The 144,179-nt window shown below is 39.8% G+C and overlaps 1 protein-coding gene across 18 annotated transcripts; it reads left to right on the top strand.

Annotated features, from left to right (window-relative positions):
- The first annotated feature begins 45,181 nt into the window (after positions 1–45,181).
- Positions 45,182–137,328, top strand: adgrl2a (adhesion G protein-coupled receptor L2a). Of its 18 annotated transcripts, none has more exons than XR_005894174.1 (24): positions 45,182–45,799; positions 66,896–67,081; positions 84,023–84,236; positions 95,359–95,468; positions 100,981–100,995; positions 102,093–102,893; positions 113,665–113,961; positions 114,706–114,809; positions 115,594–115,779; positions 116,325–116,363; positions 118,286–118,469; positions 119,215–119,337; positions 119,756–119,961; positions 120,614–120,787; positions 121,233–121,442; positions 122,181–122,401; positions 123,059–123,125; positions 127,713–127,804; positions 130,174–130,342; positions 130,566–130,694; positions 131,475–131,571; positions 134,019–134,060; positions 135,276–135,328; positions 135,965–135,974. XR_005894174.1 is itself a non-coding variant. In XM_041039585.1 (24 exons), the coding sequence occupies exons 2-24, from the start codon at positions 67,006–67,008 to the stop codon at positions 136,810–136,812; spliced, it is 4,509 nt and encodes a 1,502-aa protein (XP_040895519.1). In that variant the 5' UTR covers positions 45,182–45,799; positions 66,896–67,005; the 3' UTR covers positions 136,813–137,328. The 18 variants fall into 18 exon arrangements, 16 of the variants coding, with proteins under 16 accessions (XP_040895519.1, XP_040895512.1, XP_040895513.1 ...); XM_041039585.1 differs by lacking the exon at positions 135,276–135,328 and adding an exon at positions 133,201–133,329 and having other exon boundaries at positions 134,009–134,026; positions 135,965–137,328; XM_041039578.1 differs by having other exon boundaries at positions 134,009–134,026; positions 135,965–136,094.
- The last annotated feature ends 6,851 nt before the right edge of the window (positions 137,329–144,179 follow it).

Here is a 144,179-nt window from a genome sequence, read left to right as displayed (position 1 = left end):
ATTTCATTTGCAGCTGCTTCAGGCCGAGGCTCATGCACAAGTGAGTGGAATGTTAGCAGTGTGCATCATAACACAGTCATGATGCAGTCGTCCACATTTATCAGATAAATAACTGAACTCTGCTTTTACTGTAAGAGATGCGGGTCAAAATTTAATTGAAAATTTCCACTCACCACAGTAAAAAAATGTGCTGCTCATTGTTCATCAAAATTGTGAAAGCTAGGAGCTTCTTTAAACGTGAGTGTGATTAATATATTTCAGGATTTTCAGATTATACGAAATGTGTATTAGGATTGTTTTAACAGCAAAGAACAAATGCACTCGTTTTTTGTCTTATGAAGTAAATAATTAAAACAGGGATCAATACATAAATTAATAAATAAGCAGATAAACATAAATGCATTAAGGCATAGAGGCTTTAATTTTAAGACATATATTATATAATTATATAATTTAAAATGTATAATACAATGAAATTTGGACAATGCCACCACAGGCTTTTAACACAGAGTGTTGGTAGCATTACAGTGGATAGTGTGCTGAAAAAGTGAGGAAAGCCCCCTTTGACCATGTGGCTCAGAGTCTTCAGCTGTGGTCTCTTTAATTACACCAGGGACAATGGGTCAGTTGTCTCAATACAGTTGTGAGAGTAACATCTTTACAACACCGAGAAGCATGGAGAAAGCAACTGTCAGCAAGGATATCTCTCTGCCTCGCTTTTTTCTCTCTCTTTCCTTTTTGATCTGCTCAGCTTCGATGTTGCTAAGCACCAGAGCAAGCAACCATGTTTCAGAATACTATATTTGAGTGAGGAAAGCCATCTGGATATTTATTCCATTCCTCACCGCTGGATGAAACCACTTAGCATTTAGAATATAGGATGAGTATCATCTGTGCAGGTATGCCACGGCAGGCAATCACCAAACCCCATGATGTTTCTGTGGAAAGGTAGACATGTCCGACCAAATTGTTGTCATAGGATTGTATTTACCAGAGATATTAATATTCATAATAAACAAAGGCAGACCTCTTGCATAAAGTCTCATCTGGTATTCAACATAAGCATGAGAGGATAAAAGAAAGCTGAAAAAAAAAGGATGTTTCTTTCTGTTTGCTGTGCTGATGGTGACCTTGATGAAGTTGTGTTTTAATTGAGATTTGGTGGATTAAAGTGTGGCGTGGCATTAGACAGTGAGGCACTGCTCATATACTTGGGTTATATAAAATATTTTTTTGGAAAATTAAATACTATTTGGTTTTATATTTTCTATTTGTATTTTTAGTTGTTTTTTTTTCCTTTTCAAATTATGCATTCACTCCATGTAATTGTCATTACAAAAGATTTGTTAGGAAATATAAAAATTCATGATAAATTCAGCTAAATCCAAATGAAGAAATACTCTATTTATAGAAAGAGACATAACACAGATTAAACAAAGAGTTATTTCTAAGTTTGTAATGTGCAAGATGGTGTTATGGTTGGTGTGAAAAGCATTTTTTTCATGAATGTTGGCCACTGTGACTGATAACAGTAGTGGGATTTCCATAGAATACCAAGCTGTGCAGCGAATACACAGCTCCATGGGTAGTCAAACAGTTGTACTTATGAGATGCATAAAATTGCTTGAAATAAGGTATAAGCTGGTGTAAGCTGGTTTACACCCATATGGCTGCATGTTATGTTGCACAGAGTCAAATTGAACAGAACAAAGTAGTGTTTAACTGTCTCCCCTGCAGCGCTAAAATAATGACCCGTCTTTGTGTGCGTTGTGATCTCTCCTTCTCATTTTTTTCTGTATTTCTTCCCCTCTTTTTCTCCCTTTCTACCATGTTTTTTTTCTTTTTTCTTTGTCCTTTTATTATTTTTTATTTTTTTTTACTTTTTCAGCCAATTGAGATATGTAGCTCAGCAGGAGGAAAAATGCTGTATCTAGTGAAACAAGACCATAAATAATTAAAAACAGCTTTATTAATGAACTTCCAGACATTATGTTAATGAATGATTTCAAGTGTAATTTGTCAGCTCAACTTCTGTTGTCTGTTCCATCACTCTTTTATGCACATTAAGGGCCGATCATTATAACCTCAGCAATGACAGGGTGACTTGTTGTGAGAAAGGTGGGATTTAATGATTCCAAAGAACCTTTTGACTGGTAGGAAAATACGGGTGTATAAAAAAATATTAATGATATCACTCTGTAATGCAGAAGTAGTCCAGATTTTTTTCCGTGTGTGGATTTTAATGTTGGGCATTTGTCGTTCAGACAGAGGTGGTCTTAACTCCAGCTTTATTCACATCACTTTTTTGTTGATTGATAGGGATTTAATCTTCCCTCGGTTAAACCCTCCTACAACACATACATCGTCATCCACTTCCTCCGTCTCCCATGAATATCATTTTCTGCTCATGAGCGGTGCTGCCAGCAACATGCAGCTGGTCTGTTGGAAACGGAGACAGTAGCAGCACTTTCTTGCATGGCCTTGCTCATGAATGACTATGTACTACACTATGTTACAGTATGTGGGAAAAAAAAACTAATGAAATATCAAAGAATGTACAGAATTAAAGAAAAGTAAAACATTTTAAAAAAAGAACTTTTCTCAGGGTGGATAAACGTTTTATCATTATTCACCACATAGAAGCAACATGGCACGATCCATTCACAGTGACTTTGTGACTACCACTTGTGTCTTATCAGCGTGACAACTTGGTGCGACTGAGACTGAAGATCCCAAAGAGCCATTAGTGTCCTCTTTTTCATTTTGACACTGACTTCTGGATATCTGCCATCACTTAATATTATATTACAGCATCAACAACCCCCCGTTTATCTTTATTACTGGCCCTTAATCTCTTGTGACAGTTAATCATGTTACAAGTTCTTTGGGTCGCTTCAGTTCTTTATGGCTTTCAGCATTGTCTTTGTTTGTGTTAAGCCATAATATGTATAACTTCTGATCACTGAACGGTCCATTATACAGTGTATCCGCCATCACAACTTGTGTCTTAATAAGAGAAGTCACCCGTTCTCCCTCAGTGCTGGTTAGCCGTGCTGTGATTAATGTCTTCATGGTCTGGTCAAAGTGTCGATATCTTCAACAGCTGGGCCCATCTGTCATCTTTTTCCTGTGACACCCCTGAACGTAACTCAGGTCCTATCAGGGAGGCCATCCATCAAAGTGGTAAACAGAGACGTCTCACATTAGCAGCCCTGAACACTTCTCATCATATACCATAACAGACAAGCAATCATCTGGTATTATGTAGCGCCACAGGCTAATGTGAAATATTAACGGAAATATACAGCACACCAGCTGCCGATTGGATGGGGCATCTGTGCATAGTGTAATGGGTGGGTAACAATTTAATACTGTGGAGACAAGAGATTGTAGATTTGCTTCCAAAGCTGTATGACTGGATCAGGGACAACATCAATACAGAACAAATGATTTTTGAGGAATCTCTTTCTCTTTACACTTTTTCTTTCGTAACCATGCTTTGTGTGTGTAAATCAAAGGTACGGAGTCCATTTACTCTCAATAGCCTGCGCCTGCATATTGATTTGTGTTGGATATTCAGTGTTGTAAAGTCTGAGAAGCAAAGTAGAGAAGAGCATTTCACTTTTACTTAAACTAGATCTGCTTTATAAGAGACTCATAAAAGTGAGCGATATCTACAACCACCTTGGAACGCAGATTCAGATGATGCATTCGGATGCATTTATTGCCTGCCATGTTGTTTCCTCAAGGGGGCAGAAGAATTTGGGACAGCTGGGGTGTCCCTTTATGTGAGTTTTTCGGCGACGGATTCACCACCATTGCTGCTCAGATAAATGCTAGAGGGTTGAGGCCATGGGCCAGCTTACTAGGGGATCAACCTCATCATTGTCTTCAGCACCCCCCCCCCCCCAGACACACACACACACACCTCCCCTACACTCTTGCCTTTCTTGCAGTCCTATGCAGCACTCACTCCTGGCAGGGATTATGCTGACACTGTAGTAGGAGGAATATATGCATGTTGGAAATCAAGATATGGAGCTTTTGTCAGTGCTGTTGTCAAGTGATGGAGATAAATGTGGGCAAAATCTGTGTTTTCAGTGTTCGTTTTGGAAGCTCCGCCTAACACTCAGCTGTTTTTGAAACCAAGGGCCACATTTCTATTTTTGTATTTTTCTCTCTGCCTCCAGCACAGATACTTTTTTCTTTTTGCATTCACAACTGAAACACAGATAATAGTCTTAGCAGCGCTGGGGATTCTTAAGGATAAACTTGTTAAAGTTAGAGATAAAAATGTGGCGATATCACAGATAAAACATCAGTCTCTTGGCTCTTGTGGCTGACCATTGTGGTCCGTTATTTGGATTCAGCCAACAGAAAACCACATGGCGTTAGAAAAAGAAAAACTCTATTAGATAAAGGAGGCCAAATTAAGCACAGGTCCCCTGAAATTGAAGCAAGATAGTGTTTCTTTGACTCTTTGAAACCCAAGCATGATCTGGCACACATTTAGGAGGAGGATGGCTAATTGCATCAGCACCTCTGCATAAAAACTCAGTCGGTTATGAAGACATAATGGGAAACAGGATTTCTTCTCAATGCTTCATGTAATGCACAACTTTTTTATTTCCTCACTCAGAGGATTTTTTTTTTTTTTCATCTCCTGTGGTCAAAGCAGAGATACCCACGGTAACAGTAGGAAACATATCACATGTATTGAGGAATGAAGCAAAGGAGACCAATAATCAGGGCAGTTAAATGGAAATAGTTTCATTTCCTTTGGTGTAAACAAATACCCCATGTAGTCCCCGGACCAGAGCTGTGGGTAATCGGCTGCTATAACTCAACAGAACACTTTGCCCTGAGCTAAACATAATACTTCCTGCACTTAACTAAATCCATTTTTCAACCCTCTGAAGAGTTATGACACACCAGTATGTTATTGCACATATGTCTGACAACATTAAACCTGTGCAAAACATGTAGCACAGCGATTTATTTATTTAAAGGCCTGCAAAAATTTGAAAGTGGTTTCAGATGATCTTTTCAAGGGGTTTTGTACTGAATAGGAGTTACCCCTTGAATGTGTTTTTCTTCATTTATTCTTCAGAGGACTGAAAATAATTATATCAAATTTTGAAAATGACCATCCTGAGCTCCTCTTCATTTCCACAGAGTGCAATGTGATTCTCCTCATTTTCAATTATCCCTTTGTCTTGTACAAATCAGGAGGTTAGTCAATAGGCCACTGGTCTGTCATTTCCCATCAGTATGGATTCTTTTCTCAGTGCTTTGCTTTTCATACACTGTGTAGCCTGGATGCTGGCTGTGGCAAACTCAGATAATTAATCACGGCTTGCAGCTACACGCCCGCACGGAATTGTATAGATTTACAGGAACAAAATCTGCAGTTATGAGGAAAGCGGTATGGATTGAGCTCAAAGTCAAAAAAAATCGTCTGAAGGACAAAAATATCCAAAATGAGACTTGAGACCTTGGGCTCGCATGCCATTGTTTTCTCTTTGTGTGTGTGTGTGTGTGTCCAAGTTAAAGTTCGTTCTTTTGTAATTAGCACCTCTAAGACAGGTTGTAGTTGACTGCTAAGGTGAGGATGAAGACTGCACCACTGTAATAACATGAATCCTTCTTTTCACCCCATCACAGGAAGACGCGGGAGGTCTATTTCACTTTCATTCACATGGTGTGAATGCTATTGCCACACCTCCTGGAGCAGCATGCATGTATCCAAAGCCAGGGTACGGCTATGATACCTCATACCGGTGATGCTGTTCGTACAACCTGGCAGAAACACTTTTTTTCATTTGTTTCACTCAAGTTGTAATGGTGCTTGACTAGCTCCCAGTGCCTGCATGTTTCAGTCCATATCTCAGCAGTAAAGCAGTAGACAGGTCGGTCTAAGGTCCTGCTGCGAGGCATTGCTAGATAAAGCACACTCCAGGTAAAAACATGCATGGCCACTCACCATTAGATCACTCCCCATGCTGTCCCTGAGATGGCGCTCTTAATTAGAAGGTCCTTGGATCTTGCTGTCTAAACTCCGGTTTTACTGCCCACATTACCCCTTTTATATAATACAGTTCCTCACAAGCTACGGTAAAACATTGCAGGGGCCAACAGTATATTATGAGTATATGCTGTAATTGACACTATTTTGCAGTTGCTTTATGGCCTCATGTTGAACTTCTGCTTTCTCTGTCTGCGTTGTCTTTGGCGATTAGCCTGTTACTCACCTGCACTTCCTCCCTAGACAATGGCCTATTCTGCTCATGCAGATGATGGTGTGCAGTATCAAAGCCAAACGAGATGGCTGCCAATTAGGGAGGAGTTCCAGGTGCATTTCAATGCAAAGTCGCTCCAGTAACTGCACCCTGTAGTGTCTCCACTAAAAAGACTTCAAAAGAAACTTATGAAAGTATTTCAGTTACCAGTTAAATGACAGACTTCTTTGTAAAGATGTAGTAAATGTTCTAAGCTGGAAGTTAAATTGACTTGCTGCCTGTACAGTTTGTGTAACCTTTTTTTTCCCCCTTTAATGCTTAAAGTTAACTGGAAAAAATCAAATAATCCATTTGCCTGTGTTCTGGATGGACTCCAGTTCAAATGCTTGGAAACAGTGTGAGACCACACAGTTATTTGGACAGCCCCCACACCCCCTGGGGGATACAATAGACTTTTATATAATCTCTACAAGTGCTGTAGCACAAAAGCCTCAGACAAATTCAATCACCTTTCATCAAATGTTGTACAGGTTATTTCTGACGATGGTTTCATTAACTACAGGCCTGAAATGAGAGAGAGTTTTTAAAGGTTGACAAGTGTAAGCTTCCTGTTCAGTGTCAGATGTGAAATTAGTTGGAGTTAATATTGTGTTAGAATAAAGAAAAAAAAAAACATAAATGCTGCCCAGAAGAAAAAAAAACAAAATAAAACTTGCCACATTCAGATGCATCACCATTCTAAGCATTTGTGATGAACCAGGAACTTCCTCCTTTGAACACCTTTTACCCAAAACAGGTTAGGTCATGACAGAAAAAAAGGCTTTCCTACGTTCTTGTGAGTGTGTTTCCTGAATCTACAAATGCACAGTAGCACACCAAAGTGGCCTTTGAATCCAAATTTTTAGTTATTATTCAAATTAAATCAAGTCAGGGCAGACGGGAAGAGCAGTCAGAAGAAGCTCGCTGCTGTAAATCTTGAAGCTCTACCTCTGTGATTGCTCAGGCCACCGTGGAATAAAGATTAGAAGAAAATCACTAATCACGGCGGATGTCATTAGCATATTACCAATAACGGGATGCAAAAGGGAAAAGAGGAATTGCCTTATAATGCTGGTTAAAGTACGAATCAATGCCATGTATGGATGCACACAGCTGCTTGACAAACAGATATATTCACTTCTAAACATGGGTAAAGGAAGTGTCTAATAATGATGTTTTTTTTCAATGTTTTTGTCTGAGTCACTCGCTGAAGCACTTGATGCTAATATCACATTCCCCCTCTCTCTTTTGATCAGCTTTTGCAGCTGGGCTGCCCTGCCTCACTTGGATGCATCAACAAAGCTTGAAGTGGCCACTCTAATCTGGTTAAGTATTGCCTGGTTGGGGAGAAATTAGCCGAATTCTTTTAACTTTTCAAACAAACATAATACAGTCAAACTTGCTGGATGAGAATCAATTACATGAACTGAAAATAGGTTCAGGGGGGGATATCATTTCATTTCTGGAAATCATCTAATACATCTATTCAACGGCATATGCCTGTAGTGTCACATCGAAGCCATATTTCAGTCCAGTGAAATGAATGAAGCAGAGGAGTATCTCTTGAAACACTGCCGGAATACGTTTCATAAATCTTTTTCACCCAGCGGTGATATTGCCATTATCAGCATTACTTCAAAAATGGTTATTCCCTGCCCAAATCCATAAGATATTGTAAGGCATAATAGGATAACTTCATAGTAATCTCATAGTTTCTCAGTATGATTGGTTGGATTGGTGACCGCAAACTCTTGTCCTTGCCATTTTTGTTTATTTTAATAAAATAACCTCCAAATAACCAAAAAAAAAACACCTTGTTCAAAATATTTAGTTCTTTGGAGGCTGAGAAATGTTTTTTCCTAAAATACAAATTGTTTTGAGTAGTATAAACAATATAACCAATATAAACCAGAATAAACCGTAAAGCAGATGTCTGTCTATCGGTTTAGTAATCCAAGGTGATGTATATTTTATTGTATACTCCACCATCCTAAGCCTTTAATATAGGCGTGCCATCCACGAAGCAATTCTCGTTAGAATTCTAATGAAATAAATCACCTTGCCACTGAAAAGTCATGTATGTTTGTTTATCTAAAGCTAAGAATATCCATCTATGTACCTGTCAAACAATAGTGTGTGTAGATTAATCACCACAGCGATAAAAGAAATCTCTATCTTGATACTATTTCGCTATCTTCTCATTTCAAGAGATAAGATTCTGAAAAAAAAACAAAAAAACACTGACTTCTTTTATTATCAACTTGCCTAACAGATGGTTTCGAGGGGAAAAAAAGAATATGATCACAATACTAGCATTTTTGTTGTATTGAAGATTTTCTCCCATTGGATCTTTAGGGCAGATTGTCTCCATTTTTCAATGTGTCTAAACCCTTTGTTTGAGAGAGATCTGTTAAATCTGTCTTGCTGCTAATAAACTGCCATTATTCCCTCCAACAAGGCTGCGCTCATTAATAATGCTTCTGTCAGATGCTCATTCTCTTCTGTGAAAATAGAAAATATCATTAATTACAGTTTCTGTCACCCTCTGACAGCTCAAGCAATTGTTCCAGTGCCTGAGTTCTGTTTCATTGTGTCCATACCTAGTGACCACCTATTCTTTACTGTCTCAATGGGGATGTCCAGCATGTGAGAGCCACAAAGGCCCTGGGAGATCTCACCACACATTGCAAAGCTTCTGTCCCAGCAACACATTAGTCATCCAGGGAGCGATTGAGTTTGGTGGCAAACTCAAAATGTAGATCTATCTCACTCTCTCAAGCAGAGATTAGGGAGAGTATCAGTCAAGACTGAGGCGGTTTACTTTTTCATTGTGGATTTGTTGCATTTTTGCTACTCGGAGAAATATCCTCCTCGGAGAAACACAGAGGGATTTTCTTATTCAATTCATCAACATGGGGAAAAGAAAGAAAAAAGAGACTAGACTTATGATTGCAGCTGCTGAATGTAGAGAAGTGCATTCTTGAATGAATACACAAGGATCTTATTGCATGTGGAATGCTTACAGATGAAAAATAGCTGATATGAATAAAAGGAAACAGTTGCAAGACAAGAGCCTAACTCTCCCAACATATTCAAGCAGTGTGTTAACTGAAGGAGTTGGATTGTTTAGTTTTACATTATGTTAACTACAAAGAAACTCACAGTCACCAACTTTTCCCCAGAGTGTTGCCATGTCACGCAAATATGTGGCCTACTTTGGTGAGTTCCTTTTATTGTTGCTAGCGAACGTGGTACCGTATGTACCATACATTAGTCACAAACCGCGACCAGAAATGTATGAGTCTGTTAAGTGCCATTACATTTATAAAGCAAGATATATCGGCCCTCATAAAGAGCTCATTTTACTTTGATCATGTATGTGCTTTGATTGGCTACAGGGGGTAAAATAAGCACAAACGTACCTCCACAAATATATGGTATGTTTTGCAAAGTGAGTTTGGAAATACATTCATTTGTGTCAGTGAATTTGTGTACAATTTTAATAGATTTGAGCTTTGAGCTTGTGTTACAGCCACAGTTAAAATTGCCCCTATGCAATTTTTACAGCCTAGTGCTGATTTTAATTAAATTTTGGACATTTTATTATATGCATTAGAACCCTAAACATTTTTACCCAGACATCCTGATTTTATCATCCTTTTTTGCTTAGATTAATGTTAGGCACTGCACAGGTCACATTGATGACCAAACTATCAATGGATGACTCAGTACTAGATAAATTACATCGTTAATGATGATAATTAATATAATATTAAAGATAGTTAAAACTTTCTATAGTCCATATGCGGCCATAAAGTAATATTAAAATAAACCAAACTCAGCAGGGGAAAGAGGTAATGCTTAAATGGAAGTGAAACAGAAATTAGATAGACAGTCCTCCACAGTCAACATTGTTTGGGGGGTTCGATGGCAGTTTTTCTGCTTCTGTCACAAGGTTTGCATTGGTGTCTACACAAATAATGCTAGTCCTGCTAGTCTTGTTCGTGCGTGCGTGCGTGCGTGTGTGTGTGTGTGTGTGTGTGTGTGTGTATATAATCCAAATAAAAATATTCAGATACACATATCACGTACAACGGTGATGCAAAAATAATGGTGTGATACATTTGATTTATTTAAGTTAATATTCTGTTTTTAGATATATGGCCCATGGAAGATTTGTTTAAAAAAAAAACACTTTGGCTTCCATTCCACAAGCAGTACATTCATTTATGTACAACATATGTTCTGCAGAGGTGAAACTTGACTGGATGTGATTCAAAAATAGAGGAACGGCAGTGTGAATAAATTAAATGATGTGATAAATAAACAACAGGGCTTAACTCAAAATCAGTCACTCAAAGAAAAAAAAAAGCTGCTCTTCAAAGGCTTTTCAGGGAAAGATCTAAATGTGGTCTTCATTATTCATTTGCAGTCCAGGAAAAGGCCAAAGAATTCATTTCATATTCTGCGGCTGTGATAAACCGTATTAATGGATAAGCTGTCGAGATACCATACTGTTTCTTAAGTTATTACTGAAATATTCTTTCACATATTCTGTCAAACACAGGATTATATGACACTAAAACACAGACTTTGGTTAAAGTTTCCCATGATGGGTAAGCTTTGAAGGATATGATACCAGACCCCATACATGGATGTAATTAAACAAGGGCAAGTGATAGCAATAATGTATCATCCACTATAGCCGAGGTCCTGGCTTCCTACGAACCAGTGTTACCGGAGACAAATGACTTGCAGCAGTCGCCAGCGTCGCTTTTAACTTTGCATGGTGCAGACATAGAGAGGGAGTATCTCCCTAACAGTGGTGGCCCAGCCAAGACAAATGGACAGTCATAATCCCCCCACTGGTGGAGAATGTGGTTTATTAGAATACGATACAGTGGATGTGAAATATTTTTCTTGCAGTGCGATTCAGTTTCCAGCTCGTTCCTCACCACACACAAGTCATACTTGACAGTTTTCACTTTTTTGGAGCAGCTTAGCCATCTAGGAGCTACTGCCTTCAAAGTTAGATAAGTTGTCTGTCAAGGAGGAGAGCCGGAAATTTATTATTACTGCCTGTTCAGTCCCATACTAGAGAAACTCAAGTGTGCCGATATAAGTAGGGCACAACATTCTGTGAAATTAAGTTGGACAAAATGCACGGTGTGTTTAACTAAAGAGAAAAATGCATTTCTAAGTGTCCTAAATGTAGAGACGCACTCTGGTATCTATTGGCAAACACTGTTTATCTATTCAGTTACAGGATGCTGTGTTTGGGCCACGCATACAGAAACTGCTGACACGGAAGGATTTAGCTATTATTGCATATCATTACATGAATAAAATATGTGTATGATTACAAGCAAAAGTTTGTTCAACGTTTCTCCAATTTAGGTTTGTTGGGTTAGAGAGGGGGTAACAGAGAGGGGCAGGTTTTGTCAATACCTTGAGAAGTAATAGGTCTATGACCTGTGTTAATAATGAATAGAGAAATTACAAAAAGTAGTTTTGTAATTTTTCAATAGAGGCAGGTATTGCAGATCATAAGTTTTCTTCCGAGTAGTCTTTTAATCTAGCCTTGCATACATTTTCTTTACGCTTACAGTCTAAGAAATATCAAAGAAAAAATAATACTTCATATACCTACACTGTCTGCTCCTTCAGCCCACCACCTCTACATTGTCATTCATGGTATCCCGACTCTTGGGGCTCTAAAACACGTTTGCTTTTATCTCAGACACTCTGGTCATTTCCGTGAACACAGTAAAGACCTGCGGTGCTAAGAAAATCATTTATGACTTCTTATGTCCTATCCAGTCCTCCAGGGGTCCTGCACAGTGTCGGGGGAATGTAGATGAGCCCACCTCAGCGGACCCCTTTTTGCCATTTTTTGATAGACCTGCAGATGGTTTCTTGCACAGAGTGACCCCTTCAGGGACCTTTTATCCTTGTTCTAAAAACGACCATCTGAGCACCTGATCATAGTTCAGGAAGAGGGTGAGCTCTCATTTCAACCCATCATTTTTCAGTAACTCCTGTTGCACCTGACCAATATTTCACATTAAAATATATCTGCTTAAATGGAAACACATTATTCATTTGGTTTTTAATGTGTCATCTTTGTCACTGAATCTGTATTCAAATAAAGGTAGTTTTTTTTTGCCAGGAATTTACACACAAAAGATTTATGTTGTAATTACTTGAGCATAATTACTGGGGAAACAGTTAATCAGCATAAATTAACAAAGCAAATAGTTTGAAATATGTACTTGAGGAATAAACATACTATCAATTATAATGAAAAACAAGGATTCTGGGCGCTCAAAAATTCCTTTAAAAGCCTTTATTCCACATTATTCTGGAGAGTGGAAAGTTGAAAACTTATCAGCAAACTATTTGGTTTTAACTTTTTCTGATAAGTCAATCCAATAGCAAAGATACTTTTCTTTCTTGTGTTGCTTGCCTCTTGTGGATTGCTGCCACTAAGCCCCTGTGTCCTGCAACATTCACCCATCTGCTACTCATTATTAATAAATACCATGTTGTAAAGCCTCTACATTGTAAAGCCTCTACAATAATGCCGTGGAAAGCTGACTGACACCTTGCAGTACACAAAATAGTTTAGTTTTTTTTTTTCTTTTTTTTTTTAAGCTACTAACTGTGTAATGAATAACATCCCATAAATGTTTATTTTCAGTGAAGGGAGGAAAGACTCAAATGTGATATGAAGGATTGCTAACAATAATTTTGAGAAGTTTTCATGTGTAATATTTAACTCACTGGTATTTTGGTACCAATTTCTTTCAAACTTTGTGCTCAAAACCTTTCATTTCATGACTTGCATTCTTGTCAGGTTTGACAGCCTATAAAACATGAGTTACACCATCATGGGGCATTAAAACTCTCTATTGAAGCTCATCCAGCCGTTTCCTATACCCACTTATTCCTATTTTAGGGTCATGCGAGTCTGCAGCCTTTCCCAGCACGCAAAGGCAGGGAAACACCTGCCAGTCTATCACAGGACCAACATGCATACAGACAGACAGATTCACATTCACGCCTACAGGCAATTTAGAGTCTCCAGTCAACCTGAGCTGCATGTCTTTGGACTGTGGGAGGAAAGTGGAGCACCCAGAGGAAGTACACAAAAACACATGGACAAACACATGAACCTTCTTCCTGTAAAGTGTCACTGTGGCACCGTGTCTCTCCCACTGAGATCCAGACTAATGCAGTTCTTTTACAATATCAGCTCCATAAGGCACTTCACACTTGTTCTTTGGAAACGCAAATTATGGGATGCATTAATATCCTTCCAAGAAAAAGAGAGCCCTTACTCAACCATTACTGCTAAATCAGTCATTTGAAGAAACAGTTGAGTTGAATGGTTGAGACGAACCATTAAACATCTTATGTGGTGAAATAATCTTATGGTCCCTTAACAAGATTATTTTTGAAACTTTCAATTGCATCTCGGTCTTAAGCAGCAAATGGCTTAGGTGTCAATTATTAGCATTGTAAAAATTCTCTGCGGTAAGCTTAAAGGTGCTTTTTGTAAGGTTTTACTATCCCTACATAGCCATTGTTGGCATTAACTGCTGAATTTTGCATGCTAACCAGCTAGCCCCATCTTCTACTACCATTTTGCAATAGTAAGTCATTGTAGTCTCCTGTCTGCCCTCAGTTCAGCATGAGAGGACGAAGAAGTAGAGCTGCCCAGAGGGTGTATTATAACCCCTTGTCCTGTGAATACAGCAATGGCTGAAAGCTCTTGTTAAGTAAAGAACTGTTAATGCTAACGTTGGCTATGCAGCAACAGAAAATGAAAAAAATAATCTTTGTTTTACCTTTTATTTATTTATTTATTTATTTTAGTATTTTCCAACATTCATACCCAATTCCTATTCATACTCAGTAGTATTATTTTTGACTTACTGCAATCAATTATACATTGCTTTACTTCTAATGCATTTCTTTTTCACTGACTTCAAGTTATGTTTACCTTAAATTAACTAATTATGCTGATGCTAATTTCATAAGGCGTATTGTAGACTTGGGTTTATGTATTCTTCAGCTACAAGAAATATTTCAAATAAATTCTCCTTTTTGCCGAACGCCTGATGCTATAATCCAATACCTCACAATATGGTAGGATTACCACTGAATTTATTTTAAAGCAGGTCTTTTCATCTTTCTTTTGCAGATTGCCGAATGATCTTGTGAAAGGGATTTAGGATAATATTTGTAGCTTATGATTAAATCCTGAACTGTAGATACACAGGCTGAGGCCGGGCAGAAAGACACTGGTGTTTGGAGTCAGTAGCAACTCCAGTATTTTTGAATAAAGAACTTAAGTGGCAACTTATTGTAAATACAACCATTTAAAGACCACCAACCTTTTTTCTCTTCTAAAAAGTGAGAACTGAGTCCTGGAAATAGTATAAGCATGTTACGACTTTCCCAAAATATGCTATCAAATATTTGTTGATTGAAGGTTTTTTTCAGTTTTCATAGTGGATTTTACTCCTCCTTTCTTGAGGTAAAATGGTTTAAAGATTCTAAATGTGGATCAATCATGACAACTAAGTACAGAATTTCAATTTTAATCCCTGTATCTACTCGATAATTCACAATTTTAGAGTGTTAAAGGTGTAAAAATGTTTACTCTTGCAGTAAAGCATGAAATTGTGGCTGAGCATGAGATTAGATTTCATTGAGCATAGATTTCCTCTCTGCATCAGATACTGTAGAATCAATCAGCTGTCCTTAAGAGTACAGTTAACAAGCTTCGTGTGTGGCTGGGGTTAGTGCTCGTGTGCTCAGACAAGGTACTGTTTGTAGCCTCCCGAAGGAGGCTGAGCACTGTGGATTACAAGAAAGGCTAAAGTTTAGCTGCCACCCCAGACAACATGACTCATAAGCTCTAAAGAGCTGCCACATGTGTCTGCATCATAAGTCCATTTGTGATATGACAACATGACCTTTGGATTCAGACCCATCTGTTCTGCTTCAAATGTTTACATAAGAGCAAGGAAGTGCTTTGTGTTTGCACTGACTGGAGTTATAAGACATGCTCCACAAACAGACCATTTTTTAGAAATCTCAGAAAGCTTGGAAGGCTGCACTGTACATTTGCCCTACATGTTCATTTCTCTGACATTTTTACAAAATAACATTTCACAATGTGATGCCTTCTTGGCATCAAAATACAGGGTCCCCCTCAGGGTAGCTGTGTCGAAGAATATTGCTGAATTTGAAAGTGTGGCCATTTCTCCAGTGTGGAGAAAATTGGTATGATCCAAATTACTGTTTATTTGTTCATTTCAAACTAATTTCATTTCAAACTATAAGCAATTTTGTAATATTATTACCTTATGAAGCTGGTATGGTGAACGTATTTCAAGTGTTTCTGGCCACCTGGTGAATCTTGAGTCCAATATCCACTCTTTCTTAGTTTTGTTTTAGTCTCGACTAACTCCTGAGGGAAATCTCTGACTCTTTAGCCTGCTGTATAATGTGTATTAGCAAATCGCCAATGTTGTTAATATAGTGTTTGGTGTAGGCAGCATACAGTGGATTTGTGAAAGCATTTTTGCCCTAAATAGCTGTTTACTGTGATGGGAAATGGGGTTGATGAAAATGCTGGGAGTGAACAAAAAACATTAAAGTTGCAAGCTGCAAAACATGAAGTGAAAGCACTGAATTGCTTCATATAGAGCTGAGAAGAACAGCAGAATTGTCTGACATTTGTCTGTGGGTTTGTTACAAGCAACACATTTCACATAGAAATCTCATCCATTTTTTATATGAAAATATGGTGCGGCTTTAACCGGAGACAAAACATAGTAAACATCAAATGTTACAAATTGATGGCATTTGTCAGGGTTTTGAAAGTTGTTTTGTATAAAATTGCTACAAGTTTGGTGTAATAAAAACATGTAAATGTAAAACCAACATTCTGCGTCTTATAGATGCTTAAATAAATGGCAATCTGCAAAAACAAATGTGTATTTTAGATATTGCTTTAAAGACAGTGAAATTAAAAAGACATTTTCCAAGTTCTGTATCCTTGTGTTAGTTGTTCACTTCACTTCTGTATTCTATTCCTACTAAACAATAAAATATTTTTTGTGACTCACCTTGAAATCAGGGGTGTTTAAATTAATTTATCCGATCAGATATGATTTGGAGCGACCAGCTAACCCCACCCATATCATAAAACCATTCTTGACTGCTGGCTGGTGGGTTGCAGTAGCTAGCAATATCATTGGTCAGAAGTGTGAGTTCAGTCTCAGTTGGAAAACAGTCTCAAAAAAAGGGGTGGTTGTTTTCATCTTCTTCATTCTTTTCCTTCTGGTTTAACAGTGTAGCTGAGGGAGATGTGGGTGGAGGCCTATAAGTCCTGTGCAGCTCCTTAGCAACTCTGCACTTGCCAAGACACGCCCTCTTTTGAGCCCTCCAATCAAATCTGAATGATTTGATTTAAATCTGTCTTGTAGTTTTACCTCTCCCACATATTCCGTTTTACTTAGAAATCTGTCACCTCGCTGAACTTAAAGACACTCTCTCTGATGTTTCACTGTGACTTTAAAAAGTACCTGTCACATTAGGGTTGCAGTTATGCAGGCCTGCCTGTGAATGATTTAGAAATACTTCAGATGTTTTTAACATTCATCCGAAAATTCTGAATAATCTTCAAATAATCTCCATTCATTATTCCTTTCTTCACCACTCTTATTTTACAAACAATTATAATTATTTAATTAATTATACTACAATAAATTAATAAGATGAGCACTAGTCATGATTTTCTCTTCAGTCTGCTCAGACGTCCACCAAGTCCCCATGTGCTTTTTGAAATAAATGGCCCAAACAATAAAAACAAAAGACACAGGACTATTCAAATTAGAATCACGGTCTCTGTGGGCCAAGTGTAAAATTGCTTTCACCTCCTCTGTGTTGACCAGCAGGCCGGGTCATTACTATAATTCCACTGTGAAAGTATTTTGCTGCAAATCAATTCATAAACTGTGGAAATTAACAAATGAGTGTAGGATGGTTGAAATTGTATGAAGAGAACAAAGACTGTATAAAATGAATTACAGTTAAGGTAAAGCGAACCCCTAAGACTGAAAAGTTTTATTGTAATACTTCACTCTTACTGCTTGTTACTGCAGTCAATCTGTACTGTTGTTTACCTGCCATCTGAGTATTAAATAACACAAAGAACAGCACATTACATTATTTAACTGTCTGTCAAATCTTCCACATGTGCAATGGTCTGCGTATCTTCATTGTTTTGACATTTGGAATAAAGACTACACAAATTAAAGCCTAGTATATCATTCATTGGCAACATCAATCAAAAGTGTAAAAAGGTTTAAATACACAGCACTGCTGACATGTGAAACTAGCTGTTGACATATCTCAGATACATTAGGCCCCTAAACAAATCATTCCTTGGGAAATCATCTGTTAACGTCATGCTTTTGGCAAAAATGTGTTTGCATTTTTAGTGTCAGCCAGTGCTCTGCTGTTAAATCAATTGGTAACCATCATTATTCTTAACTGTGCTATGAGGGAAAGCTATTTGTTCTTGCCAGATACCATTGCACATTTTTTAAATCTAATTTTTCATAGTGAGTAGAGTTTTGTAGTAAATTGTCTCACAGTTACCTTCTCATTTTCTGATTTGTTAGGATCCATTTGAGCTTGATATTGCCATAAAACGGTAGTTACCCTTCTCATTCGCTTTTTTTTTCTGTGTGTTTTCAGTTTATGCTCTGAAATACACATGAAACTGAGACAATAACAGCTAATCAGCCAGGAGTGACTGACTTCCTATGAAAAACATCTCAGCAGCAGGTAGCTAAGCAAACAAACCTGCAAGTAGCCCATCCTCCTACACCACTAGTTTGTCAGTTGGAGCCATCACAGTTTATGTGTAACACTTATCTTATTGAGGAAGCTGATAAGCAAATAAGTCTCAGGGGAACTAGTCCTGAGTCCTGGTAATGTAAAGGAGTTGTAATGGTTTTCATTCCTCATTGACTAGTTTGTTTTTGGTCAGGAAGTGGCCCCCGTCCAGCCGAAATTTGACCTGGGCAAGGGGGGTCAGCAGCTTGTCACAGTTATCCTCGAGGTCCTTCTACTTCCACATTAGGGGAAAAGAAAACGATGGTGTCTCCCAGAGTTCTGACTTTGCTTTTGGTCAGTCAGGGAAGGGAACAATCCAGTTGGCAAAACCTTTATCAGCTTATCAGCACCACTGCATGACATGGGAAGACAGCCAGACATTCCTCTCACAGGAGATCAGTTTCTTGGCTCAGCCTGTATTTAAGTGGGTCCTGCCACTTCGCAGTTGCTGATAGTAACCCATTTGGCAGCCAGACATGGCTGGGCTGCCTGTAGGTGGAGGGAATACGCAAATCCAGTCACTGTAAGCTTCTTTACAGTCATTCTAGGAATGTGTCAAGAGCACTTCGTTCACCATATTGTTTCTCTCTTTGTGTCTCTGACCTAGAGCTATGAGTTTCAACAGGGCTCTCAGAAGTTATGGTTGTATGGATACCTCCACACCTGTAGTGCGAAATGCTTCGGTATATTACCTGAAGGACACTGAGAGAAGGAGCTTTTTCGCTGTTGCGAGGAGCTGTCATTTCCAGGCTAGAGAGGAGTGTTTCAAAGCACAGTCAATAAAACCCCAGGTTTTCCCTCCTGTATTTTCAGTATTTGCACTACATTATAGGACCTCCATTAAAAAAAAAAAAATAAAAATAAAATCAATAAAAAAATCAATAAGCCAAGCTACTACTTGGCTACACTATTATACAACTAAAGTATAGGAAATGCATGGTGAATTTAAATCTTAAAACGTAACTTTTTTTGAGTATCTTAAGGAAAAGGAAAGAGGTTAGCTTCTCTTGCACAAGTTGTGCCTGTTTTCAGTTTTTATTTTAAATACCTATCGTTCCAATGCTTCTTAGAACATGCTTTTAGCATAGCCAGTGGGTCATATAAATTGTTTTTTGCTTAAATCTTTTTCACCTATTGGAGTATAGATATTTCAAAGACATCTATTCACATACAGTATACAGTAGTGTGCTTAAAAATTATTGTAATTGATATATTTCATATATTGATTGTTATGAATCTATCTAGTTATTTAATCTTTTATCTATATTAAGCACATATTTGTATGGTCTATAAAATATAAAAAAAGGAAAATGCCTGTCAGAGTTTCCTAAACCCCAAAGTAATGTGTTGAAATTGCTTGTTTTGTCCAACCAATATTCCAAAACCAAAAGATGTACAATTTTCTATCATGTAAGACAAAGAAAACCATCAACTCCTCGCAATTAAAAATCTGGAATCGGGCAATGTTTGGCATTCGTGCCTAAAAAATGATTTAAACAATTAATCAGTTTTCATAATAATATATTTATCAAAATTTCTGCTGATTAATCAACTAATCAGTTTCTGGAAATGGTGAGCAGGATCACCTCTGCCAGCATACTGACATTTTCTTACTGAGATATTTGCCAGTTCATAGCTAATATGCCCGCAAGAGATCAATAGTCATTCACTAAAAGTTAAAGTATTTCTGAAAGCTTGCTGTCAGATGAAGTGGGTCACACATAAAGCCTATCATTCACTCTCTGACAAGGCCATGAGTATGCATGGCACAGCACTCAGTCATTATTAATCAATTTAAATTTCTCAACTACCCACATCACAGAAGTGAAATAAACGATAATGGTTTCATCAGGGATTAAACATATGATGTCATATCTATTTATCTAATGTGATATTTGTGATTGTCTGAAATTTCTGTGTACCCAGGTCATGCCAGTTTACATTATGCATGGTCTGCTCAGTGCATGCTGGGAAAAGCTTATCCACCTATCACTGTGGAAATGATTCAGACAGCGACCCTCCTTTTTTTTTTTTTTTTTTTTTAAACATTCTTTTGATTTAGCATGTGAGTGAGTGGGAGAGTCAGTTTATATACTCTACATTAGGATGGGGCCTGGTGTCACATACTAAGAGTTTTTAGTAGTTTACACACTAAGAGCTAAGACTTTGTGCTGTGTTTGTAATTTTTTCCACAATGGATTAAAGCAGAATGTGTCATGGAGGCAGTTTAAAAGCAATAATGTACAGAACCCATTTGCTAGTTCAGAGCCTCGATCCAGCAAAGTACATTTCATTGCAATTTCTACTTAAAATCCACCATTGACCACCAATCAATAGAGTTTGCCATTTTTCATGGGAGTGGCAGCAGTTTCCTTTGAGGATGCAGTTAAAGCATTCAGAAAATCAGCACTCTGTTTGTTTAACAATTTGCGGGCAGCCTCTGTTTATATGCACTTGTGTGAGTAAGGCAGCTGTTTGCTACTGTGATTGGTCTGGATCAGTTTAGGCTGAGGTTTGGAGTATTACTGGTCCAGGCAACAATGAAGTTTAGAAAGCTGTCTCAAAGACAAATGTAGCAGTCCAATGAATTACAGCATGTAAAAGCTGTATGGCAAATGAGTGAATAACAGTTACTAAAGAGGAAAAATAAAAAAATAGTGGATTCATGGATCCATGGACCTGGATTCAGGCTACTTCTTCCACCCTGCTTTCTCCTCAGCTTCTCTCTCTGGTTCCATTTAGCCACCATCCTGTTGTTCCTCTGCCGCTCTGCTGCAGCTCCAGTGCATCCTGCCTCTTTTCACGTCTCTGTCAATGAGGTAATTATAACCAGAGCAGTGGGAGAGAGTCAGTGCTGGAGGGTTGGCCTTGAACCTGCCCTGTGAATTGAATCTTCTCCATGTCCATCTTCTGGGTCGGCTCCCAGAGTTTTATAAAGGGCCATCCTTGCCATCCCTCTAGTCATTCAGAAACAACAGAGCTAAGCAAAAGTGAGCCACTTTACAAGTTCGCTTTTGTCACGGCACAAAAATGAACATGAGCACTAAGTCTAAATGTTGTAATTGGCTCAAGAAGAAAGTAATCTCTGAGATATAAGCAGTCATTGCTGAGCTGCTTTTTGTACTATTATTTAACCAGATATTTTCCCTTAGATAATCAGTTGATGATTATTATAAACAAGAGACTGTTACTGCTGTGGTAAACTAAAATGAATTATTGTGCAGTTTTCCCATGAAAGGCCAACCTGAGTGTGTTTATAACGTCAAATGTTAAAGCAATTATTAACTGAAAATATGTAGGTAGAATTGCTAATATGTGTTATGTCATTTCATTTTAATAGACCATTGCTAAATTCAATATCAAAATGTCACAAATTATGACTTCTGTGTTTGCCTAGCCACTCAGGTGGTTGTAGGTGTTAGTAATTTGCCATAATTATTGTAGTGTTAAGATTAATGATACCTTTTTTTTTTTCAAAACATCATGTTTATTTGCAAATATTGTTTTTAGCAAATACTAAAACAAAACCAGCACAAACTAGACAACCTACATAGTGTACTACCAGTACAAGAAATCTTTTGTCTCATTCAAAATTAACTTTTATATAAAATGGTTTAGTATGAACATAAACATTGAAGTAATGTGAATTCAGGTGAATTTATGACTAGTATCAAGCAAACTGTTGCTGCAACAAGCTGTTCAGTCGCATGTCTTTTCAATATTGTGAGACAATTATTAGGGGGGATGGTGAGCAGAAATCATAGTCTGCTTACAGCTGTATTTTTGCTCAGTATTCTACCATAGTTTTGTTGTTTTGGTTGTTTTTTTTTTTCGAAAAACCTGCTCATTCTAGATTTTTAAAATTCATTCTTGGGTAAAAGAGTGAATTTTTCCCCGTTCATTGATAAGATTGAAAAATATATAAATAACATAATAAAATTTTGCCTCCATTCACCATGCTGGTAATGTTCTGACAATCCCTTATAAGGCAGTCACAGGATTTAGTTACATAGGCTGCCAGACAAAACCAAGATATTCATTTTAACGGTAAAATAGTATTAGAGAAATAATTTTGCCATAATTAAAATATGTTTGAGTAGCGAAATGAAAGAGTAAGGAGGGGAGTGTTTACCAAGTTTCAACTTTACTTGAGGACAATACCCATTAATTTTTGTCCCCACAGAACCAAGGTGCTATAATGTTCTACTTTCATGACAAGTTTAGATCCAGTGCCTCTAGATCTTAAACCAATATATGGCTTATTAATAGAATTTATGTGCCATATACCTCCTTCTCAAGGATGGGCTGCCTAATTATACCACGAGCTGAATGATATTGGTGTGCTTTATTAATGTTCCACGGTATTGCCAGGGACAACCAATAAATATGGCACTGGGGATTCTACCAAATGAAATGGGAATCTTTTAATGAAGCACTGTCAATGCGCACCACATATACCCTTATGTAAATATGCACATGATCCTTCAAAGGCATATTATACAAAGGATGGATAAGTGATGGTAGCTAACTTGCCTTTTACAACCAAAGAGCTGCTCTGAGCCACTTTGGGTCCCTCCTCATAAGAAAAACAACAGTGTTGCACACAGATAAGATGCACAGCGTCATTTCTAACATGATGTTATTGTTTGTTTGGTGGATTTAATGATCACCTCGAGGCCCTGGCATGACTTAACTATCTTTTTCAGGGTGTAAAATCCCATTGGAATTAATGGGAGAAGTTTACGTTACGGACGTGGGCATTTACAGCAATGGGTCATGACATCAAAGTAACTGCCTTGGTTTTTTCTCACCTTTCATTGGAACATAATGGAAAATCAAACATCATTATCAGTACATCGAGCCATAAAAGACAAATGTATGTGTTACTGCTCACACTCTGTTTTCCTCAGTGTTTTATGTGCTCCCTTAGGAGATGTTCAGGCCTGTTGCAGATTGGCCATAAATCCCAAACTTAGTCTTTTTTTTTTTTTTTTATAACGAAGGGAAGTTGCTGTCTGGCTGAAGATTGACCATGGCTCAGGGCTGGATAGAGACCTATATGACAGGCCCCACTGAGGATTGAATGGACAGCAGTGTCTGATGAATGGCCTGCTGCCTTCTTAATCACAAAGAACTCACACCAAGTGAGACACTAACAAAGGCGGGTGAAGCAGAGCTAGGCAAATCCAAGGTTCTCAATATACCTTTGGTGACTTACTCTGACTTTTTGTGGTATATCACTGTAGTGCCTGTTTCACAAATTGTCCTGTTTAATCACTTCAACAACTGGCAAAGTTGCTCTTTGCGTATGTTTATTTGTGTACCGACAGTGACCAGAAAAAGTATGTAAACCCTTTGGAATGACCTGGTTTTCTACAATAATTAGTCATAAAATGTGATCTGATCTTCATCTAAGACCCTGTTCAGACCTAGGATTAACATGCACCTCAGGGGATCTGAATACAAGTGGACAGCTCTAAGTACACCAGTTCACACCTGGCATTCATTTTCCTTTTGCAGAGACCAAATGCTTTGTTGTTAACCCTCAGGAGGCAGCAGTGGACTTCCCATGCCATAGTCTGTCGGAAATTAAAAGAAGAAGAAATCAAATCAGTAGAGACTGGGTATACTTGTTGGTGTGTTCAGGGCAAACCAAACCTCTCAAGATGTTTGATGCACTCGTAAAATATCTTTATGAGCTTTTTTACATTTTCAGATAACGTGCATAAAGCCAGCTTGTGCTATTTGAAAACGCAAACGAGTACATACTTAGACATACACAGTTGAGTAGGCAGTCCTTTAGTGTGGCCCAGGACACATTTGTGTTTGCACCCCCTTAGAGAATGTAGCCATGTGCACCCCGGACCTTCTTTGAATCTGGTCTGAGTGATCAAATCTCAAATGCGTCCTCAGTGGGTCATGAGTGCATTCACATCTGTTCTTAAAGCTGTCCACTTGTGATTGGATCACCCGAGATGCAGGTTAATGCCAGGTCTGAATAAGGCCCGAGTCACAAGTATAAACAAACACAATGCACTTAAGCTAATAATGCACAAACAATTCTAGTTTTTCATGTCTTTAGTGAACACACTCATTAAATATTCACAGTGCTGATACAAAAAATGTAGTGTGTACTCTGCTCAAACCTCCTTTGGCAGCAGTAACCTTAAACAAGTGCTTTATGTAGCTGCAGTTTCTGAACTGCACAATGTTCAAGAGGAATTTTGAGTCATTCTATAGTAGATTTACTTTGCTGTTTGGGGTTATTGTGCTGCTGCATCACCCAACTTCAACTGAGCATCAGTTGGCAGACAGCCACGCTGAGATTTTCCTATAAGATGCCTTGGTAAATGTGGGAATCCATTTTCCTTTAAAGCTGGCCAGGCCCAGAAGCAGCAAAGTACCCCCACCCCCACCCCCCAAATCATGATGCTTTCTCCACCATACCAGGCCGTTTTGTTGACGTTTTCATACCATTTGTAGTGCTGCATGTTCTTCCCAAACACTTCAACCTTTCATCAGTCCATAAAACATTTCCCAGTAGCACTGTGGAGTGTCAAGATGCTCTTTGGCAAACTTCAGGTGCACAGTGATGGGGGGGGTTTTTCTTTGTTTTCTTTTTGTTGTTGTGTCCTGCTGTGGAGACCACGCTCCATGCAACCATGCACCAGGATTTGTGTATGGTACACTTATGAACAGAGATGTTAACCAGTTCCAATGATTCTTTTAGGCCTTTAGTTGTTGCTTTCTTTTTATTATTATTATTTATTTTATTTTTTTTAACTTAATTGAGCATTCTGCTTTGTGCCTTTTGAGTCATTATGGCTGGGTGCCCACTTCTATGGAGAGCAGCCACAGTACTAAATCGTTTCCATATATAGACAATTTGTCTAACTGAAGACTGATGAATATCTAAACTCTTTAAGATTACTTTGTAACCCCTTCCAGCTTGATGCAAATCAACAACTCTTGATTGTAAGTCTTCTGAGATGTCTTTTTCGTGAGGCATGCTTAAAAAACAGTTACTTAAAATAGATTGTATTTGTTCATAATCCTAGCTTAGATGAAGATCTGGCCATATTTTGAAACAAATTTTGTAAACCCTTGAAACAGAAATGCAGGTTGTAAACACTGTAAATAGCAACCAAATTTACAAATCAAGCCTGTCAATAAAAACCATGAAAAGACAAAAGCCAGCAATGAATTGATCCTCCTATTGTTGCTATTGTATTTGTAGCAAAAACGTGACATAGCTTATTCCCCTGTGCAACAGACTTCTGCTAATCAAAAAAAAAAAAAAATGCTTCACTCCTGTTTGGTTGACGCTTGCTAAAAGAGACTGTCTGTTTAAGTAAATTACTTTGTTTTTTTTTTTTAGATGAAACTATATTTGTTTACATCCTCTGTAGTAAGGAATGGTCTCGCATATGAGTATTGAAAGACATTGTTCGTTTCGGTCATGCATGGGATTTGTTGAAATTAAGAAAATATAGAATATCAGCAGTGTTACCCTCTAAAAAAAATTTTTGCATCTACTGTTACCTACCTGAAGTTGCAATTTGTTTCCTTGTGTTTTTATTATTATTATTTATTTATTTTGATATTTGATGAAAATCTTAGTCCCATCTAGTACTCAATTCCAAAAGATAAATCCTAAAAGTTAAACAAAAGGCTTGTGTCAGTGAAAAAAGGTGACCCTAAATACATCCTTCAGTGGCTGCACATTGATGAGTAGAAGGAAGCAAAATTGTCCTTCAAAAGCCGTTATTATTTGAGTAAGCTATTGCAATGCACGGTGCACAGTGAGTCTGGAGCATGGGTTGCATTTGCTGCACACTCCACTGCAAAATGAGACTAGTAAAGCCCTAATGTAACCAGCAAAAGCTGGATAAAAATCTATACAAACTCAATTATGAATCAATTTGAGTTTGTGTCAGACAGTCTGGTGCCAACAGAGTGGATTTTTTATTAACTTATGGTCTGGGAAGAATGAAACACTTTTCATTTGTGTACTTCAGTATGTTGCTTCATGATTCAGGAAGGGTGTTCACACTTTGTCTTGGAGGGACTTATCTGTCTTATGGTGGATGGGTTGAGAGGCACAGCATTTTGTGTCCTGATTCTGAAATCAAAATGCTTTGTTTTCAGTTGTTTTTTTTATCTTCAGTTACTTCACATCATTGAGATGGGAGAAGATAGAGAGCCACTTTTGCAAAGCAGAAGGCAGCTCAACAGTTGATTGAGTAATTAAAATTAAATCCCTCCCATATTGATTCATATTATCACGTTGCTGTAGTACATTTGAGTTTAGGTGGATTTTTACCCTGCACCCCACTGTCCTGCTCTTGCGTATCAAACTAGGTCAGGGGCTTGAATATTCATGATCCTCTATGACAACTCCCCGCTATTTCATGTCAAGACCTATGTTAATTCTGAGATTTGCACATTTGAGCGTACTTGAAACTCTTTAACTTCACTACCTCAAATATTGAGCACTCTGAGAGCCAGTTTGACGACTGTAGCTCAGCTGAAAAGAAAACATTGTGCTGCGGAAGACTAATTTGATTCACCTAACATCCGGTGTTTGGTGTAGGTTTAGCAACTTATTTCTTTGCTTTACTGGGCATATGGCTGCCATTTTGGAGGGTCACTCAGGCTACAGCTGTGATAGCTTGAGATGTTATTGATTTGAACAAGATAGCCAGGTGGCCAATGGGGTTTCCAGGAGGATGCTGTTGTTTTGCACATAGATAGATTGTGCTCCAATTCTCATGTGTCACTGCAGAAATGACAGTTGAGACCTGAATATTCTGAAATGTAATGACCCACAGCTCATCAACATTACAATCCGTCTGTCAGTCATTGTCCATCACACCGTTATCATCGGCCAGTTGCCGTCTCTATTGTGTTGTAGTGTGTGTGTGTGCACGCGCTGGGACAACGCAGTCACTCATGCACACAAACACACACAGGTCCCATTGGTTCCATTAAAAGTTGCCCTACAGTAGTTTGTCCTTTTTTGTCCCTAACTCATACACCTGCCACTTGCCAGGAATACCTGCTCTGTCCCTTAAGGTCAATAAAGCACTAAAGAATTGCCCAGCAGAAATGACAGCATTTTCCCCTGACATTTATACCCGGTGTGTGATGACCTCTCATTAGTAAGAAAGTGGGTCATATAGGATCTTGTAGTTATCAATTCTTGAGTGAGAAACGGAAGCTGTGTATACTTCATCTTGGGAAATAAAACAACCCTCTTGGTAGTCATTTACTTCTTTGCTGCCAAGAGCAGCATCATTAATTGGAAATGGTGTGGAATGCTTGGCATGGTCCTTTTCTAACAAGTTGACTGAGAACTGAAGCTTTCACAGCCAAACTGTGGGTGCGTTCAGCACAAAAACAGCGGGGAGGAAAGCAAATGTGATGGGAACGTGCCATGGTAGATGAAAAAAGGAAACGTTTTTATAGGGGGGGTAGTTAAGAGAACCACAATCTTACTTACAGTATAGCTAGCTGTCTTGAAATATACTGTCCTGTTGTTTTCTCTGCATCTCTCCTTTGCCCTTTTCTCTACCTTTGCTGTATTTGTGCTCCTATCTTTTCTTTTTCTCCAGTCATTCAGAATTACCACCGCCCTGTTGATGTATCTTGAAGATGATTATCCACTGAGATTGGGCTTCTGTAGCTGAACACGCCCAGGGGAGCCTCATCACCCCCGCTGTAATAGACAAGAACAAAAGGAGTGGAGAGGGAAGGAGAGGAGAGAGGCAAGAATTCCACTGAGCTACAACAAAGAACACAGTCAAATCTTCACAACCCCCCCCCACCAACCCCATCACACCGTCTACGGCAGCCGTTCAACCTGCTTTTCATGAAGATAGCTCGATCCTCATCTCACCCTGGGAGAGAGATATACCAAGGCATATTGATCATAGTCTGCTTACAGCTGTCATTAATTCAGACAACTCTGAGCTTAATGAGAAGTTTTATTTCTGCTCTCAGTTCCTTTGTTACAGAGTTGCATTAGAAGTGCCCCCCCCCCCCCCCCCCTCCACTCCTACTTAGTGTGACATAGATGCTGCCCTTCCCCACCTCCCCTTTGCCAAATCCAACATTTAAAGATTTATCTCTTAAATGAGAACCTGTGGTAAACAGGCTAATCTGTTTGGCAGCACTCACGGTCATGGCTGAATAAAACATTTGACAACGCTAAGCTCCTGAATCTTCCTATCTCTCTCTGGCAAAAGGCCTCTCTCTGCCTCCCTTCAGGGCTCCTTCATTGTTAATCCTACCGATCGCATTCTTCTAGCTTTTTGCCATGCTGCAGGGGTGTGGCCGGACTTTTGTCTCGTCTGACAGAGAGTTCATTATGTGATTGGCGAGGAGCTAATGCAATAACGCTCATCATGTGCCGCTACCGGGGCCAAGTCCAGCCATTCATGCAGCACTCTTCTTCCTCTCCTCTCTCCCTCTGTCTTGCGGAGGCAGCCTGCCACCTCTCCTGTGGTGACAGGTTCCCTCTGAGGTATTTAACCACTTGTCTTGCAAAACCTCTTTTAATTGAAATTACCCATTGGCTGATAAGCTTCTGGAGCCTTATCAGGGAGGAGATATATGTAGTGGTTAGGGTCTTTCATGCTGGAAGGTTTTGCTGTAGCTTGCTCTTCTTACTCAATTTCTAATTGTCTTTCTCTGTGTTCAGTTCTCGTCTCAGGTCCGTTTTTTTTTTTTCCCAAACGGATGATCTTTTATTCCTGTTTATTTCCATCTCTTTCTCACATTGTTCCCTTGTTTTTGCTCCCTGTCCACTTTTTCCAGGTTTGAAAGTTGCCCAGTCAAGCATCGCGTCCTGTCTCTTTGGTGATACAGGTAGCTGTTGTTGTGGCCCCATAGCGTGCAATATACTACATGATCCAGTAAGCACTTTCGTTTTTATCTGACATACGCAGACCTGTGAACCGCTGTGACACGCATCCCCTGTTGTGAGTCACCTAATGCTGCTCCAGCCAGCGTCACTAGTCTTGTGTGTTTTCAGATCAAATAGTTTTGCAACAGTCTCATCAGTCAGTGCACAAACTTCTAATTTGGCTTTCAGCTGGTTCAGGCACATTACGTACTAATGAAGAAGTACCATAATTAGGTCAGTAACAATCTGTCATTTAAATTCTGTCACAGTCAAAACTTGACAACCTCACTCCCACACACACACACACACACACACACACATACATGTTGTTTGACAGCCGAATCAGCAACAGCAGCGGTAAAATTAGTCTTTTTTTTTTAAAGTGACAGGGGCAATTTAGTGATGACATCATTTTGTATTAAACAATTCATCCTGTTTTTCTCAGTCAGCTTCTGCCTGGCTGAAACCATCTCTATAAAATCATCTTTCTGGATTGGGTACCCTGGAGCATGCAGACTTCTTTTGTGTAACACTGAAAGAAGAATGATGTTATCAAGTCAAATACTTCTACAGTGCATTGGTTTGCCAATAGAAATGCACATTAGCGTGGTTCAATATCCCCTTTTTTCCAGTTGCAGCACAGCACACTGCACTTTTGAATGGGATCCAACTCAGTAGGCTAAATTCAATATGGAAATGCAATCAGCATAAAGCAAGGTAAACAGCCTCAAAACGTATCCTTACTTTTCCAAAGATGACGTGAATACATGCACAGTAGGACGTGCTTATGAGTACACACAGCTCAAAAGATTGCTTGTATGTTTAACAGAACACACCACACACCTGGAAAGATAAAGTCAGGGATTTTTTTTTGTTGTTTGATATTCAAATACTTACCTGTGAGTCAGTAAATAAACTTCAGCCTCTGCCCTGTTGAATATAATTTGAAGGCTATGCCCTGCCGAATATAATTTGATGAGCGCTTACTATGCCGAAACCCACATCCCTCTTCAGGCCATGGCACAAATGAGTAATTCAGTGGTCATTTATAATGAAGAGGCTGTTTTTATCACAACTCTTGGTATGAACAAATCAATGTGACACGATGTGTTATATCTGAATTATTCATCAGTGGTTATTAGGCTCTTTCATTTACATGTACTAATTGGAACGACTGCTGCACACGCGCCTTTTATGATAATAGTTATGCTTAAGCTGTCAAGTGCATATAATGGACAATAGATCTCCCATACTTTGTGTTTTATATGTATGTGCTTGACTATTTGATTGCTGAAATTATGTGTCAAAGTGGGGGATGTTTGATTAGCAAGCAGCACATGACTAATATGGTCCACAAATGAGGAATTTTTTTTCTTTCATTTTTTTTTCCCAAATTGGTCCAATGTTAAATATAGATTTAATTCAGCTTGTGGTCAGTCAGCCTCATGTTAATGTTTTGATGATGTTTGTAATGAATCATTTTACATTCCAATTATAAGTATTGTAAATTGTGTTGAACCCATCAAAACCAATATGAGGTATGAACTGCACAATGGACATGCAGAGAAACAACCCCCAGTTTTTCACACAACATAACACAACCATGTCTGCTAGAAATTATTTTTGAAAGACATGTATCGCATCCAGGATTACATTTCGTATCAACATCATGAGAAAATGTTTTTTGTTTGTTTTTTTTGCAACATTTGCAACCTTAATCAAAGTTTTTTTTGACACCTAAACCTAACCACGCACAAGACTCAGGAAGTGAATCATGATCTACGATGTCAAGTTGCTGTACTTTGTTCCCACTATTCACTCCCATCTGTGCTTGTCACATATTCAGCACAGTACATAAACGTAGTTTCCTTGTCTAACTTTTTCAGAGAATAAATCCAAACATTGATTACATTTCTTCTCAAAATATAATTGGCAAAACAAATTAGTAGTATGTAATGTAAATTAGTATATAAATGGGTGATAGAGTTGCACAGTGATGCGCAACAGGGCCTCCATTATGTGGAAACCAATATAGCACTGAAAAGATACAGTGGTGGAAAGTTCTTGACTTGAGTATTTAAATTTTAGTACTTTTTTTTTTTTTTTTTTTTTTTTAATTTTCGGTTTTAGTCCTCTACATTATTTGATAGCTACCACTACTACTTACTTCACAGTTTAAGATTTCACATTTTTAAAAAATTGATTAGGTAATAAAATATAAGCTTTGGTAAGCCCATATTGTTTGAGATGAAACCAGTGGTTCCCAGCCCTTTGGACATATGAAGCTGACCCCTTTGTCACATTTCAGACTTCCAAGACAAAATTATCCAAAAAATTAGAGAAAGATCCAAAAAATGTGGACGTTTCCACATTTGTGTAGCAGAAGTTTTTTTTCTTTCTTTCCTACCATGTTAATGATCTGACACTACTTACTTTTAGTACGTTTCAGTACATTTTGCAGATTACATTAGTAAGAGTTTGAGTGCAGGACTTTTACTTGTGCTGGAGTATTTTTAAGGATCAAATACTTTATCCACCAATGAACATATCACACCAGATTTATATAGTATCTTGGACATTCGTATTAGAAATTTATTCAAGCATGTTCAAGGAAACTAACTCAAGAGTTCAGGCATTAAAAAGGAGCAGATTAAAAAGGCTTCTAAAGAAAGAGGAAAGGGAGGGAAGACTGGGCTGCAGATGGAGGAGAGTGTGGAAAAGTGTCAGTGCTCCGGACGGGCGTGACCTGAGAAACACCATGTGGAGGCAGAAGGGCCTGTCGGAGCCACCTGAGCCTTGACTCTGTCTGAAACAGGAGTGCTTTGTTGACAAGCCGTCACTCTGAGACTCCAACAGGGCTTTCAGCAGACCGCCGTCCTCCCCGGCCCTTCTCCACACACCAGCCCCCTGACGCACACGCTCGAACCCTACACCACAGCGTATGTCAGCACTGTCATTAGGGTAATTGCTGATTACATACACAATTGTCTCGCCCAACTCTGTCATACGTTCATCAATCCGCATCTAGGTTTTCTTACATTTGCAATGATTGGTCTGAATGAAGATTGTTCAGGATGTTGACTTCTTATTTTTCTAACAACCTGTGTCCCCTGGTGAAACTGGAGGAATTTTTCTTTTTTATGGTCAGAATGTTTTACTTTGAGCAGTTTCAGTGTAATATTTATACCCTTCCCTCTCTTACAGACTGAAGGCTTGTGTGAGATATGACTGGCCAGACGTCACAGGCACAAGATGAAAACTCATGGCAAATGCTTTCATTTTGAGGCCTGCTGATGGATAAGTGGACAATGTGTCACAGACAGGTAGCTGTGAAAAATTGCCCTTGTTATGCCTGTAGACAGTCAAGGTATCTGTTCAAAGAACAAAAAGTCCCTGCAGTCTTTTTTGACAGTTTGTCCTCTTTAGTGGAAGTCACAATAGTATATATTAAGTTTGTTGTTTGTTTTTTGAAATGTGGTCTATCACAGTCTACAGTCTCTGCAGTACTGTTCAATCATAAATCACTGTGGTTTTTACATCCCTAATATCTTATAACCAAATCACAATTTGAATAAAATCTTATATCTAAGTTTTTGAAATAAATCCTGTTTTTGAGACTGCACATGTGACCATTCTGTTCCAGGGGCGTCTCTTTCACCACTTGGCCAACAGGTTCGCCTGCGGAATTAAAGCAGCAGCTGTTTACACTTTTTGTCCAAAACATCGGTTTGATCAGCTAATTTTAAGCCTGGCGCAGTCACGCTGATGAATATTTCAATTTGTATTTGGGGACTAAAATCAGCTCTCCTTGTTAAAAATGCATGATTTCATAACAGCTCCACGATAACAATATTAACCCATTCAAACAAAGGCTCATCTTTGCAATTACACCAATCAGGAGCGATATCAAAGGGAGGGCATGCTGATCTGGCCTTCTCTATTCATTTCTTATAATGCTGATTTCAGGTGATCACACTGAGTTGCCTTCAAATGTGTTATTTAGGGCTGTTTGTGAACATCACTTGAGTAGAAAATTGCTCCTGCCTCATACCTTTGTGCTTGCCTTTGTGTTGAGGGCACAATCTGTTGGAGGTGGTAAGGGTAGAGGGATAGAGATGGCGCTTGAGGTGAGCAGTCCCCCATCAGTACCAGGTGATGAGTTTATTCGTCCTCACTCCCCAGAGGCCCCGAGGCCATGACCTCCCATCCATCCCCTTACGCTCTCATTCATTTCACTTTCATAAGCACAAGTAATGACTTTGCTCCAATGAAAGGCAGAGACAGGAGACTGAAACACTTGTTGGGGAGAAGTGGAATCTTCTTCCTGCGGTGGCAATCTGTTGTGCTCTTAGAAAATGCTGCAAGGGGATATATGGCTATTACTGAGGTCACGTCATACAGGAACAACAATCATTTTCACCTTCTCATGTATGCACACCGCTTTATGCAGCTGGCACTCAAGCAGATTGACACATGCCTAAACCTTCACATGCATGCATATAGACTGGTAGCACACACACACACACGCTCATACACTCACACAGTGGCTGATGGACCGATGGCTCTGTGCATTGTAATATGCTTGGGAGCCTGTACAGGGATTAGCAGCTCATTTCAGTGGCTGCACAGTTGGCCTTCACAGTCTCCCAGAGGAGGGAGACAGCTGTGCGGGGGTGCTGTTTAGACAGTGGGTTGCAGTGTGTGTGTGTGTGTGTGTGTTTGAATGTGGAGGAGGAGGGGAGGCACAGCGTATGCTTATCTGACACCAAGGGGCAAATTTGAGATGGTCCAATACCAGCTTAACCAATACACACCATTGCACTTAACTGAAACGGGACCAAGCAGCTGACTCCCACCTCTCAGGAGATGTCTTATCATATTGCTCCTCACTTTAAACAAACTACAAGTTTGTGAGGATTTAGAAAGGCTTCAGCACAGGCATGTGACGAAGCATGAACGCATGTGTTAGAGAGGATTTGTGATGATTAAAAAAAAGACCCTCAGAGATCCAACTTAATTTTAAAGTAGGTTCCAGCTAATTTGAAAAGATAAACACAAACATTGGTTTCTTTTTTCAACAAAGTACTCAAGGCGCACCAGGCCCAGACTTTGTTGTGATAATTACATGTGAAACCACTAACTTTAATTACATTTTGCCCAGAACAAACTGCTCTGGTGACTTCTGCTCTGGTGATAGGATCCAGGTGGACCTTATTATGAAAATGCGAGAAAGGTCTTGAGTGACGAGAGGTCATGTGAAGATGTGCAGTAGTGATCTCACACAGACCTCATCTGGAAAGAAACAGGAGGTATCTGCAGCAGACACCTAAACGCAAATAAATATTTAAGTGGAAGGTAGCTCCTTTGTCATCTGGAGACTAGGGTTCTTGACTCATGGCTTCTGAAGTGACAGGGTGTGAATTCTTAGATTTGATGACCTGCACTTGAGCCCCTTTGACTCTTCCTACGCTCATTCTCTCTGTTTATGTAACCTTTTTTTTGTAATATTTGCATTCCAGGTCTTTTTTTTTTTTAAGCCGTGCACTGGAGAAATACTGCTGCAAAACATTTTACTGATGAGGATTAAAGACAGGTTTACACTGTAACATGCCAACATGTTTTTAGCATTTACGGGTGAGGTTGTCATTGTTGCCAGCCGCATAAACGCTGGATCGGAGCAACTTTGTTGTTACAGGTTAAAATTTCATGCCTGCTGGTGGGCCGGCTTCCGGAATTCTAAAACGTCAACTGTCAGTTCCAAAGCAAACACCGCTGGCTCCAGGACGGAAAGCGAAAAGGAAACAGAGCACAAATCCAGAATTCAGCGCTCCAAGAAAGCAACCTCTTGCAGAATAATACACTATGACATGAGTCAGGGACTCACTCCTCTGGCTATTTCCCAGGCGCTCTGAGAGTTTTACAAAAGTGAACAAAAAAGAGAAAAAGATCCTCACCAACTGATGCCACCGTTTGTAATTTTGCAGACAAAGGAACCTTTTATTGTGTTGTGTCCACTCTATTATGTCGGGCACCATGAACTGTTGTGGCATTTACATGAGAAATGGGACTGGTGGCGAGCCCGGGCTCCATCTCACAGTTAGCTGTCTCTCTAATCCAATCTAGTGCAATGGTGCTGGCATTGCAGTACCAAGGCTGCAGCAGCAGGGGACTGCTTTGTGAGGAGAGGAAGGGTGTTATAATTTTGAGACCCCCGATCCATGGAGAGGTCACTGGCTTTGCTTTTCTGGCTTCCTCTTACTGTGTCGACATGAGGTGTGGGGATTGAGTGGGATTGTGAATTCAAAAGCGAGGTTAGCTTTGAATCACTAGAGATCTCCAGATGGGAAATAGAGACTAATAGATAAAAATACGGTGCAATAAATGTTTTCTCCATTGTTAGTCATGATAAGATCTTCTACTTTGTGCCACAAAAAAGAAATTGTCATCGAATGTACAATACTGAGTTCATTTAATGGACAAGTGGATGCCTATTCAAATAAGGCCTTCCTATCCTCAAACTTGTTTCTAGACACAGAATGGACACAAAAACCCATAAATATTTACAAAGTCCTCACAGACAAAGTTAAGATACAATTGCTTTCCGTCAGACTTCCACCCATTGTAGTCCTCCTCCTGCTCTACAGCACATCTTCCCCTGAGGTTTTAATGTTTGGGTGCTGGAGAGGTATGAGAAGAGTCCTAGCCTCATTGTTCTGAGCACAACAGCTGTGACTTAATGAGTCCATTCCAAAGTGCTCACCCTTTGCCCGTGTCTGAGCTGCTTCCACTGCTGGCTCCTCATTGACCACATGACCATTGTCGCCAAGGTATTCACTGGGTCTTAATGGTAAGACACACAAGAATGCAGCGGTGGCTGAGCCTTTGCCACCTCGGAGCGATGGTGGGAAAGCTCCTGAACTCAATTCCAACGGCTTATGTTTACCATGACAAACCAGTGACCTATGGGTTCACTCTAGCAATTTGGGGAGAACCTCCCACACACACGCACACATTTTCTCCCATTTCTCTCTCTCTGCAGATCCATTTAATCTGCCGCAAAGTGTTTCTGTCTCTGGATCCTAACAAGGATAATTACCAAAAACAAACAAAAATTAAATAAAAATTCTAACACAAACTCTGGTTTTGAAGCTATTTTTCCTTACCTTCATTTTGAGAACTAATAGCGTCAGAGATGGAAGATTCGACATCCTCCTTCAGCATGGACAAAATAACAAGGATGAAATTCTTGGATGTCTTTCTTTCAACAACGTGATATTGTTACGCTCGAAATGCACTAGTTTTCAAAGTGAAACTGGGTGCTGTGTGATCTTCGTGGCTGCAGTTTGTGTAAAGCCGAAAAGGAGCGAGAAGTGTGATGTAGTACAAACCTGCAGACTGGCAGAGGAAGTTAGGATGTTGCCATAGCAATTGAGATGAAATGCACAAGTAGTTGTTTAATTAAATCCAGCCTCTTTTGTTGACTTGACAGTGAGTAGGGTGATGACAATAGGCTGCCATAATATTAGAAGTCCATCATTTGACAGTTCTTGTGGAATCATGTGAGTAAATTCATGTTGCTTCCATACTGAGGCGATTTGACTGAAACACGCTTTTTTTTTTTTTTGTTACAAATGAATTATTCATACATATGTGCTGATCTCGGCTCGTAACAGAGTTCCAAAACAGAGCCTCATATGACCATAAACCCATCTTACTACATTTATTCTACATTCTCTTCAGCTGAGTTATACTTATGTTACGAGGCTAACTGTTGAGTGTTTGATAACCGTTTATCCTTGAGGAGGGAAAGAGCGCCTGTCAGCCCACAGCATATGCATACAAAGTGGTGTGCTTCTTTATTAAAGACTATACAAACAAGACTGTATTAAGAATAGGGAGCAAAGAGGATGCTGAAGAGCCTGGAGTTACACACCCTTAACCCCAGGAATAACACAGCATGGAGCTGTCATACGAGTCAGGTATCATTATCGCGGCAGGTCTGAGTTCTTAGTGAAGGCTGACAGCTTTATGATTTGATTCACTTGTGCTGTGAAGCAATTAAAAAGGAGGGTAGCATTGGAAACTCTCGAATATGAAAAAAAAAAGATACCTGAAATGACTTTATTCATAAATTCTGTACAAGGTATTACTGCAGTGCCACATGGAATTGAAATGATCTCTGGTTTCATATACGTACATGAAAACTGTTTACCGTAAATCCACATGGTGTAGTACAGTTTCTAATCGTACTGCATACACAGTAAAGATATCTGTCACGACACATTTGTGGATTAATGAAAATTAATCACGTGAACGGTATGTTTTGAATCTCTTCTGTTACACCCACAGCAAACTTAAAAGATATTCATAATTACCTTTTTAAACACAGACATTTTATTACTACACTACTACACCACCATTATTGGAAATCAAACTGTGAATTGAATTCCAGTCATGTGTCCTCCATGCAGACCCTGAGTTACCCTTGGCAAAAGTCAGTGTTTGACCCTGGACATAAACCACAGGGAGAAAACAGCTTGTTGCAAACCAGATGGGCCAAATTCATGATAACCTTTCCGCCCTGGTGTTGTGTTGAGAAGACACTTCTCCCCGTGTCTTCCACTCATCTCCTGGACATGCCATGCAAAGTGAATGACATGATATTAAAGCACTTCCTCATCAAGATTGAAAGGCGTACATTCTTTTTTTGCCTGCAAGCAGTCAATTATTTGACAAGTACACATAATGAACAATGCAAGACTAGTCGGAATTTAATCAAAAGGCAGAGACAGGGGCCCAGTGCAGATGGGAAATGATTAACACAGTTAATCAAACATCCCAGCGTTAGGTTAAACATGGCAAGCCTATCCCATCATCTGAAATATGGATGGGATCCATTGCACATTTCCATTTTTCCATTTCCTTTTGCCTGTGGAACATTTATTGCATTTATTATGTTGACCCCTATTTATTCTGCTTCTTTCATAAAGGTATTTATGTTAGCCCTGACATCTCTCACTAATTTCCTCTTTTTGGTGAACCCTAATGCAGACAGATTTTTAGGTTGCTAACACTGCAGAAATGGTCAAATACAGTCTAATCCGAGTGGTATTTATGTAAAGGTTATTTGGTTTTGCTTCTCAGAGGGTTGCTATTGAGAAAATTTGTGGAGAAAAAAAAACACCCACACAGAGTTTATAACACAAGCTCTCTTGAGAAAACTCAATGCATCAAGCAGGTCAAAGCATAATAGGTGAGAAACTGTACAGACACTGAGACATTTATCTTTGATCCCTTGCTTTTCTTTTGCATCAGATTGACAGAAACCCATAAATAGTGGTAAACATTGTCTGGACTATTGTATTTTATCATTTCACATTGGTATTAAGACACTTTAAAAGCTTATTCTCATGTATCACACTTAAGTACAAATTGGAGGTAATTGTGCTTGACTGTTTCATAATGTTTTATACTTGTTCTCCTCTAATAATATACAGGAAAACGTTGTATTTTTCACCCCACTACATTTATTTCACAGCCTTTGTTACCAGTTAGGCTACTTTACAAACAGAACACATGATAAGCTTAAAAAATATGACACATAGTTTCCAATAAAAACAGTATAGAAAGGAGTATATAAATAATACAGTATATGAAATAGTCACTTGGGAGCAACACCTTAACAACTATCAACGATAATAATAAATACTATATTCATGTTAATGAATCAGTAATAACAATATAATGATATAATGTGTAAATACTATGCACTCACAGAGGACTGTTTTCCTGCATTATGAATACTTTTACTTTAGTGTACTCTACTACCTTTATTTTGTAATAAAGTACGTTACACTGCTGTATTGCCACTTTTACATGAGGGAAGAATCTTAATACATCCTCCACCAGTGCACACTAGTATATTTAGTCTATTCCACTTAATTAGTGTCTGCTAAAGTACTGAGGTAGAACTGTGTTCTGTGGAATATAAAATGTTGACACAAATTAACAAAGCAACAGAAACTTGTTTTTATTTCAGCCTCTGCCGTGTTGAACTTGCAACAGTCTCAGGTGTGCAGTTAAGGAACTTCTGTGAATCTTCAAAATATCTCTTTATTTTGAAAACTTGCGGAAAGTCTGGAACACCGACTATTGTTGCTTTCCCACTTTACCGTGCAACAATAATTAGCCGTGATTACAAAGTATCTCTTGAGAAATTGGGACAGAACAATTTAGTTCATTGTCCTCAGAAATTAGAGTTGCCCTTCCTTTCCTTGTCTTTTTTTTCCCCCTATTGGATTCATCTGTTCTTCAGCGTGCCAGGAAGAACACACCACTAATCAAGAAAACTATTTGATTGGCTTTGAAAGATTTCATTCTGACTAATTTGGCTTAATAAACAGTTGTGTCAAAGGATTGGGATGGGTGCAATTCCACACCTTTTAAAGAATATGGATTAAAGAAGGTGCTTTTGGTATTGTCAGTATTTACATACGACCTTGTGCACCTGCACACAGCCAGTGCTTCCTGAAGTGTGTAGCTGGGAACACACCTTTAAAAAAAAAAAAAAAAAAAAAAACCAATCAGCCCTCGAGAACAATTTGTTTAGTCATATGTGCAAGTTTTGACAAATTGAAAAACCTTCAAAGATTGTTGTTGTCTGTGTAATAAGTTTAAGCATCCCCAGCAATAGCCAGCATAATTTTGGCCATTTTTATGCCTTGGTGAGCAGCTTCTGTGTTTAGAACAGTAATGTTTTATGGAAATAAGCTATATGTATTTAAAACTTATAATTGTGTTCCTTTATACTGGCACAAAGCAGTTACTTTTAAATTAGTAGAATTAATCGGAATGCAAAATTGAAGGGAGGAATGTCTGTCCACAATGATGAATGCTTAAGTAAGATTTTGCTTCAATTAAAATTTCAGGCAATTATTCTAAAAGATTATTGACCTCTAAAGGGACTGGTGAGGTCACATATTTTCCTCTTTGCAGTATGGTATTCATCTTCATTAGAGAGAACAATTGAAGGCGTTTTCTGCTCGTACTAGAGGGTATTAACGCAGACAGATTATCCTCTGCACAGTTCACTAATAAAGTTGATTTCTGTTATTGTCTGTCCAGGTAAAGGGAGACTTTGAAGCATTGTCTTCTTCACACTGACCTACTCCTCCTCTTCATCGTTGCTTTCTACACTTTCTTGTCCTTTCAACAGACACAGGAGGGTTTCGTAGTTTTTTTGTGTGTCAGTATGAAGATTGCTCTGTTGTTGTAATGTTCTGTCAGAAAGTCAGTTCAGCTTGAGTTTTAGACTGGGAACTGTCCCAGTACATTTAAATACAGTATAGTTTTAATGGAAGTTAATTTAGGGCTTGGTTGAAAATAGTCAGTCATGCTACAAATTTCTCTTTCTGCTAAACTGAAGAATCAAGCATGTTTTTTTCTTTTTAGTTTGTCTAATTGGTACATTATTGTAATTTGCATAGCACTCGGAGTCCAACACTTGTCCCCTATGCTGTGGGAATATTTAACTTTAAATCTGTGGGAGATGGTTGAAGAAAAAGTACTATGCAAAACAATGTTAGCATATTATAAACTAGTTTCCTGAAAATGTAAAAAACAGAAAAAGAAATCTCACAGATGTTCTCAGTTGCTGAACAACTATGTTTTCAAATTACAATATATCAACTTGAGGAATTATAATTGTGATAACACCGTGCTTGACAGAAAACCTTTGGTTTCAAATGTGTTGCAATCATGAATAAATGGATCTTTCTTTCAACCCAGTCATTTCAAAGTATACTAAGCATTCACCGGGTTTACAGTGCAAAATGCCAGATCTTTTGTTTGAAAAATCTGTCCACATTTACACAACACAGAGTACAACACAGCAAAGTGAAGCAAATTGGAACTGTTGGCCTCTGCTGAATCATATTACTGGCGACCATATATCATTTTTTTATAGGTCACAAGTGAAGCACATCTGTTTCCACTTGGCTAAGTTTCCATACAAAACATTTGAATAGAGATTCTTCACCTATATCTGCTGCTCTCTTGTGCTTGTTTAAACCAACACGTGTCTCATACATCAAACCTCAGAGAGAGCAAAAGTCGAGTTTTGTACCAGAACGTCTATTTCTGAAAAGGTTTGATTACAGAACATAGTTTAAGGAGTTCTAAGATTCTTTAATGTTTACTTCATGACACAGTTTGCCTAAAATGATTTGTTTATGTCGTGTGGTCTTTTCACAGTCAAGTTATTTGACAGTTGTGCAAGCCAGAGCCCAACATGCCCACATTGGACCTTGCCTTTTTCAAATTTGATCTCAAAGCCCCTCATGTGTTTGACTTTTTTTTTTTAATTGCTTCCTGTCTGCTGGGTCAATTATAAGTCCTGGGCTCTTTTTAGGGGGGCTGACTCTAGCAGCATTTTTTTGAACAGACAGAGTGATTAAATAACTGAAATTTGAGCAGAATGATGAGATCATTCATTTGGACTTGATTTGATAATATTTTACTTGGTGTGCCAGCTCATCGCACACATGATTTACACTTAGATGCCGTTTTTTTGGGCTGTCGTTCTTAGGTCTGTTTAATTAAAAATAATAATAATAATGATAAAATGGAATGGAATGGACAGAGACAAAGAAAACTGTATTGATTTTAAAAGGCTTAAGACAGTCTTACTCTTTTATCCATTATTGATTTTGGGTCAGATGCATGCTGGTGTAAATACCCCATTGCCATTGTACTTAACACAAAATATGAGCTTTTAGAAAACCACTCAGAAGATTAAGCAGTAATCAGCAAGTGATTTAAAAACACATAAAAACGGATTTTCGTTAACAAATGATAATCCATTCATTTGTAATTAACCCCAACAGTAAAGTAAAAGCAAAATAATGGCTGTGTCAATCTGCACTCTGTCTAGTTTCAGGAGACTACTGAACATGATAATTGTTTCAAAATGTCTGACAACAATTTGGATAACATTTGTAATCTTTATGTATGACTTCTAAAAAAAAAATATCTGTAATGCAGCTCCTAAGATGTTCATATCAATGTCTTGGTAAAAGTCTACATTTTAAAAAAAAAAGCCTACAAAAATGAAGGTAGTATCCAGAGGTCCTCTCATGTCAAAATTCATAATTACAAGCAAGCCCAAATCTCTCTAGAGAGCTTTAAATTATATATTATTTATTGCATCACGGGCCACAGGTTGAAATTCAGCAACTTACTGGAAAGCTTTGTAAGTATTCAAACTTATACAATTAATGTCATGCACAGTTTTTCCCTTTCTTTCTTTCTCTCTTTTTTTTAAAGCAATACAAGCCCTGTTGCTTCCTTAAATCAGCTCTGTGCCTAGTTCATTCAGTGCAGAAACAGGGTAGCTCCTCGAGGTGCTGCAGAAGTGAGGTCTAAACTCCGAGCTGCATGGTTACCCATGGCTACATAAATATTAACCAAGTCTCCGCTGTGTAGAGAGGCCTTCTTTGATTATGAGTCTACTCCGAGAGTTTGATATCCAAGGAGACCGCTAAAGCCAGCTTGACAAATTTGATGAGAGAATACTGAGAGAGTCGGGCGTAGTTGTGATGTGGAAGAGTTTCCCTCGGTTTGGAACAGATCAAGCTGCTGGATTTCATGCAAACGAAGCAGGGAAAGAAACGTTGCCACCAGCTTGCAGTTCACATACTTTGAACTTTTGCTGTACAGTGACTGGGAGAGACGTGATACAAGGAAAACTGGAAACTGGTATAGTGTAAGCATGAACAACGTCTCAATTACAGTTAAAAAGATCTGAACACAAGTACATGACACAAGCAAACTCTGTTGTGTATGTCTAGGTCAAGCCCAGTTACTTTGAATGAAATGAGAAAATAAAGAAGGTCAAAAACACTTAAGCAACAAACGACTGAGTGATCTAGGTTGGACGTGGCTTTGTTAATTGTGCTCTGAAGCATATAACCTGGCCAAATCTTTGTCCATCATCAGCGAAAGGACACTGATTTGTCGGGGTCAGCAGCGGTCCTGTGACTGGTCATGTGTGCCTGAGATGTCAATCATGTGCAAATATTTTGGGAAGGAACCAATAAGCATTGTTAAGTGAACAACTGAAGGTTAAGAGACAGACTTGGAGCCACATGGGAAATGGGGAGACATTTGCTCTCACCATGGATGACCGAGGTCCGTTTGAAGCATCTGCCGTCATTTTCAACTGATATGAAAACAGAAAAACACCCCAGTTACATCTTTGCTATCCTGCAAACATACACTTACATTTTCAGTTTTCTTGGACTATATATAAATACTACATTTTAAAAGACAGGGATAATTTCTGCTGTTGTTTTTCACTGTCTGAATGTGTTTGGGCTGAGTAGAAGAGCCATTATTTATCTTGCATCATTTGGCAAGTGATTATGAGCAATATTGTGCCCCCTTTGCAAGACGTTATTATATATCTCCATACATGGGTTCATCATAAACCCTTGCACATAAAGAATTTATGTCCATCTGCCATAATTAGAAAAAAAAAAAAAACATTTGAATGACTGGGTGAGTCAAACTGACGACTCCGTCTTTACCTGATTTTATTTCATCTGGTGAATTTTACAGTTCAATGAATTATGTTCATTCAGAAGAATAGCAATACAAGTCTAATGCCCTCTGTTGACAATCTGAGGAAGCAGATTCAAATGAATTCATGCAAAATGACAGTTTAAGCTGTTCAACACTGAAGCCATAGAGACACCACATGTGTTTTTAGTCTCGGCTTATAAATAAACATTTCTCCAGATATGGATACCTGCCACTGGGTGACCTTTTATTACATCTGTTTTCTCTTTTTTATCCATTGCAAAAAAAAAAAAAAAAAATGGCTGTGTTATTATGTAAAATTATTCTTATGAAAACACAAGTCTGCCCCTCTCCTGCGTTCACCTTCACCTGGCAAGTATGACTCAACTTCACATTTCCCCGTATTGGGTGAAAGACAGTTTTTATTGAAGCCAGGTGTGTACCCACGTCCTGTCTGATAATGTTTCTGGACAGAATTCCTCAACCAGATCATAACATGTTCCAACTCTACAGCAAATGCAGAAATCAACAGAAAACACTTGTGACCTATGCGTGTTGTTTATTTTCAGGCTTTCTCATTCAAAGATAGAGGCTCTAAGGAAAATATAAAACATAGCAGCTGCGCCGAAAATTCGATTTTCTCGGACAGAGAAATATATTTGACTTTTTACGAGGTTTTAATGAAAATTAAAATCGTATATTAGAGCACAGCTTCATGTCAAAAGGAATATCCATCAGAAACCTTGGACAAAATGAACTGTAATCACCTGCATTTTACAGTGAATACAAAGTGTGGGTCGCCGACACAACATGCAGTTGCAAAGGTCAAAGCCACGGCAGCCTGACAAAATTCCCTTGACTGGAAAACGGTGTCATGAATCATGTAAAAGAAAAGTGCAGTGAGAAAAAAAAAAAACCCACTCACAATTGTGGAGAGATTCTTGGTTTGAAAATCTGCTTGGCTCTACATAGAAGCAGCACCAGCAGTAGCAGCTTGACCACTGCTTCCTGGGGCCAGCCTGTTATCCTGTGGGGCTAGTTGGAGTGAGGGTGGCGGGGGGAAGAAGTCTGCCAGTACTTCCATGTTTCTTTTGATGCTTGGTAATATTACAGTAAAATAAGTCCTCTGTCATTGGTTGAATGGGCTGGACTGCCTACTGTGACAGAGCATGGGCCCCTCATGCCCAAAAGGAAGCCAGTGTTGCATCTCTAAACAGAAAAAGGAGCCTAAAATGGGGAATTCATAACCTCTTTACTTTTTGTATGATGTAGCTGAATCTTCTCTTAGTGTAAAAGAAAAAAAAGAATAAGGAAAAAGAAAAGCTGAACCGAGTCCTGCACGGGTATGACAATAAGTTGATGTGATTAGTCTCTAGCACGGGTCTAGACTCCGAGTCATCGTAGATCTGGAATCCATGTCTGGTTTTAGTGGAGTCCTCTGCTCAGACGGCTCCTGCAGACGGCAGCCTGCTCTCCACTGCACTGGCGCTGTTTACTGGAAGCCCGCTCCGCGCTGCTTCCACCAAGTGTCTCAACACTGTGAGCGGGATCTTTTCCAGAGGCGAGCCGCTGAAACTTGCCCAGTCTTCACAGTCTGATTCAGAGGAGAGCCAGGAGAGCAGCGTCGGCGGCTAAAGTAGCGGGGATCGGTCTTCTCCCCGTCACCAGACACTGAAAAAAAAAAGCCCCACTCTTCTCTGTCCCTCTCAGTCACTGTTTTCTTGTTGTTTTTTTCTTTCTTGGTCCCCGAGCTCCGCTTCTCCTCTTCTTATTTGTTGTTGCTGCATGCTTCGGGAGTGAAGGCGCACAGGAGAGCCGAGAACACATGAGCTGCTCAGAGGCACATGAGGTGTTGATGAGTTAGGACTGAGCGCACAGCAAACACCTTGCTTGCCATGGAAGTGTGTGTCCGGCGCAGGGGAATGTACGGGCTGAGAGGGGGACCTGCCGCCTGATAGCCAAAGCCTCTGTCCCAGATAAGGGGAGCATGCCTCAGACCTGCAGACTCACTCTCTTCGCTGCAGAGGAGTTCCCATCAGACTGACATTTGAACAATTCCACATTTCCTCCCTACCGACTACATTTTAGCCTCGTTTGGCTTCACTGCTTTTCAAGAAAGGTAAGAGAAGTTTTTTTTTTTTTTTACCCCGTTCTGCACCACCACTTTATGAATCAGACCCTAAGCAGTATCCTGACTAGTTGATGTGGAGTGTAGTAACTTTTCTTTATGTGCCCTTTTCGCTTAAGTGCTTTTCATTTGCTCTTGGGACAAAAATATACCAAGGCATTACTTGAGCTGCATAGTATATTTCAGCTACTTTTTAAAAAAAAATAAAAAATAAAAAGGTCAGATTTTATTGGTAGAAACATAATTTGGCTCGAACAATGAATAAGTCAACAGAACACCTGTTTTGTAGTAATTTAAATAGTCCGAGCGGAGCCGTGGTTAATTGGAAAATGGTTAATCAAAACATGGGGCCAACCAGATGTGGATTGATTTGTTCGGCTGCTTAGTTTGGTTGAATGGAAACTCTTTAAAAAAAAAAAGTGGGGGAGTAGTGCAGTTTACGTGAACCAGAGCATGTTAAGCGCCATTTAACTGGAATTTATGCCTCCAAAGTTGAGCTGGAGTTTGGTGGTTGGTGCTGGTCACCGAGGTTTTTTGAAATCCACTGACCGTCTTGTTGGTTTGAATAGGGATTTATGCTGGAAGCTGTGACCTGAGAAGCGATGTCGGTGTAATTCTTGAGAGCATTCACAGGCTAATCCATTATAATTGGGGCTAGGCTATTTGTTCAAAGAAAGAAAAGAAAGAAAGAAAGAAAGAAAGAAAGAAAGAGAAAGAAAATCAGTCAAAGCCTCGCCTACCGATGTAATAATTAGTTTTGGCCAGAGATAGCCTATGATGCAGTGGGCTACAAGCGTCGGAAATGTCATGGAAATCAATCAAAGGGAGAAATAAAAAAAAAACAAAAAACCGAAAACATTCATAAAGAGGAGCGGGTTTTGGCTGCTTAGACTTAACTCAAACACAGTCGGCGCAGAGTGGCTGTAAAATTAGATCCTTTTACTGCACATTTATTATTTAGGCCTACCGATTCCGAACGCGTCTTGTCAACCATGTGTTAAAAGAGTAGGGGAGCTGAAGCGCACACGCGGTGCGGTGTGTGCCTCTCCTGGCCCGAGAAACGCACAGCGGCTAGCCGGTGATGCATGGCAGCCTGGAGCAGAGCAGCAGTCTTCAGTGATCGATTAGCGCTTTGGGAGAAATTTAGCTCCAGTCTTGACGTGCATTCAGCTTTCTTTTTTTTTTTTTTTTGTTTTTTTGTTTGTTTGTGTTTTTTTTTTTTTGGTTGTACGTCTGATCTTAAGAGAGAGGGAGAGAAAGAAAGAGAGAGAGAAAGCTACGAATTCCTGTCTGGATTAGTGTCCATGAATGTGTCTCCTTTCAGTGTTTGGTCTCTGATATCCCTGTAGAACACATTCATCATAACAGTTGTAAAATGTGTCATTTGTTGAGTTTTTGTAAATGAAATATGTATTTAAAGGGTCAACTACAACATTCCTAGTTGAATAAGCAATGCTGTACAACCTTTTCTAAGACTAAATTCTTGAGATGGTGGAAAACAAAAGAATAAACCAAGTGTTTGGAGGATGAAGTGGCTTTATCTCCCTCACCATGCATAACAAAGTGACATTCGGTTAAACACAAAGGCAACTTAGTTGTGAATAAGTCTTGAGTTTTGCAGGAATGTGTATGAAATAAGCTAATGCACTGCTTTTATCAGGCTTCAGGGGCTACACTGCTCCCTCAAGCTTCTTTATTGGGGAACTCAATTTTCACATGTTTGTGCATTTAAAAAAAAAAATGTTTGAATTAATGCATGTGCAAATTCCAGCTGTTTGGAAGGAACATATTAGCATATCAAAGTGGTCAGAGCCCTCACACAATGGAAGGAGTCGTATTTTCTACCACAGGTTTTGGCTGAGCCTGAAAAGGCTTGAGAATGAGTGTGTGAGCTGGTAAAACTGAAAGACTTGTGTATCTTCCCCCTTTCTTGTAAGTAGGTCTGTATGACATCTTGTCTATAACATAATCTCACTCGAATTTGTTTGTGTGGTTGTGTGGGAGAGTAATGTCAACGCTTTCACACAACAGGATAATTGTACGGTGACTCATGAAGAGTAAATAGTGTAATGGTGGAAAAAATGGTTGGTTCCAAGTAGAAAATCACATGCAATTTTTGAATTCTTAATTAAAACAGTAGCTAAATTTTTTGAAATTATAATTTCATTTGTCGGCCTCTGAAAAACAGGTGTATCTACGCTAGGTGGAGTTAATACAGACTACTTGCAAATGCGGATTTAAAAAGGAAACTGTCTTCTCAAATGTCTCGTTGTTTGATATGTTTAGCTCGGGCATGCCATTATGAGCGTTTTACCGTTGAGCCCAGTGTGAGAGAGTACCTTTTTCAGTCTATAGCCTTGTTTCAGTGGAAGTGCGTCCGGTTTCAAAGAACTGCAGCTGCTCTTGATCTGCCAGAGCACCAGATTGCCTCTCTTTGCTTGTGCGTTCATCTCGACTTGCAGATCAATACAACCCAGCACACTTCTATGTGGGTTTGGGGGAGACAAGTGCTACATATCACTCCATTCTCAACTCTTTATATGACACTCTTGCAGCACAAGAGACTCTTAAGCCAGTGAGCGTGAATGAGCGAGTGAGTGGGTGTGAACGCATCAAAATTTGTGACATTACGGACTGTTGATTCATTTTCTGCTGGGATATTTTTTTTCCCCCCAAGAACAGCAGCTGAGGTTTTGTACTATCTACGGTTATTTGACTGGTGCATTAAAGCGATCATAACACAGCTTTTCATAGCCTCTCCACATTTATAAAATTATAACAACAAGGCAGGCACTTCCACTCCGGCTTTATTAAGGTAATTTGTTATTGATTTAATTCAATATGCGCTCACACACACACACACACACACACACTGACCAGTGGCATTTGCTCGCTTTATTTTTGTTGCACTGTCTCACAAGCGTGGATATCAGCCTGTTGTCTTTGTGTGAGCAGCAATTGGTGAGTCCCTATGACTGATTTAAAGGCTGCGTTGTGGCTGAATGGACTGTTTGTGCCAGTTACCCAATAAGGATGTCAGGCTTTTCTCCACGGTGAACACTTTTTTTTTCCTTCACTGGCATCACAACCCTTGTTAGCTAACAATGCGTAAGGAACAAGGACCAATTTCAAGTTGCAGATCTTGCAAATGATGTGTTAGCTACTCTATAGCAAAATCAGGCAAATGACAGAGGTTGTGAATGCGTCAGAAGCAGGGGATTGCAGGAAGTTAAAGCATTTAGATTTACATCCCATTGCTTATTTGGCACGTAAATTGTGGGTTTGTGTTTTCAGATGCAATCTTTTCTGTTGCTAAACCACCTACATGGAGCCATACTGTGCGGATAACTGCTCGCCATTAAAGGGAATAAACAAGGCTGTAAAAGAAAGCTATGGCAAATTTGATGTAATGTGCAGGCCTTTGGTGAGCCAGAATACCTCCCCTTTCATGACTGATTTTATTTTACGATTGGCAATCAGTAAAACGCTGTGCGCCAGTGTGTTCCCCTCCCTGCCATTTTGTGAAACATTTGTTTCCACTTGCCAAAGGCCTCTGCTGCAGCGGGGGATTCGGTACCCCTGAAATGGCAGGTGAAACTTTGTGCTTGCCTAAATAATTTCCTAGCAGAACATTACACGACAAGGACACGGGCAGTGGAAAGTGAGGGTCAATTCAAACTCTGGTGACAAGAAACAACATGGATATTAGCCGATGGCTCTCACATAGCCCTCTGTTCTCTGCTTAAGTGGCAGCCTCCCTGAGCTTATCTGGCATCTCTTCTTTATTGCTGCACTCATTTTGTGCTTCTCAGAAAGGTATTTTGAAGAAAAGCAAGTCCAAAGTGCAAAACTGGGTCATGAAAACTCCTGTCCTCTGGTCACAGAGCGATATCTGTGTAACATATTGGCCTGGTTTCTGATCGTAGCGCACGCATTTTACATAGTGCTGAAAACACTACCTAGGTTTCAGATAAGATATGCTGTGTGCTATTAGCGGTGTGTGTTCAAGTCAATCCCAAGACAACTGAAGGAAATGTCTGTCAACATAGCGATAGGCAAAAAACACTTTACGGGAATTCATCAGATGAGTGGGATTTTTTTTTTTAATCAGAGATTATCATTTTAAAAATAAAAATTAAACCCGGTAGATGAGCAATAATTACTTTCTATCACTTGGATAATTTGCAGATAATTTGAAAATTACAAACAAATTTGTAGTGATTGGAAAAAAAGAGCTTAATTGTTTTCATAATTACATTTTATACATGGTAGTCATTTTACTTGCTCTCATTTAATTTGTTACATTTATAGTTTTTCTTAATTTAAACACGAACAGTATATCAACACACACATACACACATAGAGCAACATACACCAACTCTGTCTCATTCTTTGTGCTATGTGAACATGACTTGTCCTTATCTGTGCACAGCTGCAACACTATTTGGGAAAATATTCAATTTCTGTGTGACAGAGGAGAACCTGGGAGGCAAGGCTCTAAGCAAACAGCAGTTATTGCGGCTCTGCCATAGCAGCCGAGAGCAAGGCCTGGCTGGGAGAGAGAGGGGATCTGCGGACGTCTGCCAGGGGAAGGAGTAATGTCTCGGCTGGATTATAGGAGAGCGAAGCACATCCACACTTAAAAGCCCCTTTTCCAACAAGACAGGGCTGTTATTTAGGAATGGTGTGGGTAAACACGTCAGAGCAATATATTTCCTCCATATAGGCTGCTGTTGTCCTTGACAATTGTGACTCATTGCAAGTGAGAAAAGTTTTACTCCTCATGCCTGTTTTTTTTTTTCCCTTGTTCTTCTTTTTTTCTAAAATAATTTTATGTTAGGCTGTGGGCGTTCTTTAGTCTATTCAGACTAGCATTATCCCAGCGAAGTGCAAAACTGGTAAGCACTATTCAACATTAGAATATAATTTTACTTTTATTCAAATGACTGTTTTTTTTTCATACATTTATGTTTTTTTTCTTTTTTCTTTTTTTTGTGCTGTACTTAAGCTCTGGCTGTCTATCAAATGATTTGCATACCTATTGTGCTGAGTTACATACGATTTAGCAATTAAGTGAACTGTGATACTCCCCCAGAATACTGAGTATGAAATTCAAACAGTCTGTGATAGCATCAGCTGGAAGAAACAACAACCCACTAAAGCTGTGTTTTTTTTTAAAAGGAAAAAACACCAATAGTGTGTCATCCAATAGGTGAAAGTGGAACAAAGGACAGTTTGTGATTCAGCAGAAATGTGTAGTTCGCTAGTTCTTCTTATGTGTGTGCATATTGACGTACTGAGAGTGCTTTAATTCAGAAAACTACAGTAGATGCTTTCCTATATTGAAGTCTTTATGTTGGAATGTAGTTGGCAAAGCAGCATTGATTTTTTTTTTAAAAGATCAAACACACCAAATAGTAAGTGAAAAAATGTGAGATTCGCAAGTAAATGCTCTCCAAACCACTGTGCAATGGCGAGTTTGCAGTTGAAATCCTTCCAGGTACACCTTATACCCACTGTAATGTATATGCATCGCCACATATTTCATCCTATATGCTTATTTGGTTATCTGGTTGATTTGGAAATCTGAGGCTTTGATAAATGATATTTTATTGTACAGTATTTAGTTGGAGAGTGTGGAAGCTTTGTTCTTGTAAAGTATTTGCCAAGTCAGATGGTGTTGAGCGTCTGGTCTGGGAGTTTCAGAGGAATATCACAGGCCTGGTAAGTTGCTAAAAACTAAGCTAATCAACAAAATAATTGTCTGTTCAATTGCTAGCATGCCAGAGACATCAAACACAGCCGAGGTTGAAAAAACAATCAAATTATCTCTTAATGATTGCTCACGCTGACAGATGAGCACTTGTGAGTTGGTTTTGTTTGGAGGCGACATATGTGTGGGAGAATGAAGTTTGCGGTGGCTCGCTCATAAATTCGGAGTACATTTTTAGAATCTACATAGACATCTATCATCACCTGTAGGAAAAACAGCTTTTATCTTATTATGTGGTTTTTGGCATTGAAACAGAGAGAACCGTATTAGTCTATTAATTTTCTGCAGTGAATCATGAATCCTGCTGCTTTTATCCGCACAGTTCCCTCCATGTGTGGTCCACAAAAAAATGTTTCTGTTTCCTCTGTAGACTAAAGTTTGGCCCCTATGTCTGCTCTCCTCTCTCTCTCTCTCTCTCTCTCTCTCTCTCTCTCCCTCTTTTCTCTCACTCTCTCTCTCTCTCCTCTCTCTCTCTCGTTTTCTCCCTCCTTCTCTCCTCCTCTCTCTCTTTCTCTTTCTTTCTCTCTCTGCGTAGATAATGTCTCTTCAAATGATTTAACCGCCCTCGTTGAGACTCCTTCCAGTAATTGAACAAGCAGAGACTGGGCGCTTTACAGGAAAACAATAGTCATATTATCTCCACTACTCTGAGATTCAACAAAACTCTACCTTGGATTGGACTTTGCGGCGGACTGCTTCGAGGGTCTGAATTGAAGTAAGGAATCAGGTTTACTTTCTCTCCATGAAAAAGAAAAAAATATATATATCCACAGCAAAATGGGTGTCGTTAATTTTCTGTAGACGCGATATATTGAAAGTGTCTCACGATTGAAATGCATGTCTAGCAAGATCCACCTGAGGGTAAAGTGCAGCCTTGGGTGGTGCTTGTTTGACTTAAGCATGCGCGCGAGAGAGGCGCGGTCATAATTAATCAGAAATCTGCTTTTGCAAACCATGAGAATGCCTGTAGCAAAAATTAGTGCAAAACTGATTCTAGTTCTTTAATTATATATCATTAGAATTATGATAGAATTACAAATAATCATATTTACATGTATGCATAATTTACAAATTATTATTATTATTAGAACTATTATTATTATTTGAACAGACAAATCTCCTGATGTGAAAATATGTCTCAAACCTGCGTATTTCAGTGTGATTCCTTCAGGTTGGAATTTGTTTTGTTTTTTTGGCAGAGCAGGGGGAGCTTTGATTGTGTGGCTGTGGAGTAGAATTGACCTTATGTGTCAGAATGAGGTTTTTCTACGCCTTGTTTCGTACAGAGCTCTCTTAGACTGAAATGGCCTTAGGAGGAGTTGTTCTTGACAGAGATGCATTGTTTCAGGCAGCCAATAAACCACTGCACTGAGTGGCTACATCTGTGAACCTCATCTTGACTACAGTGTGGGGCTAGCAACAACACGGCAACTGTCACAGCTGCACCTGCTGCTGTCTCAGTACAGAGCCTCCCTCTCTGTTGCCCATAGAACCGCATCACTCTTCTCTGCGTGACAAGCCAGAGGCAATGGTCTTTGCTTGGGTCAACTGGAAAGAAGCTTCTTGGGAAAACATTTGAAAACAGAGGACAAAATGTCAGTCCCGAAAAGAGATGTTGAAATAAAATTTCTGCCCTCGGGGCCAGGATTTGGTTTCTTTGGAGCTTGGGTATAAAATTCCCATCTGTGAAACATAGCGGGGTTTAAGAGTGCTGGCTTAGTAAAACCTGACCACCACTTGAGTGTTCATTCTTCAGCGCATTTGTCCAGCTACAGTCACAGTCTGGGGGTATGATATGACAGCAAGTTGTCTCTCCACAATAACGTGAATGATGAATACAGATAAATGGAGCTGACTCTTCTGCACACACACCGCCCTGCTTGTGTATTGAGGCCATTCAGAAGATGATCTGATCAGCTAAGAAGAGATTCAGGAGCATTAAAGGCTTTTAAATCTCATATGTACTCATATTTGCTCCGCCGCTGTTAAAAGTCACAGAGCTAGGATCTAGCATTGCAATAACAAAACTGCATTTTTTTGTTATTTTTGTTTTGCTATTTGGTTCACTGAATACCTGAAAGAGAAAACAAGAAGCAAGACATATATCGCATAAAATGACTATTGGATCAATTGTACATCACAACAAAGCCATCATGCTGTCTCAGAAAAAAAAGATTATTGAAGGGGAACAATGCCGAGAGGATTTCCAGCCAGGAGAAGTGATGCAACATGTCCACTTTCCTGCTTTCCTGCCAAATTGAATGTAGGAGTGTGAAAAGCAATGCAGGGACATGAGGAGTGGGTCTGACGTGAATGCAGATAGTGTGGGATTAACACAGGGGAAGATTGAGCGACAGTGGCCGGTGACTTCTCTTTACAGCTTTGCTTGTACAGCTGTGCCAGGCCTGGCATTCACGGCTGCCTGTTGGATCCAACTCCTCCTCCAGTGTTGGGGGGCGGGGGTGTAGGTAATGAACATCTTAAATATTGCAGATAAGTTGAGCTCCTGAATATGTGTGTGTGTGTGGATTATTCATGTATTTATAATGAAAATTGGAATGCTTAATATTAACACCTCAGTTTGTGTCTGTATGATTTGATCTTTTTGGCATTTGAACAGGCAAAATGCATATACAGGCTGCCCTAATCATTCAGCATGCCTCCTTCTAAATGAGGTGTGAGGTGGCTCTGCTGGTGTGAATTCTGCTATAAATCACACATAGACTGACTGCTTTAACCATTAGACTGACCTGTTTGTCTAATTCAGCTATCCCGTCCCCTAGCACGGGTTTTAGTAATTAAGACGAGTGTGAGAACTGCAGCTTCTACTTCACACCTTGTGCGTAATCACTGGAAGCGAGATGTGGGGATGCATGAAGATATGGAATTAGCCACAAAAGGACAATCAGGTTGAGTAGGGTATATTATAGAATCCTTCAAATCAGGGCAGCACATATATAGATAACATATGGATCTTCCATGGCGACACTAAAATATTTATTTGGGGCTCACACAAAGGTGGTTATTATTTTTGGTCATCGCTGTTTAACAAAAGTCAGCGCGCTATTACTGGGTCGCTGTCCTGTGCTGACCATGTATCTCCAATACATCTACTTTCCCTTAGAAGAAAAACAGTCTTGTTTTCAGCTTTGTGAGAAGTATTCTTCAGCTAATGGGTTTTTAAAAGGTTTATTTAGCTTAAGAAGTACAAGAATTTTCTCAGTCCATGAAGGAACATTTAATCCTTCACTTTATCTGAAAAAATGTAAATTGCCAAATTTGGAGCTGCATGGCTTTCTCTGGACAGCAAAGAAATGGGCTGTTTTTTTTTTTTTTTTTAATTTACTCACTGTTCGTCAAACTATTTTTAAAAATAATTTTAGTTGTGTAATCAGCCCCGTTACGCTGTGACCCATCAATTGCACGAAAGTAGACAAAATTCTTGGATTTATTGGAGTGCAAAATCATAATTGTAATTTGTTAAAAAAAAAAAAAAAACAACTCAAGTTTCAGGTTTTACAGAGTGTTTTATGGGGCTGGCTGACACTTCATAAAAACAGTCTATAAACCCTGAAATGCCTTTTTGAGGAATCTTCCTTTTTTTGAAGATGGATGATGCTGATTGGTCATCATCGGCTAATTAATGAAACGCTGAAAAGCCGATATGGGGAAGCTTGTGTAAAATTTTTAATCTTAATCTTCAATCTGCCTCTGTTTATGCGGTTATAAGAAATATGACTAGCACACACCGCCCTGCATTAAAACGATCATGTGTTTTTGTCCTTATGAATCACCCAGTTATAAAATCAAAAGCAAGGTTAAACGATGACCAGACAGAAAGCCCTGAGCAAACTGCAGGAATTCTCAAGTATTGTATCTGTGCCAGAAAACACACGTCTCATTTTTAGCTCCAGCATCAGCAGCTGAACCAATGTGATGAGTGCTATTCTGTGGTAGTTGATGGAAATGGGGAAAAAGGCAGCGTAAAGAGGACAGTCAAAAGGGGGGCAGAAATGGGCGCTTTTTTGTCGTTGCAAAAAGTGGAGCCAGTGGCATTTCTGTCATTCATCAGCCTGAGCTGATTACTAGTGAGTCTGGAGTGAGCTGACAGGATGCAGCTCCTGCAGCCATTATCATCAGAAATAGGTCCAGCAGGCCCGGGGGCAGGCGAGGAGCTGCAGCTTGAAGAGGCCGAGACCTGCTTAAAGGATGGAAGAGTTTGCTGTGCTTTGCCTTATAACATCTCTCTGAGTATGGTGGTGAGGTAATATTTTATTTTTTTGTTATGTTTTGTTTAGATAATTAGCATTAACTTTAAAAGTTCAGCCTATGATGAACCCTGGGAACTTTTGTTCTGTAAAAGGCGGTGGTGAAATGCAGCTACCGAACAATGATGCCGAGACTTAACAGTGAACGAGAGACGGTGAATGAAACACCTAACACCTTACTGCAAGGGCCATAAGAGGTATTTTTTACTCTTTCACCTGAAAAGACTCGTGGGTTGGAAACAGTGCAGTAAAGGGAGGGGTGTGCAGACATTACTTGGGGAGAGTGCGAAAATATTCTGAAGTTACTGCCACACGACGCTCTCAGCTGCACACTTGGTATTTAAACTTTAACAGAAGTTAAACATTTTGCGCCAAGACAGAAATGTTTAATGAAGCTTTCATAACACGATTCATACAACTGGAGCATGCAATAATAGCCCCAAACAAAAGAGCTAATTGGCGCTGTGGATATTTTGGTGTATGAAACATAAAAGGACGACAGAGATGGAAAATATTCACAGGACGGGAATAAATATTTATTAGTGACTCTCCTTTATTTCTCCTTTAAAGTTACAGTGTGTCACTGATTTCAACCTGTGGCTGTTATTCACACAGTTATTTTTTTTTTTTTAACCACAGTTCAATAAACTTTATGCAAATCAAGATGTTGTTTTTAAAGCTGGTATTTTACGTTAATGATTTACTGACCTTTTGTCAGAAACTCACTAAAGTTGCTCTCCGTATTGAGAAATGCTGAATGTTTTTGGTCACACCTGACCTGACCTGGTTAACAACAGTACAACAACAGCATAAAAATGTGTTTAAAATAGAGCGTAAATCCGTATTGCACTTAATTAGCAAGTGTTTTTCCGTGTTTTGCGATGATTGATTTTCAATCATTTGAACTGTGCTGCAGAGGACGGCAGTATCTAAGGGGTACTTCGTGTGTAAGGTGGAGAAAGTGATGTGTAAACCTAAGGCGGACTGAAATTAACAAGACTGTATTAATTATGTAAAATGCAAAACTCTTCACACATTAGTAAGTGCATCTCATTCTCATGTCTTTTTTTTAATGTTGTAACACACTAATTATACACAGAGACAGTTAATTGTTGATTATGTTAACAGAAATGGGTCACGCAAAGGTAAAACTCCTTCCATGATATGATCTAACAGCCATTTAAGTCAAATAAAACATTATCTTTCATCTACACGGCTGAGGGCATTATGCTGCTCTGAATGGTGCATCATGCTAAGAAACACCTCACAGAGACGCTTGTTGTTGTTCAGAGGAGAATTTTCCTCCCCAACAAGAGTCCTTGTCAAAGTATTACCTTCTCTCCCACCATGGGACTCTGTTATCACACTCACTTCATATTCATAGTGAGTCTTATTCTCCTGTCATTATTTTGTATAACTTAGAGCTGTAGCAATTACACTTCAGTGGATTACCTATGCAGAGATACAGAGATTAAAATCTCTGCTTCGTGCTACCTCCAGCGCGGCAGTTCAAAGGTGTGACCCGTACTGCAATCTGCTATCGTTTGGCAGAGCGCAAAATTGGTCAACCTTTCAGAGTTTGTTTGGGAATTTGAATCCCTTTGGTATTCAAAACAGGAGGGCCTTATGACAGGGAGATAATTTCCTAGTAAATGTTTTATCGCAGTCTGCTTGACAGTCTCCTGTATCAGCCTGCTCGCTCTCCTTGTGTCTTCAGATTCTCTGACTTTGGTCCAGTTATTCAGAGGAAAAAAAAAAAAAAAAAGAACAAAAAAACGAAAGCCCTATTTGTCCCCCCACCCCCTCCTACCCCTCCTCTTTTTGTTATCACAAAAGAGCAAACACATATTAAATATACACAAGGTGCAGAAGCAGTGATTGCTGTATCTGCTGTCCTACTGTGGGTGGCAGGGGACGATAACATAAGCCACGGATTCATTTACATAATTTTTTTTAATCATGTCAAGCCTGCATCGTGGTCAGTCGGAAGCAGGGGAATATTCTTGAAAAGAGATATTTTTGCCTAAATGACACAGTACTTTTTAACAAAATATGCTGAACATTATATTTTATAATTGTTCCTGTTTTGTCACCTTTTACCAGTGGCATGTGATCTATTGAGTGTAAGCCAAGTGTTTGCTTCATGACATCTCTCTCATCCAAACTGGGGCCGAAACTTTTCTCCTATTTAAATGTCTACTCTCTCTCTCTCTCTCTTTCTCTCTCTCTCTCTCAGTCCCAAAGTGAGAGGCTGCTCCATTGTACAGTGAGTAGGCAGGAGTGACATCCTATTGCACCTTAGTTATTAAAATAGGGGGTTGGAATGAGCCAATCTGTGCTTGTTTGCATCACAATCCCCCACACAGTGCTGATGTTATGCTAATGAACACTGTGGAGAAGGCTCAGCCCCAAAACTGTCCTCTCTCTTTCACAGCTGAAGGTGGGGAGAGGGCAAGGAGTAGTGACCCTGAAACTGCACAAGGAAATCTAATGATGCAGCCTGAAAATTCAAAGCAACTTAAATGACTCTTTTTTTTTTTTTTTTGGTCATGTTGCTGTGTATAAATGTGGTATTAGATACTTGCTTGTCTTTTTTTACTCTACTGCCCCACCCTTTTTTTTTTTTTTTGAGAATATGTTTCATGTTATTGTGCAGAAAAGTGTGTAAAGCATTCATTTCTGAGCAGCAGCTAAATGCCTTTTAGACATTGTCTTGACATGTGTCTTTGAAAAAAATGCCCAATATACCTTCATCAGATTTAAAAAGCACCATTACCTGTCAGGGCAGTACTGAGTGAAGATTTAGGGCTGACAAGTGATTGCATCCTGGAAAGACTACACCCACTTCTTTTGTCTGAGCTTCCTGTCGAGTCACAGTGCTATACCTTGTTTTAGGTTGACATACGCCGCTTCCCCTTGTCTGACAAAGGCATTCGTGCCATCTTTTAGATTGAAAATAGATACGGCAGCTCTGGGATAGAAATGTGCTAAGATGAAGTAGGCTACAGTAGATCCACTCCACTGCTGGAATCATCTGTATAGTATTGCTTCTGTTGTAAGGGTAAGGTCCTTGTGCTGTTTTCTATTTCAGTGAGGACGGAGATTATGTGGCGTCCCTTATTTTGGTTGTCTTTGTCCTTCCTCTGAGCCACAGAAAGGTGAAAAGCCTCAATTAGACACTGAGCCAAGGTCGGCCACATTATGCACAATGCCTCACATCTGAAAGAATTAGCACCCTTGCAAAATCAAAATATCCATCACTCTAGAAACGCAGTCGCTGCTTTCCAAGCTTATACATTTTTAGGATTTTTGAGTGTCTTGAACAAATGTGTGCAGGGAGAAAAATATATTGCAAATGCTCAAGTGAAATGATGAGGTTAATCCAGGTAAGAGGTATTATTAAGCTATTGTTAAATATACCAGTCACAAAGGAGGAGATGTAGCTCAACAAGCAAAGCAAACAAAGAAGAGAAGGATTTTGGGGCTTTTAGACGATTGAGATGTGGATTGTGCAAAACGGGCTGTGACTCAATATCAGGATTGTACATTCAGTGTAAGCCAAGGATTTAGTTAATGACACATTTCATTCAAGATAGAGTTGAAACATTCCCCCATTTTTGGCCTCATAGATAATTGCTCAGTTTCTCTTTTGTTTTCTCAAATTGCTTAGATGAGGAAAGACATGGATAAATGGCTTATTTTCCTGCTCGCTCCCCTTCCATTGTAAATGTCTCTCACAAGTCATCTTCTCCGTTACCTTCTTCATGTTTTGTGTTGCTGCCCACTACCTTAAAAATTAATCATCCTGTTTAATAACGCCTCACGATCACAGTGCATTATTGATGGTGAGGTCCTTAATAGAAGGATGGAGCAAGGTTTTTTAACCATTCAGCTGCTCATTTTGAAAGGGTGGGTGTAAGGGAGGGGGGGTCACAAAAGCTGCTTACTGGTGCATATCCGAGTAAATACAGCACATTATTATCGTAGACTAAAACCAGGCCCCGTGCATCCAAAAGGGGCTTGGTCCCTTTTATGCAAACAAACATGTTGTTTTTAGATGAGCGGCAACACAAAAAATAAATAAGTTACACAAGCTGTAGAACTCAGTAACAGTTTTTCAGTGAATGTGACCCCAGTGAGCAAATCTCTGACCTCCACTGTTTACTTATTTGTTCACCATTGTTCAGTTGTTCAGGTCAACATGAGTGACTTAGACATTTTTTACCTGACACCCAGTAGTTGTGTGTGGCTGTGAATGTGCAGTTGCTCCTGTTTTCGCCCCCACTGCTTGACCTTTCTTAGCCACATTGCATTGTATTATTTTTGCATGAACGCAACAGTGATGTACTTGTCCTGAAATTGAGAAGATGAGTTTGGGAGAGTGGCTAGGCCAACTGCCGAGCTTAGTTTGTATAATCCCCGATTTGTTTTGACTAATTTAGCCACGGCAAACAGGATCACACAACAAATGTTTCTTTTATGGTGTCCTAGTGTGCTCTCAGAGCAAAAACCCTGAAAGTATTTATCTGCACATACTAATTGGACTTGGTTTCTGGACAGGGGGGTATCCACTACATATTGCATGTGCTCTGTGTATTTCAAGGTGAATCATACCGTGTCAAGGACTTATTGGACTTGATTGGCAGGTGCTATCACCATGAGATGCCCATATAATGGCAGGGCTCCCATTCCTGACCTTCCTATTTATCTAGCCGTATTAATGTCAGCCTATTAATTCCTAAGCGGAGGAACATTTGCCAAAGACACCGTTTAACGGCCCTGGCTGAATCATTCTTATCTCAACAGACCTGAAAGGAATAGTTTTGTGCTATCAGCAAGTGGAAATGACATTTTGAAATTTCATTCAAGATAATCCACTTCACTTCCCAGTAAAACATCAAAATTACAACTAAAAATGTATGGAACCTGTATTAAAATTTTGTTACCGTGGCAAATCATCTGTCTATAATCCATGTGGACAGACAGGTGTAGGTATCTTTCAGCACTAATAGGATTTTTGTTGCATTGCTAAAGTGATTATGAGGCTATGGATTTAATATATATTCTTGCAGAGGGCGATGTGGCACTCAGGGCCTAGGGATACAGTTGAAAAATAAACTGAGACCCATAAAAAACAACATACATATTGACATTTTTAAATGAAAGAATATTTACTGATAAACAGTTTCTCACATTTTAAATCTACACCTGAAACAGATTTTTTTTCCATCTCAGGAATTTGTTTTTGACAATGCTTACATTTTTGTCTCCATAAATGCATTGATGAGCTGGAGTGTTTCAGGGTTTGGCTCATGATTGCTTTATTTAGTAGCCATATGTCTTGACCAGTGGGGAGTACTCTAATCGATTAATTGAGTGGCTCATAAAAATGATGAACGGTGCAAACACTAAGAGTAATGAGCATGACAAGCACCACGCTTATGTCACACGCTCAGGCTTTTGCATGCTAGTGTACTTCCTGCGCAAGTGTGGCTTGCATAAGACGTAGGTACTGATTCATTTAATCTAAACATTATGATCCACAGATTCAAAAACAATTGTTTTTATGTACTCTGAGATGATGAAATGGGTTACATAATACTTGAAATGATATGTAACTGTGTCTGCGATACAGTATAACTACAAGGGATATGATAAAATAGCCCTCCTGATCAGACATCTCTGGTCGTGGTAGATTTGAACTATCTGAAATGATGTTTTATGCTAATGATTTTCTCATAAAATGTTATATAACATCTTAACAGAAAAGTCCCCTCCACCAGAACGCCCCTCCCCGTGCTTTGCTTTGTTTTCCCCTTCTCCCCAAACCGTCCAGTTCCCCATTCTCCTTCCCTGCCTCCTACATCACCCCACCCTCTGTGCCCCCCACCCCCACCCCCCAAAGAAGCCTTGTTGTCCTGTTGAGTAGCACGTCCTGGTATTTCAGTGGCTGAGCTCCCTGTCAGGGTCAGAGCCTGCGTTTGGGGCACCAGCAGTCAAAGAGTGTTTGGTTGGGTGTCATTCAGCTCCTCTGGCCCTGTGCTGCTCTCAATCATTCTCTCAGCAGAGGGGTCAGCCTCTGATTCCTCCCTGCCCCATATCTGACTCAGTGGGGCTCCAGACTCATCCGATCACCAGCCCAATCTCTCCCCTCTCCCCTCTGGGGTGCGAATTTTCTGATTTACACTTGCAAATTGTACATCTTCAGCAGTGTCAAAGCAGGAACGCAATCTCTTTTGGGAATAAATTTCCTCCACAGCTGAGGCTGAGTGTTCTGTAACTGAGCTCTGCATCCCCAAGTATTTCAGTATTTCCCTCAAAGTGGGCAAAAGAAACAGAGATAAGAGGAATCTTATAGTATGTATGAATTCATGTATGAGGATGCTTTTGGGAAAACCCAATAGAAACCAAATGTGTGTCCCCCCCAATTCAACATGTGGTGGTCTGTTGGTTCTGATTTACATTTCAGTGAATCTCCGGCCCCATATTTCCCTTCCTTTGCATCCCTGTGATGTTCCATGACAATTAACATCCCGACTCTTTCTTGAGGCTTGTTGAAAGCTTAGGGGCTAATTCAAGGGTCAAGCAAGACTTGCAAGCTGTCAATCTTTTATTGTAACCCGAGCCCCCCTCCCCCACTCAGGTTCTTTATTCTCTGTCCCCCCCTCCGTTCTCCCAGACCTCGTTTAATAGAATGGCCCAACTCTTCTTCTATTCTCCTGTGGCCCTCTAACAGCTAGAGAGGGACAACCAGGAGCTTTGTCTGAGGAGCCCGGCATTCTTTCACATCTGCCTCTTGTTTTCAGACCCCCACTGCATTCAAATTTCAAACTGTCCTTTTCAATCAACCCTCCTCCCCTCCCTTCTAATAAGCCCCTTCCTCCCAGTTACTAGACCTTTTTTTTTTCTTAAGACGACCAACTGAGCTCCTGCATCTCACAATTTTGTCACTCAGTTGTCAGTTATAGAGCACTGTGCTGTATGGTGAATATATCAAGTACACATATGTTTAAAGCCTCTAGGCCCATGCCCCTGTGGCTTCTCCATTTCTCAGAGTACTTAAACATCTGTCTGCAGTGACTTTATATTTAGCCAAACAGTGTGATGCCTGTTGATATTTTCACAATCTGTGCTTAACAATCACAGAATGTTGCCTTGATTGTGCGTCTCGTGCCTTAGAAGCGGCCAAGTTAATGATGATGCTCTTCGTCATCTGTCTGTCCCCCGTTAAAATCTCCGAACCCCAGCACAACAACACAGATGCTGCAGATGCTAAAACCCGTTTTAGCCCCGAGTTGAGGGGCTATTTAAGAAAACGGTCAAAGTATGATCGCTGGTGGTTTCCGTTACATGGTGGGGAGAGAAAAGAAACCCCCAGCTGAGTGGGGAGACCTCAGCACGTTTAATGAGAAGAACGGCAGTCAGGCAGTCTCCGATCAGCCTGCGCCTTTGGTGTCTCAGTATGTTAAACACTCACAGCATGATACAAAATATATTAAAGTATAGGACTGTTATCATCGATTTACAGAACACCCATCCCCATGTACTAGGGATCAGCATTCTGTATTTTTTTTTCTTGGCGGGGGGTCTTGACTGCCTTGGAGGCAAAACTATTTAAAGGCATCTTGTGTCTTTGTCTTCACATTCTGACACAGGAGGACTGTTGAGCATGCTGCTTTTTTTTTTTTTTTTTTTTTTTTTTTACCACTAAACAATGATGACAGGGAAAGCAGGAATAATCATACTGATTCCACACTGTTATGTCAGGCTGAGAATTATAATAGTTTGTTTACATATGTAAACAGGAACACCCGCAGCCACCAAAGAGACACAGAAATATAGTGAAACGCACACTTCTAACCTGTTCTTGTAGTAATTAATACGGTGCTCAGGTATCTGGTATTTTATTTGCGGAAGGAGGAATAAAATACTACCTTGAATCAATAGTTTTTGGGTTGAGGAAGTGATGTGAGATGACAGAAGATTCACGTGTTCCCCACATAGAGTTATACATGTTTTGGGTGCAGCACTTGATCCACAGCACAACTGTGAAGTGAAAATCAGTGTGGTTACATGCACACTAATAATTCACTTATAACCAGTGTAACGCAACACATCAATTATTTCAACTACCATGTGAAGACCTTAATCTTTCTCGCGTCAAGGTCGTAAGCTGAGTAGGCATAGCATCAGTCTTTGAAATTGCACTTGGCATGTATATCCCATAGTGTCTGTTTTGATTCTGGGCATGCACCGCAGAGGTCACAGGGTGAACCTGATGGAAAGTGGGACTATATTTGATAAAAGAGTGACGAGGCAAGGGATGGTGGGAAAAATAAAACTCATTTTATTGAGTGACAGTGAAATGCATTTAATGCTACAACTAACACCTCAAGTGATAGAGCCTGTGTGATTCCGCTCTGTAATATTTGATGTTAAAAACAATTAAGACCAGAGAAATTAATTCATTATTCATAATAAATGTCTCCTTTCTGTTTCAATATGGCCCATCACACATCCGTCTAGACATTAATTTAGCTATCAGACACTCAAGTAAACTTACAGTTTATTATTAAGGAACTTCCTGGGAACAGTGCAAACACTTCAGTCAAATTGTTCCTTTAATCTAAGTTTTCACAGTAAATTACTTTGTTCAGAACAATATAATGATTGAATGGGATTATCATCGCTCAGATCTCAACACAAAATGTGTGTGTGATCTAAGTATTGTCTGTCTCACTAAGCGGACAAACAGCTAAGACTTTGTGCGCGCGGATAAGGATCCTTCAGCCTATATGCTCACTGTACAGCTTTATTGTGTAGACAATCTGCTTAAGGCCTCATTATGCCACATGGACCTTGAGTGTAGGCCGATAATACGTATCCACTTGCCTGATAAATTTAATTTGTGCCACATGCACCGATCAGCTAAAAAACAAGGGTTAGGGTTTTATTGGAATTCCATGTTTGGTCTCCATGATCAACTCTCATTTGTCGAGTCTCGTCACTGCATATTATTCCATTGAAACTAAACACACTGTGGCTGCAGTATTCTGCTCCTGTTAACCTCCATGTAAATGGCTCTAAAATTAGAGGTCTCAGGTGAGGTGTAATGTCATACTAGATGAGCTGATTATGGCAGGCTTAATTATAACTTTGTTGGCTAATGTGTGCTCTCCGCATGTTTTCTCAGTGATGAATTATTACGCTGTCTGAGAACTCAGACAAAATAGATCAAAGACTCCTCAGCCTGCGAATATTCTCCAGCGGAGCAGCCAGCCGAAGCTGGCTTGTGCAGCTCTGACTGTACATGACAAACAGAGTTCCTCACTTTTCAGTTGAGTTATCTTGTTATCTGCTAGTATGATGGATAACATTCAGTCCCCTGAATCTTAACAAACAATTGCAGGTGGCAGACACTGAAAAAAATGGAATGTTGTTTTTGAATGTGCTTATAAGAAGTAAAAAACAAACAAACAAAAAAACAGTTTCTAATGGGGTCCTATGTGCCTTGTTGCCAGAGTGATGCCATATCCCAGGGTGAATGTGCTAATGGTTCATGGGAGTGAGAGGACTGGGCTTAGCCCAGCAGTGTAAACACACAGACAAAAGGGAGCCGTTAGTAGTGTGAAACGCATGCCTGGGCGCGCAGGTAGGCATTAGGTTTCACCTTACACAGCTTCAGCACTGTATCCATGACAGGGAGGAGGTCGTTTGCTTTTGTAGCGAAAAAGAGCGAAAACAAACATTCAAACAAACTAGTACTAGAGATACAGGTATGGATGAGGTGGGCAGAGAGGAATTCTGGTTTGGAGAGATGTGAGAGAGAGAGAGGGAGGGGCTGGAGAGATAAGATGGTTTGTGATCAATCACAACAGAGAAGTGACCATTTGCTTGGTAATGTTTGTTTGGGGTGGAAAGAGTCACAGAATATCAGTCAGTCAAAATCAACTTCTGTTTAAGTAGATGAGGAATGCCAATAGTAGGAAATTTTACTTAAATAACATTATCATGCAGCTAATTTAAAATATATTCAAATAAATGTGACTCAGCTACCTACATAGTTACATATGATCCTTTTTGCATTTTGTAAAATATACCATACTGGATGTTTATTTGGCCTTGTAAACTTTCTTAATTAGCTTAATATCAGTATTTGGCCAAACAAAGCAAAGTATGTATCCACCTCTATTGCGAAAGGGCTTTTTTTTCATTGATTTCTCACATAACAACCAAGCTAATGCAAACTAATATGACTGTAGCAGGATGGAAAGCTTTTTGGCTAATGTTCGCCAAGCTATTACCACGGATAATTTCAGCGTTTAATGTCAGTGTTAGGTAGTTTAACATTTCCACCATGTGGGTTTACAATTTTGATGCTGTGTTAGTTTAAAGTTGATCAGTACTTGATGTAACTCGTCTGGAGGATCTGCAGAATTCTTACTCTAAGACTGTATTTGAACTTTCAGTCTGCGGGAAGGTTTTTTTTTCCCACAACACAGAGAGAATTTTGGAAATGACTCAACACATGAATTCACTTGAAAAACCCTACTGATCTTCACTTAGTGCAATGAGACAGTAGAAATCTTTTGTAAAAATAAAGCACAGATTTTAAAAATGCACAAAAAGGTATACATATATTTTTTGCAGTAGGTGCAGAAAATATCATTTGACACAGCATTGATAAGGTTAGCATCACTTGCTATGGGTCACGAGGAGATGGACAGGGCGGGCAGTATCTGAGTGATTACATCGTTGCTCCCCCTCCCCGCCCGTGAAATGGTTAGCATTCAACTGCCATTAAGGGATTTCCCTTCTCAGGATTATTGACCTTCTGGGCTTATTTTAGTGGCTTGCGTGGGTTTGTAGCATTTCACAGCTTAAGGTTTGTCACATTTCTGCAGTGGAATGTGTATGCAGCATCAAGTGCCTTGTGTTGAAAAGTGTGACAGGGTGGATTCCTCTGTGAAAGCACACAGGGACAGAGCTCACACGTGGAATAAATTTCATCCCTGACTTGAACGTTTCTCTTGGTCTGCTCCACAGGTGAGAGGATCAACAATGAGCATCTCTGAGACCAGTTGGCTTGGACTTTTTTAATCAGAACCTTTTTAGTCTCAACACAAACCTGCCACAAACCATCAACATCAGGTGCCATGGCATGCTCCCTGTGGAAACTACAAACCTTCTGCTGGTTTCTCATCACACTAGCCCAAGTGCACTCCACAGAGGGTAAGTACATCTGAAACAGTCGTCTTGGTTTTCTATAAAAAACATGTTTTGTTCTCATGCCACTGTTTTTATAGCATCTTTTAAATGAGTATTGTTGCAGGCTCAAGTGCCAGAAATTATATTTTTTGCTCTTGTCTTACTTAGGAATATAACATGAGCAGTGAAATTGTGACTCAAGCCAGAGCTGCTCCTCTGAGAGCAGGCAGTGCTTGTGAAAGTAATGCAGCTCTGAGGACATTGGGCACAGGCGGATGGGGGATAATCTTGAGTTGTTTCATTAGTTGGTAAATTGTGATTTGTCTGAGATTTTCTGCTTGAAAGCGTCAGTTGTTCCCAGTGGCATCAGAGCTGGATCCATTTGTAAATTCCTCTCTAAAATGTTCTGTCTCATGGCAGGCACACACAGATTTCACACCTTGAAAAGTATAAAGCTTGAAAGTGTTTTAATCATAGTGTATTTAGTGTTTGTTAAATCACTCTCAGCTGTACCTTAATTACAAGATTTATGCATCCAAACCATATCTCATAAACTGTATCCTGATCATAATAGTGTTTAATCAAAAGAATAGAGGTACATTACTTTAGCTGTTTGACGTTTGGATTTAGAATAAACCAATGTTGGCATCTTTTCAGTGCAATTTATCAGAAGAGTCATTACAGATTTGGTTCATTGGTGCCAACTGTTGAAGCTCTGGCCAACTGTTCAGTATACCTTCTTCATTGATTTTTCTAAAACCTCAATAATGTAGGATTATTGATTCAAGTTTAGAAGGCAGTGATTTCTCAAGATGCTTAATTTATACTGTAGGAAGATGCACTGGCACAATATATGATATCATATGTGTTTCTTGTGTATCATCTGGCTTGCATTTGATCTTGAAGTGTAAAATTTGAGTAGTGTGGACTTTCTATAAGCTTCAGTGGACTTAGAGAATAACATAGATTCACAGAAATCACTTAGAAGTGGCTGTCTGTAATCCATATGCTGTATGTTGGAACTCTGACATGTTGTTGTAGAAACCACATGCAAAGATAAGAGTTTGCAGTTTTGAAACCTGGGTACATATGAGTACAACTACATAGCTGCCACCTCAGGGAATTTCTTTTCCAAGTTGCAGTGCCTCTGATTTCACCAGGCGCTCTTTTGAACTCAGCTGGCAGTGTTTGTAAGGTGGGAAACCAGTGAGGGATCTTGACGCTACATCGCTAACTCTACTAATGGTTGGTCAGGGTGCATCTGCCAAAGGGGATGTGATAGGGTAAACCTGGGTACATGTCATTAGACTCGTTGATGACAGGTGATTCCATGAGATGACACATGGCGGTCTAATACCTGTCCAGTAGAAACTGCAGAAATGCCCACTGCAAATCAGGGAAGAGAATGAATAAGCGCAACTAAGGACTAAACCCATTTATTGATGACAATTGTCATTTACCTTTTCCTCTTGTTGCCCACCCCCACACCCCCACATTCCCTGTCTCAGCTGCAGAGATCAGCCCAGAAACAGTTCATTACAAACAATATCCCCAAGTAAACATGCTTCATTAAACTGCGTCTACCCCTAATATCTTTTTAATGCATTTTTATAATTGAATTAAATGGGTTAGCGGAATGCTGTAAATAGTTTAAAGTTTGTCTTTTTTCTGTCCTTTTTTTGTGTTTGAAGTAAGAGATACACACACACACGGCCAAAATTGATACTGTAGCTGTCGGGGGGTTGTGTTTCTCTCTGATGTCCTTTCATAGAATATGTCTCATCCTACACATTTGACTCCATTGGTTCGTCTCATGTGCACAACTGTACATGTCTGTGATCTGTATTTGCTCAGCTGACTTGCTGCCATTCCAAGCCTTTCATCTCCCATTTTTCCTTATTTTCTCCACATCTTAAACTTGAAAAATTGCTTTTATGCATCCATAACTCCAACAGCCCAGTCAGTGACATTAGTTTCTGAAACTGATTTGCGTTATTATTTTAATTATGCCATATATTTATTTCATAATGCTATATATATATCAAAGGAACCCTGAGGGCTAGAGCTTTTCAACCTAATGATGTGGAATTAGCCCTGTTATAGTCTGCTGTGTTTTATCACAGTCAGAACAAAAAAATAAAATCAAAATCTAGCTATATGGGGAGCCATGGTACAACTTCTACAACTATAATAATTATTTTTGTTAAAATACACATAGTTTTATACCCTGTGATTGTTTGCTGATCTTGGATCATAAATTTAAGCCAGTGGTCATTCAGTATCTCCTTAATCCTATGAAAGCCCAGGGGGGCCTTCTATTACATAGATGCTGTAATCAATATCAATATTAATGTGGACATACTGATATGAAACTAAATATCATCTGGGATTTTGGTTATTATATAGAAGTCAAACATTTTCCCAGTGTTAAAGGGTCATCATGTGTAAATTCTACAATTTGGCCACAATCTCATTTAAGAGCCTTCCGTGAATTTTACTTATCAAATTTAGTCAGTCTCAGGAAGTACCACTTTATTAGGGAGATTTCCAGAGTCTGGAAAAATAACCCCAGTGATGTCATCAGGGGCTATCTGGGCTTTGGATAGAAACGTGTATTTAATGGAAAGCCTGCATTATAAACTCAGGGTGTAGAGTGATCGTGAAAGGAGGGTCTAACAAAAGATTTCACCGAGTTGCATTTTGGAAGGGGAAGACTTAAGTGCTTTTGGAGCTTGATCCATACCCGGGGATAAAAGACAGTATATCCCAGCGACTGATGATTTTATTTCGATCATTCTTTTAAAAATCTGTCTCTCATAAGCACCCAAAATTTATGGATGGCTAGAGTGTGCCTCTTTAGGCTTCATTGCATCTAAGTTTTGATTTCACATCACATAAAAGCTCAAAAAGTGTTGTTATTAATAATGTCAGTCAAAAATAGTTGTGTGCTTAATTTTCATTCAATTTACCAGCTTTGTAAATGGTTCATGGTATGTCAAAGCAATGAGCTGAGTTGTGGTCAATACTTCCAGAGGTAGGTCATGAAGTAGCAGACATCTCCGCCTGTCACTTTAATCAGTATGCTTTACTTTGACCTGCTTTGATATTGTTTTACATGAACACAAGTTTGCCCTCTGGCATTTGGAGTGATCTTCTTAGGTTTATTTCCTTTTGTCGTCACCATAGCAACCCAAGCAGGAAGGAGGTGAAAATGTAATTTATGAAGTAATAATGTTTTTTTTTTTTTTTTCCAAAATGTAAAAACAGTGATGATCTTCCCTCACGACACATGATTAAATTGGCTCACATGTCTTCCAAAATAATTTAGTCAGGTCTGGTGGGGTTGAAAGGATTTGTCTGTATCAGCAACAGAATAACAATTCGCACCTAGCTCAGCCACGCGCTTTCTTCAAAGGCTTTCCCGAAGATTGTTAGAATTATGGCGAGGCAGAATTAGAGAGCACAGCAAGAATTCTGTGTTGAGAGGTATAGGTTTGCAACATGCGAGACCGAGTGCCAAGAATACATCAGGAGAAAACGTGTCTGCGTTGCTCTTCTTTGGTGTTTTGTCAGGTGTTGATGCATCTGCAATTGTGATCAACTTTACTGTTTTGAAATCAATGATTTCAAACAAAAACTGATGAATAAAATCACTGTATTGATATAGTGTATGCTTTTCAGGAATTGTGACTTTTTTTCCTTTTTTATCATGTGGTATCATGTGGTATTGGTGTTTTTCCTACAGGTAAAAGACCATACCCTACTCTACACTGTAAAAGTATATAAAAGCAAAACACCGTGAAGTAGGTCAAGGCGATTTTATGTTACAGTGATTCAACAACAGTTGTTTTCTCCAGATTGCATGTTCTTATTTCATTACTGTGGGGCCTGTGCTGGTTATGTCTGTGAGGTGAAGGGCATATAAAGAGTTTGCCATGATATAAAAGCTGTTTTTCAGAGGCTGAACATGTGTGAACAAGCCTGACACAGAGAATTTCTGTTCCTTCCATACACCCTGAAACCACACTATTGTTTCTCCTCAAAGCTTTAAAATGTTTGAAGCACTTGAGATTTCTCAAGGGCAACAGGGAAGGGCACCTTTAAAAGTCCTCTTTTTGTGCCATGTGAAAGGAGGAAAAAAAAGAAGAGACTTAAAGTCTTCATCTCAAAGTGAATGGAATGAAATAGACAATCAAGGTGTTATGAAATGTAATTACTGGAGGTAAAAGCCCAGGGCTTAATGTGAGCCAGAAATTGCGAGAACAGGATCGAACAACTCCCAGTTATGTGCCTCCACCTATTTTCTCTGGTTAACCATCTTGTAACCACGAAAGCATATTTATATAACTTCATAAACATGGTCAATCATTCAGTTTTTTTTATAACCTGAGAATTTTCCCCAATGACCTGACTTCATGCCATACCTGCCTCATGTTAGGGCAGGCTGATAGTTGTCATGGAAAGCAGATTAGTATCTCACAGGTAAATTCAATCAGGTAAAGTAAATCCAGATACCGTAAGCCTATTCTTCAGAGGCAAAGACACTGTATTTGTGTTTACTGATAATCTGCCTTTCATTCTCTCCATCAGGGGCCTCTTTCTCACTAGCTTCTTCTGTGTATTTTATCTTAAAAAGAAACTACAGAATACTGTCTGTCAAGTAAGTATTTGTGGAACCATGGGCAGTAGGCCTGTTCTTTTGAAGTACTAATTTGTGCCAGAATTGTGTCCATGGAAAGAGAATAGTATCCCACTGTGTCACCACACTCCCGTTCCCTGACCACTTAATTTGGTATTTAAGGTACTTTGAAAAGACAGGCCCATAGCTAAAAAAAAAAAAAAAGCAAAAAAATTTTGGGGTAATTATTTTAATAAATGCTTATTTTCATATTCCTAAGTTTTACTGCTTCCCATTTACTTCATACAGGAAACAGCACCAAAACAGTTAAGGCTAAAGGGGTGATTTTTTTTCCTTTGGCTCGTGTGTCTTTAGTAAACAACTTCTGTTGGTTTTGTCTTTCCACCTCCTGCTTGATGTCATCGTGGTTGTTTGCAGCAGACTGCAGAATCTGGCGTCCCGTGGAGCCAGGCAGGCGAGGGGCCTGTGCACGAAGGCCCACCATGCTGTCATGTCTCTTTCATCGCCAGCCAGGCTTGGCCAATAAGGAGATAAGGAGACAATGACTGGGAGAGCAAGCAGTGGCAAGGTGTAACCACAGCCCCTGGGTCTCCTCCCTGCTGAGGACTTCAAATCCTCATTAGGATTTTCAGCAAAGGAAGAAGGGATTTTCTGGATTAGGGCTTTGTCACAGCTGGCTCCAGGTTGGTGTTTGTCATGCAAGAGCATGGTGGAGCTCTGACATCTTGCCACCCTTCTCCCTCCCACCCAAACACAGACCCTCCCTTCACCTGGCTACTGAAGCATTTAAAAGATGTTCCACTGACCCAAAATGTATGAAACTCATAATTATTAACTCACTGCCCTTGCCAAAGGTTTTTAATGCCATTCCAGTGGCCTGTGTTGGTGTCTGTGGGTTTGGGCTGTTGCATCAGCATTCTTCTTAATGGTTATTTATGCCGAGGTAACCTTGGGAAGCTTCATTAGTTTGTTGTTTGCTGTCGCTGTCCATAACTCATGCTGAGATCTCAGCTGTGGCTCCAATGCAGCAGTTCAGACAGGAGACATTGTTTCAACTCTATGCTTGCTTTCTATTGCTATCCCTCATGTGTCAGTTATGGCAGGGACACTGTAAATGGTATTTTATGAGGCTATTTATCCCTTAACATCTCACTTCTTTAAAGTTCCCGAGCTGTATGGTTTTCCTATATAAACCCAAGCAAAGAGTTTTTCTTTTGCAAAGATGTGGCTATTTCTCTAATTAAGTTATGAGTCTTGTGGACTACTCCAACAAAACAACAGGACTTTGTTTGTTCTCTCGACATGTGGCTCAACCTCTAACATGGCCCTTAATTGGGTTTCAGACTTGTCTAAGAGAGTGGTTCAGCGTGACGGAGCCTTGGACTTGGTGTGAAACCTACCGTCTCCCATCATTCTCTGTGCTGATCTTTGTGGATAATAGGCATTCACTCGGGTCCCACGAGACTCTCACTAGGTGGGATCTCAGGCATCCTAGATTAGTCATCTAGCCTAGATTATTCATCCACCCTATCTGCCTTGTATTTTATCGTCATGCTTTGTCTCAGTTTGTTCTTGCCCAGGTAGAATCATGTGGGCCTCTAACAAGTATATCCCAAACAATCTACAAAACATGGTCTGATAACCCACAGAGTCTCCTCTCTGAATCCCAAATGCGGGAAAAGCAAATATGACTTATCACTCTCCAGTGCAGTGGTCTATAACCAAAGACCTATTGTTCATGGAGAATTTATTGTTTTGTGCTTTTGTTGGTTGCCTCTGATCTGGCCGTGGCAGATGTGACTATCAGTATGTGGGCATCTTTGTATAAGCAAGTTTCAATTTGTCAGAGACATGCCTCCATTTTAAGAGTTGTGTTTTTGTTCGTTTCTTTGTTTTACATTTGTTAGTTGTGGCAGGAGAATAAAAAAGTGGCTTTACCTCATGTTGGCTGCAGGATTTGATTTTAAAGGTTGTGGTATATGTAGCAAAAAAAAACGATGTGTATTGCGAAAACGCCCAAAGCTACCAGTATGATAGCAGAAATAGCACAGACCCTTTAGTTCTTTAATATTTTTATGTTGCTAGGGCCTGTGTAGTGGACATCAAGGACTGCAGACAGACCTCATGCAAGGACTGCTGATAAAGTGCTGTCTGGAAGGGGCAAATGAGGAGAATGTTTTTGATTATCCAGTGTAGATGGTATTTCAACCAGGAACCAGCATGAACACCTTGCACCAGACAAATGAACCAGCTCAGCTGGTCAAAGGGCAAATGGAGCTTGGTTTCCTGTTTGCTACTGTAATACTGGGGAATTTTAAGGTGATTAGACTGCAGCTTTCGGGTCATATGGAGTGCAACATTGCAGTATTCAATTGCCATCCATATAGACCTGAGCTTTTTCTGTGAATTAGAGACTGATGTCGACTGTTATGAATGAACCGTTGCTGTGCAGTTTTGCTTCATACAGAGAATTACATGTATTTATCAGTGTGAGCAATTTAGTCCCTATGCACCTTCTGATTTGAGCAACAAGAGCAACTTAGGAATGAATGCACTGAAGTGGTCTTATGAGAACTGCCATTTACAAAACCATTGACTAATGTAAACAACAACAATCTGCAGGTGTTCGAGGGGTATGTAATCACATTTTCATTGTGAGGACAATGTTGAAAGGCATGTTCACTGAAGCACAGGAAGGTGTGGTTATGGTTGGATGCCGTGTAATGAAAACTGATTGCAGAACATGTAATGACAGATTCTGTTAAGAGAACACAATATATCCAAAGGCTTATGATCTCACAGACTTTACAGTTCACTCTCAAGAGTCAGATGCAAGATATTTTCTGCTTGGCCTTAGTGGAATCCTCTTTGTCCTCTTGCTTTCAGTTCTGATTTAGAGCAGCCATAAATCCTGAAGAGGCTCCTGTAAACGAGGGGTGGTGAAACTATGCCCATAAATATAAAGGATTTAGAACCAGGGCCTTTTGAAGGAACTCTGAGTGCCCATTTATGAAGCTTGTTAACTTACAGAGTTTCACTGGTACATTCGGTGTTTCTCCCTTTTGTTCAAAGTTCTTACAGCCCTTTCTTTATAGTGAAGCTTGTTTAAAACCCGTTGACCAACGACAGGCTGCTAAAATATGTTGTCAGTCAATAATAAAGTTGTTTTAGCCCACTGCCCCATTTTTGTAGGTTGTCATTTAGAGTGAAGAAGTAAAGAAGTATGGGTTTACTTGCTGTCAAACATAACATGTCAGCTCAAGCCATTTGTGCAATGGTAGATCACTACAACTTGACCTCATGTGGCTCAGCTTTTTGACCTTTTGAGTCATAATGACCCCTAAGTGCATCCATATGTCAAGGGCTTGGACCTCTGCTCTTAAGCCCACTCTCAAATAAATGATGGGCCGAAGAAAATAGTCATCAAAGACAGATTTGCCCTGTGGAAACGCAATAAAATGAAATAAGTCATTTTGAATCAACCCTTCTTAGTGTAAGTGTGTCTTTTATAACACTGACTCAACTCAGCTGGACCGTTGCCTTTTGCTTAATAGTTGCTCTTGTACCCTAATTTCCATCACACACATTAAATAGTCAACAAGCAATAATTAAGGCAGATAAGCATGAGAGACATCTGATAAATCCTTAAATGAGAACTTCAAAGTTCCCCTGCTGTGACAGTGTGAGGGCTGGAAACAGATGGAGGAGTGAGAATGTTAGGAAGCGGGCTTTGTCTGTGGACTTGATTCAAATGAGGTTAATCCAAATCTGAAAGTTTCTAATAAAAAAAATGTCGGAGGGGGTGGGGGCAGTTTGGGGGCTCTTTTCAATGTTATAACAATCAGTTCACTGGAGGGAAAAAAATACATATGAGATGGAAGGTCATCAAGATAATATTCAGCCTCTGGATTAAAATGAATAGCAGCCAATAAATCCTTGATAAATTGAAACAAGAGTAAAATTCAATTTTAGCTTGGCCAGCTCTCGCTCTCTTCAAGTGTTATGAGATGGAATCCTTGAACCACAGTAAATGTAAAGTTAACTGTCCCCTGATTTTAAAAAAAAAAAAGAAAAAGAAAAACCTTCATCAAAATGTCAAAGTAAATAAATAAATTAATACAAGTGTTTCCCTTGTGTGACATTTGTCAGATAAGTACTCTGTAGGTGTGCAGAATATGTACGAAACTTTGAGTGAATCCAGACAGGAGACAAAAACCTAGGAGGCCAATGTATTTGAGTAAAAAAGCGTTGTGTCACATAACCTAGAAGGCAGCAAGTCTACAGTCTAGTCTGAATAAGAGCTGCATAAAGAATTCAGTTCGAGCAGCACTCGTGTCATCAGGGCATGACTACCCGGTTGGTCAGGGAATTTAAATGCCAGGTGGGGGTCAGTTGAAGCACTAGCTGAATAATGTGGCACAAATGCATGTGCATGAGAGCCGAGTCTTGGGATGAGGAACCACTGCTGTGGTCTGCTTGAGGAAGTGCACTTTGGGAATGCAAACCAAGCAGATGGACCCCTCTCATTTGTGTGCACTGCCACTGGTGACCCATTGGGAAATGCTTCCTTATTGAATCGAGGAGTATCAAATGCTTCATTGGAGCAGAGAAGAAAGTCTGGGCTACCCAATGTATCTGAGTCTATTTTTTTTCATCATTTGTAATGGAAACTCTGGAAATGATATAGATCAGAAGAAGAGTTGACAAACACATAGCAAATCCAGTCTGAAAGGTCTTATTGAAAAAAAAAAAAATATATATATATATATAGATATAGATATGACTCACATCCCTATCACTTTTGATATCATCTGAAATATTGAAACTGACAAGGCTGAGTAATGAGGTCCAAAGTGCTTGCTGTCGCTAAAGCACCATGACTCTTAGCAGGCGCTGCCCTATAGCAATTGTCTTCGAAAATGACTCATCAGATCAGTCCACTACTAATCAAGCAAGCCACCTTTTAAGTGTGGTCAGCTCACTTTCAATTTGCACAATTTAAAATGTAAGGTTAAATTACAGGATGAATTTTTAAAGTAGCTTTGGATTTTCCTCAACATGGTCACAGTCAAAAAGCCTTGATCTATCTCTGATAATCTCAAAATGTATTGCAATTTAAGGCTCCGGTCTACCAGTGACCATTTGTTAAGGACCATGAGACAAAATTTACTGTTTGATGGTCATTGTAGTCATTTCATTACCAGAATATGTCCTTGCTTTTTTGTGTGACCTAAAAAGCACTCCCCTGTTCTCTCTCACACACACCCAAATACACACACACACACACCGCCTGGCCCCAGGGCTATCCGATATTAGACAGTGAGATGACATTGTGTGCTTGTGCGAGTGCAGTCAGCCGACATGTGCAGATGATGTGAAGTCAATAATGCATTATGAAAAAAGGGGATTTATGACCTTGATGAGCCCCATAGAGCTTAATTAGGCCTAAAGGTTGATTTACATACAAGTGTACATGGAATTTGATGAGGCCGTGTTTTCCTGCTGGTGCACTGCATTTTCATTTTGTCTGCCAGCAACACTTGATGCCTTGTATCCGTTCAAATTCTTGTGGATTAGAAAAAAAACATAAACCTTTCTTGGCTACCACTCTTTGCAAGTGTCTCTGTTTTGTCTGAACACAGCAAAATCATCAAGTACTAAGCTACAGGATCAGATTTCTTTTCTGAGCAATGATGGCATTTCCTGTGCAGGCTTATGTGTCTACAAGTGATGGTTAGAAATGAGGAAAAGAGTAAATGTAAAAGTCCCTGGCAGGGTAAATTTCTGTTTAAAGAAGCCCACCTTAACACCAAAAGGAAGGGGAAAAAAATTGCAGTCTTTTTTCATGGCGTCTATTCAGAGAGAAATGACAAGATCTTTTTCAGAGTCATGTACCTATATCAAAGATGCTCCTGATAGCCCCCCTGCTGTTGCTATGGAAGTAGCAGAGATGTAAATGAACTGGAGTGAATTGGATGGTGGAGAATACAAATGAGGTTGGAATGCTAGTTCCCCTGCTGCTCTTTGCCTCTTCTTCTTCTCCCAATATCTTTCTCTGTTCCTGTCTCCCTCTCTCTGCGCAAGTACATTTCAAAGACATAGCATTAACCAGTATTCCACATATTTTGACACTTCTTTAAGTGATACGGGATTTGCTTCTCTTTTTTTCTTTTTTTTGGGGGGGAAAATGGCTTCAAATGTCTCTTAGTTTTGAAATAATTTTTTTAAGCAAGACCAAGACCAAGACCTGCCTGGCACTGTGCATTATGCTGATGGATGGATGGATGAAACAAGAACAAAAAAATGAATGTTTTTTCTTCTATGGAATGACTGTGGCTTCCGACTGATTATCTCTGATATGAATATGAGCTACGATGGTGTGTCAGTGTTTTCTGTGCCACATAAGTCATAGTTTCAACATCACTTGTCAGAGAGTTTAATAATCTACAGATGTTATGGGCTGAATTAAAGAGGAGAAAAAAACCTGTACATAAATGACTGTCGTTTGCTGTCAGCCAAGCCCAAAAATGACATCAGCTTTCAACACACAAAGTGGAAAAAAACAGAACCACAGTCCTGAGGTAAAGTTAATGTCAAGAAACTCAGAAGAATGTTAAAATCTGTCAAACCAGTAGTGTAATTCTTTTTTACAATGGCCACACAGAGTCAGCAGTCTGCCTCATACCCTGCTGTTTGCAGGATATATGCAATATTTTCTTTCTTCTCCTCCCCTGTGTGGACCTGACTTCTTAAGAATACATGCTGTTCTAAAGGATATCTCTGGATTATAGAATCAGCACTGTGGGAAGAGTCTTGACTTAAAGGTTTCTTTTCCTTCCCAGACTTCCTTTGCTTGTAACATAGAGAGGATGGAGAAGGGGTGGGGTGGCAGAACCTGGAGGACTCAAGCTGTGTTTCCTGTGTCTCCAGGCTAATGCTATAGGCCACACTTTTCTTTCACCCCAAATCCCCCCAGCAAGCGACCTTGTCGGCTCAGGAGTGCAGAATAATGGCAGATCGAGCAGAGATGCTAGCTCATTTACAAGCAGCTGTTTAGCTCCCATCAGAAGTGCGAGGGAAATCAAAGGGCTGGGTTAACGGTAGACGACAAGCGTCGGGAGCGTCCCCGTCACACTTCTCATTGGCTCTCAACAGAAAAATTATCTGGTTTCACATCAAAATAATCTGGAGACCTCTTTTGTGCTCTGGCCACAATGATGGCAGCGTGAGTGGCTGAATAGGCCTTTTGATCAGCCTCTGCTTTGCCATTGGACTAACTCTGGAAGCATGTGTAACTCAAGGTACAAAGGGTCATTTTAATATGAAAACCATTTACTGGTTGCGAGATAGCCATGATGAAAAGCAGGATAGTTCCTCTGCCATTTATGCTGCATAATCAGAGCTGGGCAATGGTGGAATAGTTTTACTTTGTTGAGAAAGGCTCAGGTTTGTTGCCCTCATTAACTGTATGGCTGTTTCAGAAGCTGCTTTTTAACTGTGTATGCTCTAATGTACATGTTCTGTATGTCCTTCAGATCTATGCCCCTTTCATTAATCATGGTAATGTCTAGCTTCATGGGACTACAGAGTAGACTGTCCCTACATGGCTGGTGAATATCCTAATGACGCTACGTTTCTGTGAAATAGGAAGACATTTTGTTTATTACCTCTGCTTCAGTGACAGTCATATCCAACCAGATGGTCACTTTCCAATTGATTTGGCTCATCTGTGAAAAAAAAAATAATTAAAACGCTACAGCACCAAAGAGACGGTCCATAATGGGGACCCCTTACATGAGGGAGTTTTCTCACAGTTCTTCAGCAGCAGATTCTGTATGGGCCTGGTGTCATCACAAAGGTTACACATGGTAATAAATGCCAGCCTGGGAAGCTTTAAATAGAGGTTCCTCGTTGGTGCAGTAAAGTGCTATAACCCATGGAAATAGATGTCCTGTGCACCAATCAGAATCAATTACTAGCATGTGATAACAACATTTACGAGAAGCACATATGAAAAGGTTGAGTGATCATGTACTTTAAAAAAAAACAGCTGTTTCCTATTGGGCAAAACACAAAACTACTTAAATTCTAATTTACACTTGTAGGTTGTTAAATGCACAGTATTTTCAAGACTTACAATCTAATTTCAATCCGTGGAACGAAAGAGTAGAGCTCCTACTGAATGCTTTGCCTTTGTACAATGGCGCTGATCACTGCTCAGTTCAAAGCTTGCCATGTAGCTGATGAAGAGGAATTGAAATGCTTTTCTAGTGGTGGTGGTGGTGGTGGTGGTGGAGGGGCGTTGGGTGGGTGACCAGAATGGCTGATTAGTGTCAACAAGGCCAAGATAAGGATCTGGCCAGTAATGTCTCTGCTGCACCATGTTGCCATGGTCACAGGATTGAGCTTTCCTCATAATATTTTATTGACTATGCCTTGATCCTTTGCTTTCCTGCTGTTTAATTAATGCAGAGATTGTAAAACTCCTTCTTTTAGGTGTTTGATTGATAGGCATCTCTATTTGCAGCATATGTATAGGTTTGGATGCACTATCACAGAATGGAAGTACATCAAAGCTGGTAAAATAACATCTCATATTTTGAGGAGGTGTCTGAAGTGTGTACTACCTGTGAAGAGAAGAGTGCTGAATTTCCCCTTTGAGTGTGAACAGCATCTGTGCGACAACCTAAAACGAGCACAACTAAAACATCCCTGTCAGTTGCAGTCATGTGGCTCTGTTTTTGCACCTATGCACCAATGGTGTGAGCGATGTGTGGCGCCATTTTGTTAGCTGAGCAGCCTCTTGCTTTCAGCTGCTCCAGTAAACTGCTGAGTTCATTCAAGATGTGATTTCAGAAAAAACTCAAAGCAAAGGGAGAGAAGGGAAGTCAATATTTTAACATCCACTACATATTGATATTCTTAACATGGTTTTCTGTTACCATATGGAGAGTAAATAATTTTCATATCTTGCATTCCCCAAATAATTATGCTAATGACCCCATGAGCAAAATAATGATTACTTTTCTGCCTCATTTGAATAATGAAATTATTTAGTTAAGTAAGACAGTAAGCACTGGATTTTGTTTATGTTAGATTAACTGTGATCATATTATTCTCTTGTAATTGCAGTGCATTGTCGTGCCAGAGTATGATCGATGGTGTTTTGGCTTCTTCATATTATCAGTATGAAAACAGAGAAAAATGATTTGTTTGATGTAAACCCTCCATTGTACAATACAAAAGAACTTAAACAAAACAATAATACAGAGAGCAGATTTTGATATGTCAGTGTAGCTGTGTTTTTTTTTTTTTAGCTTGTTTTAACCAATGGATATTTCAGTACATGAACAATGCATTTGAAGATTATTTTTAAGGCTCACACACATCATTGTGTGAAATTTGTTGTTTCTAGAGGAGACATTTTCTGGGGAATTTCATTCGGAACAGGGTAAAAAAAAAAAAAAAAAAAAAAACTAAACTGGCAAACAGTTGCATTCAGCGATCAAATTCACTGAATGTGTTTGTGTTTCAGACATTGAAATAAAGACCACACTTCTCTTGTATTGCGCTGAAATTTGTTTGCAGGACTACTGGGTGTCCCCATATTGATTTGTCTGTGTCACTCATCTCCCCATGCACCAAAAACACCATCCGACACCAGGGTGAGAAAGTAGTTCAGCCTCGGGCCTAATCAATTGAGAGAGGCTTTTGTAGGTTGTTTACGACCATGCTTTTGGTCCATGATGCACAAAACCAGCTGGCGAATAAAAAGCGCTTAGAGGACAGCAATTTTGTTTGATTTCCAGAGATTTGAACATGAAAATGTACCATTATTACAGGGCCTGTCATCAGCACGGTTGAAAAGTTGCTTGTGTATTTCAGTAGGAGTCTCACTTGAGCACACATTTGCCTCCTCGTTGTTCCAGCCCCTGTTTTCCTACTTAAGCAGAGATGCAGCATCACTTCTAAATCATAAAACCAGAAGCTGAGATTGTAAAGGCTCTGCAGAGCGATTTAAGTGTTTTAACAGTGTTCCTGAGACACAGAGCATCAGTGGGTTTGGCTGCGGATTTGGAGATCAGACTCAGAAGTATTGCACATGGCCAAATAACCAGATCACTTCCAGCCACAAAGTAGGCCAGTGCAAGCTAATGTATCCCGTCCAGCCATACTTAACTGCTGCCCAGTTGATCCATGTATAGTCTATATGACCTCTATAGTAAAACAACCTAGGGTGTCAGTGTAGTCCCAGCAATTTAACAGAAAGAAATGTATCAAGTTGAGAATATTTATGAAGTAATAAATATATATTATTATATGAGATACTGTATGACACAGAACAGCTCTTGATTGGTGTGCCCTAATATATAATTTTCTTCTGCTCATGTGGTATAGACTCCATAGCCTGTTAAGTTCTTTAACTAATATATTTTAAAAAGCTTTTAATTATCTCATTTGCACCACATGCAACCTGTTCTGGAAGTCTTTTTCCTTTTGTTAAGACAAGTGGTAAGAACAGACGTGTCTGCATTACACATCTGCCATTTTCAAGTCACGGTTTGAGTATAAAAATTGTAATGTGGCATTGACTGATGTTTTACATAGGTTCTTACTGCTTCTACACATTGTATTGCTGACTGTTGATGGAGCTATGCTGGAGTGCATTGAGATGAACTCAAGATTGGCTGTCAAGTCCTGTTCCTAACATGCCGTGTTTTCATTTTTTTTTCCACACGGGCTTTTTCTCTCAAGCCAATGTCTCTGATAAATTGTTTATCACCTTAACCGTTTCTTTTTGACTCCAGAGAGAAAAGGGCTGCAAAAATGAAATATGGTTGAAACCTATCATATTTGAAAGCCTTTACTTTTTCATGACTATTGGTCACTTGAGAAAGTTTGCTGTCAAAAAGAGCAAGTAGAAGAAAAAAGATCCTTCCCTTATGATTGCATGCTCCCAAACAAATAAAGTCTTATAGAGGGTAGATAGGCCAGGGCAGCTGTGCTCCTCCATGAGAACCTTAGGAGTAGGAGTTTCACCTGATCGGTGCACAAACAGAGGATCATATAAACTGACATTTATCTTCCTTTGTAAAATACCACTGTAGCATTTCCTGGTGTGGGGCACAATACAGAATTCTAATCCCCTGCCATTGTAGCATAGCATTTAATCAGACAAAGATAATTATGTTGGTAGTTAAGTGATGAAGCATCCAATAGGGTAAAATGAACTCAGCCATTCCAGGCCAATTTAACAGAGCTGAAGTCAGTGGCTTTAAGTAAACTGTTGCCACACAAAGAACATCTCAAAGGATGAAAAAAGCGCTCTGTTGTCATAAACAACCGCACACATGGATCTGTCCGACTTGTCCAGTCGGCAAACGAATGAGAAGCCGTTACATTTTTTTTTCTTCTTTCTCCTGTGGCTGTGAACTAAACCTCATTAGGGAAATAGAAGCTTGGAAACACTAACAACATAGCCATCAACTGAGTTGCAGGCTCAAAGAGGTGACTAAGTCACCATTGGATGCAGGGAAACTATAGTTATTATTTCAAGGCTGCCAGTAGTTAAGCCAAAGTCCACAGCGTCATGCAGCTCTCCTCTAAACGCTCGACATGACAAAGCTGTAAAAAGCTGCTCTGACCAAAAATATCTCAGATTTCAGTATAGTTTGTGTATGTAGTTCACATGTAGTTTAGGTATGGCTTTTGGCATTGTTCACGTTCGCAGAGCACAAAGCCACAGTATTGATTTCTTTTCTATTTTTCCTACCCCCTCACCCTGTCTGGCAGACACACACATACACACACAAACTTTTTTTTTTTTTCAGTCTCCCAATAGCCTCAGTTCGATTGTCAGCACTGCAAAGTGGATTAAATTGCACTCGTGTTGCACAGATGCTTGTTCAACTTTTTCATTTTGGATAGAAAAATGAGCATTGCAAGTAAACCACAAGTCTCTCGTGATGGACTCTACGATGACAGCGTCCTCCCATACTGAAATTGCCATGACACACTAACACCATTAGCTCACTGGTTCAGTTTAGATTTGAACTCAGTAAACTGACATATGTCAGGCCTGGATTCACTGTCCACATATCAGTGTGATTCATTTAGCTAAACAGTTAGTAGCCACTTAATTTAAAGAAAGAATGAACATGTACAACCATGCTTCTTTGGTGTATATCCCTCACATTCAACCCTGATATCCTGTGTCTTCTGCCTGTCATACCACCTTCCTCTGTGTCAGCTGAACTATACATCTCTCTTCGATTTGCACTGATGGAGCTCTTTCTCTCTCCCTCTCTCACTTTCCTCTCCCTCAGGGTTTAGTCGAGCCGCCCTGCCATTCGGCTTAGTACGGAGAGAGCTGTCTTGTGAGGGTTACCCCATTGATCTGCGGTGTCCAGGAAGTGATGTCATAATGATTGAAAGTGCCAACTATGGCCGAACAGATGACAAGATCTGCGACGCCGACCCTTTCCAGATGGAGAACATCAACTGCTATCTTCCAGATGCCTACAAGATCATGTCACAAAGGTAAAACTGCAGACATCTCAGCGCAGTACCAAAAATCACTCCAAAATGAGGTACCTGCCAGAGTTACAGGACCCTTAGAAAATAATTGGTAGGGCTCAACAGTAACAGTTGCGTAGTTGCCCTGAGCAACCATATCTGGACCACAGTCAACCATTTCATTTTGTCTAGTTGCCCCTGTTGCCATCCATTTTCCCATGTTTAAAATAACATTCCACATCCACTGACTTTGGAGTAAAATCTTCCACCATGGAGAGTAACAGGGCTGCCATAGGATCGATTTACTCAATCGAAAATAGCAAAACTGAATGTAAGTGAGGGGTGAAAAAAAAGAAAAAGGCAACAGTAGCCTGTCAGCATCAATAACCTACAAGACATTAATGTTAGCACCAATACTGAGACAGCTGAACCTGAACGAAAAAGAATTAGAAACTCCATCATAACTGAGGTGAAGCAGGGCTGATAAACAGAAAAGAGCAGATTCTAAATAAATAAATAAATGAATAAATAAACAGAGTCAGAGAGCACACTAATGAACTCACAATGGACACCAAATTCACATTTCAAAATGGTAACATAACAAATAAACTTTTTATCTACATTCTCCCAAACAAAGGGCTATTTTCAGTCTTTCCTCATTTGAACCTAATCTGGCTTTTTGGAGTTAATTCTTCTGTCTGTTGTAATTTACTCTGTTAAATACATTACTTCGCAAATGTGCAATCTAGATTAAGCATGCTAACATTAGTCTATTACAGTTAGCTTTGTTTCGCCTTATTAGTAAAGCTGAGCCACTTGCTCTTAGTGAAATCCATTTAATGTGTACCCGTGTGCATGTTTGTGTGTGCTGCCATGTCTGTGTGTGTTAGTGTTTGTGCCAGTAAGATAAAGCAATAGAGAAAAAAAGAACCAAAAAGTATGTGCTCTGTAAAAGAGGTTTAATAATATTTTGAGGCTGGTTAGAGGTTTAATGATTTACTATATGAATCCAGTCACAAATGATTAGAATTAAGCAATTTCAGCCACCAAGACCGGATTTACCCTCCTATATAAAAAGTTTGTGGTGATGGTTGGCAATCTGCTATGGCTTCTATAGATCAGTAAAGTTGATCAGGAATATATTTTAGGCATTGTCTTTTTTTATGCAAAACATTAAACATTTTTTTTTCTTTTTTAAATAAAAATCAAATACTTCGATTCCAGATGGAGTATCATTAATTGCCTACACCTGACAGTTAAGTAAAAATTGTGCTTCAGTTGGAGCACATCCTGAGATGGAAAATAACTAAGTACATTTACTCAAATGCTGCAGATAAGAAACGTTTTTAGGTGTTTCCACTTTGCTACTTGCTTTTACTCCATCACAGTTCAGTGATACATATTGTGCTTTTTCCTACACTACGTTTAGTGTTACTTTCATGTTAACATTGTCCATTACATGTGACCAGCTTCATCTTGACTAACTACAATGTGCAAGTACTGTTTACAAGTGAAAGCATTTTTATTATTGTACAGGGATACAATAAATAATACAATAATTTAATAATAACATTGATAAGTACAATTCTGCATAGTGAGTGCTTTTGATACTTCAAGTACATTCTGTTGCCAATACCTCTGGACTGAAATTTTGATTGCAGGACTGTTATTTTAACGTGTTAATGCTACTTTTGCACAGTTAAATAATCTGAATTCCATCAACCACTGGCATTCCCTTAACTTCAGAACACTGCTCCCCTACATTGGCCCTTTGGTAAATCCCGTTGGTCAGATTAAGGACAGGCACTTGGCAGGACCGACTTAGGGATGTGCCATATCTCGTAAACTCCCACTGATTGATCACTGTCCACAGAGATGCCCCACATTTTTAAATCCACTGTCTCTGTAGCTACCACTCATGTGCAAAGAAGGATGATTTAGAGAGGAAAACAAACCCACAGAGATGCATGTTCTTTTGCGAACACATGCACCTCGGCGGGGTTCCACTGGCAACACTGTATACATGAGCCCTTATACACGAGACCAGTTGTCACATAGGTATGCCATCTGAGCCAAAGTGCACAGGATGGAATGACATATGAGTGCCACAGAGAGAGATATTGGATGGTATGAGACTGTCAGCAACTCTGGCAAGTCGCCTTGGGAAATAAAAAAAATAATGAAATAAAACAGTGGAGCCCTTGTATTCAGGGGGTTTATTGTCAAGCCCTATTTGATGAAGTCAGATAGCTGACTCACATCGTCTGTCTTGAAAGGCTGCAGCCTGCCTGCTCCCTGCTTGTGACCCTTTGTATTACGCTGCCCTCAGCCTTGCTCGTACAAAAACAGTCCACTGAAGCACAAATACTGACCCAGCAGGAGCTGCCTGACAACAAATCCCAAACAGTCTCGTCCAAACACTCTCCTCCAGCGTCTGTAGAGGACTCCTGTTCATTCCTCTTGTGCATATCCCGAGACCGTAGTTCAGATGTTATTTTAAATGTGCTTTTAGCATTTCAATGTTGCTGCTGAGCTATTGTACTCAGAGCAAAGAGAAAAATATGTGCATTCTAAGAAAAAGTCCTGTGATACAAAAGGTCTCTCTCAGGTGCGTGGGTTTAAAAAAAAAAAAAAAAGAAAGAAAGAAAAAAAGGTCACACTAAAAGAACCCCACAAGAGTTTACAAGAGATACCACAGGAACAAATCCAAAAGAGATCAAGTGATGCAAAACAGTGACAGGCACATATTTACATAAAGTGCAAATACATAGATGTTTTTTTTTTTGTGTGTGTAAGTTCTCGTGAGATTTATCACCATGGAAATTGTGATAGTAGATGGTGATGTTATTATTTATCTAAAAAATGAACCACACATTTGAAGATGCGCAGTTTAATTCCTGTGTGGTCAATATCACAGAGACATTGTTTGCGTAATCAGAGCAGAAACTTAAAACAGTCTACTGTCATGAAAATAGATTCACGAACAGCTTGACAAATGCCCAAGACTGCATATGGGACTAATTAGTGATTTTCTCTTGTCCATTTGTTTGCACCAATAGACTAAAATAGGAAATGTAACGAAACAATAGCTCCACTGCCAAAAATAATTATCCTCATCTGAGAAATGTGGTGAATTTTTTTTTTTTTTTTTTTTTACCTATTTGGATTTCAGTGTTTGTTTCATCACTACGAGGTCTGAGCCCTTCACTGTGCTGTGGCTCCTGCTGAGGCTAACCCAGCTGAAATTTTCCATATGTGGGGCAACCCTCTGCACACACTGTGTATGGAAAGAAAAAGAATATCCTACTGTACAGTCTCCATCAATAAAGGCCTGAAGTGCCAAAAATATTTGTTGCCATAATTATCCTGGCCTACTAATTTAAGTGTGTGGGAAAAATCACATTAGCACTTGTGTGGAAAACTGTGTTCACTTTTAAACATACAAAATTGATGTGGTCCTGAAGTGTGGAGAATTGGATTGAGGCTTCGCTGAGTTTGATACATCCTGTTGGCACTCCAAGTTGTTTTTATATCTGGCTGGCATATTATATTCATGAGCACAATGATTTTATGAAAATAGCCTTAGGACTGTTGTGGCTCAATTAGAACATTCAGCTGCAAGCAATTAGTCGACTCAAGTGGGTGATAATCTGTACAGGAATTTTTCACGTGGACACCTCCCCAGCAGATGTGAAACTGCATGGCAGTACAGTTTGAAATAATTAATTCATTGATAATAATATTCACCGAGATGATTTTTTATGTTCTTCTTTTCAGGATTTTAGTTTTTTTTTTTTTAATAATTACATTTCCTCATCTGCACTGATGATAATGATTGCAACAACACTATCTCACCCCACAGATATCTACCAGATTAAAACTATATTCTAAATAAATATTAAATTGTATTTTGTAATGCATTTAGTTGTACATGCACTAACCATCGTGTGCTTAGTTGCTACTGTTTTAATGTGACAACCAGTCCTTAGCACAGGAGCTTGAGGAGTAGTAAAGATGACAGTGACACGTCTTCACTAATAAATTGCAGAAAAAGAACATATTAAGATATATAATATGAATAAGTGGCTCACATCTATCGATTTCTCTCTAACTAATGAGCTTCGTTGTAAGTATTCGATAACAAGGTCATTGATTCCTGTAACATAACATGGCTGGGTCCTGCCATGCTTGTGGATCATGGGTTTTCCGAGGAGCGTATCACTGACAAAAATGATCAATGCAGATAGGTCTCTAACGGGATGTGAAATTCATCAGCGGGATTACAGGACAGCTATGAGTTAGACTCAGTTGATTTTCATTATTAATCATTAATCAGTTACCATGAAAATGATCAGTACCAGTCACCATTGGGCCTTTAAAAATGTTCAATTTTATATTGCAGCAGCTTGAATGTGATAGATTTTTACAAATGTTATTAAGTTAATTGGGGAGGTAACAGCTGCGTTGTAATGTTGAAATGACCCAGTAATATTAGCATGTAATCGACTGTAATTTCCAGGTTCTTTTCAATAAATGTGAGGCAGTTCTGGAGACTAAATAATGCTGCTTACACTATTTATATCAGTGACAGGACTGCTTGCAGGGCTCTCGGAGGAGCTCCATTGTTGCCGCCTGACAGCACACTGCCTTGTTCTTCCTCCCTGTACATACAGTGTTAGTGTTTATTTAAAGCACAGCAGATTAAGATTTCATAAAGATCCAGATTCAACTCGGGTGTTTCAGAGGGTTGTACACAAGTTCATGAGCCATGAAACCACTCTCTCCTCGAGACTATATCAGTGATGATGTGCTAAATTAAAAAGTGTATGAACAGTAGTCAGTGGTCCTCATTAAGGAAACAACTTCTAATGCCAACAAATAATATTTCTGGAATAAAATAGTGAAAATAAAAACTTTTTTTGCTCATTAAAATACATGGAAATGGATTTTGGTATTTTTACCAACATAGATACGGCATTTTAGAATACTATGACAATAGGGTGGGGTGATTACAATATAAGATATCAAAAGATAATAGCATGTAATTTCTTCTGTGGAAATGACTATTTGAATATTGTGGACAATGCTGCGAACCAATAACCAATGCTGGTTTATGGTGATTCTGGATTTGTATATGATTTTTGCACCAATGTGAGAAAGTACCTTGGTTTTGCAGCTGTTAAATTGCATTGATCAGCCAAAAACAGATATTCCTGTCTGGTTGTTTAATCCACAAACAAACTCATTTGACAATATTTATAGTACCATTAGTGTAAGATGCAGTTCAATTCCAACTATGTTCTTAAATGATATTCTCTAAAACTTATAATTTGTAAATATTAACATGTCATAGTGCAAAGAGTGTCAGATGAATTAGATAGCTAAAGTCACTGTTGTGCTTATGTTTAAAAGTGCCTTTAAAAAGTATTCACCTGCATGTCAACCAATGTCTCCATGTTTTATTGTTTTACTGAAGCACTGAAGCAAAGTAGATTTAATGTACCTTTTATGACTTAGAAAGATGTCTACAAAGTGATCTGAATGAACCAACTAATTACATTCACTATATAACTAATTACAAATGTAACATGCAAATTAGTGTTTGCTCAAGTATTTGCCCTCTCATTATTGTTGTTGTTTTAAGTCATCCCTGTGTGTCCTGCCGTCTTATAAAGGTCACATTTCAACCTGCAGAATGTCACAATAGTATTTCCATCGACTTCAGTGGCATAACGATATACCTTTCTGTTTAAAAATCAATAGTTGATGGACGGATGTGAGTCAGACAGCCATCCCCCTGAGTCTGTAAGAACCTGGAATCCCCCCGTTGAGCACCATTGGCAGCTCCAGTAAATATAGCATAAACACAAGCATATGACAGTAATTACAAGTTTCTGAGATGTCTTACCCGGATATTAGGTCAGACCTCAAATTGAAAGCAGGATGCTAATGGTTAATTTCTAACGACCTATTTCCTGCAACATTGTTTGGCCACCCCTGAAGAATATGCTCTAAATATACTGATATTGGGGGTGATTATACATCTAACGTATGTGTGTGGTGTATGTGTGTGTGTGTTTTGTGTCCTGTTAGCAACAGATTGTTTCTTTTGCTGCCATTCTGTGGCCCTGGAAATGATTTAATTTTTCAATGGCCTGTCTGCTATCAACAGGCTTGCCTCTTGAGAGAGATGTCTGCCTTGATAATTGTGCCATGAACCTCATCAGCATTTCAGATGAAATGGAGCTAGACGGGTCACTTTGAGTTTAAGAGATGCTAATTTGATTGAAATTCAAACTGGGAGCACCAGGAAGTAGATTGTGCCTTTTTCAGTAATGTGCTCCCCTCACTCATGTCGCCTTTCTCCTCCAGTTACACAGCGATTGTTTTTGCTGCTGCTGCTATTTTTTATATTGTGAATTCCAAGTACCTGCTTAGGCTTCCTGAACTCTACGGAGTGCTGGGGGATAGAAAATTGGGCAGCAGGGGTAAAGCAATCTAGGATTTAACAATCAAGGAGCATCTTATCCTTAGTTTAACCAGTTATGTCACATGAGCAGCTTTAAATCATTATGAAAGACCTCCACGACTTTCCACACATTAAAAGCAGTGTGTTAAATTTTACAATTTCAATTACAATACTTAACGTGCAAACTAGAGGGTAAGAAATTTGCAACTGCTCATCTAAATTTTTTAGTGGACAGGCTGTTTGCAAAAACAACCCTTGGCTTTGTCGACTAAGCATTGACATTTTGTCTGATTGATGGCTGGATTTTTAAGACCAATATCGATATTTAAGTTTTAACAATCCAGTTGTTACATGTTTATTTCAGCCAGACACATTAACATGAGATTTTTAAAGAGCAAACTATAATTTAAAAGTGACATTGTAAATGTGTTTGCTTCCCTAAATGCAGTGTATTTGTTCATTATGTTAAAAGTAGGAGAGGTACATATAAATATACTGTAATTGAAATATACATAATAATAATAGTAGTACACAGAATAATATACATAAAGCTTAATACGTGTTAGAGTAGTGCGCCTGAGCAAAGCCATGTTTCAAGCCTACACTGATCTACTCTACACAGCAGCATTGATTAAAATGACATTTTATCTTTTCTGAGAAATGGATTAGTGAAAAGCAGATCTGAATTACAGAGATTTATGGTTCGGGCAGTCCTTAGACCTAAGTAAAGCCTTTCACTGCATTTGTTAGTGGAAATACATTTTGTAGCAATTTTCTTACTCAAGGCAATTTATTATTCATTTAGCACATTATCTTCATGTCCAATTATTCCTCTGACATGCTTTATGATGGCAGTGGAAAAGGTTAAATTGCATGTGGATACATGGTATCACGAATGCTATCAGTTACACCTTGTTGGCGTCTTATCGCGCCCCTTCCCTCTGTCAGCAGGGAGTGCCGCTGACAGAGGGAAGCTGAGTGCTTTTTAAAGGAAATTTGCATCAAATCCAAGCAGCATTTTGTATGACACTCTAATTGTACTGATGTCTGCCTTTCCCAAAAAGGTCAGAGATGTGATGGGATTACATTTGGAATACTTCAGTGTGATTAACAGGCCGGTAGGGGAAATGGAGGCAATCAAAGCAGAAAGTAGTTCCATCCTGCGCTTATTTTAGTTTTACGTCCGTCTACGTTTATCTGCAGTAAAGCTTCTCTGTTTTATTCAATGCATATGTTTAATCTCTGGTCCCTGCTAGGCCTATTTAACATCATATTTAGGGTTGTGTTAGGCTTAGTTGAACCATTTTTTTTTGTCCTCTTTCACACAGATGGCATGTTATATTTTCCTTTATCTGAGCTAAAACAGAGACATCACCAAACAATTAGAAAATGTCCCCACCCAAAATAAGGTACCTTCCAACACGTTCAGCTCCATTTCCAGCTGGCTAATGTTCTTTCTCTTGCATTACGAGATAAAATGAATTCATGCTCTTTAGTGCTCTGTCTTTGCTATAGAAAAATCTGAGTAGTCAAGGTATTTATAGAAATAGCGTGCTTACTCTTGAGAAAAGTGGAGAAAAGCTTCCTTTGACTTAATATTCATTATGTACATGATTAATTACTGTATAGCCTCAGACTATCAAAAGATAGTCAGAGATATCATATTTTACATGTATTTAATTAGTGTGCACTTTGAGACCTGTGCCCTGGCAGGCCCAAATGCTGAACTTTTTATGGGAGGAATTTCAATTACATGCTCTCTTTCAATATGACGGCTATGTCTATGCATAGAAGAAGTCATTAGGGCTTTTTCAATTGGTCTCAGGAGATGCCTGAGGTTTCACAGATGAGACGGAATCAGAGTCACACAATCCCATAGATCAGGGCGCCACTGCTCCACAGCTCTAAAATTAAGGCAATATATCAGAAAGAGCTATCAACACTTATGTCAACATTGTTTCAAAAGAAATATGAGGGTTTTTTTTCCCCCAGTGCTTATGTCCTGTTGTTTAATAGATTTGCCTGAGAAACGATGGCAGGTCTATGTCTCATTAGTGTCATGAATTTTATTTTTTGATATCATTCTGTTTCATATACCTAATATAAACCAGGCATTCATTCCCCAGTCTCATTGGAATCTGTTAGATAAAGCACTGTAATTTATATTGCTCCTGCATTATATGCTTGTGCATGAGCAAACGGGACAGAATCATCAAAGTGACCATATAATATATGGAAAGTACTGCAGAGTCATGAAATATTACCCACAAAAACAAGCATCGCGTTAGGGGCCCAGCATGAGGTACAGGTTTTAATTCCAAAACAGTAATTCATTTCCATAAAAACAAACATCACACTAAGCTTATATTCTCATCTGTTATCGCACGTGAAGATCATTTATAAAGTGAAATTCCCCCTGAGACCTTCGCTAAACACAGTTACACATATAAACAGAGACACAAATATGTGTTGTTATAGCTATGTTATATAATGCACTGTAAAAAACATAACCCCCCCCCCCCCCCCCCTCCCAAAAAATACTATTTTTCTATTGTTAAAATTCAAAAAGTATTTTCTCAAATGTATTTGGAACTGTTTTAATTGATATACATGTAGATTGGAAGGAATAGAACAGGATAAAGAGGAAGATGAACTGTGATGACTGATTCCATTCCCTGCCATTATTGTGATTTAGTGGGTTTTTCATTTGAACACAGGAGCTGTTTGTTTAAGCTGCTGGATGCATTTTTGTGCTGTAAACCACAGTATACCGCACGCTTTCATGGTATGCGGCTAAATTGTGGTTGTTTTTGATTTGAAACCTAAAGAGCACCATTTTCCAGGGCCCTGTGTTTGTTCAATGCCATACACCTCAATAGTAAACAGCTCCCTACTGTTCCACTGCGCTACCTAATATTATATTAATAACATTTGGACACAAAGCAGTGATTACCTCAGCAGCCAAAACACAAAGGCAAAACCCAAAACGCAACACAATGCAACCAGTAATACATTTTCCAATGATCTGCTGTAAATGGGGCACAAGTTTCTGTGATAAGAAAAAACAAATATCATCTCTGGTCCCTGCTAAATCAGCAGAACAGAGTTATTGATCTGACTCCTCACATTGCCAATAGAATTTTAAGTCCCCGTGGTAGCAAATATGGCTTGCTCGGGCTATTGATGTCATTATCATGATTTCAGTACAGCAAAAGGGTGGTCACCTGCAATTCCCCGGGCCTCAGAGCACACCACAGGCTCAATTAGAATGTCTGCTCTCCAGATGTTAAAGGCAGGGACCAGAATTAACTTTTGACACTGCTGCAAGGGGCTGGTAAAATGACAAAAAAAGTGTTAAAAAAAGATATATATATATATATATATATATATATATATATATATATATATATATATATATATATATATATATATATATATATATATATATATTCATAAAATAATAGAATTTCCTGCCCTGCTTGCACTGGAGCATAACCTGCATGTGATTTCTTAAAATCATATATAGATCTTCTCTGCTCTTAATCCTGTGTGAATCTGAAAAATATACCATAAAATACACACGTTTTACTAAACAGCTCCCTCTGATCGTTTTATTTATTTATTTGTTTTTTTTTTTTCGGAAAGATGCTTTGATAAGTATTTTGGTATTTTCTGCTCTTCCGGTTGTGAAATTATGGAGGCTGCAGTGGTAATCATTAATGAGACCTTTGATGGCATTTTGGGTGCAAATTCAAGAGGCTCATCTAGCTACTCAGCATGTAGACCCATTCAGAGAAGGAGCAAGCTCAAATCAATAAGTCGGGACATTTGAGTGAAACGCAGACTTTGTTTATCCCGTGCAAATGCACCCCACCAAACACCGATGTGGGGGGTAAAGTCACTTGAGGTACCCGTGCAGTTGTCGTCCATTGTGAATAAGGCTTTATCTGTTTCCACTGGCATTTATTGCATTGATTTGTGCTGCACATGTACATTTAATTTAATTCCAAAATTCATGTTATTCACAGAGTTTTGACTGTAAGAGAGCAGTTTTATGTATAATATCACACACACACACACACACACACACACACACACACACACACACACACACACACACACGTACTCACACGATTTGATTTGATTTGATCACAACTCAGAGGGACAAAGTTGACGAACAGATTGTTGTCTGACCTGTTATTGACTAGAAAGGTGATGTTGCATTATACGGTGTGGGGGAGGGGAATGCTGCAGAGCCTTTTTGGATTCTTCCATTGGCCTACACACATTCAGGCAGAATGTCTGAGCTCTTGTGAAAGACATACAGAATAGCACAGTGCACAAGGACCTCTTCTGCACTTTACTTTATAGCAGAGAAGACCCAGTAGGAAAGCGCTGAATTAAAACCAATGGAATTGGCCCTGACTTTATTGCTACCTGACTGAATGGCATTGCTACATAGTAAAAGCAATTTACCATTCTTTTAGCTGAGTTTTACTCTATCAGCTTCTTTGTTGGGGAATTTGAAATATTTCACAGCGTGAATATGAGTCTTTTCTCAACATGTACACAGAATTTGCGGATTTTTACATTTAATACCTTTTAGTATGGGTGTATTTAGGCACAAGAGCAATTGACGTTAAATTTGTTTTTTCTTCTTTTTTTTCCCCCTGACAGATGCAACAATCGGACCCAATGCATTGTGATCACAGGTTCAGATGTCTTCCCTGACCCCTGCCCAGGGACCTACAAATACCTGGAGGTCCAGTATGAGTGTGTGCCCTACAGTAAGTATGACCCTACTGTCATGATTTGAAAACTTTCCCTCCTTCCCTTTCCCCTACCCTCACATCCTCAGTGTCTCTCCTCTTCTCTTCCCCTCTCTCTCTCTCTCTCTCTCTCTATCCTCTGTGTCATATCATATCCTGTCCCATTTCTTCCCCCTGTCTTGTACAGACAGTGTTCTCTCTTCGTCTGCAACACCTTCCAGCACCATTTTCCTCTTGTCTCTTCTTCCATCTGTGTCACACCATGAACTTTTCATGAAATATGACCTGTAAAACCCTTTGGTCCTTTTCTGTACTGCCTTTATTATTGATGTGCTCACCGTGTTTCCAGCGGATCAACGAGCTTGGTTATGAGGTAGCAGAATATAGGGAGGGTAGAGGAAGTCATGCTGTCTCTCCATGATGGCAAGCGAGTGTTTCATTGCTCAAGCCGCCTTGTATGGAGACGGCGAAAACACAGCTCACCTTGATGGCTTAATATGCGTCCATACAACAGGTGTTGAAATATGTTAACAGATGTTTCATTATGTAACAGAACCGAATGGCTCCACTCACAAGTCAACAAGGTAATATTTCATCTAAAGAGATAGTGTTAACATTTTGTCTCCTTCGTGGATGCTAAAATATTCATTGCCATTCAACAATCTTTAGATTGCCCTTTGCATTAAAATTCCCCTTTGTCCTTTAAGCTGCCATGTTCATTTGCAATTTGTGAAGGAAATTCCCCCGTGTAACCTTTACAAACTGATTAATGACAAAGATTTAGATGAATTGCCAGAATCACTAATCAGGTGGAACTGAAATAAATAGAGTGGGAGTGATGGGAAGATAGTATTTGGCAGCACTTGTAGATTCAAATGAGTAATTTGTACAATGATGTCTTTAGATGTGTTTCAGTTTTGAATCCACTGAAAAAGGAAATTAGGCCCAAATATAAATAATTCACCTGTATTCCACAGTGCTTTTTATATTTGACCCATCACTTCTACATTGTTCCTTGCCAGTATACCTGTACAAGCTGTTACCCTTGGTGTTGAATCAGAATGCATTAGAGAACATCATTAGATGGTGAAACTCATTACAACTTAAAGGTTAACCTCTCCAAGGCTTTGAGGACCTGTAATTAAAAATGGAATAAGCAATAATGAGTATTTGAGCCACCTTATTGAGCAAAGCCAAATCCTGCAGCTTCTGCCTTAAACTCCTAACTGCTTGTTTTTTTCTTTTTTGTTGATTTTTTTATTTTTTTTATTTGCCTCATAGTTAAGTGAAGTATTGATCGTGTGTCTTGCTGTGTTACCTCAAACCTTAATAGTAGGATTAGCCTCAAGGTGCACTCATGTCCACCCACTGTTATGATTGTCTTTTGCCTCCCTCTTGCACCAAGGAGAAAGTCTTGACTGCCATAGTGTGGTGAAAAAAAAAAACTTCTGCCCAAGGGCTCCCAGTTCTGGCAAAGTCTGTCTAACAAAAAAAAAAAAAAACAGGTCCTCATTTCACTCAGCAGTTTCAAACATGCATGTCTGTAGCCGCGTCTTTTTGCTTCTCAAGGTCCATGCCCAACCAGAATAGGACCAAGAACACAGAATGTATCCTATCGCAACTGCCCTGGTAAGTGCTTAGTGTTCTCCCAGTCTGGTCCAGTCCACACAAGCCCAGTCCAGCCTTTCCCACTCAAGCCCTGTTTTAAACTGTGATAGATGTTTTATAGGCAAGTTCCGTGTTTTGTTGCTTTCCTCTTACCAATCCTCTGTCTCCTCTTCCCCAAAATAAAATCCATATATCCCGGATCATTTTGTAGAGTCAGACTAACGCAGAAAAAGGCAATCATAGGGGAAGATTTACTGAGCAAACCCTTACTACAGTTTTCAGATGGGATAGAAAAGACCTTACTACAGTTTTCTAGTTTTCAGATGGAACAGATCATATGCCAAGTACCAAGATTTGTGATTAAAAACATTGCAGTGGATCAGGAGCTTAGGATCCCCTGGATTTGCTAGGATACAAGACTTGAGAAGTTGTTTTGCAAGAAAACATATTAAATCCCCATTAAGCTGATCAACGACAGGAGCGCAGACAGTGTCCTCATTTTGACTAGAAACCACTGCCCCTCAAAGTCTGTCTGTCCCATGAAATACAACAAGCAGCTTAATAACATAATGTGATGAACAGTTTTTTTTTTTTGTTTGTTTGCGTGTGTGTGTGTTTGTTTGTTTGTTTGGGGGTTTTTTTTGCTACCAACTGAGTGTAATGTGGTATTTAATTAATTCATTCTATTGTCCAAGCCTTTGCATAATCACACAAGCAATTTTTCACTTCTGTGCAAGTGGCCTTTGCAACAAGTTGCCTACATTTCCACCATTTTCATCCTTTTGGCTTTATAATTTGGTTCTTGTCATGAACTGCCCTCATTAGCAGCATTATCTTCATGTTCCAGCCAAGGATGTAAATTTTGCCTTCACCTGGCACTGAGTCACCCTCTGAATTGGCTCTAGTAATTGCTTGAAACAGGCAACATAAAAGCCAAGACGTTTCTTCATTAAGCCTGTTCTGTGCAAGCTATTTTGAAATGGTGGAGAAAAAAAGTCAAAATTTGTCATCCATTTTCTACCGTAGCAAAACTGTAGATTCTTGCCATAAACAGGTAATATTTCCATTTTTTATCACATGCTAATGCCAGCAAACCCACGGCTCCATGTGACAGCGATGGCCAGATAATGAAAATTGAAGTTAGGCCGTAACAGCATGATTTCTGGGTCCCCCTTTGGTGTTTTTGTTTTTTTAATCACGTTTATCCCTGATTTGTATTCAGTGTAGTTTACGTGATGCTTTAATTTAACACTGCAGCCACTAACTGAGTCTGCAGATGACGGCAGACATTCATCCATATCACGATGGAACACCTGATTATTAACGGTGATAATTAATAGTCTTCTTAATTTGATTAGTAGTAGTTTGTAGAATGCAGGAATTCCCAAGAAAGTGTGTTTAGTGGGAGAGGTTTAGGGTCTTTGGGGTTTTTGTGGGTTGGGATGTGTTTGTTTGTTTGTTTTAATGATGCTATACTAAAAGTGTCTGACTCTCTTCCCTTCCCCTGTGCAATCTGCAGGAAATCTCCTCGGCTATCTGACTCACTCTCTCCATCCACTGACTTATTTCTGATCACACTGATTGCTATTTCAATTTTTACATTTCCACTAACGTCATCAGGTCTTCCGTCATGTGTTCTCCTTTTCTTTCCAGATTTCCTTCACGCCATCTCTCTCTGTCCTCTTCTCTGCTCCTCTGTTTTATGTGGCTGAGGCAGCTTCTGAGAACACAACTGTTGTTAATTTGCTTGCTTCCTATCCATGTTTGATCTCTTGGTTCGCTGCAAGACACTTGAATTTCTTCTGCAGAATGGCGTGCATTTATTTACAGATCCTTCTGAATCTCTTTTTGCCACTGAAGCCTAGGTCAGACTCAACAATTGCAACAGATAAAAATTCTGATATGAACCTGCACTAATTGGAGCTTGAGGGTTGCAGGATTCAAGAATTCCCATGGTGCAAAACTGTCCCAAAATATATACATTTAGTATGTCAGCGTATGAGTCTGTGTTGTGAAGCCATTAGAGACTGAAACCTGAGTGGGACGCAGCGAAAAACCAATAGGAGCTTACATCAAGGGCAAAAGAACAGCTGTATGCAGTCTGTAGCTGTGGGAAGAACATCTCCACTGGCAATCTGCAACTGTATTGTTGAAAGAATAAATCTTAAATTAAGTGATGTCAAATAGCAATGTGCCCAAATCAACCAACATTAGTAGAGATGACAAATAAGTTTCATAACAGTTAAATTCAATAAATGACATTTTCTGTTAAATAGCTTCAGTACCATGTAATAATAAATGGCAGAGCATTTTTTTTTGTAATAATATTTTTCTGAAGCTTCTATTTACACATAGTATGAAGAAGTGTCATTTTTCTGCGATGCCCATCTTTGTTCCCTCACATTTTGTCAACAGCTCACTAAATGATCAGCTGGCAGACCAGTTATTAAGCTGAATAGTTTTGAGCATCCCATAGTCTGACCTAGGCTTTAGACTAACCTGAGAAACATGTCTTTTCTGAAGAGGATTTTGCATCTATGTAGACTTGCCATAAACATTTTTTCTAGAAATTTTCAGTCTTGTTGTTGCAGTTAAAAAATTAGCTGTTGCTTTTCATGCAATGCTAATGCGCATTGTGTTTTTTTTTTCCTTTTTATTTTATTTATTTATTTATTGCATTACTTATTATTTTTTTACTTTTTAAGCCTTGTGATATGTTTTAGAAAGCAGACACTGACATCTCAGGTCAGTGGACTTGGTAATGATTCCTAGTGCAGCTGCCTTCAGAGTGCCTTGTTTGAATGTGCCCATGTTGGCTAATTTATAGAGGATTTGTACTGATTCATTTACCTTAATTTAATAACTAATTTCTTAAATAACAACTCAAACACAGATGTTGCGGAATATGGAACTAAATACATGTTTTAACAGTGAGTGCACATAGTTTATATTAATGTATAAACAGTGATTTACACAGATTACCTGCTACCCTGATAAGGCCACAATTGTTCTATACATATGACAAAGTTAGATTAGTGTTATGCAGAGACTTGTTGTTATTAGTGAGGTGTTACATGTCACGGTAAAATGGCATCTTTGTTGTATTCAAATCTTTTTTTATTTTATTACGCTTATTTTTTATATTTTAAAAGATATACATGTAGTAAAAATGTATTTACTACTTTAAATGTAACCTTATCTTTTTAGAAAAGAAAAAACTGAGAGTTGTCTCTTTCATAGAATTAGGCCTGGTTTATGGTGGTGGATAGATTTAATGAGACCAGTTTGAAAGCAACTTGGTTTGGCTTTTCAACCAAACCAGGGTCATGTAAATTTAGATTTTATTTGACATAGATCATTGAAATGATGCAGTAAATCACCCTTTACTGCTGTAATATCCACAGGATGGGACCACAATGGCCTTGAGTCTCAGAAAATGTGTTTATTAACCCAGAATCATTTTTACAATATTTATAACTAAAGGGAAATCATTCGCTTGAGTTGTCCAATGTGAATCCTAGAATTGCTTTCCTTTGTATGAAACAAAAATCAAATATCCTTGATTAACCTGACTGAAGTCATGCCATTGATGACAGTACATAGTCACGTGTAGCTGTCAAATAAAAAAAATCAATCCACCACTCTGCTATAAACCAATTATGACAGTTGGTCATGATCACAGTGACCGTGATCAGACCATTCTCAATGTTCTAATCTGACTCTTTTTCTAAGACAGGACCTTGGCGGCTGTGTGACAACTTTCTCTCAACTTTCCTGCTTTCTCCGAATAGGTGTACCTGTCTTTGTCCATGTGTCGTAACGTGTTACTGCATATGTAATCGTAGCGATGACAGTTAATTCATATTAATCTCTTTTTTTTCCCTTGCACCCCTTTCATTCTCTCTTCCAACGCTTAAAATAGAAGTGGAGCAAAAAGGTAAATAACAGACACGAACCAAACCCTAGCTCCTTGTTTTGTGGCATCTGGTTGTAAACTACCTTTTTTCCCATGGTGGCCCCTACAAACCCATCACAGACGTTATTTAAAAAAAAGAAAAATCTGTAATGTTAACGGCCAGTGTAGCACGACAACAGAAGTGAGGCTGGCCATAAAAAAAAAAAAAAGACAGCACACAAGCAGCCAAAAGATGTAAATGGGGGTGTATTGGCTGCGGTCCATAGGGGCTTCCTCTCCTCATTCTCCCTGGGTGCTTTTTCTACTCAGCAGAATCTCATATTGCCTGGCTTCCAAACCCTTTTCCATAGCATGCCATGGTAACAGTGTTTCTTGGCCCTTTTTTCAAGCTATTGCTTTCTACTATCCCTTTGCTCTCCAAGCCCCCCTCTCTCTCACTCTTCTCCCCATTATTCTTACCTGACCACTTGCTGCTCTTTTCTCTGTTGATTCTTATGCCTCCTATGCCTCAGAGCAACAACCAAAACACCTCAAGAGACCCGTAATGAAAGTTTCTTAAATTTTAATGGTTGTGACATTTGCACCACTTCGTAATGACAAGCCTCTCAGGTCTATACCGTAGAAAAGGTGGTGTAACCGAGACACATCTAAGTACACACAAATATTTTGCAGACTCTGCCGACTCCTGCTCTCTCATAACCTCTCCCGTCCGTTGCCATGTGACTTTAGTTGTTGTTTACAGGACCAATCGTTTTCTTAAGTTTTGTTTCTGTTCTATTTCCCCTCATTTGTGTTCTATTCCCAACAGTAATTGTCTATGAGGCCAAGCTTCTTTTTGTTTCAGACTACTTTATATATTTAAACATTATGCTTAATAACTTTCCTATTCTTTTTTTCTTTCTATGCACAAAACCAAAATCCTTATACTGCTTGTGAATATTGGCTATAGCTGTTAGTTGTGTTTTGGCCACTCTTTAATGTGTGTTTGTCCCCACTCCTCGTGGACAACCTGTAAAACAATAAGAAGACATTAGCGATTTTATTGGTATTACATTGGAATCTTATTTTTCACATGTTAACCTGTGCCTGTTTTTATTCTACTCTTCTCCCATTACTAGTTTTTCTTTGTCCTGGGACTCTGAAAGCTGTCGGTGATCCTTCCTTTCTATTTGAAGCGGAGCAACAAGCTGGTGCCTGGTGCAAAGACCCACTGCAAGCCGGCGACAAAATCTACTTCATGCCTTGGACTCCGTATAGGACAGACACTCTCATTGAGTATTCCTCCCTGGATGACTTCCAAAACGCCCGGCAAACCATCACCTACAAGCTGCCCCACCGAGTGGATGGAACTGGATTTGTGGTCTACGACGGGGCCGTGTTTTTCAACAAGGAACGTACGCGCAACATTGTGAAGTTTGACCTGCGGACTCGAATCAAAAGTGGTGAGGCGATCATCAATAATGCCAACTACCATGACACATCGCCCTACAAGTGGGGAGGTAAAACAGACATCGATCTGGCGGTAGATGAGAACGGGCTGTGGGTGATCTACGCCACAGAGCAGAACAACGGCATGATGGTAATCAGCCAGCTGAACCCCTACACGCTACGTTTTGAGGCTACCTGGGACACGGCCTATGATAAGCGCTCAGCCTCCAATGCCTTCATGGTTTGTGGAGTACTGTATGTGGTCCGCTCCACCTATGAAGACAATGAAAGTGAGGTCAGCAAGAGCCTGATCGATTACATTTACAACACCAAACAGAACCGTGGGGAATACGTCGATATCCACTTTCCCAACCAGTACCAGTACATTGCAGCTGTGGATTACAATCCGCGAGATAACCAGCTTTATGTGTGGAATAATTTTTACATCCTGAGGTACAATCTGGAGTTTGGCCCACCTGATCCAGCACATGGTAAGAACCCAGCCCCCAAATCATTTCTCCTGAAGACGATAATGTAAAATTGCATTGCTGAAGTCGTGATTTTAGTTGCTGTCAAGTGCACTTTGATATTCCTTCGGTATTCCCCATCTATGTATCAAGTGTCACAGCTGACTGATTTTTAATTTAGAATCTAATATGTGCTAGATATGTTACAGAAGCTTTGGAGTGTAGGAAAACATCTCAGGGGGGTGAAGTGAGTGGGGCTCTGTGGTAAACAACACCTCGAAGCCAGTTACCATATCATAAGGGATCAGTATCTCAGGGATTCTGAGAGGTTTACCATCCGGGTGTTCCCTGAGTCCCTGGTGCAAAGGCTCGAGGGACCCCTGCTAGCATATCCCTTTTTTTTTTTTTTTTAGAGAGTGTAAGACAGAGAGAGAGAAATATACTCTCACCTCTGGAAAGGTACATGCCTGGACAGGTGCAAAGTCTCGCCTGGGGCAAGGTTAGATCATTCCCCCAGTGATGCTGAAACCGCCAAATCTCCATTGGCCATTAAAAAAAATATTTCACACTCTGTAGGCGGTGTATAAGGATTAAAGGTTCTGTCTAAGAGAGAAAGCGATGGTAGACACAAGAGAGAAGGATCAATCATCCAGGGCCATATCAGCAGTGTATGTTTTTAATTTAGCTGTCAAGAGCTGAGCAGAGGCTAGCCTAGGCTTGCGATAGTCCTTACACTGAGAATATAATAACAGTAATTATCCTAATCCCCTCCACACCCAGAGTTCTAAGTCCACATAATGTTCAACGCCGTCAGAGATGAGCCACAGAGGTCAAGCAACTTTTCCACAGATTATCCAAGAGCTCAATATTTATTAATGTGTTTGCTCGTCCACTTTTGTATTGATAGGACGTGGGCTAGGGCAGCTAAATTGGGTTCAGCCAGTGGAACAGCATCACTCTAGCCAGACCAAGGCAAGCTTTACTGTGACAAAGAATGTAGTCCAGGTTTGAAAGCAGAATTAATATGCAGAAGGTGCACTGAGTGAAATACTATAACAATCATGAAGAGCAAGATAAAAAAAAAAGTTTTCTTTTTTATTTGTCCAACTCTGAATAGATTGTTTTAGCTTAGAAGATTTATTTTTAAATGAAATATTTGCATATAGCAAGTAAATTTAGAACAGCTAAGGAGTATGCCACAGCCGATATGTGTTTCCTTATTTTAGTCATGTCCAAAAAATAATTTCACACGCTCGCACAGAGAATTTCGAATGAGCTGATTTTAAACAGTGCCTTCAATTTGCAGACAGCTCCTGTAAAAGTGGTCATAATATCACCTCTTCTGCCATCTAACAATACTAATAATAAATAATACTAAATTTGAGCATGTCTTTACATGCAATTGTGTGTTTATATGCAGTAAACTGTATAACTAATTAAGCAGACAAGCAACGGCCTCCTCAGCATCCTTTATTTTCAGCTTGGCTGTTATGGATTCTTGGAATGAGCTGTGTATAGACAGGCTGCACGCTAAATTGATTTATTCATTTGCTGAATGGACACTGATTACCCATAGCCAAATCAGAGGCTTTATAAGGACTGCATTCCATTTATTTTTGTGTGTAGTGCCTGTGTGCATGAGAAGTATACTTTACAAGTGGTTATTCACACAGTCATACCTCCCAATCACCCAAAGGAACCCACTTCTCGTCCTGTAGAATGTGTCTAGAAACATACTCTAACCTGACATACTGTATTTGCGCCTGTATTCGCACATTTTTATTTTAATGTCAACAAGGACCCTGTTCTCTCTTCTTGACAAATGAGACACGAGCCTGGCCCTGCTGCTGACTAATGTATGTTGAGTTGCAGTCGATGAGTGCAAGGGAGAATGGTCCAGGATGATCATCAAGATGTCAATAAACTTGTCCTCCCACATGGCTGATGTTGGCACATAAATGATGGCACTTTTTTCTGGCTGTCACTGGACGCCCTCTCCGTGATATCTTGATGTCTGCTTCACTAGGCACCGAAACGAGCCATCAAAATGTTTTTGTGGTGTTAAAAGTTGAAGATACGTGTTTTAAGCAATTCTCTGCCAAAGAAAAAAGAAAGAGAGAAAAGAAAACTAAAAATGAAAAGAGCACTTCAGCTTTGCTCAAATTATTTCAAGCACATCATGTGAAGGCTTAGCACATGAACATGCAGAAAGCACTGTTAATACAATAGAGCATGGCTAATTATTAATGTAGATGCTAGAACTGTGTTAATTGTTTGATTTTTTTTCTTCAAAAGAAAAAAAGGATCTGCGGCTTTTTAATATAAGCACAGATCTTTCTTTCTTCGAGAGAGAATTTCACAGCACGTACAGAGAATGAGCCATCGATATAATAGCGAGGAGTGTGCATTTGCCATTGTACACTGCACTTCCTGCTCACTTTTTCCCCAATTTTTCAAGTGCACAAAGAACTCTGTCACATGATTCGCTCCGTCATGGAGTGCAATCACATCAAAGTGATGTTGAGACCCTGTGTGGCAGACAGTTGGGTTCTTGTCAAGTCCAATAACGTTGCTCGTGTCGAGGCAAGATCATCTCTTGTAGGATTATGGGGGAGTAGATGGGGTCACATCCAACAAGCGGCTCCACTGGAAGTGGACATTAAATGGGTCAGTAAGTCCCTCTCTTGGCTTTGACCAACAGAGCAATAATCCACTCATTTAACCATGGCTACATGCCTGTTTTCCCTCTTGCATATAGGAGCTCATTGACATATTCCTTCGTTGCATATTGTAGGCGAGATGATTAAATTGATTTAAATGAAGTATTCCCAGAGAAAACTCATTATGCACCCATTTCTATGGACCGTTTATTCATGCCAGGCTCTAAAATGTGGCCTCAAACCACTGAGTAAGCATATCAAAAGCAATTTTTTACCAGAAGTATGCACAAACAGACTCTACACGCTGCCTCGATGGGACACAGGTGAGCCTTGGAAACCTTTTATTTATCCCTTGATGCAAAATTAGATTCTGAATCACTTCTGTATAAAAGCCCCCGGCACTGCAGTTAGCACCCACACAAATCAAGACCTCCTCTTTAATTGTTCAAATGTCAATACATTTGCATACAGTTTCAGTCTTTACTGCACCCTCAAATTAAACATTTACAAGTAGGGATCTTAAGGAAGAGAATGACCCAATTTGTTTGAAATTATACAGTACAGCTCACTGACGTGACTTTCCAATTAGTTCACAAGACTCTGCATGTGGTCAAAACAGTGTCCTGTAATTGTGTGTTATGAAAGTGCTTTACAATGCAGAAATGCTCAGCTGTTACAGATGCTTGTGAGTCATATGTATTAGCAGTCACCTCAGATAGCCTCTACCTCTTAGAGTCTGATGAATATACAACTCTCGAATAAGCCCCGCCATGATTCATTCCTGTCTTCTGCAGTGCTAACATAGAGGTCAACTTGTGCGTGGAAACATTTAGAGAGAAAACAGAGACAGAGGGAGAGTATTTTCAACGTCAACATCAAGCTTTCAGAGCCATCTCAGACGGTCAGGTAAAATGGCAGAGACTTCTGTCTCCCACGTGCAAGCCATTGGTACAGGAGCAGGGATGAGGATGTGTTAAAAATGGCCAATTTGTTTGTTTGCCTTGACAACAACTCCCCCACCTTTCCCCAACCCCTAGTCAGCCGCCCAAGTGGACACAGCGGTGTGAAAGGAGAGGGTATTGATGTGGAAAATCACCCTTTTTGTTTTTGTTTTTCTGTCCTCCTGTCATATTCTCATTCTCGTTTTTTTCTCCGTCTCCTTTGGTCTTATTGTCCCTCTCTTTCATTATCTCTCTATTGCAGTCAGTCTTGCTGTTTCTGTCTGTCTTTGTCTCTTCGGTCACTCTCTGTTTTTTTTTCTGTTTTTCCTCTCATTTTTCCTCTTAGTCCTCCTCCTCCTCCATCATCATTGCTGTGTCTTACATCTGGATATTTAGCATTTCTGTGCATGTGTGTCCAAACATATATGCATCTGTTTGGCTTCTCTCCTGAAGTCTGGCTAAAGTCCAGGTCAGACTGTTCACATCTTGCCCGATGAGAGCAGCGCACACTAAATGACAGGATTTGAGTAAATCCTCCGTAGTGCCTTTGGGAAACTGTACACACACAATAACAAGTCAAAGATGGCTATCGCACACACACTGATCAGGGGTCACACGCAACACATAAATATTTTGCTTTTTGGGTAACAAAGTTTATATTTAAGCAATATTATTACACTGAAAACATGGGAGAAAAAAAACTGCATAAAGCTGATTTTGTCTTAGTGGTAAGTGCACATACTTTGGATTTGGCCAGACTTTGCCTATGACATAAACTACCCCAGTTAAAGTTGTTGTTATAAGCAACGTCTTTCCCTTTCTTTCTCACATTCTTCCCTGTTGATTTAACACTGAGGTGGACCGACTACACGAGCCTGGCCAGCCAGGACCGAACCAAACCTAACACCTTACTGTACACAACAATCTGCATCGAATAGCTTAGAATTGGTCTAAAAATCCTCAAATATGAGCTGACCTTTAACTTGTGGCAGGGAGTATAGCAGGGACAGGTTAATCCAACAAGTTCCTTATTTTTTATAGCTCTTAAAGGTGTCATTAAATCTCAGAATTTTTGCCCAGCTTACTAATAACATTTTAAGCTGGGCTCTGTGTAAGCTATGAAGGATTTCTGAGATCTTAGGCCACTATTGGGGAGTGTATCTCCAGCAAAATGCCTCCTTCTTTACTGTTGGACTACAGTATCTACCTATATGCCAGCCTCCTTTCTTTATTCCTCCCATGTAGCTTTTTTAACCCCCATTTTATGGCATAGTGTGACGTTATTCTGTCTACACCATGACCCACTGGTCTCATTCTTGGTTATGATATAGGGGTGAATTTAACTGGGGCGATAAAAGGGGGGAAATCCCACGATGGGGATTTACAGTCTTGTTCACAGTGTCTCTGATATTACATCGTGGGATAATACCTAGCCACCCAGTGTCTGGTGGCAATAAAGGTTGTTCAGCACATGAGGTCAGGGGGTCACCTGTTTCCTCTGAAATCCGATCATGATCTGTGCTGCTCCTCCAGTGCTGAACATCGTTAAGACATGAGGACCAGTTGTTGCCAGTCGAGGAAGACCATTTCAGCCCTTATCCAAAAACACACCTCAAGACACTGTTTTCTCATAGTCCCAGGCTGCTAGTTGCCACTTCTCCTGGAATGTCGTAACCCTGAATGTTGAACTGCTGTGGCCCAACGGCCTGCTGACAGCATACAAGTATGTGGGCAACAACGAACACGGGATTATGATTTAGAACGTCAAAAAGAGTTGTTTGACATAAAAGAGAGAGGAAGGGGGTGTGATTATGGTTACACTGAGCCCTATAGCCAAGGGGGATCCACAGTCTCTTGTTTGATTACAGTCAGACTGTGAAACGAGGCATATTAAAAGAATTATTACTCAGACATCACAATGGTCCCCCATCACTCCCTGACACACGCCTTTGAGGAGATTTATTTCACACAGGCCTGATTATTGTGTCTATGTGTGTGTCTGTGATTCTCTAATCTATGTATATGCGGGTTTGCATGACTTTCCGTGTTACACAGCTGTGTACGTGCCGCCTCCTGGATGTGTATCTGTGTGCAAGTGTGTATGAACACCCCTGATATAGACAGGCACCCTCCTGTGTGCACGGCATTAAATATCAGTCGGCACGGCACACTTAGAGTTAATGCTTGAAATTTGAGGCACGTACAGTACCAAGAGAGCTGCAAGGAGGGAAAAAAAGCAGGCTGTAGTCTGGCAGCTGCTATGTCTGTTCTCTATACTTTGGTGTCATTTTGTGTGTGAGGGTGTATATGAATGTGTACATGTGTTTATAAGCGTGTCTGTGTTTGCGTGTGTATGTGTGGGAGTGCACTCTGCCTGCCTGCCTGTGCCCATATGAATCAATGTGTTTGTATTGTGGGAAAGAGAAATATTGGAGACAGCAGTAAATAACATAATCCAGCTATTAGCTTTTGTTCCCTACGACATGGACGTGTACTGTGCACACCCTCACAAGGACATGACTCATGGGAAATTATACGAATTTTCTCTCAGCTTTCTTCATATTTACTGCTGATACACAAGCAATCATACTCCATGTTCCCCTCCACAGCTACAAATGCAGCGCAGAGTGAAAGACATGTAATCCAATTTCCTTTGTGTATTATTGTTATTATTGCCAGATATCAAAAATGCATCACAAACGTGTTATAAATCATCACACTATTTCATACTGAAGAACAGCTCCATTTCCATATGAACTTAAAAGCAAGGCTGCACCCATAAAACTGTGAAATGCATGTTTGAAACAGAGAAATTTCAGTGGCAGCGTTAGCAGAGGGAATAATTTACACTTTGTTTTTTCACAGTTCAACACCTTATTTCAATTAACCTATGCTCTGTGGCGAATGACTTGAAAGCTGATGGGTTACTCATTTCTTTTCCATCCACCAGATTCTCTTGGTCCCTTCTCAAAGACCAAGCATGGCCCCCTTCCAAAGTCAGAAACAGACTTTGAATTATTTGAGGTCCTATTGATTTAACTTTTGTTATTCCTTTTGGTGATCACCACCCAAGAGCCACATTTCAGTGTATAAAAGACACTGTGTTTTTAATCTTAGCACAAAATAAGTCTCCCACAAAAATGGGAACAAAGAGTTAAGTCTTCGAAGCAGCCTCGATTCACATCACCATGAGATTATTCCATGACAGAGCAGGGAATAGAAGAGGGGGACTAATAATTCTTTTAACTTTTTATGTGGCAAATTAGCTGAAACAAATGCTAAATGTGTGTTCCCTTACCATTTTTTTTCCTTCCCTCGCAAGATAAACAGCACCTGATAATGTGTATGAAACATTACCCTGATGAACAACCATGTGGTGCCTACTGAAAGTGAAGCCATTAAGCATAATATAAAAGACACACATGCTGTCGGTTTTCATTTCTCACCGCGGCATGACTACTGAGTCCTAGTAAAGTCTCATCTGTGTGTGTGTGTGTGTGTGCGTGTGTGTGTGTATGCAAACGTGGATGTTGTGTGTGTGTTCCTGAGTGCTAACGTGTATGTTTATGCTCTGACAACACTCGAAAAGCCGTGCTCCTCTCCTGGATTCCTGTCTCATTGTCTGTCATCAATCCCAAACCTATAGCCCCAGTGGTAATAACAGAACCACTGAGATACATTCAAGTGCAACAATGTGTGGGCGTCGAATCACACAAACAGGTTATGAATAAGTCTGTCCTGAGTATTGGTGGTACTTTGGAGAATATCACTCCACGCGCTCCCACTCTATGACAGCTAATTGAAGGTTCCCCTTGGGCTGAGTGCAGCAGAGACATAATAATCAAGGAGCCTGTCCTGGTTTCACTATATAGCCCAAACGTGGGACTTGCTTCTTTTGTCATAATCAAAGGAATATTGCACAGGGAAAGTATTCATTGGTGTCAGGCATGTGTTTCCACGGTGCAAAACAGAAAAATGTGGTCCATGCTATGAATCACAAAAGGTGTGGGAAAGGCTGCAGCAGCACTACCAACAGATCAGAACCCATCCCTCACAGTCTTTACTTATGAACTTATCCGCTTAGACATCTATGTGAGGAAGTGACTGCCTGAGCAGAGTGTCCATTTTAATACCTATGGGTTAATTCCTCCCAGCTTTCATTGGATTAAATTAAACCAAGCTATGTCATAAAGGTAATAAGATTATTGTGTTGCTGGCAGGATTACAGGCTGACACGCTATGTACACTGGAACAGCAGTGGTCAGAGAGGCTGCATTGTTTATGCACGAATCTCTCTGGGAAGCATAGCCTACATTCACATTAGCCTCTTTTTCACACAGGAAAGAGGATTAGTTTGCATCACAAATATGAAATGAAACCTCCCAACAGGATTATTTTAGCCCTTCTACTTATGTCCTTTTCATAATATTTCTTGTTAATGAAGCTCTTTAATGTACAGCTGTTTTCTATGATGGTGCACACTGAGGGCGACAACTTTGGCCAGTGCCAGCACAGCTTTTCTGTCTCGTGCAGCGCAGACATCGGGTCAGCAAATACACCTCACACTACTTTCCCAAAGCTAAACCAAGCCATCCAGTTTGTTATGGGGCAGTCCCCCTCCAAAGCTTTATGAGAGCTAAAACCATTAATTCTGGCCTTGTATTAACCAAGTCTAACCGTAATTGCGTCCATAGTTTCACTGCTGATAGCAGGTAGCAATGGATAAAGAAAGAAAAAAAAAAACTTCAAAGAGATGTAGTTGTACATGTTGTAACTAGAGTATGGAGCTTGATGTCCCAGCGAGCCATGACAAGCAGCCCTCTTGAGTGAGGGGTGTAGACAAGAGACAGTTGTTAGTTAACATGCTAAAGGAATGTGCTTAGATTACAGCAGATGCCTCTTTGATTTATTGGTTGTAGTTGTGAGCCCTTTATCTTAAATCATGCTGCCGAAACAGTGATTCATTTTCATTTTATTTCTGTCTGGATTCTAAACTCCCCACCCATAGAGACTGGGGTCTTATCGTTATCATCTTTCATACTTTGGAAATGAGAAACCTATAAAGGGCCCCACGGTTTCTTGGGGATCTTCTGGAAGTATGCCAAGTAACCCTGTCCCAGAAGAAACACTGATAATCATTTACACACCACGTCAACACACATTTCCTTCAGACAGCGCTGCAACATTACATACATAACATAGCCAGAAATTTTCAAGGGTATTTGTTAGCTTCTTTTTTTTTTTCTTTTTTTTTTTTTTTTTTGACTATTGCTTTCACGTCTGTGAGTCTTCTCAGTGAGTCTTGAAAAAACAAGGGTTATTGCAATAAAAGGGTATTGGTGCAGAATAGAGACAGGCATTTCTCCCAGCCAGCTAAATGCTAGTGCTGAAAGGACACTAAGCACAGGTTGTCCCTCAACCGCTGTGACACACCGTGCAGCCGAGAATTTCACTGTGTTGAGTAAAAGGATACAGGTAGGGGAGGAGGGACAAGAGAAGAGGAGGCAGAGGTGAAGCCAGCCAGCCAAATCTGCCTTCAGCTCAGTGTCAAAACAGCCAGTCAGCTGTGTACACCTTCATGTCACCTGCTTCTGTGCGCACGTGTTTGTGTGTATGTAGTTCCATAGCCCCCACCAGGAGGGAGCACACACAGTCATCTCCTCTGGTCAATAGAGCCTAATTCGCCACAGGTAGCAGCCAGCCTCAAAGACGATTTCCCTTCAGCTCAACTGTGCTGAAGCCTTTCATCCACACCGTGGGGCCTATGGTGATAGTAGCAGTGGTGTGCAGATATGGGGGCGTTGCTGCCTGGGGCCTGGCTGCCTCTCCTCCAATCCAGCGGAAAACAGAAACTGTCTTCTCCTTCTCCAACTTGGCCCCATTGTTTCTGAATTTTCCTCTCATCGTTTTCTTAGTGTTCAATGTGTATTCTCGCCCCCCCCCCCCCCCCCCCCCCCCCCACCACCACCCCCCACCCCCTCTCCGTTTCCCTTGTCCTGCCTCAGCCTCCCCTCCTCTCTTTGACTGTCTGTCGCTGTCTCTCTTCAATGTTTTCGCTAGAGCGGTTGTACTACTGAGAACAACTGTGCTCAGCTATAGCAGTGTAACGGCACCTCTTCACATTCACTGCATGCTCTACAGGCAGCCTAATGGAGGAAATCAAAGTACTCAAATGTGATTAGATTGAGTATGCGCATTGCATTCCAATCAGAGCTCCTTTGATTGATATAGCTTTTCCTTTTAAATTCAACAAATCAATTTTTTTTTTTTGGTGGGGGGGGTCAACATTTCATCTGTGAAACTCCCTTATGTTGAACTTTTATGATATGTAATTACAGTGCTACTCACACTCTGGCGTATCACATGAAAAATGTCTTCAGAGCTTTTCCTTAGTGGCTCATGTTAAATGTAAGGAGTGCACTATTTTCTCCCTTCCCTCGACTGAAACATATTGTTTTTGCCTGGGGCATTGCATGAGTTACTGCACACCTGCTTTATCAGAGTATGAGTTGTAGGGAGAAACAACTGTAAAATGATGGTTCAGGCACCATGGCTACACATACAGGTTCTGTGTTGCTCTGGTGAAATTTAATCAGCCATGCCACAAAATCTCCCAGGCAAGAATGATTGCCAGGCAGGAGGATGTTACTGTAATTATTGTCTTGTTCGCTGCAGACTGAGTGCCTTGGATAAGCCATAGTCAACGGGAAGGCAAATACGCTTGTTGCACAAAGCACTTAGCAGCAATTTACACAACAGGATACTTGGATGTATAAGCATTACAGTGTTGAACATGTTGAGACAAAAAAAAAAATTAGGAACATTACTTACACGGTGCACCATCAAGGTTTTGTGGTACATGAGGGCATCTGCCCACCAGAAAGTTAAGGTTTGAATACCTGCCAGAGTTTTTTTTTTTTACCAAAATATTTGATATAATCCACATTATATCCTCCATGGGGGCAACACTAATGGGCTGACCTTACACTGCCACCGTAGGTCAAAGTTTTTTACTTTTTTCCCCAGCACTGCATCGGGTTTCCATAAACTGGCTGATAAATATGCGTCCTAGTGAGAATCAGACTCCACCTACCATCGAAGCGATAATCTGTTTCCCATTGGGCCGCTCAACAACACATAATACTGCTCCACCCAAATATAATTCCTCTTTACCCTCTTTCTTTCTCTTCACAGCTCCGCCACTGTCAGAAGTCACCACGTCTCCTCAGCCTCAGAGAACTACAACCACCACCACAACAACCACAGTGCACCGGGGTGTGGCCAACACTACCACCACAACAGGGCTCAAGGAGGGCAGCAGGGGAGCGCCCAAGCCGCCTCCTGTGATTCCACAGACTACTTCCCCTCCACCCCTGGAGTCCTTCCCTTTACCTCAGCGCTACTGCGAGGCCACTGAGCAGAGAGACATAATGTGGCCTCAGACCCAGAGGGGCATGCTCGTGGAGCGACCTTGCCCCAAGGGAACACGAGGTAAACAGGACTCCCTCTCACCTCAGGGCCGCATGCTTGCTGCTTTCAGTATGACCTGTAGCGCCCTAAGAGAACACCCCTGAGTTTAGATCTGTCTGATATTCTTGCATACAATGATCGTTTTATCTGTAACAAGCACCAGTTTTAGTGGGTGCACAGGGAGTCATTGCAGACAGTTTGTTTTAACTGTGTCATTCCAGGTCGGAACATGATTAAGCAATCTGTTACGGCTGTGTTGCAGGGGAGCAGGCTCAGCTGTTTCTCTTGTAGCTTGCATGGAGACGTGCATCCCTCATTTGATTGTGTGTGAAATAAGGGCTAATTAGGGTGGAAAAAAATAGTTACCACTTTGTAGTGAAAACAAGCACGACGAGCTGTTGAAAGTATTTTCAGAAAAATATTTTACAGAAACAGAATTGGTGACTCCCTGGAGTTTACTGAATCCAACAGTTTCAGTTTAATTTGCCCTCTGACAGCACTGGAGCCGTCTTACCAGTCTAAGATAGTGAGGAAACATAATATATCTGTCAGGGCTGATATTCCTGTGTGCAAACACAAACAGACTCTGTGGCTATTTGTAATAGCATTAATGAATTTGCATGTTTGTAAATATTTTGTTTGTGTGCAGTTTCTTCTTTTTATCTCTGTCCTCGTCCTTTGCTGCCCTGTGAAGGACTTCGTGGGAAAATAAATTTAATTTGACTTGATTGAACTTGACTACTCTGCTCTTGTTTTCCCTGTCAGGCACAGCCTCTTATTTATGTGTCCTTTCCACTGGGGCCTGGCACCCAAAGGGCCCTGATCTCAGCAACTGTACCTCCCACTGGGTCAACCAAGTAGCCCAGAAGGTTTGTATGAGTTCTGCTTCACCACTGTTTTCCTTCTAAGCAGAATGTGTCTCTTAAAAACATAGAGGAGGTAGACGAAATAATGGAAGCTTCCTTGTAAAAGACTTCAAAACTGAAGTGGATTAACCACCGTTACAAAGGTGGCACTAAATCTGGGTCAGATTAGCTTGAAAGCAGCTATCAAAGAAGTCTGGAATAGAGGACGTTGATATGTGTTTTCATAATACAGCCAAAACCCTGGAAAGGATAGCATCTGTATTAATATTGCAGGTGCATCACTCAAGCGAACTGGAAAAGTACATGTTAAGGAAATGTATGGCACACAAATTGCATCAAAAGATATATGGTAGAAAGCACCGACATGGATATGAAAGGTATATGCTGCATACAGTAGGGGCACATGTAATGATACTACATCTTTAAAATGACCCAGCTTTGTATAAGTTATTGTATTTTTCTACAAGTTAAAGGTCATTTGCATGAAATGTTAATATTTCTCTCCAGTGTACAATTGTGTGCCATAGATATAACAGCACATATAGCAAGCAGCTCTCTGTGTACCTGTTTTTTTGTTTTTTTTTTTTAAACTCACCACACAGGAAAAAAAAACTGCTACCATGGCAACTTCTCCTGTGTGAAGAAAACATTAAATCCTCTATTCATAACTGGCATTTCAAGGACTTATTCAAGTGTGATTTGATGTCAGAAACAGGGGCTGCAAAGAACCGTCCAAGTCTGTCTTCTTGCATTCTTGTGAACATTATTCACTCTCTTCCCCCCGCAGATCCGCAGCGGTGAAAATGCAGCTAACTTGGCCAACGAGTTAGCCAAGCACACCAAAGGCCCCATCTTTGCCGGGGACGTCAGCTCCTCTGTGCGCCTGATGGAGCAGCTGGTGGACATCCTGGATGCTCAGCTACAGGAGCTCAGACCCAGCGAGAAGGATTCTGCGGGACGGAGCTTCAACAAGGTAACCCCATCCAACAGAAAAAAGCATTTCAACAAAAATGTACTATATTCAGTTAAATACTGACTCCGTTTTCTCACCAGTTCTGTCTTGCCGAATCACTCTACAGCCAAAGTTTACATGGCTCAGGGGCTTAACTGACAAGCTAATACTTTTAAAGGACAAATGCAGCATTGGATTTTGCCAAGACAAATAAAACAAGAAAAGAAAAAAATAGTTACATGATTTCAGACTCTGACAAGGAACTGACATCAGTATTCGTAGTAGTATTTGTTGCAATGGCCGTAATTTGGATCTGCCAAGTGTAATACTTCTGTGATGTGTCAGAAAATGCAGCATGTCATGAATTTGAGCTAAAGCACTTTTCATTCTTCCAACCTTCAGATAAGAAGAGAGAGAGAGATAAGGTTGGAACCATAATTGAACAGTTAGGTTGTACATCCAGTGCTCAGCCAGGACCTTGTTTCTACAAATCCTCTACCTCAAGCTCATGAACTTGTGCAAATGATGTCTCTATTTTTTGTTCTTTTCCTTTTCTAATAAAAAAGCTTCAAAAACGAGAAAGGACATGCAGGGCATACATGAAGGTACTGGAGCAATGCTTCTGCCCACCTCTCTTGCTGCCATCCCCTCCTCTGTTCCTGTGCTACTGTATATGCCCCAGCCCAGGTTCAGCAGCATGTACCCTCTGCACTGTACTCCCTCCTCCCTGTGCTTCCTGCTTTTTTTTTTTTTTTTTTTTGAGTAATCGCCTTACACAGATGCAATCGTACCCAAAGTGCTTTCTAAGTCAAACAGAAGTCATCTCTAATTTCTAAGGTGGCTTCTTTTCATGGATGTGTATATGTGTCTCCATGTTTTTTTTCCCTCTATGCGTTGACAACCAATGGTGTATTTTGTATTTCACTCTGTTTTTCCCTATTGTATGTTTGTGTTTACTCAAGATTGCACGTCTGGATGCATAACACCACAACTCAAACAAACATCCTGTTCTTACATCCCTCTCAGTATTCATTTGCTGAAGGATTTGCAGCTTTGTTGCAATTTTTGCTTATTTATGAGAGCGCATCTCCACTGTATTTAAAAAACGCTCCTGAATATTACATCTAACACAGTTCATCGATTCAGTCAAACCCCTTCTTTTTTTTTTTTTTTGCAAGGACCATTACCTGACCTCTCATCCCATGTCGTATAAAAATTGTAGGTCTTGTTTCACAAGGACACAAGTTTTAGGTCATATAAGTCATTTGTTTCATAAATTAAAGTTGCAAATCTTTAGCTCTATCTGGTTAATAGGGTTCGTCAGGTCAAATCATTTTTTTTTCCTGTTTCATACAGTGCTATCGGGTTAGGTTCACACATCAAAGTATTTTGCCCATATATATCTCTACCATTAGGGAGATCAGTGTCCTCCACCTGCCACCAAAGTCACCCCCCTCAATCCAGATTTGTCCTTTGGGAGAGTATTAAACTGGATCGCGCTAATCAGCCAGTCGACGGCCGTGCACTTGTAAAAAGAAAAGAGGGAAAGGGGGGAAAAAAAATACATGTATGTAGTCACACCACCTCCCTAAAAATGTCACATCAGCATTTTGGTTTTTAATGTCACAACATATATTTTTTAGAGGAAGTGATGGTGTCAGGGAGGTTTTGTCAATGTAAATGACAGCATTTATTTGACTAATGACAGCATGAAAGGATCTGGGACACAGATCATTGAGTCAGCAGTATCTGACATCTGCCAAACTTGACGCAACATCACATTAGCAACACCCCCCCCCTCCCCACCCCCCATCAGCCATCGCTGGCATTGATTACCTGATTAGATACACTGATTTGATTGTTACCTGAGAAAAACCCAGCGTCTGGAAAAATATTTGCATGAATTTACTGCTTTAGTGCAGGGAGATTTATTGTGCGGTAAATTATTTGCACTTGAGTACAAGCTGACTGCTGGTCAAAAGTAAGTTTCTACATGCCAGATGTTGAACTTTGCAGTTAGAGAATTTGGACGGTCTTTGGTACTTTGACTTTCATCAGGCCACGTCTTAGTATCCTGTTAACAGACAGACCTGATTGGCTCAATACACTGTGACCCTGGTGTCTGCCCTGATGCTGCGTCCTTGAGATAGAAACTGAATCTGCACATCTCCAACAATGCTCTTGTTCATCTCCTCCTCTGCAGTTTCTCCTTCATGATCAATACAGTTTCAGAAATTATTTCATTCTTAACCACTAAATATCTGTAGTTGATTGTTCTTTTCATACATGCAATTGAAAAAAAGCCTCTTTATTTTTTCTCATCTTGTTCATTTTAATCCCGACAGATGTGATGCTTCAGTGACAGCATTTCATTAATTTCATTTCAGTGTCTGCATGTCACTGCTTATATATATATATATATAAATATATGTATATTCTCATTCACTGCTTATCTTTTTTTCTGAGTTACTCAAGTATCTTTGTTTTTGTTTGTGTATGTATTTGTTTGTTTTTTGTCTGGACACAGGCCATTGTGGACACAGTAGATAACCTTCTGCGACCACAGGCCTTGAAGTCCTGGCAAGACATGAACAGCACAGAACAAACGCATGCAGCCACCATGTTACTGGATACTTTGGAGGAAGGGGCCTTTGTCCTTGCCGACAACCTCATGGAACCTGCCTTTGTCAAAGTTCCTGCAGAAAATATAAGTAAGTAAAGCACAGTTTGTGGTAAGCAAATGACAAGAGTTCTCGATTGATGCAAGCTCAGTTAATTTGATTACTTTCAATTCATTGAGAGAGTAACTCTTGTGATAGGAAAACAAGGCTGCCACATAAAAAAGGACTTTGTTTTCATAATAAGCGTTTAAACCTCGGGGGAACAGAAAAACAACGCATATTAGGTTTAACGAGTCGCTTACTGACAAAGTGATGAATATCAGACAATTAAATAGACTGGATTCTCTGATTGCGCACGCTTAGTTTATAAATGTATGCGTCTAGACCTTGTAACTCTATACATTAATGTGAACATTAGCCTGCTGTGGAGTCAGAAAAAGTACATTGTTTATCCACAGCCTCCTCTTCCTTCCCTCATTTTTTTCAGCTGTTAGACCATGTAAGGAGGGCTTTTGCTTGGTTGTTGTTTTTTCAGCACCGTTTTATTCATATTAGTAAGAGTCTGACTGGAATAAAATGATCACTTTGTGAGTGACGTTTTATTTTGTAGCTCACTGTCTCTGAGATTTAGTGTTTGAGTGCCTGATATGTCCTCTGGTCTCTTCAACATTTCACTTTGTGTGGAAATGTCAAAAGGAAAGCTTTGGCATCACTATACTCCACTATTTAGTTTTTTATGTCTTTCAATCTAGGTCATGCAATGACCAATATCGCATTCTCTTTTCCCTTTATCTTTCTCCCTCTAACCCACCCGCTGCCGCACCGCGCCTGGCAGTCCTGGATGTGTATGTACTTAGCACGGACGGCCAGGTTCAGGATTTTAAATTTCCACAATCCAGCAACGATGGTATCTCGATCCAGCTCTCGGCCAACACTGTCAAGCTCAACAGTCGGAATGGTAAGCTCTTGATAAATATACCAAAAGAAAAGAAAGATGACGAGGAATTCTTTTATTGTGTGAGAAACTATGAAATGTATGCATGGCTATTTGACCTCTGCTCCCATTCCTGTCTCTTTGAAAAGGTGAAAAGGCTGTCTGTATTAGTGTAGGAACACGACAGAAACGAGTCTATCTCAAAAATGAGAGGCCACATTTAAAAGCTCTCTCTCTCTCTTTCTCTCATCTTTGTAGTAATATTCTTGTTGAGTATTTAGACTGAAATAACTACAGCTGAAATAACTAAATGAACTGAATTGAAATAACAGGGGTGCTTAAATATTTTCAGTCCTCTGTTTGTGTAGTTGTTTTCTTCATACAGTACAGCTTTTTCCTCATACATTTTTTCCCTCATCCTCTGATGTCTGTCTCTCTTCAGGAGTTGCCAAGCTGGTTTTTGTCCTCTACAAAAACCTGGGCCAGTTTCTCAGCACAGAAAACGCCACCATCAAGATGGCCAACGAAGCTTACGGCCGCAACGTGTCGGTGGCCGTCAACTCTGACATCATTGCTGCCTCAATCAACAAAGAGTCCAGCCGTGTATTCATTAATGACCCGGTGATTTTTACCCTGAAGCACATTGATGTGAGTCTCCCTGCTGGAATGAATGGAGGGGTCATATTAAAAAAAGTCCAGGAGGGAACATCCAGAGTAGACAGAGATCTGCAATTTGAATTGTAAATGTCTGACTAGGTCAGTCGGCAGTTTATTTAAGTCATTGAACATCAAATTAAAGGAGTCTTTAGAACCTAAGTGAATTCTTAATGAAAACTAATTCTTTAATCAACATTGGGATATAAATGATACCCATTTTCTTTTATAGTGGGGGGAATTAACTCCTAGATTAGCCGTACAATCTAGGATGAAATTACCGGAGCACCAATTATCTTTCGTCTTTTAAAGTTGTCACTAGAGTTCCCAGAGGGCCATGCTTGACTCCATCCTTTATCAGAGAAATTGTGCAATTCCAAAGACATGCCGTCAAACAATTATGCTTCTCTGTTATTAAGGCCTCATATACCCAACCATGCTTCGGATGATTTGGCAAGCATGTGCCAAATGAGATACAACATATGAATTGCTTCATAAGAGCTGTGAAGTGAAAAATCCTCATCCATATCAGTGTGGAAAAATACTTTGTATGAGTAGGGGGTAAATGGCCTCTGTGTTCTACATGTACTTCAATTTCAGGCAGTCAATTATTTGGACACTTAACCATATCTCTTGTTATCTGCAGATGGAGCGCTACTTCAACTCCAATTGCTCCTTCTGGAATTACTCTGAGAGGAGTATGATGGGCTACTGGTCCACCCAAGGCTGCAAACTCCTGGATTCCAACGAAACACACACCACCTGCTCCTGCAGTCATCTCACCAACTTTGCCATCCTCATGGCGCACCGTGAAATCCCAGTATGTTGCGTCACACTATGTCATGTCAGCGTATTGCTTTTATTTATCATTTTTATTATACTTTTTTTTTGTTTTTTTGACCCACGTATGACATCACCTAACAATTTTGCAGGGAAGTTAGAAGAACTTATTTTTGTCTTGCCTTATAAAAAGATCCTCCAGAAAAGTTTATTTAAAGTCTAAAAACTTTTTAATCACAGATGGTACTTTTAACCTAGTTGCAACTATAATAAATACATACATTTTCTTATGTTCTTAATCAGTCATTCATTATAAAATCTGAAGGGAGTATTCTTGATTCGGTCACATATGATTTGATAAATAAAATGTTTCAATCATTCCTCCCAGACTTAACGTGAAAACACATTCACACAGTTTTTTTCTTATTCACTGTCATTTTTTAAAAATATAATAAAATATTTATTTTATCCCTTACCTCTCCCAGGGTAATGTCGGACCCCATGAGCTACTTCTTACCGTCATCACCCGCGTTGGGATCGTGGTGTCCCTCGTCTGTCTCGCCATCAGCATCTTCACCTTCTGCTTCTTCCGGGGCCTGCAGAGTGATCGCAACACCATCCACAAGAACTTGTGCATTAATCTTTTCATCGCCGAGTTAATATTCCTAATTGGTATCGATATGACGGGGCTCAAGGTAAGCCAGAACGATTGCACCCTATTGATTTGGTTTTGATTCATTCCCTTTCACTTTATCTCCTCTCACCCCCAAAAAACAAAACAAAAGACCCTTTCAGAGGGAAATTGATGAGACTTAAAGCATTGTTTGTTTCTAACCTTCCCTGCTTGTCCCTGACATGACATGAGTGGGACAGCACCATTAATATAGATTACTAAGGGCCTATGTCTTCCACTTGACAGGTCTTTTTTCCTCTTTCACTTAAAGCCACATTGCCATGGCTGAGCCTGCATCCATACCAATTTTACTTTTTTTTCCTACCTACATTTCCTCTTGAATTTCTAGGAGTGCAAAAAAGATTTTTCTGTGTACAGCTGGGAATCAAAGCTTCCAATGCTGAGCTATATGATTAAATCTACTAACTCTAACCTGCAAATACAAATGGCATTTAAATTTCCACCGTGCTGATGAAAAGTTAAACCCGCACATCGTGAGAGCCCATGTGGTAAATGAATATTCATTACCGTTTTTCATCAGTTTCACTGATACGTGTGGCTGTGAATGGGTGAGGCAGCAGCGGTGAATGTCGTCTTTTCAGAAGGTTTTAATAAAACATGGGATATATGATATGCAATTTTCAATAAAGTACAATGGAGATACTGCTTTTTTTAAGGAAACTGTAATTATATTGTGTATTCCTGTTTTACCTTGAATAAATATTCTTTAATTGTGTGACTGGTTATTGTTCTGACTTAGATTGGATGCGCCATCATTGCGGGAATCCTTCATTTCTTCTTCCTGGCCTCCTTCTCCTGGATGTGTCTCGAGGGGGTCCAGCTGTACCTCATGCTTGTGGAGGTCTTTGAGAGTGAATATTCACGGAAAAAGTACTACTACGTGACTGGTTACCTCTTCCCCGCCATCGTGGTCGGTGTCTCCGCAGCTATTGACTACGGGAGCTACGGGACCGAGAAAGCGTAAGTGCAGCTTTGTGAACAAATCCTTGGAAATGCAGAGCAGACTTGATGGATGCTACACTGTGTGGGCTTACCTGCTGTGTCTGTATGTGGCAGCTTTTAGAAAAAAAAAAAAAAAATCTAGTCATCATTTCTGCCAGTACCTTATGCGCATCCCTGGAGACTACACCAAAACATTTGAGCTCCTTTTGCCAGGGATGGGCAGCTGTTCAATTTTTTATGTCATTTGGAAGTGGCTGACAGACTCAACACTGTGGTTTCAGGGGGGCCACAGCTACATTAATGCCCTTCTGCTCAAAGACCCTCCTGTGACCTCTTGTTTGTAAATGCTCCCTTAAAGAGAAGAGCACCGTGCAGAAAAAGCCTTTTACGTAGATTAATGGCCATATCTCAGCTAAGACCCAGCTATCAAGAAGGGCTTCTTAGGGTCTTCCCTCAGTTTTGTACAAGGTATTTGTACAAAACTGTTTTGTATTGTAGTGTTTGAAAGCGCTCCAAGTTAAATGTTAAGTAGAAATTACACACTGAATGTCATTAGTGTGTAACTGAAAAAGAATTTCTTTCCATTAATTTTAGCCGCAGGAGCATGAAGGCAGCACTGATAATGTTTTCTGTTGTGGGCTGGCCCAATGTGAAGTGTGTGTTTCTTTGTCATAGGTGCTGGCTAAGAGTGGATAATCATTTCATATGGAGCTTTATAGGACCTGTCACCTTTATCATCATGGTAAGCTGTTTTATTTTTCTTTGAATACTGAAACTGACGGAGTGAGAGGGTGAGATGAAAGAGATGCTGGAGAGAGATAAAGAAAGTGAGATGGTTGAACTGAAGGAAAACTCAGCAAGATTTTTGCTTTAAGTCTCCTCAGCAATGACAGGTTAATTTTACGGGAAAGACAGATTTCAAGGCATCCTTCAACTCCCAGACAAGGATCAGGATTTGATAGTGTATTTGCCAAACTCCCATAAAGTATCACATTGCAGCACGGCAAGCGGTTCTTGACCAGTTAAAGCTATGAGTAGACAATTAGAATGAGACCAAGTGTAGTCGATGTTTGTATTCTTTTTTAATTCTGCCCCCTTTTGGTGGCAGTGGGCGATTATCTCGGGAAGTTTGGTTGATTAAAAGCCATCGCGTCTATCGTTTCTGTCATTTTCTTTGGCGTGGCCGTGTCTCAGGAGAGCAACTTTTTTCGGACGTATGCACGTTCGCATTGTGGATAATCAAGCATAATCTTTGACGGGTCACTACCTATAGCTAGCTAGGAACAAGTGTGCTTGTCAAGCTGCCCTTGACTCAGCTTCGACCGTTCTGAGATCAGTTATCATATACACACGCATCATTATACACACGCATAGATGCGTGTGGAAACTGTACCAGTGAAGATGTCAGAGTACGGTCAGAGTACTGCAGGAGAGGGACATTCAGCACAGGAAAGTACAGGCAGCACAAAATCATGAGACAGCACAGACCCTGAATTTAAGAAAGATTTGCTACTACTACAACTGTCATGAAATGATATGTTTCAGTCTGGTCTGTTCTTCTTGTTGGTGTAGTAAACAGCTGAATCGCACATGGAGGTGGTGGTTTGTGGGGATAGAATGGTGGGGGATGGTCGGTTCTTCAGCTCTGCTTGCCTGTCTGTGAAAGTTACTGCATGCCACTGCATTGCAGACATTTCCAAAAGGCCTTCAAGTTTACAGTATTTATGATAAAAGGGAAAAAAAGATTAAAAATGGCCTCAAGGCTCAATTTTACAGCACATTCAGTAAGATAGAACTGTTAGATTTTACAGCTCCTTTTTTTTTTCACTCCTCTGCATCCGCCTCCTTGTGTGTTTGTCTGCCTGTAGTAAATAGCAAATGACAGTGTCGGGGAGAAGACGAAAGCAAAGGCACCGCTCTGTTTGGTCAAGGACCATCAGGGGTGAAGGACATATAGCATATCATATTGACATATGTCCCATTGAGGCATGCAATTATTTACTGGTCATGACATTATTATCTCCCGCTCCATCAGAGAGGCTCAGAAGAATGAGACCTTAGGGAGTCTTACCTCCCCGTGCAAAAAAAGAAAAACAAAATAGCAGGTGGTATTCCTCAGATATATCTGCTCAGCCCACCACACCATGTATTGCTTTGCCCTCATGCACACCAAGGGAAGAGGAATCTCCGCAAACTTGTCATGCTGCTGTGCAGAGAGGGCGGGTGGTATTTGTTCAGCACTGTGTTCATTATCCAGCATAATGGTTGGTACTGTATCTACAGATGTAGTGACCTCTGTTGAACATCAAACTGACACTGAAAATATACTGAGGAGAGGGGGCACCCATGTCAAATTCCAGTGAGTCTCTGCACACCATTGGTTGCCTGCTAGGAGCTTTCAAAGTAAAGATATACTACAGCTCTTTGTCTGTGTCGTAACAAAATAAATAAAAGACGAATCTACTCTCTAGACTGCATTTCACAGTTTCCTCAAAGAGAGACATTGCCACTTGATGTTGCATTTAAAAATGGAGGAGGGAAGTGCACAGAAGACCTTACTAGTTTCTATGTTGAAATGAAATGTCTTTGAGTAAGTGGTGAAATACCTGTTTCTATTTTTTTTTTTTTTTTGCTTTTACTGATTTTTTTTTTTTTTTTTTGTCTCTCCACAACCACTTTGAACGTGTGAGCTTATAATTGAGGAAAAGCTAACGTGGTATTAAAACAAACATACATATCTCTCTGTCTCAGCAAAATGCTTTGTCAGCCACACAGGAATATGTTTCCTTTCCTTAAATTGGGCCCTCATTGTTTTCCAATCGTGTGTTGCTTCCGTAATGATTTGCATGAAAAATGCGTCTGCAGTGGAAATGATGATCAGGATCCCAGTGGTGATGACCGGAGAGATAGAATCATGACCCTGTGAGGAGCTAATGTATTGTAACAGAGCTAATGTGTGACAGGAATGAGGTTTTGCGGCACTGGCTCAGGCTACGCACACTGCTCCTGTGATTCTGTGCAACAATTGACACAAAAAGACAAAGTACTGTGGAAAGGAGCATCTCGGGGGAGCATGTAGGAGCAAGGTTTGTCTACACCACCCGTGACCCTGGTTTCTCTACAAATTGGCTTTGTCCTTGTCAATGAGGGAGAGGGAGAGAAGGAGAAAAAGGCGCACAAGCAAGAAAAAAGGGAGAGAGTTCTGGCTTTGGCTCACTTCTGGATTCCCCACCCAACACCCCAGCCATGTTTGTGCCAAGTAACATTGGTTCTGACCTGAGGTGGTCATGCTTTTTTCTCATCCTTTTGTTTCTTCTTCTTTTTTATTCTTTTTGCTCTTGGCGGAAACAGGTCCCAAATACTGACTGAAAACAAGAGCTGGTGGAAGGCATTTAGATCCTTGTTCTTAGGCAGAGGTTGCCCTGTCTCTGGGCACAGGGGGTATTAGCTCCATGAAAGGCGAACATGGAAGTAATGAGTGGTGGGGGAAGCCATTAGTATGCTTGAGATAGCTTCAACACAAGGCCTCTTGGATCATGACATGTCGTGAGCAGTTCTTATCATCTGGACAGCTCCATCTGCACCTTTAATATTTTATCCCCGGCAGTTCATTTGGAGTTCAGTGTGTACACACACAGTCCACTTCAGAAAAAGCTTTCTCCTCAGTCCCAGTGTGGCGAGGTGCTTCTGCATGGCTTGCAGTGATGATTCAGAGACAGAGAGACAGAGTGAAGGATAGAGGCAAGGCTGCTTTGCTCTACCAAGGGGGATCCCCCGGGAAGGGCTGCGAAAGCATGTCGGTGGGGGTGGGAACATGTGCCGTGCTGCTAGGTTACTTTAAAGTACTGTGTCCCTCTCCTCTGTCTCATTGGATCCATGTCACCACTCCAGGCTGTGTGAAAAGGTTTTTCAAAACTCCTCACCCTCCTGTCCCTCCTCCCTCCCCCACTGTCTGACTCATGCAGGCGGCTGATAGAAATAATGGCTGATAGCTGCGAAACAAAACATAGTTTCAGTGCCGTCTGTGATATAAAAGAAGGTTCACAATTCAGGATTTTTTTTTTTCTAGTCATCCCTCTCTTTTACTGCCTGGGTTATTGTGAGTGGCTCCATGAGTTGATTGCATGTGGTGGGGTGATGTATTGATCACAGGCAGTCTTTTGATAGCAGTGTGCACCAGAACACGGATAATTTCTGTTCAAGAGTGAATGGCCATGGTCTGAGTCCAGCACACAAAGGTCATTCATTTATTTCATGCCCTCATACTGGCAATGCGTCTCCATTTTTCTCTTTGCCAGTGTTTTGGCGTTCAAAAAATAACATAATAACACTGAAATGCACCGTTTGTAAGGCTCACCTGGAAAACTGCTTTTGTTGTTGCAGATGTGTTTATTTGTATGTTTTTTTTTTCTATACTCACATGTCACAGATAGAGTGAGTTACATATGTGCACCTGGTGTATTTTTGTATTTGTCTAATGTTTTGATATGCACTATTGGAGACACACATTTCAATTTTTCTTCCTCAGATATTCCTTGACATTATTTATACATGCCTGGCTTGCAGTACAAACACAATATGCTTCGTCTGCTGTGAGTGCATGTACACGCTGTGTCAGGGACTAGTTTCCCCCAGAATAAATGTTTTTGAAGTAAATTATTTGGAGCGGCTCCTTGCTGGCCCATCCAGCCTTTGTGTCTTTAAATCACAGTATTGATTTTTAAAGGTACCGAATAAATGCACCCAGAAACACAGCACATAGTATCCTTGTCTCGACTTGATATGTGCCACTGTTTCACTTAAGATTTAATACATTAAAACAAGCAAGCAAACGCCATCTCCCTCTCCTTTCTCTCACTTCTTTCATCTGTCCACACTCAAGAATTGAACAAAATATACTATATTCCCTCCAGTGTTCCTGCACCTGGTTATACCTTATAATATTTCACTATGTGCATAAAATGATATGCAGTTGTTTTGTACAACAAGAGGGTCTCTTATTTCTCCTGCTACTTTCATTCCCTTCTGACTTGCTGTGTGGCTGTCTCCGTTTTTCTTTCTTTTTTTATACTGTGATGGATTTTAATGCATTTCCATGCTCTTATTGATATAGAATGACACTAAATTTGGCGCCAGTCGGCCCGTCTGAGCCTGGCTGGAACGATAGATGTTTATTGGATTAGTCTGTGGACATGCACAGATTTGAAGGCTCTCCTCTTTTAATATATTTTATAGACAAATTAACAGTTTTTTTTTTCCCCTCTCTGTCTGCGATATCTTGAGTCATACATCTTCATGTATTAACACTGCCATTACTCTGTTTTGACAGCTCAATCTCATCTTCCTGGTCATCACAATGTACAAAATGGTGAAGCACTCTACCACCCTGAAACCAGACTCTAGCCGACTGGAGAATATAAAGTAAGTAAAGCCTCACATGCTAAACCCACGCATTCTCTTGCTTATCAGCAATATAACACTGGTGCTATTCTGCCACTACCCCCAGGAAGACTAAGGCTCTTTTACTCTTGAGGTAATGATTTTTTTTTTTTTCATAAGAAAACACATTACATTCCCCACCTCCAAGCCAAGTTTCAGTACTGGACTAGGGATTAAAATATATGAATGTGTTTCTTTTTTTGGGAGGGGTCAGTTTTTGAAATCATCTAGATCAAATGGAACCTTCAGTAGAGAAATTCATTACTTTGACTTAAGAGATTTCAGATGTACTACAGATTTTGATTTAGACTTTTGGCATGACTTAGCTGTCATGATGACTACACACACACACTGTGAGTCGTCTTTTTGTCCTTTGTGTTTTTTGCTCTGAGCCACTAACCACAGAATTGCACTGGTATGACACACATCACTCTAAGGCTGCAACTTAACTAAGCACTGTTGGCTCCGGTAGGGTGGGGTACACAGTGGAACAGCTAGCATGTGTGTTTGCCACTGGAATATGTCAAACCTTTTTTTTTTTTTTTATAGATCCCAGCTTCTAATCTCAGAAAAAAAAAAAAAAAAATCCTTCCCCACACAACCGCCACCACCTGACCACCTGACCACCACCCCACACCACCATTACCCTTCTAGTTGAGTCGCCTCGACATTTTATGATGTGTTTTGCTTTGGGAAGGAAAGCAAAGTTTTTCAAAGCACTAATTGTTTTGTTTTGTTGCATTTATGTGAAAACAATATTTATTGCTGTTTATTGCAGGCTGAATTTCAGGGCCCCTTCCATTTGGGGTTATATGGTTTTGTTGCTCACAGAAGTGCAGCCCCATCTCAATTGGTACCATTATATTTCAAGTTCCACGACTTGGTGTAGGGAGCAGCAGTGTTGCTATTTTTATTCAGTGTTTGTTATTTTTCATTTTTTCGTAATGAATGTGTGCAACAGTACAGCACTGTGGTGAGACTGCAATCAGGAAGAACAGTCAGAAAAGGGCTTATTTGGACTTCTTGGTTTATTTGAGATAGACTACTCCCTTATCAAGAAAACCACAACAGAACACATTAACTGAACATGGTGGCACTCAGATTGGTGTGCATTTGTACTTGGATGTTAGAAATTATTTCTTTTAAGCTTGTTTATACTGCAGGGATACATTGTGTATTAATAGCTGTTTCCTTGTGGTCTTTTTCTCTGTGTTTTTCATGCCAAAGTTTGGTCTGAGAGTCGGTTTAGCACCAGTGTCATTGCATGTTGCATGTGAACGCAAAGTTAACGCACACCCTCTCCTTTCTCTTCTGCTATCATTCTCCTCCTCTCTCTGTTCTGCGATCCACACCAGTAATTATCGCGTTTGTGATGGCTACTATAATACAGATTTGCCTGGGTAAGCTTTTACTATACACCTCAGATAATTTTACCCACACACCACCACCCACGCATACCGTAGCATAAATGCAAATTCCAGCATCAACAGCAAAAACATACAACTTTCAGTTCTTGTTAGACCCTTAATTTCATTGCCTCCCGTGATCTCCATTGGATCAAAGTTGAAGATATCTCACTCAAATGCCGACTAACCCACGCTGTTATGCGCTCTGATCTAATTGTGTTTCTCTCTTCCTGCTTATCATGCTCTCTAGCTATGAAGATAATAAACGGTTTATCAAGTAAGCACATGTTGCCCAGAAGTCTCCTCTTCAGCTTGTAGTTTATTCTCTCTCCTCGTTTATTCTTTCTTTCTTTCTTTTTCTGTCTTTGCCCGTTTCATCCTCTCCCAAACTGCAGCTTCAAAGCTACTCATCCACTGTCCATGTGACTCATCACTCTCACAACGTCCATCATCTTGAAGTCCACTGTTGTTTTTGTTGTTGTTGTGTGTTTGAGCATTGAACTGTGACCACTGCTGGTGTCTGAAGGCTCCACAGGACCTTCACACACCATGCAGGGAATCTCTTTTTTCCTTGAACTCTTTCCACATCTGTCTAGCTCTCCAGTTCTGATAACACACTCGAAAGATAATATTTAGTAAGTGATAGCATTAGTGATAGTATTAGTTTTTAGCTTATTTTTTAAACTCTGTGCTCTGTGCTGTCTTATTATGCTGTTCTGTGTGTTTTAATACATAAAAAGTTATTTACAGAAAACCAGATCAAGGTTTTGCTTCCTTCTTGTATGTTTGAAGGCAGGAACTGCATTCGCGTTTGGGCTAAGAGTGTGTGTGAATGGAGCGGTGGGGACAGTGGGGAAGGGATTTTTGCTCGTTTTTATACGGTCACTGAACGCTTCTTATGCTGGATTTGTCCTCTCCTTGTGTTTGTTTTTCACTGTCCTTTAGATCCTGGGTCATGGGCGCCTTCGCCCTGCTGTGTCTGCTGGGTCTGACGTGGTCCTTTGGTCTCTTCTTCATCAATGAGGCCTCGATTGTCATGGCGTACCTCTTCACCATATTCAACACCTTCCAAGGAATGTTTATCTTCATCTTCCATTGCCTTCTCCAGAAAAAAGTAAGCCTCTTGTCATCCGCAGTGCTCAAAGACAGTGATTTTTCTTTCAAGGTGAAAGGCTTCTGAATTTGAGCTGTCAAGGCCGAACCTTCACACAGGCATGCAGAATTCACACAGCACCGCATGCTGATATAAAGAACAAACACTGCTTGCTTCAAGATCCTGGCTAAGTCATATGTAAAGTCAACATTGTATGTAAACACTCGGCTGTTTGCTCACGCAGGTCCGCAAAGAGTACAGCAAGTGCTTCCGCCACACGTACTGCTGCGGAGGGCTGCCAACTGAGAGCTCACACGGTTCTGCAAAGACTTCCACAACACGGACCAGCGCGCGCTACTCCTCTGGTACACAGGTAGACCAGCAACTTCATGCAGTCAAAGACTCACCTGGCGTCGGAAAAGAGAACACAACACTTCCTGCACGCACACGCTCATCATACAGCTCATTTAAATTTGTTATGAATGCCTAAGTTTAAACGATTGTTCATGAGAATGTACTTTAATCATGAGCATGTAGGTATCGCACAAAAAAATGCACATCGTGCATTTTAGTTTCAGGGGTAGATCAAGAGACACACACATGCCACATTTTACAAGCAGCATCTGCTGTACTGCATGAGTACTTTTCTTCTGTTCTTCCCCTTTAGCATTCGCTTTTATCTTTTTTCTCACTAACGTCATGTGCATGGGAAATAGTTCTGCACTGTTTAAAGAGCACTGCAAGCACATTTTACTGTGGGGAAAGCTGAAATTGCAAAAAAAAAACAAAAAAAACCCATATTTGCTTTTTCTCTTTGTTATTAAAGGCTAATAGGCCTTATTAGACAATACCTCCAGATGTACTGTGCTCACAGAGAAACATCCCTATCACACTTTAACCACCAGTCTTATTCAAGATGCTCATGACTGGAGCTCAAGTTGTTCAAAAGTTAACTAAACCTAAATAGAATAAGTTTTGAAAGACACATAGAAAGGAAGTTGGCATAAGTGCTGCCCTTGCCTCACTGCACAATAGAAGGCCTGTGAGGAGTGATATAGTCAGTGATATGTACACAGAAAATAAATGAAAGTTGATCTGAAAGGTGAGCGGGCTTGTTTAAAGTCCTAATGACTGTCCCTTGTTGACCTGACAGAGTCGTATCAGGAGAATGTGGAATGACACCGTAAGAAAGCAATCTGAGTCCTCCTTTATCTCAGGTGACATCAACAGCACCTCCACCCTTAACCAAGGTCAGTTCACACCTCATTTCTCTCCACATGCACACCTATGCACACATTTCATCATTCAGCTAAAAATATCTCCTTCAACTTCCAGTGATCTCACACCACCATACAGGATCCTTCTCTGTTAATCATAATAAATGCCTTCAGCTTGAAAATATCTAGGCCTTTAGTTTAGTCTTCCTGTTCTGCCAATGAAGGATTACAAAAATCCATCCTCAAATACTCCATGCACTGTCATTCTGGCTGGTAACGTCAGTCTCAAATTGGGGCAAGCCTGAAAGAACATTTTTTATTTAAGCGCTGGATGTCCAAATTTCATACCCAGGCTCAGGGGAAACATAGACAAAACTAAAAACGGGGAAATAAAGTTTTATTTCAGGAAAATCTTAACACGCAGAAAGAGGCCATTTGTTGCCTGGCATGTAAGGTGACCTCTGTTACTTTACAGGGGGATTTGTTCGGGAGGGAGGGTGAAAAAAAACCCTGTCATTTATTATTTAGCTTGAGCACAAATATGATGATGAGAAGATGATGTTCAACTCTGGCTGACCTGGAGTGCTTAGTGTGTTGTTAGGCTTTCTGCTGCCTCTGAAATGGCTTTCCAAGCATGCAAGGGGAAAAAAAATGGTTTACACTGAGTTAGTTTAACGTCACTCCCTCCGCTCCCCTCTTCTGAATCCTGTCGCTGCTGCTCTTTGCCTTCTCTTTCTTTTTTACTGTCACTTTCCACAAAGTAAAACATTGCACCTAGGACTTGATATATCAGTATCAATATAGAAGTATGACTTTTCTTTCCTACAGTACCATTTCCTGGAGATGTTAATGTAAAGGTTGGATATTGATCACTCCAGGGTGTAATAGCCTAGTTACCCTGGAGAGTCCGCGCACTAAAGGAGGGCTCTATCTCCTGGAAGCACTTCCCTGTCATTAAAATCATCCCTGGAGACTTCCCAACATGACAGATGGCATTTAACACAGGTGATAAATGGCCGTGGAAATCCTTAAAACACACTGAGAACTGGGAGGGAAAAAACTGAAAGGAAGACATGGTTTTAGAAGAAAATGGCCAAAGTCTAAATAAAAATTTTGATATCAAAACTTGGAAGGATACTGCTCTTTGTCATTGGGGAGACTTTATATTTGGACCTAGTTCAAACACGGCAACCTTTGCACAGAAATGCTGGGTGCTATTTTTGAAAAGTGATGTTTGCTCAGAATAAGAAGTAAATATGACTTATGAAAAGCACAGATGACAGGAAGCAGTAATGAGCGCAATGAGATGAAAATTTGTTTAGTGACAAAATTTGTTCTGAATGACCTGCAATATACATACGTAACAAATGAACGTGAAAAAGCTGAAAAAGCTGCTACATAAAAGTCATTAAATGTAAGGAGGGCCTGAATTTTTTTTTGTGTGTGTTTGCAGAAGGAGCCGGCTTGTTGCTTCTCAAACTTTATTCTGCATTCTCAAGTTTAAAATAAACACCCTTTTGCCAGATACCCTGGATCACACCACACGCCTCAGAAGACAAACTTACTGAACACGTCCTTCATTTCTTTTCTTCATGAAACTTTCAGTCACTGTTGGCTGACTACACCAAACTTATCTGCTCCTCTTCTGTCTTGCCACTCCAGGAATGACCGGGAATTATCTACTAACAAATCCTCTTCTTCGACCACAAGGCACTAACAACCCTTATAACACCTTACTGGCTGAGACAGTCGTATGTAACACCCCCACGGCTCCAGTGTTTAACTCGCCAGGTGTGCTTACTTAATACTTTCACCGTGCATTCAGGCTTTCACTCTCTCTGTTTTGAATCCTTTCTTTCTCTCCCTCTTTATCTCTTCAGATGAATTTACAACAGACCAAATGAAAGCAGCATGTTCAGCAGTATCGCCTTTCCTTCTGAATCATTGTCTCAAACACTTGATACAGTACTCTGTGTGTGTGTGTGTGTGTGTGTGTGTGTGTGTGTGTGTGTGTGTGTGTGTGTGTGTGTGTGTGTGTGTGTGTGTGTGTGTGTGTGTGAAAATATGCACATGTTTTCATGCAGCTCTGAATGGGACATAATGATTAAGATGGGAAGGAGATACTGCACATTCTGCCTTGAGATAATGTAAACACTGGTGTAGGCCTGAAGCTGTAGTATAAACTGCATGATTATTAAGATTTATGCTCCTGAATTTATCAGGTGATTTGTTATTTTTTGTGTGTTTTTAGAGGGAGTTTTCCCCTTTAAACGTATTAAACTGCAAGTAAAGTCTGTGTTGCCTAATAGAGATCTGCTTAATGCAGCCTTTGCACTGTCTATAAAAATTTTAAAGATATCTCTATATCTCAGTTGCACATGGCACTTGTGATTATGTGTGCTATTCTATCTTGAAACTGAAATGGCATCTCTTGTCATGTTTTGTGCTTTTCCCCTGTGCTTCCCTCTAGTGACCTACAGAGAGACAAGTATGGGAGTAAAACTTAACTTTGCCTATCAAATGTAAATTTTTTTCAGCATGCTTATTAAAAACAACCAAAACCCTGGCACAATCACTGGTTTACTTTTAGGCCATTAACACACACTCAATGAGCAAGTGGTTCACAAAATTATCTACCCAAATTCTACTCCAATCTGAAAAAAAAAAAAGATTTATTTTGTCATTTGAAGTAATCTTTGAGATCTGACAGCTTTATCGCAAATGCCCATTACTCTGCTTCTCTCTCTCTTCTGCTTTATTTGTGATTTTGAACAGACCAAAATGTGTTGCTTTTTTCTGGAAGAAAGGAGCATTTATCAGAAAGGTTTCTTTGTCCTTTCTTTCTTTTTTTCCCTTTTCTTCTCATTTTCTTTGCTTTTTTCCCCCCAAAATGTCTGTTCTTCTGTGGCATTCAACATTCTCAGTGTCCAGTAGTATTCCCCTCACACCTTTCCAGACAACACCTGTCTGGACAGTAAATTGCCTCCTAGCTGGCACAAACACATGGATGTCATGGCAGCAGCTGTTTATTTTTTCCATTTCTCTCTTTTTTTCTTGTAATTTACAATAAGCTGTGCAAAATCTGCACTTTTAACTTCCCTGCTACAATCACAATCACTCCCTTTTTTTTGGACAAAGACGAATGTTGCCATGAAATATCCCATTAGTCTTTATCTTAATTTTTACATCTGTTGTTCTACAAGGAGGCATGTCAGCCATAGCAGAGCACATTTTTCCTTTATCTCCTCTCTCAATCATGGCATTACTAATATTTATCCTTTTGCTGCTGTTTTCCATGACCTCCATGCTTTGAGAAATTCCTAACATGACCACGTCCGACCTCTGCAGCGGCTGTGTTATTCTTGAGCTGTACTGCTAGTGACCGGGGTCTCACTGGGAACTGTCACAGTGACGGATGCCAAGTGCTGGGCTGTGGGCAAGCTCTGACCTTTTACCAGCATTGGGTACACAAGCTGCCAACTAACGGACAGAAAGTGTACCAATGCAAACCAAAAAAAAAAGAAAGAAAAGAAAAAAGAAAAACAAAAGAAATCTACAAAAAAGCTGTTGGCATTTAATTCATAAAAGTAAAAGCTGTTTAATGCTTGTTTATTTCATTTGCTGAACCCTTGCTCTTGCTAAGTTGCAGTTAAGATTTTTACTTTGTGTTTTGTTGTTCTTTTTAGTAATTCTTCTTCATGTTAAAATAAATCATTTTACTTTCTTTTGTACATCAGCTGCTCTTAGACCAGATAGCCTGAGCAGACAGACATGATGTGAGTTGTCCAAAGTGAGTCTTTTCACCTGCTGTGTGTGGTGATGGTGGAGTGCTGCTTGTGGGCTCCCCTTGTAGTGAGAACAAAGATGGCTGTCCCATGTTGATACATGACTACTTTCCCTTTTCTTTCTTTGTAATCTTTTCCCATCTCTGTCCTTTTCTTTCCCTTGGCACATTCAACCTATTAGTTGCTAGAGAACCTGTAAGTGTTGTAGCTTTGCCCGTTTGTGGCTTCATAATTGTGAACATCTACTTTTGCCCGGTGTGTTGTGATGGTGATTACTGTTTCACTTTGTTTTCTTAATGTTGTTTGGGATCTTTTTCATTGCTTTGTCACGTTTGTGGCAGACTAAAACACATAAATGCTCTGCTTATTTTAAAGCAATTAAAAAAAAAAAAAAGGGAAAGTCAAAATGTATATGTGAGAAAGTAAAATGATTTCTCATTGCAAATAATGCATGCCTGTACATTGTATGTTAAGGATTGTGCCCAACTAACGGATTTATGGCATGGCTTAATTTGACTTGACTTGACTTGAGTTTTCTATGTGAAACTGCATCCTAAACAGCATTAAACTTTAGTTTGTTTCTTTCACAGTTATCAGTGGTGACTAATGTAAAATCCCCTCACATGTTCCTCTCTTTGCAGGGCACTCACTGAACAATGCGGTGAGGGATACGAGTGCAATGGATACTCTACCGCTAAATGGTAACTTTAATAATAGCTACTCGCTCCGCAATGGGGACTTTGGCGACAGTGTGCAGGTAGTAGACTGCGGCCTCAGTCTGGACGATGCTGCCTTCGAGAAAATGATCATCTCCGAGCTAGTACACAACAACCTGCGTGCCTGTAACAAAAGCCACCAACAGCAACAGCAGCAGCACCCCAGTTTACATCATCCGCCCCATCACCAGCAGCCCCTGCAATACCACCATCACCACCACGTGGAGCGGGCTCCGCCCAAGGTGACGGTGATAGGCGGCAGCAGCAGTGAAGACGACGCTATCGTAGCCGATGCTTCGTCTTTGGTGCACATGGGTGACACAGTGGGCCTCGAGCTGCACCATCAGCAGGAGCTGGAGGCGCCGCTCATTCCCCAGCGGACTCACTCCCTTCTGTACGCACCCCAGAAGAAGGTGAGGACCGATGGGGGAGTTGATACCTTTGTCAGTGAGCTGACATCCACCAACCCTGATGATAGTTTGCAGTCCCCAAACAGAGACTCCTTGTACACTAGTATGCCTAATCTTAGGGACTCACCATACCCAGAGACCAGCCCCGATGTGGTGGAGGACCTGTCCCCTTCTAAGAGGAGTGAGAATGAGGACGTTTACTATAAGAGCATGCCTAACTTAGGATCTGGCCACCAGCTCCAAGCCTATTACCAGATAGGTCGAGGGAGCAGTGATGGTTACATTATACCCATTACTAAAGAGGGCTCCATCCCTGAAGGCGATGTACGGGAAGGACAAATGCAGTTAGTGACAAGCCTTTAAATGTATTTAAATTGTCCTCAAACTTCTTCCTGCCCTTTTGCAGCCCTTACCTCTTGGAGGACACACCAGGAAAGGGAAGAGTTTGTTTTATGTTTGAAGAGAGCCTAGAAGCCCCGTCATACACACAAGCCATTTACAAACCTCCCCTCCCCCATCAGCATTGCTATCTCCTTTTCCCTAAACATGCCACTCTTCCTACCTTCCCTGCAGACCAACAGACTTGGTGCACGGCGATGGCAGTGCAAAGTTTTAATGAGACTGTACATAAAATGCAGAGTCAAATTTCCATTTTAAGAGACAAGCCAACTATGTATTTAAATGTGCTGCTGCTGTTGAATAATTGAGAGAAATTTAAGGTACGAAAATAAAAAAGACAAAAAAAAAACAAAAAACAAAGAATAATTACCGGCTACATCAGATCAGCAATTTCCTGGTCAAAAGGTTGTACATACACTCCCAAACATGTTGAAGCCTGTTTGTTTTTTTGTTTTGTTTTGTTTTGTTTTTTAATGTAAACAAAACAACCGCCCTGGACCAGGACATGGACAATGTTTGTAAAATGTTCCTGATCAGACTGTAAGAAAAGGAATATAAGGTCCTGGTTGCCCAGAGTTGTTCTCTATCACCATGAAGTTTGGATTGTATAACCACTAGCAATCAAGCCCCTGGCCTTATATTTTCTCAACTGTACATTGAATTGTTGTCAAGGAAAATGGCTAAAATATATATTTTGTTGTATTGCTAGTGTAAAATAAAAATTCATGGGAAACCGTAAATATGAAGAAACCTTTTAATTGCAAAATTTTACGTTTGAGAGACTATTGTGTAGAAGTTGCACATATGTTATACAGTGTGTTTATGGTTCCAACACTTCATTCATGGTAGTGTGTGTTTGAACGTAAAGGCTTATGAAAAGAAAGGAGGATTCAACAAATTACAAAGATGCATTATCACTTTTTCCACTTGTGAACAGTGTTTTTCGCTTAATGAGTTCCATTGATACCGACCATTGCAATATGTTTATTCGGCATTACTTTAGTAGAATGGGAATGCAAAAACCCAGTTAAAGTGATTTATGCATTGCACAGTTTTTTGTGTGATTCTGAATGAAATAGGTTTTTTTTAACAGTCTCTGCAGAGTGATGGGCAAGCTCAACTGAATTGAAACCAACTTTTGACGATAAAGTTTCTATCATAAATGTAGTTCTTCCGCCTGGGTTTGGACATTTTATTTATTAAAATCTTTCCAAAAGATAAGTGGGAATTGTGTGAATAATTTCCAGCACTGGTATACATGCTGTACTGTAGCTCATGTTTTTTATGTAAACATGTTACCAAGGGGCTCATCACTTAAGACTGATGTAAAGTTCAACACTTGTTTAACAAATAAAATAAATGTGAGAGTTTTTTGTCAAATGCCAGTTGCTTTTTAATGGTTTCTGTTTTTGGTACTATTTGAGAAAACAAGTTTAATTATTTTGCTATGGACAAAATACACTTTTGACTCAGGTTATAAGTAAGTCCCGAGCACCTTTGAAGGTAAATTGGTGAATCTGGTTTTCTGGGGGATTTATTTGCTTTTTGTTCTGCTTTTCTTCAATCGCTGCAGAGTAGAGGGAGCTCATTTCACCATATGTGTTAGAGAAGCCAAATCTTTCCATGTGATTCAAAGATGAGAAACTCAGGTAGGAAAATTGCATTGTAAATGTTCCTCTGTGTGGTTGTAACACTAATAAAGGTTCAAAATGACACTGGTTCACAGCATTGTCCACTTAGTATATTATTGAATGAGCACTAGTCCCGGCACCATTAAGAAGCCCGGCACTGTAGAAATCTTTTAAGATGTTGGTTTTAATACATATGTGGGAATGGAGACGTCTCCACGAACCTAACAAGGGGTCAACGTTACACTTGGCTGATATTGTAGAAATATATTACATATAATATGTCCGAGTATGACACATATTTGCTCTAATTAATGTCTGCTGCTGCTGAAGCCCACTTTCAGTTTCTGTACGGTTTACGCCTCAGGTAGCGCTAATTTATGAGGCATTTTAATATAACACCAGTTGAGGCAGAGTGACAGCTCTCAGCAGGGTAGCTGGAAATTGCACTGTTTACCATTTGGCATTGAAGGAAATGACTCAGAACTTAGCAAAAATGCACTTTATGTCAGAGCCGGTGCACATAATGCTGTGTGGGCTGCGTGTTGTTTTGACTTTTTCAACAATTATGTGACATTTTGTGCAATTATGTGAGGCTACAAGTTGTCATAGAAGAATTCTGTTTCTTTTTTGTGATCTCTTGTACAGAATCCTTGAATGTCAGTTAGGAATCAAGTGTTGAGGTGATTGTTGACTGTTGAAATGGCAGACATAATGACGTGCATAATAATGAGGAGGAAAAAAAAGTATATTGATTTCCATCCTGCGTTGTAAAACATGCAGCAACATGTTATCTGTGTGCGAGAGCCCTAAAAATTTGAATGCAAGATGTTGTGTAAAGAATCCTTTTTTTTAATTACATATAAATTAGAAATATTTTGTAAAACAGTAACAAATCTTACTGTAAAACAAAATAATTATAAAGAGCCAATCCATGTTAACAAATAACCTGAGAAGGTTCCTCCCACACACAGAGGAAACACATGCTTTTTTTGTGTGTACAAAGTGCTGTGTTAAACTTCAAAATTTTCACTGCAGTAAACACTGAAAGTAGTGTCTTTGTCGAAAGTTATTCTAACTTCGAACTCTTTGTTCTTTGAGCATAAATCACCCTTGCAACCATCTTTCACCAGTTTTCTCTGTTTAAATGAAATGGAAAAGGCATCTCCTCAATGCACGATTCTTAACTGCATTTCTTACATTTCCAAGTCAAGAGTCAGTATTCACTCACCTCAGCAGACAAACAAATAATTGCCAACCCTTTCCTCACCCCTCTCTCTAACTGCTGTTTGTTTATCCTAACACAGTGACCTTAGACACAGATAAACTTGGCAGGTAAGCAGGTTTATTTTCCTTATTAAAGGCAGGGAAATATGATCTTGGATTGGCTATTTGTCTGTGACAGGGAATGTGGACTCGGCACCCTCTAGTTTTGCGTGTGGCCTTCTCACCATGCGAGAGCCTCTCTAATTCCCCATCTTTTGCTGAGGGAGAGACTCGCCCTTTATCAAACATTGATTCAGAACTAGGCCAGGAGCTGAGGGGCTGAGAGCTCAGATGCTCCCACAGAGGAGCAAGTCGGCCCCTGGAAACAGAGGTAGAGAATACTGTCAGCAGAATCAGGGTGAAACTGCTAAAGACGGATGTGTTGTTGGCGAAACAGAGGCGTGAGACTAATGTGTGACCAAACATGGATATTTGTGACTGTCAAGTCAGAAGTAATTTTAAGGATCCAAGGAATTTCCATATGATATGATGAAATCACATGAAAAAGGTTTTCCTGCTGATGAAATATTTTACATGTGTGTTTTTTCGGTCTCCCGAATGTTTCTGTGTCCTCTCCGGGAGGCACAAAACAGTGAGGCTTTTCCTAAAAGCATTTGGTGCTTTGGTCATGCAGAGATTTGATAAACATTTGATTGACTAATCATCTGTTTAAGATCAACTGCGACAAGCTTCATCAACTTAAATTTAAAAAGTAGCTAAGTTCTTCTTTCAATGAAAGATCATCACCACTTCTGCAAACAACAAAAAAATGAATGTTTATGTTATTTTGCAAACCTCTGACACAAATACTTCAATATTTTCTCCAAAAATATAGAGTGCAATGTCTTGTCTCTACCTTGATGTATTTGTTGAAAGTTCAGTTTAAGAAGTTCCATTTCAAACCCTCAGGGATTTCTCTAAGGTTATCAATGGTGGCTGCAATTGCCTCTGCAGCAGTAACTCCTGTGAACAGAAAACACAGTGCCAATTATAGATGCCATCAACGTGGATGAAAGCGATTGTGTACAAGCAAAGGAAAACCTCTCAAGCCACAAACAGTAACTGCCAGTGCAAAAGTAACTTCCCAAACTCTTGAAGTCAAAGGGGACCCTTTAACTTTGCTCTTTTCTTCCCCCAGCCTCTTTTGTCCTGTCCCCAACTTCAAATGTGCAGATTTGTGGCCCATGGGCGACTTAGATCCGGTCCCGTCGAGGTGAAAAATCCAATTAACCTGCAGCTCCAGCTGCCTTCGTTATAATCCCCTCCCATAATTATGAAATTACCAGATGCAGGATTTCAAATGAAAAAAGGATGAGAGCGACTGGCTCAGAAAAAAAAGATGAAATAAAGCATTCCCTGCCAGTATACAGAGTTCCAATTTACCTCAAGGGGGAACAGCTAATTCTTATGACTGGGTTTGAAGGTGAGACCTGCAAAAGCCCTTGTAATCAGAATAAGAAATATCCTAACAAAAACACAAGGATGGTTGGATCTTGAAAATAGCCACTGAGAAAAATGTATAGACTCTTACATTTTATACAGTGTAAATACAGTGACAGTGGAAATACACCAAATAAGTCTGAACTAAGACTACAGATAATGAAACATATCAAAAAAAAAAAAAAAACAGCTCTGTGAACACTTTGGGTAAATCTGAAATTGAAAAAAATGAAACATACACATGCTCAAGTTCCTTTCTACCCTCTTTGGGGTGTTGAAACTTTACCCCAGCTAGTATCGTATCGTATCGTATCGTATCGTATCGTATAGTATAGTATAGTATAGTATAGTATAGTATAGTATAGTAAAGTAATGTGTGTAATTTTATTAATGCATTTAAAGTATTTAAACTGTGGGAAAAAATGGATTTGATACATTATTTGTCCATGCATTTAACAATAATTATGAATGTTGCTCCACTCTTTGAGCCTAAAGACTGAGCAAAATAAACTCCTATTCTCCTGTAAAACAACACACATCACATTGGGGATGTCATCCATTCATCCCCAGACTTTCATATTTTTCAAAGAGCTACTGTGCCCCTTGCGCAGGCCCTTTCATCTCAATACTCAATGAGATTTGAGCCGTAGGCTTTCTAAATATTAAAACCCTGAGTTATTGTAGGCCACAAAACAAAAGCCATTGATTTCTCCGCTATTAATTCAGGTTTTGGTTTCGTCCAAACACAAAAATAAACTGTTTAAATCATCCTGTAAGATGAACACATCACATTCATCGGTGTGGCCAGTTAAACCACACCGTTATGCAGGCGACTGTTTTGTCTGACAGGAATCAAAGAGAATATATTTAAATCATTCAGAGACCTGCACAACTTGCCATTTATTTTTAGGTCAAATAATAAGTTAATAGTTTAACTACTCCCTTTCTGTCTAATATTATTCACTGACACTGGAATGTTTACAATAATAATTATCAGGAATGTTTCTAACTTATGCATGCAGCACATTACACAATGGAAATATCCATAGCAATGGTGTCTAAGGAGATAGTATAGTAACACATTGTTATGAAATGCTATGAGTTAAACATTGTTTCTCAGTAAACAGGAGATGCTTTCTTTTCTTCTTGTGTTCAGCTCCTACGCTGCAGAGAGACTCCAGCTCATCAGTAAATCTAACATTCGTCTGATAAACTCATTGGCACTCGCCGGAGGGAAGCCTCGAGCAATAACTAAGGGACCTCCTGCCGTGTACAAGCTTCTGCAGGCCAACATTGAAAACTCCCACTCACACTTCACCAACTGTATGCTGAGACTCATGCAAACTAATCCATTATGCTGCTGTATCCTCTCTGCATCAACATCTATATTCGTCATCCAGTGAGAAGAGAAAGAACATGTAACAAATTAATGGTCACTCACCTACTTCTATACATCATAAAAGTAACATCTTCTGATTTCACCCTCGAAGCACTGCTGTTATTGTAATATGCTAAGATATCTACGTCTGAACAAATTCTATCACAACACATCCAGCATCTCTGCACTTTGTTAGTTTTTTTAACTTTCCCCCTGCTTTTGTACCAGCTGTAGGATGGATGAGATGCAAGATGGACTGTCCTGTAACAAAGGCTCGATGATCAATGTGCATTCATCACCAAGTATTTTTCTTATCAGAGAAAGTGTGAACACAATGCTAAACCTCTGGTTGTTCTTTCAGTGCAGTGCAAGCCTTCAAAGGTGCAGATGATGCTTAAAAGTATTTCTCAAAAAACAAAATGAGAGTCACAGTCATATGGAGGTTATGCGAACACAGTAACCATAAGGTAATGTATAGCAAAGTACTGACCACCAACAGTTTCCCATCATGAAACTACCTTCAGCTTGTCCTTAGAAATGGAAGAAAAAGTCCTAATTTAAAGGTCATTTTAAAGCAGAGTTTAAAGCATCAGGGAAACACTTCAGATTCTCCCTGCTCTCTACAGTGCATCTTGTCTATGATTCAGCCGAGTAAAAGAGAATTAATATGTAAAACCTGTTCTTGTGCTTCAGGGGGAAAAAAAGAAAAATCCTAAATTGTTTGAAGCTCAAAAGTATTTTTATTTCCACAAAGAACATAAAGGTAGCTGTGTACTAGTCTCATGAAAGACTGATGAAAACTTTTAATTGAATATGTTCATTTGTAAATTGTCATGGTCTCTGTATTTTTACATCTCGATGTAAAAATATACACGTCTTTTGTTAAAATGATTATATATATCTATTGATTGTACTTTGGCCATGTTTCATCGAAATACCTTGCCTGCGAACCACAGTTATTCACAGTTGGAAATAAATGGGACCGACAAAGCAGGCGATGGGCCCGGTACTGTGTTTATAATTGATAAGTAGAGGGAAAACAGTTGTAACCTTGAGTATAGGTGTGCATTGCAACTGAATATTGATTCTAAGTTTCCTTGCTGGTGGCAAAGGTGCAAGGAGACTATGAAGACAAGATATAAAATATATTATGAATGTCTCAGTCGGACTGTAGTGTCTCATTAAGATTCAGAAGGGCCTTTGCAGAGGAACCTTGTCATGCTAATCCTGGCCAAGTGGTCCCACAGGGTCCGGGCAACTGTGAGCGAGCATACATCTCGAAGAACATTTTTTATCTGTGATCTTTGTCATATTACTTCCATTGCCTTTGTGTTGTCATTGTCCTATTTGTATAGTAGTTTGTCTTAGTCAAATAACTGGTTAAGACACTAAAATGTACAGCATGCTCCACTTCTCATTTGAAAGAGCACAGAAACAGTAAGGATTGTCTATACAAGCACATTCTTTTTTAAACTTAGTTGTGATTTCAGTAGGGTTAAAAATCACAAACACCTCCCCTTGTTTATGAAATTATTTGAGGGCAGGTCACTTGTTTTATTAATGAACAATCATCTAGTTGACATGCTCAAATGATATTATACCCAGACCCAGAGCAATGA

Source organism: Toxotes jaculatrix, chromosome 6, assembly GCF_017976425.1.
Source record: "Toxotes jaculatrix isolate fToxJac2 chromosome 6, fToxJac2.pri, whole genome shotgun sequence".
In the NCBI taxonomy this organism is placed as follows: Eukaryota; Metazoa; Chordata; class Actinopteri; family Toxotidae; genus Toxotes; species Toxotes jaculatrix.
This window is presented reverse-complemented; position numbering and strand designations above follow the sequence as displayed.

Coding starts and splice junctions, on each gene's coding strand:
- adgrl2a (XM_041039585.1), top strand. CDS start 67,006: ATGGCATGCTCCCTGTGGAAACTACAAACCTTCTGCTGGTTTCTCATC. Junction 114,810..115,593: donor TCAACCAAGTAGCCCAGAAG/GTTTGTATGAGT, acceptor TTCCCCCCGCAG/ATCCGCAGCGGTGAAAATGC. Junction 130,343..130,565: donor ATTGCCTTCTCCAGAAAAAA/GTAAGCCTCTTG, acceptor TTGCTCACGCAG/GTCCGCAAAGAGTACAGCAA.